Below are 141,974 nucleotides of genomic sequence, written 5' to 3' on the forward strand. Positions count from 1 at the left end.
GTAGTCGATTAGTAAAATATCTTATTTTCAATATGTTCAACAAAATCTAACGCAGGTGCCCTAAAAACATGTTGTATGATTGCCTATGTGTAATCTTACAGTGACATATGAAAGGGATATTCCAGGTTCAATACAAATTCAGCTCAGAAGAGAGCATTTGTGGCATAACATTGATTACCACAACAATTAAATTCAGATAAAATGGAAGTGAATGGTGCCAATCTGTAAACGTTAAAATACTCACTGTTTAAAAAGTATAGCTACAAGACGTAAGCAATATGCATGTTAACATATACGTGAACTTTTTTAGTGTAATAAAATCGCTCAATAACCTTTTCTGCTTAAAGGTATATCAAATTTTACAACTTCATTACCCTAAATCCCTAAAATATCCATTAAAAACTGTGATTTAAACAACTTTACAGCTCAAATAATAAATAAATAAATTACAGCTTTAATAAATTATAAGCTTCACATTTCTGCCTTTAAACCCTCCAGAAGTTGGCCCCATTCACTTCCATTGTAAGTGCCTCACTGTAACCTCAATGTTTGCTTCTTTTTGTTTTAAGTAATCAACATTATGCCACAAATTGAGCTTAACTATACTGGACCTGGAATATTCCTTGAAGAAAAGTGAATATTGAAGTAGGGAACTGTCATTAGTGTCATCATATCATAGTGTCCTGTTCATTTAGAGAAAGTACAGGTGAAATCCACAAGAGAGCATATGGGTGGTCACACAAACTTCACAGAAGGAGAAAGACAAATCCATAAGTAGTGTATGCATCTCTTAAGGTTACCAAATTGTGGCTTTTTATTTCCCTTGTTGGTGAACTTTAAGTGGCAGAAGGTGCATGTCGTTCCCTCGCCCTGCCTGCCAACCTTCTTGCCACTGTCCTTGGTGCTGAAGTCATGGACAGACTGGAGCAACATCCACTTGTCGCTCACCATCACAGGGTTCAGAGAAATAGCAGGTTCACCACTTTTAGGACTTTAAAGGCTTCAGAGTTGACCAGTTCAGTTACCTTAACACATTTCTTTCAAGCGTTTCCCAATAGTCTTGCCAGATTGAACATAATTCTGACTCCTGAGATGATGTCTTGCCTTTTTTAGGGTTTTCCATCTGTATTCGTCAGAAGTGGTTCTGCTTATTTCCAAATATTTGTAAATTTCGAATTGAGACTTAACTCATGTGTTTCAAATGCTAAGAACCATAATTGGATTAAATGCATCATTACCATTCTCACATGCAAATGTGATTTGAACACTCATGTGTTGTGTGTAGTGCTTCTCTCTGGTGTGGTTAATAAGGTATCATTGAATTTACAGTATGTGGTCACAGTGGATTTTAATTGTGGCTGACCGATGTGTCAGGGATCTTGTGTCCTCTTTTTCAATGAGATACTATAGGTTGATGTCACAGATTAACTTCTGATTTTATCTCTTTGGTAGCTCTGCTCTACACAAAGTGGAAGCTATTTTTAACTTACCGCAGACCAGTTTTTCTAATTCAGCTGTGCAATGCATGAACTTCAAGAGCAGGGGCTTCATTTAATTGTGCAACATTTGTGCACATAAACAAAATAAAACATGAACTAGTAAAAAAGATGGTAGATGGTATTCCGTAGAAGCTCATCAGCATGGATAGACTAGAGAGTCTTGACATAAAAGCCACATAAAAAGATTTGTGACTGCAAAGCACTGGTGTGGTATATGAATAGGAAGTAAACTGTTTCCTCACGTGCAAAGAGAGCTGTGTGCGAAAATAGCTGTGTAAAACATATTCTCTTTTATGCCCATCTGACTGAGGGGGTGGGGGTTTGTAATCTTAGAAAGCAGATTGTATTGGACTGTTAATAAAACAGAAGTGAAATGCATGCAATTTATTATTTTCACCTAACTGGCTCCATAATACAGGGCAAAAGGGGGGGAAACTTAATTTGAAGGACTACCATATTTTATACTATTATAGCCTTCATATTTATAAATGTGTTTTATGTGGGGGACCATTAATGTTAATTTGTAAATCATAGGCTATCAATGAGATATTTAGTCATTATTATGAGAAAGTTTCTCATTATGAACATTATAATAATTGTAACCATTTCATATGTACCGTCACACATATGTGACGGTTAATAACTGGGCCCCGCAGAGTAGCGTCACACAAATGTGTTTCTACAACAGCCAGTTACGTTACAAGCTGCCAGATTCAAACTGGCTTTCGCGCCAACACAGGCTGCACTGGTCAAGCGTCTGTAATTTATATTCCTTCAAACTGTTACTCATACAGTCTTTTAAACCACAGAATAAATATACTTTATATACATACATAACTAAAGTACCACAATAAAAAAGTTTACACCTCTTGTACGCACAATCAAAACATCAAAAACGATCTTCCTGCAATGTGCGCAAATGTTTGTTTACATTAGTAGCGATTATCTTTCGTCAAACAAACAGATACTAAAAGAGACTTTTCAAGCACAAAATGTTTATTTTATGTAACAAACAGCCACATTGTCACCAAAGAACCATGACAACAGTTCACAGCTTGTATATGCACAGCCATTATATCTCAATGCGATCTTCCCATGCATGCAGCCACGTCTGCTTAGGTGCAGATGCAGTTTTCATTCACACAAACAGCAACTCAAACAGTCTTTTCAGGCGTATAATATGTTTGTTTTCAGAAACAGACAGTCAAACTATCACAAAAGCACCACGATAACAGTTTAAAACTCATATAGTCACAGTGAAAACATGCTAATCGAGCGCAATGCAAGCAACCAAGTCTGTTTACATTAGCACTTGCCTCACACACACACACACACACACACACACACACACACACACACACGTTGGTGCGGCTATCCTTATGAGGACTCTCCATAGACATAATGATTTTTATACTGTACGAACTATAAATTCTATCCCCTAACACTACCCCTAAACCTAACCCTCACAAAAAACTTTCTGCATTTTTACATTTTCAATAAAACATTGTTTAGTATGTTTTTTAAGCGATTTGAATTATTGGGACACTAGAAATGTCCTCATAAACCACATTTATAGCATAATATCGTTGTAATTACCAGTTTGTAACCTAAAACAAAAAGTCCTCTTAAACCCCCCAAACCTGCCCCCCCCCCCCCCCAACACACACACACACACATACACATACACACGATGTCTGAGAAGTCAAACAGTGCATAGGCAAACCAGACTGCTGATATTATTTGTTCATTTTTTTTTTTTTTACAGCTATAAAAACAAACAAAATAAATAAATCAAAAACAGTACAACAGACATAACCCATTTGTTCACATGTTTACTATATTATATACAGTATTTTTTTTTATGACAAGAAATAAAAAATTTAAATAATAATAAAAAAACTCTTGTCTACATTCTGCCCCCCTCTACCGGCTGTGCAGTGTTAGGTGCAAAAACAACTCACTCCAGGGGGCACTGCAGAGGAATTTAGACCCTACTCATGAAAAGGTTGATATTATGACATTTTAACTCATAATAATTTCTTAATATCTCAGTATTATAACTGAAAAAAATGACTTACATATAAAACACATTTATAAATATGTAGGCTTCTATAGGGTTTAATATCTGAGTTTAAATGTATTTATAATTAATGTGCATATCCTAATTATATTATAATGCTTTTCTTAAAGAAAGGTGGGATAAGTCGAAATACATTTTTGCATTAATCAACATTATGCCACAAATGCTGTAGTTTGAGATTAACGTGTATTGAACCCGCAATATTCCTTTAATGCTCCCTTCGTTTTCCATAAATGTATGTTCTGTCCACCTCTCCACCTGCTGTCATTTATTATTCAATTATTATTTCATTCCTATACTTATTTTTTGAAATTGTTGGCCCATTCACAATGACCATACGAACTAATGCATATTTAAATTCGACCCACAAGATCTTCCCACATTGGTCAATGGGTCAAACCATGGTGTCTCATGTTGCTTTGTTCAATAGTATTCTCTGAAATGTTGTTCTGTTTCTGGATTGTGAAATTGGTTAGAATGAAGGAGATATCGTGACTTTCACCAAAGTCTTTTTAGCAAGTCAGTCCACTTGGCGGCCATCTTTGCCATGCTCCCAGGCAGCTATTTTTCTATGTTAACAAGCATCATAAGAGTGCAGCTCCTATCTACTTGAATGGGTGAAGAACGAAATCTCCAAAACGGTTGGTCAAGATTACGATCAAAGAACATACATCAGCAGTAAAATCTGACAACACTGGTATCATAAACTGTGCTTTGTTACCTCAGATAATGCAAAAAAAAAAAAAAAAAAGAATTTTCCTGGCTTGTATAGCTAATGCGCATGCACATTCTCAAGTTGATTGACAGGCGATGTCTGTATCTAAAAGGTGATTGGCTCTTTTACCTGTAAGGCGGGACTTCCTTTACATCCGTTGACTGTTAAGCATTCCAATTTTTCCCATTCATTTTAATATGTTAGCTAGCTAACTAGAGTTAAAAACTAGCTAGCTGTACTGTCATTAAAAACTAGCTGACTAAACTAGAGTTAAAACTAGCGAGATAGAGTAAATAACTAGCCAGCTAAACTATAGTTAGCTAGCTAACTAGAATTAAAAACTAGCTAGCTATACTATCGCTAAAAACTAGCTGACTAAACTACAGTTAAAACCAGCTAGCTAAACTAGAGTTAAAAATAGCGAGCTACTAGAGTTAAAACTAGCTAGATAACTAGAGTTAAAAACTAGCAAGCTAAACTAGAGTTAAAACTAGTGAGCTAAACTTAAGAGCTTAAAACTAGCTAGCCAAACTAGAGTTAAAAACTAGTGAGCTAAACTAGAGTAAATAACTAGCTAGCTATACTACTGCTAAAAACTAGCTGACTAAACTAGAGTTAACACTAGATAGCTAAACTTGAGTTAAAAACCAGTTAGCTAAACTAGAGTTAAAACTAGCAAGCTTCTAGAGTAAAAACTAGCTAGTTAAACTAGAGTTAAAAACTAGCAAGCTATCCTAGAGTAAATGACTAGCTAGCTAAACTATAGTTAGCAAGCTAACTAGAGTTAAAAACTTGCTAGCTGTACTATCATTAAAAACTAGCTGACTAAACTAGAGTTAAAACTCTCTCGCAAAACTACCTTTAAAAACTAGCTGACTAAGCTAGAGATAAACTCTCTAGCTAAACTATCTTTAAAAACTAGCTGACTAAACTAGAGTTTAAACTAGCGAGCTAGAGTAAATAACTAGCCAGATAAACTATAGTTAGCTAGCTAACGTCTCAGTTACGTATGTAACCTCGGTTCCCTGTGATGGAGGGAATGAGGCGCGCAAACACCATGCCTCAGAATTTTCTGACTGAAAAAGAGCACATTGCTCGCACCTCAATAAACCCTGAGTCGATAGTGCGGCCAGCTTATGCAGTGTTTCGTTCCCTTCATCTCAGGGTACCGAGGTTACATACGTAACTAAGATGTTACCTTACGATTCAGTACACTTGACAATGCGTCACTTAAGCTGACGCTATGGGGAACAGATTCCCATCACGCCACACTACACGATATAACCTTTCCAGAGAGGAAACATGACACCGTAGTCCCGCGGTACAACGACCAACATGAGTATGCCGCAAGTGAATGACCCTAATGGTGAGCCAGGAGGGGAACACTCAGAATATATCTATGAACTATGGTCATATAGTATGAATTAACCCCTTCACGAACCCAGTCGGGAAGGGGTTAATTCATACTATATGACCATAGTTCATATATTATTATTTGTAATGAAAGTGCCTGTGACTTTTGGGAAATAAAATGGTCTGAATGCAGGCGGTTGTGTAAAATGACAGGGAGCCCATACTTAAAAAGAGGGGCATAAGTATATGTTTGGCCAATGAAATAGCAAGCACTCTAGGCAGAGTGGACTTGCTATGAGAGAGACGTTATGTCTAGGTTGTAAAACCTTGCGAATGTGTTTTGAGAAGGCCATCCTGCTGTAAAACATATGTATTGTAAGGACACACTGTTTGTCCATGCCCATGAAGAGGCCACACCTCTAGTTGAGTGTACTTTAACACCAATCGGGCAATTCACACCCTGCGACACGTAAGCCAGGGCTATCACATCAATGATCCAGTAAGAAAGTCTTTGCTTGGAGACGGACATTCCTTTAGTGCGTCCTCCATAGCACCCAAAGAGCTGGTCAGACAGTCTGAATTGGAGGATGCACTCAACATATGTGTGTAGCACTCGAAATGGGCATAACAAATGCAAGGACTGTTCCTCATCCAAATTAAATGGAGGAGGGGAAAAGGCTTGAAGGTGAACTACCTGTGCTCTGAAGGGTGTGGTTAGAACCTTAAGCACATAGCCTTTCCTGGGTTTGATAGTGGTTTTTGAAAGACCCGAACCAAACTCCAGACATGAATTTTCAGCTGACAGTGCTTGCAAATCACAGACCCGTTTTACTGAGGCCAAAGCCAGCAGTAATGCGATCTTAAGAGAAAGCACACACAATTCAACATAGTCCAGAGGCTTGAAGGGAGGCCCCGCAAGCGTTTTTAGGACCAAAGTTGGGTCCCAAGTCAGGACTGTAGCCGGACAAGGGGGATTAAGCCACCCCACCCCCTTAAGGAATTTTATGATTAAATCATGTTTGCCTATAGAGGTGCTGGCTTCAGGTGTGTGATATGCAGATACAGTATAGTCACCACATAAACTTTGAGTATTGACAGAGTGAGCCCTGCGTCCAATCGCTCTTAAAGAAATGTACAAATTTCAGGTATGAGGCAGTTCACTGGGTCTTTGCAATGTGAAAAGCACCAATTAGTGAACACATTCCATTTCAATGCATAAAGGCGTCTCGTGGACAGTTGCTCTAGCCTGTAAAATGGTGTTCATAACTGACTGAGCCAATTCTGGCTCATCTGCTGTGCTCCGTTCAAAGGCCACACATGTAGGCTTCACAGCTCTGGCTGGGAATGCCAAATCATGCCTTGTGTTTGAGAGAGAAGGTTTCTCCTCAAAAAATGTAATGAGCTCACCACAGAAATTAACAAACATGAGGTTTCGAGCTACATGCCCTTCATCAGACATATCAGTCTGATGAAGAGCATGTAGCTCGAAACATCACATTTGTTAATTTCTGTGGTGAGCTCATTACATTTTTTGGGAGTAACAGTGTGCTGACTTTCCTGGAGTTTTTGTAGAAATACCGGATGGGCCTCCATAGGAAATACCACTGAGGAGAGACCTTCTCTCTCAAACACAAGGCACAATTTGGCATCCCCAGCCAGAGCTGTGAAGCCTACACGTGTGGCCTGTGAATGGAGCACAGCGGACAAGCCAGAATTGGCTCAGTCGGTCATGTCTGGAGTTTGACCGTGAGGATCAGCCAGATATGATGATCCAAATCCACCAGGTTGCCCACTGACTTGCCAATGGCCTGTGCAGTGACTTTCGTGGCTCACAGCACTAAGTCCGTTGTGGTGCAGAGCTCTTTGAACACCTCTGGATTGTAGCCTTCCTTGTCCATTTGCATGAGGAGCTTAGCTCGGAAAACTTGGAGCACCACCATCACGTGGAGTGCTGAACCAGCTTGGCCTGCCACTGAGTAGGCTTTTTCGACACGTCTTAGAAGGATGAACGGGTCGTGATTTCCACGCTCCGCAGCCACCGCCTCTTCCACAGGGGGTAGTTTGACATAACCTTTGTCTTCCACGTGGTCCACTTTAGTGAGGAGAGTGGAACTGCTGTGCGAGCGAGCTGAATAGGGGATGCCAGGATTTTGTCAGTTCATTATGAACTTACGGGAAGAATGGGGCAGATCTGCGGTTTCAACTAGGTAGTGTAGAAGGACACTCACCCATAGCGTCAGCTTAGTGACGCAATGTCAAGTGTACTGAATCATAAGGGAACTACTAGAGTTAAAATCTAGCTAGCTATACTATCGCTAAAAACTAGCTGACTAAACTAGAGTTAAAACTAGCTAGCTAAACTTGAGTTAAAAACTAGCTAGCTAAACTTGAGTTAAAAACCAGCTAAACTAGAGTTAAAACTAGCGAGCTACTAGAGTTGAAACTAGCTAGCTAAATTAGTGTTAAAAACTAGCAAGCTAAACTAGAGTTAAAACTAGTGAGTTAAACTTAAGAGCTTAAAACTAGCTAGCTAAATTAGAGTTAAAAACTAGCTGACTAAACTAGAGTTAAAACTAGCTAGCTAAACTTGAGTTAAGAACCAGCTAAACTAGAGTTAAAACTAGCAAGCTACTAGAGTTGAAACTAGCTAGCTAAATTAGTGTTAAAAACTAGCAAACTAAACTAGAGTTAAAACTAGCAAGCTACTAGAGTTGAAACTAGCTAGCTAAATTAGTGTTAAAAACTAGCAAACTAAACTAGAGTTAAAACTAGTGAGTTAAACTTAAGAGCTTAAAACTAGCCAGCTAAACTAGAGTTAAAAACTAGCTAAACTAGAGTTAAAACTAGCTAGCTAAACTTGAGTTAAAAACCAGCTAAACTAGAGTTAAAACTAGCGAGCTACCTAGAGTTGAAACTAGCTAGCTAAATTAGTGTTAAAAACTAGCAAGCTAAACTAGAGTTAAAACTAGTGAGTTAAACTTAAGAGCTTAAAACTAGCTAGCTAAACTAGAGTTAAAAACTAGAGCACTAAACTAGAGTTAAAACTTGCAAGCTAAGCTACAGCTTAAAACTAGCTAGCTAAAAAAGTGTTAAAACTAGCTAACTAGAGTAAAAACGAGATTTAAAAACTTATATTAAAAGCTTACAACTAATAAATTATTGCAGTGTAGCAATGCAATAGCAATAGCCTACATAATAAATATTTGTGCTTGTTGACAGAAATCGTTTTAGTGCTTTAGTTTGTTTTGTTATATTTTAGTGCTTTACATTTTCTGTCCGACAGGGAATGAGCTGGTTAACTTTGCACTTATTGTTCGTTCGGACCGGAACTCTACATATCTTGATGAAGATGACATGAAACGTAAATCTGTCATGTCCACCGTGTCCACGGACAGTGGCATAGAAGGAGATATGCCCATCAATGAGTTCTCCTCTTTAATGATGGAAGCACAAGGTGGACCAGAGGAACAGAGCAGCTCTCAGTCCTTCTACAGAAGGCCGTGTGTGAGATGGCCCAAAGCTGGCAACAGAATGACGCTCATGATGGAGGCCATTAAAGGAAATGGAGGATACATGCTCACTAAAGAGTAAAGGAACCTCACCGTTCGTGTCGTTGTAATAGGTGACGACAGAACGCTAGGGCGTCTAGCCAAGACTTTTCACACTATAAGTTAAGACATTTTGTTTATTTGTCATTGTTTTCTTAACCCTACACATAATGGAATTCTTCATTATGGGACTCATAAGAGGAAAGAGAAGCACGACATCTTCTACTGACAAAAAGAATGAGCATAGGGATGTAGTACATACCAGTCACTGACCAGCCTAATTCACCTGTTCATACTGTGGATTTCCTTACAGGGAAAATATCATGAGGAATGAGGAAGACATGAGGAACTCTTGTCTTCCTCAAAAACAGCTCATATTTAATTTACTATCATGTGAAGAGGGCATTTACTTGGGGGTCTTACAGGCACAGTAGCATAACATGGCCTTTTAATTTCTAAGGGTCAGAGAGATGGTGCAAAATAGTCACACACACACACACACACACACACACACAACTAAAACTTTACTAGCATTATGTATGTATGACCCCTTTTAAAATTCTCTCCAAAAAAAAATGGCCTCTCAACAGTGCCTCATTATAAAGCCTGCTTTTTCCAGGACGGATATGCTGACACTGGCTGGGTACTTGGGACGTGTGGATCCATGGTATGACTGTAATATCAACGGTTTAAGGGCCATGATTCTCAAACTGGCCCAAATGGCAATTATTACACTTGTGAGTCCATAATCATGCTTAATAATCTGCTCTTCCTGTGTATAGTTATTTTAATGACTGTACTTTTACATATATACAGTATTTATGAGAAGTGGTATCTAAGAAAAGGCATGCTTTTTTCAAACGTTCTTATTATTTTTAAGTGTACAAAGCTTAAATAGACTGCGGTCTATATATCAGTGATGTTATTTCACATACAGGCAGCTGTGATGGCGCTAAAAGTAATTTGAAAAGTCAATAATCTGGTAGTTGTTGTCCAGAAAAGCAAGAAGTGGATTGATAGTTCTAAAGTCAACACACTGAAAGCAACTGCGAAATGTAATTTGACTTGAGAATGTAAGTTAACTGGCTTTTTTTTTTTTTTTTTTTTTTTTTTTTTGGCATTGGAAGAATGCAGAGAAAGTTTAGTTAAGTCCATCATTAATGGGGGATTCTCACAAATCTGCCAAGAAAATGTCCTAGTCATTTTTGACTCAAAAATATTAAAAAAAAAACAAATATGAATTTATATTTTGCATATAGATAATGAAGCCTATTTATGGGGCCATTAAGAGTTTTTACATTGTGACATTTTCATGAGAGTTACACTCATTTTACTCACCAATTCTCATTACTGCAATGCAAAAAAATAAACGATAAGTATATATATATATAACATTTTAAAATATTTATACAACATAGTTGTACTCCATTGGTAATGCCTTTCTTTTTCTCAGATTTTTATTTTAAAAATCATTGTACAAAAGCATCTTTTTACTGTGAAAAGTGTCCTGAAATTAATGTCACAATGTAAAAAATCTTAATGGTCCTAAATGTACAGTAGGCTTACAAATTTTTTCTTTTTATTCTTTGCTTTGGGGTTGACTATAACCAGAACATTTTCTTTCTACATTTACATTTATTCATTTGGCAGACACTTTTATCCAAAGCGACTTACAAAAGAGGAAGACATAAGCGAATCATCTTAAGGAGACAATGGTATGAAAAGTGCCATATTACAAAGTTTCACTAGCATCAGAATAGTATTCAAAACAGATTAATGTGCAACAAGAATATTTTTATTTTTATTTTTTATTTTTTTTAATGACTGGTTAAGTGCTCATGGAAAGATGTGTTTTTAGTCGTTTTTTGAAGACAGAGGGTAAGTCAGCTTCATGGATGGAGTTGGGAAGGTCATTCCACCAACGTGGTTTGATGAAGCTGAAAGTGTTTTGGTGCCTCTTTGTGTTGGTACAACAAGGCGACCTTCCTTAGCCGACCGCAGGCTTCTAGTGGGCACGTAGCTCTGCATAAATGATTTTAGGTATGCTGGAGCAGACCCAGTGACTGTTCTGTATGCCAGCATCAGAGCCTTGAATTTGATACGTGCATCAACCGGCAGCCAGTGGAGAGAGATGAGGAGTGGTGTAACATGCGCTCACTTTGGTTCATTAAAGACCAGACGTGCTGCTGCATTCTGGATCATTTGCAGGGGTCTAATTGCACATGCAGGGAGGCCTGCAATGAGAGCGTTACAGTAGTCCAGTCTAGTTATGACAAGTGACTGGACAAGCAGTTGTGTGGCATGTTCAGAGAGGAAGGGTCTTATCTTCCTGATATTGTGGAGTGTAAATCTACATGATCTTGCAGTCTTTGAGATGTGGTCTGTGAAATTTAGATTGTTGTCGATGGTTACCCCTAGATTTCTGACCATTTTGGAAGGTGTTACTGTAGTTGCACCCAGCTGCATGGTGATGTTGTGTTCAACAGCAGGGTTGGCTGGAAAGACAAGGAGTTCAGTCTTGGCTGGGTTGAGTTGCAGGTGGTGTTCCTTCATCCAGGCCAAGATGTCTGCCAGGCAGGCAGATATTTCGAGCAGTCACTGTGGTGTCGTTGGGTTGGAAAGACAAGTAGAGTTGTGTGTCATCAGCATAGCAGTGGTAAGAGAAACCATGTGCCTGAATGATGGGTCCCAATGATGTTGTGTATATAGAGAAGAGAAGTGGCCCAAGCACTGATCCCTGAGGTACCCCAGTAAGCAGCTGGTGTGGCTTGGATACCTCACCTCTCCAGGCTACCTTGAAGGACCTACCTGAGAGATGGGAATTAAACCAGTCAAGCACAGTTCCTGTGATGCCCAGCGAGGAGAGGGTAGAGAGTAAGATCTGATGGTTGACTGTGTCAAAGGCTGCAGAAAGGTCCAGCAGAATCAGGACGGATGATCTGGATTTAGCTTTCGCCTGTCTCAGCAACTCAGTGACAGACAGCAGGGCAGTCTCGGTGAAGTGTCCACTTTTGAAGCCTGACTGATTGTCATCCAGCAGCTTGTTCTGTGAGAGATGTTGTTGCCATGAATGAGATGAGAGAGACTGGTCTGTAGTGTTCTATTTGTGTGGAGTTAAGTGCAGGTTTCTTCAGCAGTGGGGTTACTCGAGCCTGCTTAAATGTAGTGGGAAAAGTGCCTGTAAGTAGAGATGTGTTAATTATGTGTGTGAATGCATGTAGGATGGACGGAGATATGGCCTGGAGAAGGTGAGAAGGAATGGGGTCCAGGGAACAGGTGGTGGGTTGATTGGAGAGGAGGAGTTTAGAGACCTCAGTGTCAGTCAGAGGAGAGAACATAGAGATAGAAGAGTTGCATACAGGAGACAGGTGTTTGACAGGGAGTGGTGCTGAGAATGTATTGCTGATGGTTGTAACCTTATTAATAAAAAATGTGGCGAAGACATCTGCTGTCAGTGATGTGTCAGGTGGTGGAGGGGGAGGGCAGAGAAGTGTGTTGAATGTTCTAAAAAAGCTGTGAGTGTCTGTGGTGCTGTTGATCTTGTTCTGGTAATAGGAGGTTTTTGCAGATTTAACGTTATCTGAAAAAGTTGCAAGCAGAGACTGATATTTACTTAGATCTGCTGGATCTTTAGATTTCCGCCATCTCCTCTCAGCTGCCCTGAGGTCAGTCCGACGTTCACGAAGGACATCAGACAGCCAGGGGCTAGGTGGTGTAGTACGTGCTGGCCTAAAGGAGATAGGACAGATGTTGTCTAGACAGGCTGTTAAAGTAGAGCTTAATGTGATATTGCAGTGTTTACATCAAGCATGGAAAATAAATTTAGTGTGGGAAGAGAGGTAGAGACAGCAGTGGAAAGGCGTGAGGGTGAAAGAGAACAGAGGTTACTGCGAAAGGAAACCAAAGATGGAGTCTGTTTTAATGTAGATGGGAGAGTCATGTTGAATTGAACAAAGTAGTGATCAGAGACATGTAGAGGAGTAACAAGAATATTTGAGTTGGTACAGTTACATGTAAAAATGAGGTCCAGCTTGTTGCCCGATCTGTGAGATGCTGTGGTGTGTAGTCTTTCCAAGTCAAATGAGGCCAGAAGAATATTCAGTTCAGTGGCCTGGGGCTTGTCTTGGTGTAAGTTGAAATCACCAAGAACTACAAGTGGCCTACCATCATCCGGCAAGGAGGACAGCAGGACATCCAACTCCTCAAGAAAGTTTGTCAGCTGACCTGGAGGGCGATAGATGACAACAACATGGATTTTTTGTGGGTTGCATTGTAGTAATAGCATGGAATTCAAAACTAGTATTGTTACTTAGTGAAGAGTGTGGTGAAAAAGTTCAGTTGTTATGAATGAGCAAACCTGTTCCCCCACCCCTACCGGTGTGTCGAGGGGTGTGAGAGAAGGAGAAGTTGTTGGAGAGAGCAGTAGGTGTTGCTGTATCCTCTGGACGTATCCATGTTTCTGTCAGTGCCAGGATGCTGAGGGTGGACTGTGTGGCAAAGGGGTGGTTCTTGACAGGTTTTGTGACTATCTTCCTAGTCTTTTAAGTTTCAACATGTCAAAATGCATTATACTTGTGTTTTAAAACGTACATTTACATTGAAGAGATTTGGAGCACAACCACTATATTTATATGCTAAAACTTAAAATGCATTGCTCCACATTCTGGGAACTTGCTTAGAATTGTTTTGGTGCGTGTAAAATTGTGATATATTGATGTACAGTTTGATTTAAATAGTAATCATCATAATCTCACTCTCAAACGTTATGATAGCAATCTAGTCAGAGTGAATCATCCGACCCCATGTCCTTCCTGCAATATATCATCTCTAACTACACACGTGTCAGCCAACATCCTGTGCATCTTCCCGTCTACTCTGTCAAGGTTAGATCTTCTCTAAATAATCAATGTTGTAAATCACATGTTACAGTCATGTTGAATGAATTAAGGGTGTGGAAAAGGAAATTCTCTTTGACCTGATCAAAACCATGTCAGTATTGTGGAGATTCCAGGAAAAATATGAAAATCCTTATGTACTTTCATCTAGATTTGTTTCTCTGGCCTTAGCAACAAAACAGTTGAGGAAGTGTTTGTATCTCAACTCGCAATGGATTTTCCCGAGGTCAAAAGTTATAGAGCCACATTTAAAGACATAGTTAAAGGTAATTTATTTATTCTTTTTTAATTTAATTGTATAGGGACAGCACAAAAATGGGGTTCCAGCAAAAATAAATAAATAAATAAATAAAAGAGATGCACTGTACATAGTGATGATGATAGCACATACTAATTTGCATCTCAGGTCCTTAGATTTCCCTAAAAAAATACAACTAAACAAAAGTAAATGAGAAAATATTTAACTATAAAAGTGATTGAGGTTGTTCACAAGACCTGGTACTATGTAATAGAAAGTATTAGACCAAAAGTTTATTCATAATTAAAAATGAGCACAGCACTGTTTTCTTTTAAACCATCGCTTAAAGGGATAGTTCACCCAAAAATTAAAATTCACTCATCATTTACGCACCCTCATGCCATCCCAGATGTGTATGACTTTCTTTCTTCTGCTGAACACAAACAAAGATTTTCAGAGAAATATTTCAGCTCTGTAGATCCCTACAATGCAAGTTAATGGTGACCAGAACTAAGAAGGTCCCAAAGCACATAAATGCAGCATAAAAGTAATCCATACGACTCCAGTGGTTAATTTCATGTCTTCTGAAGTGATATGATAGGTGTGGGTTAGAATCAATATTTAAGTCCTTTTTTTTGCTATAAAAGCTCCAACCAGTAGGTGGCTGAATGTGAAAGTGAAAGTCACTACCACACCAGAATGTGGAGGTGAAACTGAAAGTGTAGATTTACAATAAAAAAGGACTTAAATACTGATCTTTTTCTCACCCACACCAATCATATCGCGTCTGAAGACATGGATTAAACCGCTGGAGTTGTCTGGAGTACTTTTATGCTGCCTTAATGTGCTTTTTGGACCTTCAAATTTCTGGTCACCATTCACTTGAATTGTAAAGACAAATAGAGCGGAGAAATCTCCATTTGTGTTCTGCAGAAGAAAGTAAGTCATACACATCTAGGATGGCATGAGGGTGAGTAAATGATGAGAGGATTTTCATTTTTGGATGAACTAACCCTTTAACCATTATTACAAAAGACATTATATCTTGTATTGATTTTATTTAAATTGGTAACATGTTCCAGAGTTGAGAACCCTTCACAAAAAAGGCTTTTGCCTCTGTCATTCTACAATAGTCAATCCTACAATTACCATTCATTGTGCTACTGGTTGTTCTGCCACTATCCTGTCTATTTATAAATTTGCATATCACATGTAGGGCTTTGTTGTGCAAACATATATAAACTAGCTTTATGTATGAAAAGTTTATAAAAAATGAATAAAATGAAACTAAGAAAATTGTACTGTATATAACAATGATACCATTGATTTGGTTTATTTTTCATGATTTTTAAAGCCTGATTATATAGTGACATCAAATTATTTCTTGTGGATTCACTCGTTTGATTCACTTCAAACTTGTGCTGTGTTTGAACAAATTATTTATTTATACTTATGGAATGTACAGTATCTTGGTTAGGGATGTCCCGATACCATTTGGTTTTTTTTGAGAACAAGTATGAGTACCGATACTTCCCCTTCTGTCACTCACTCGACATTATGTCGATGTAGTGACACTAGGGATCGCTCTTGAGAGCCCCGAACACCTCTGATTTTTGAGAAAAGGCCAATGAGAATTGGTGAGTGGAATTTGCATGCCACTCCCCCGGACATACGGGTATAAAAGGAGCTGGCTCGCAACCACTCATTCAGATTTTTTCTTCGGAGCCGAGCGATTGTACTATCAACGAGCTGAATACTACTGCTGTTCCATTCACCTCTTAAGAAGCGTATGCTGTTGGATATACAGCGCATTTCCAGCGGCTTTCTCTCCTTCTGCACGATGAGTGCAGATTTCACCCCTGGGCGCTTCGACAGCGTTAAAAAGTGTATATTCCTGCTAAAGAGTATATTTTCTCTATTGGAGCACACACATTGACGTTGAACGTCTTTTTAAAGACGCGTCTTTATAAAGATGACTTTCCATCTTTGTGTGATTCCTGGATGCGGTCGCTATCTCTCCGCTTCCAACGGCCACGGGTGCTGCCTCACCTGTCTGGGCAGCGATCACACTGAGGCAGCGTTCGTGGATGGTTCATGTTCTCATTGCGAGAATATGATCATGGCAACGTTGCAGTCGTGGCTTTCCTTCTTCCGGGGGAAAGCCACACTAGCCGCCCCCCGCGCCTCGCCTTTTACCTCCGGGTACGAGGCCAGCCCAGCTGGCGCTGGAGGTGATTTGGGGGCTTCAATGGGTGCGGCTCCGCCGGGTAAATCCCCGCGGACCTCCCATTCCCCAGCACGCTTGTTTGCCCCCGGCAAGTTCAGAGAGGAGACCAGCTCACCCCAGGGCCAGCTTTCCTTTCCTTGCCACGTCCCTTTCGGAGCTCTGGAGCGGGATGAGTGCTCGATCGCTGCATCGGAGAGCGTACTGGCGATGTCAGACGCCGAGGACTCAACTGGGCTGCCACCTTCGGGTCAGCCTGCCCAGTCTGAGGCTAACGGCGAGATGACCGCCATGCTTGCCCGGGCCACCGCATGTGTCGGGTTGGAGTGGAACCTTCCATGGCTAGATGATTGGTTCCTGGGTTCGGGGCGCTGCTCACAGCCATGCCCCCCCCCCAAGTCCCTTTCTTCCCGGAAGTGCACGACCCTAACCCCTAACCCACTACTCTCGATGGCGGGCAGCCCACAGGTATACGGAGGTCCCTCAGGTGGATAAGGCGGTTGCGGTGCACCTGTGCCCGCAAAGCGCAGCCACCTGGCGGGATCGCCCGGCACTCCCTTCCAAGGCCTGTAGGATGACGTCGTCTCTGACAGCAAAAGCCTACGGCGCTGCTGGTCAGACCACCTCTGCCCTGCATGCCATGGCCCTCCTGCAAGTACACCAGGCCAAGGCACTAAAGGAACTGCACATGGGTAGTCCTGATCCCAATGTGATGCAGGAGCTGCGCTCGGTGACCGACCTCGCCCTCCGTGTGATGAAGGTCATGGCGCGAGCACTTGGGCAGGCGATGTCCACCCTCGTGGTCCAGGAACGCCACCTGTGGCTGAATCTGGTCGAGATGAGGGACATGGAAATGGTTCGCTTTCTCAACGCCCCCATCTCCTAGATCAGCCTATTCGGTGACACCGTCGAGGACTTCGCCCAGCAGTTCTCGGCAGTGAGGAAGCAGACAGAGGCTATACAACACATCTTGCCCCGGCTCGGCTCAAGTTCCCGTATCCCGTCTGCTCGCCGAGAGTGTCCCCCTGCGGCGGCGAAAGCCCAGGCGGCTCCGCCTCAGCCCAAGCCCAATTCTCGGCCCCAGCGTAGAGTCCCCCACAGGAAGCTGACGCCCCCCGCCTCGTGGGCCGTCACGAGGACCCAGAAGGCTCCTAAGCACCCCTGAGACGGATGACCCAGGGAGCGAGATGTCTGCTGCAAACCCGGAGCTGGTATCCAGACCACTCCATCCCCCGGTGGAGGGCCGGGAAGTAAATGGTTTCCTGTCTTGGTTTCCTTTTCTTTTATGTTCGCCGCATCCCGAACGGGCTGCAGTACCCACATTCTCAATAAAAGAGCAGTTTCCTCACTCCCTGGGTCACATAGCCAGTGTTTACAACCACCGTTATCACGGCAACCAGGCACTGAGCACCTGCGACTTAGACGGCGTGAACGCGGGCCCCCCGCCTTCGCGCGTCTGGTCGCACCACACTCACACCCACGGCCAGGTGGTTGTGATGGACTACGAGGACGGTTAAAAAGTCTCTCCTCCCCATCACAGACCCCTCCCGACGCCGGGTACATGGAGCAAGGCACACCACGATACAGTGGATGGTAAGTCCTTAGGGAAGCATGACCTGATCATCATGTTCCTGAGAGGCACCCGGAGGCTGAATCCTCCTAGGCCACGCCTGTTCCCCTCATGAGATCTCCTGGGCCTTCACGTAGCCCCCTTTGAGCAGCTAGAGTCAGTCGAGTTGAAAGCCCTCTCCTTGAAGATGGCCCTCCTGATTGCGCTTACCTCCATCAAGAGGATCGGGGACCTGCAAACGTTCTCTGTCAGCGATACCTGCCTGGAGATCGGTCCTAGTGACTCTCATGTAATCCTGAGACCCCGGCCGGGCTATGTGCCCAAGGTTCCCACAGTCACCTTCAGGGATCAGGTGGCGAACCTGCAAGCGCTGCCTCAGGAGGAGGCAGACCCAGCCCTGTCATTGCTGTGTCCGGTGCGTACTTTGCGCATCTACTTGGATCGCACACAGAGCTTTAGACACTCTGAGCAGCTCTTTGTCTGTTTTGGCGGACAGCAGAAAAGGAACACTGTCTCCAAACAGACACTTGCCCACTGGATCATGGATGCCATCGCTATGGCATACCAGGCCCAGGCCGTGCCCGCCCCTTCGGGAATATGAGCACACTCCACATCTGGCATCCTCGTGGGCACTGGCCCATGGCACCTCTCTAGCAGACATCTGCAGGGCAGTGGGCTGGGCGACACCTAATACCTTCGCGAGATTTTACAATCTCCGGGTTGATCCGGTTTCATCCCGTGTTCTGTCATGTACGAACAGGTCAGTTCGGGAATACGGACAGCTGGCCGGGTGTATCGCTTGCGTATAGCACCTTTCCCCTCCAAAGAGGCGAAGATGTGCGCTTCTTTTTCCATGCGAGTTCACGAACCTGTGAACCATGGATGTCCTTCCTCCCTAGTCCTGTGGCTCGCGAATTCAGCGGAGGAATTCACAGCCGGAACCAGTACGTGTGCTAATATGCCCTTACTGAGGTAGGTGCTCCACAGGTGCCAGTTACTTCGGTAACCCTCTGTGATGTATTTTCCGTAGTACGGTCTCCCTGTCGGCAGACCTGCGTCTCCCTTCGACAGAGCCCTCTCTGTCCCGGTCGCCGTGTTTTTAGAGCTCCTCCCCTTTCAGGCAGGACCTACCACCACGCCTCTTCCATGTGTGGCTCTGAGCCCACATGATGTGCTTGCCACATGTTACCTCCCCTCAGGAAAGGATGTGGTCTATGCGGGGTCTTTTCCCCCTGAAAGAATAGGACAGGAAAAGAACACCTTCCCCGATGCATATATTGAGCGTTAAAATGGCCCCAGCCGAATAACTGAATACTCTGTGGAGAGAAAACATAAAGAGAAAAGGCCGCGGCTGGCGCGGCCTGTTCCATACTAGATACATCTCTTCCCAACAGGGATGTGGGGAACTATACAATGTTTTTTGGGGTGTTGGGGGAGGCTACGTGCAGACCGGTGCACCTGCTACTACGCACACAGCAGCTTGCCTGCACCGGCAGTCCACGTAACATGGTTTAGCTAGTTGTGGTGTTTCGTAAAGGGACCCCTAGTGTCACTACATCAACACAATGTCGAGTGAGTGACAGAAGGGGAATGTCTCGTTTACTGTCGTAACCTCTGTTCCCCTCTGCCACAACGCTGTATTACCCGCTGAAATGGCCGGGACCATGTATCAGCTCCTCAGAACAAAACCTGATTGAGTGGTTGCGAGCCAGCTCCTTTTATATCCGTATGTCTGGGAGAGTGGCATGCAAATTCCACTCGCCAATTCTCATTGGCCTTTTCTCAAAAATTGGAAGTGTTCGGGGCTCTCAAGAGTGACGCCTAGTGTCACTACATCAACACAACGTCTCGTTCCATCCATCACGACAGTAACCGAGACGGTTTTTTTAGTACTCATCGATACGGAGTCCGATACCTGTTTTGTTTTTTCTGAACTCAATATCAGCAGTTTATTTCCATTTTATCATCAAAATTGTGTTTAAATAAATGAATAAATTCAGACTTTAATCAAATGAAAGTATAACAATTAATTTTCAAAATGAAATTTTATTATTTTTATCAAATGAAGTGATTTTATACAGAACCTCAAAAACACAATCCTAAATACAACATTGGAGTTTTATTTGTCAAATAAATTGCTGCATAATAGAGCATCACAGATGTGAGATATTGCTTAAATATAATACAGTTACTATTGATTTATTATTATTAGTAGTAGTAGTAGTATAACAGTGATTATTACATAACTATGCAGTAGTGATAAAGTTCTGTCATACTTTTTTCATTTAAATTGAGCTTTTATTTTGGTGGAGCTTTTATTTTGAAGTGTTTGTGTTGTTAGACCAAGGAGCTCTGATGTAATGACGGCAGCTTCCCTCTCTGGAAAAGCAGGTCACTAGGTGAATCACAGTAATTATTAAACAGCAAAAGGCTACTAAATAAATAAATATGTAGTCTATATCAAGTTCAAGTTCAAGTGTTTTTTTTTATTGTCGTTCAACCATATACGGTTAGTACAGTACACAGCGAAACGAGACAACGTTCCTCCAGGACCATGGTGCTACATAAAACTACATAGGACAAACACAGAACCACATGAGACTACACAGACTGAATAAGACCTACACATTCATACATAAAGAGCACGTGCAAATGTGTGCAAAAAGTACAGGACAGTACAATAATTACTAAAAAGGAAACAGGACAATAGGCACAGTAAGAGACAGTGAGAGACCAGTACACATTTCTAATCTGAGTAGTGCAAAAAGATGACATTTTCTAAAAATGCCAAATGTAAACATAACATACTATGAAATAGAGTTCTATGGACATAGCAGTTATTGAGGTAGCAAAAGTTGGATGGTGTACAGGTGTGTGTGTGTGTGTGTGTGTGTGTGTGTGTGTGTGTCAGTCCAGTCTCTGAGTATTGAGTAGTCTGATGGCTTGGGGGAAGAAGCTGTTACACAGTCTGGCCGTGAGGGCCCGAATGCTTCGGTACCTCTTGCCAGATGGCAGGAGGGTGAAGAGTTTGTGTGAGGGGTGTGTGGGGTCATCCACAATGCTGGTTGCTTTGCGGATGCAGCGTGTGGTGTAAATGTCTTTGATGGAGGGAAGAGAGACCCCGATGATCTTCTCAGCTGTCCTTACTATCCTCAGCAGGGCTTTGCGGTCCGAAGCAGTGCAAGTCCCAAACCAGGCAGTGATGCATTTGCTCAGGATGCTCTCAATAGTCCCTCTATAGAATGTGGTGAGGATGGGGGGTGGGAGATGTGCTTTTCTCAGCCTTCGAAGAAAGTAGAGACCCTGCTGGGCTATCTTGGTAATGGAGCTGGTGTTGAGGGACCAAGTGAGGTTCTCCACCAGGTGAACACCAAGGAATTTGGTGCTCTTGACGATCTCCACAGAGGAGCCGTCAATGTTCAGCGGAGAGTGGTCACTCTGTGCTCTCCTGAAGTCAACAACCATTTCTTTTGTTTTGTCCACATTCAGAGACAGGTTGTTGGCTCTGCACCAGTCCATCAGTCGCTGCACTTCCTCTCTGTATGCTGACTCATCGTTCTTGCTGATGAGACCCACCACAGTCGTGTCATGGCAAACTTGATGATGTGGTTCGAGCTGTGCATTGCTGCACAGTCGTGAGTCAGCAAAGTGAACAGCAGTGGACTGAGCACATAGTCCTGGGGGGCCCCAGTGCTCAGTGTGGTGGCGGTGGAGATGCTGTTCCCGATCCGGATTGACTGAGGTCTCCCAGTCAGGAAGTCCAGGATCCAGTTGCAGAAGGAGGTGTCCAGGCCCAGCAGGTTCAGCTTTCCAATCAGATGCTGAGGAATGATTGTGTTGAATGCTGAGCTGAAGTCTATGAACAGCATTCAAACGTATGAGTCCTTTTTATCCAGGTGGGTGAGGGCCAGATGGAGGGTGGAGGGTGGCTATGGCATCATCTGTTGAACGGTTGGGACGATACGCGAACTGCAGTGGGTCTAGTGAGGGGGGCAGCTGGGTCTTGATGTGCCTCATGACGAGCCTCTCGAAGCACTTCATGATGATGGGTGTGAGTGCGATGGGACGGTAGTCATTGAGGCAAGACACTGAAGACTTCTTCGGCACGGGGACGATGGTTGTGGCCTTGAAGCACGTTGGAATGACGGCGCTGCTCAGAGAGATGTTGAAAATGTCGGTAAGAACATCCACCAGCTGGTCTGCACATCCTCTGAGCACTCTGCCAGGAATGTTGTCTGGTCCAGCAGCCATCTGTGGGTTGACTCTACGTAGAGTTTTCCTCACATCAGCCGTGGTAAGAGGGGTGGTCTTCCTCGCCGCCATGTCATTCTGCACCTCAAACCGAGCATAGAAGTCGTTCAGCGCATCTGGAAGGGAGGCATCATTGTCACAGGCAACTGATGTTGTCCTGTATTTGGTGATGGCCTGGATGCCCTGCCACATGCGCCACGTGTCGCCACTGTCCTGGAAGTGACTGTGGATTCTCTGGGCATGTGCGCTCTTTGCCTCTCTAAGACAGGGACAGTTTGGCCCTCGCTGTTCTTAGGGCCGCCTTGTCGCCTGCTCTGAAGGCGGAGTTCCGGGTCCTCAGCAGCGCACGCACCTCCGCAGTCATCCACGACTTCTGGTTGGAGCGTGTGGTGATGGTCTTGGAGAAAGTGACATCATCAATGCACTTGCTGATGTAGCTGGTCACTGATGCTGTGTATTCCTTCAAGTTGGTAGAGTCGCCATATGTTGCAGCCTCCCTGAACATGTGCCAGTCAGTATACTCAAAACAGTCCTGAAGAGCAGAGATGGCTCCTGCTGGCCAGGTTTTCACCTGCTTCAGAAGCGGTTTTGTGCACCTGACGAGTGGTCTGTATGCTGGGATTAGCATAACAGAGATGTGGTCTGAGTAGCCACCCCGCCCGGTACGCGACTGGGATGTTAGTGTAAACAAGATCCAGCGTGTTCACCCCTCTCGTTGCAAAGTCCACAAATAAAGATGGCGCGCGGTAGCATGCAGCGGCCGCTCCGGATCCAAAATGGTGCTATTTTTTGTTTCTTAGCCCGACTTTTATGGCACATGGACATCGGAGCAACCGGTGTTCGTGTTTACCATCGCCAGACACTGCTCAAATACAAGAATCATGCAACAACCAAGCTGCATGATGATCTGCAGGAGAAGCTACGCGACCTCGGCTTGCTGCAGAGACCAGGCCTCCAGTCTTCGGCGTCGCCTGATGACGGTGGCCGGGGGAGGGGACGTCGTAAGCAGTTTGCAAGGAAGCGGAAGCACGGCAAGAGGGCGGGGGTCCATGCTAGGCTAAAAACAAACCCTAGCCGGCCGGCTCTCCCATCTATCCTGCTCTCAAATATTTGCTCCCTGGACAATAAACTGGACTACCTCCGACTCCAACAGACTACGCGGCGTGAGTTTTGAGACTGCCGTGTCTTTGTTTTCACGGAGATGTGGCTCAGTGACAGAGTTCCGGACGCCGCCATTCAGTTAGACGGGCTCGCTTCGTTTCGTGCCGACAGAAATGCAGCTCTGTGCGGTAAGACAGCGGTGGTGGCTTGTGTGTTTACATCAACACGGAATGGTGCAAGAACTCTATGCTAGTCTCTAGCTACAGCTCATCGCTGGTGGAGTTTGTGACTGTTAGATACAGACCTTATTATTTACCACAGGAATTCACCACTGTCATTATAACCGGAGTTTACATTCCCCCCAGTGCTAATGCTAAGGAAGCGCTCTGTGAACTGTATGGGGCTATTAGCGAACTGCAGAATGCTCACCCTGACGGACTGTTTATTGTCGCCGGAGATTTCAACCATGCGAATCTCAAAACAGTGCTCCCTAAATTCTTGTGCTAAAAGGTGAATTAGCACTCTGCCTACTGTCATTTGCTACAAACAGAGCATGCAATGCTCATGATAGTGTTTTCCGTGTATGAGTCAAGGATCTCTAAATGTATGAGCGGTTTGTGTCTCTATGCCTGCAGAACACCGGCTCCACACATTTACAAGCACTCATATTTAAAACACTGCACATGCAAACTATCTATTTATCTCATTAAATCGCAGTGTTTGCTGTTAAATAATCTCACTAGGACATGACATGATTTTAATCTGTGCGCTGAATGTCAGACAGTATCAGAGCATTTTTAGTACGAGTACCAGTACATGAGCATGATATCGGACCCAATACCAGTATCAGTATTGGTGCATCCCTAATTTTGGTGATCGGTGTTGCATAAATTCCCCAAAAGTAATCCACTACAAATTACTACTTGTAATTGGTTGTACTAATTGTGATCAGACTACTTTACTAATTACTTTATCGAAAAATAATAACATTACTTCTAAAAAAGTACTTAAGGTACTTTCTAAAACACTTTCCAAAGGAAAGTACATTTTTCTGCTCAACGAGTTTAAAATGATGCATATATTTTCTCCTCGTTCATTGTCAGATGCAAGTCATACACTCAGCACCACACATTTCTCCCTTACAATGACACAATTGGGGGGCGTATGCCCATTCAGATGTCACAGAAATACAAACAGACATTCATATGAAAATGTGTTTTAAATGCATTCTGCACAATATTATTTTAGTCATTTGTTATTAAAAACGTAATTAACAGTAACTGTAATCTGATTACAAGAATTTAAAATGTAATGAGTTTCACTACCTTTTGACTGAAAAGTACTTAGATTACCATTAGATTACAATCTACAAATAGATACAAACTAAGTACATTGTAATCAGATTACACCCAACACTGTTGGAGATTCAAGTGCTTTTACTTAATGCATGTCAGTTATTTTGTAATAACTTTTAACTTGAAGGTTCAGTGCGGTACAAAAAGAACAACCCACAACAATTTCATGGTCCAATTGTGTCGATTAATTACAAAAAGGTGAGCTTCTTTTGACATATTTACTACAAATAATGCATGTAAACTTTTATGTGATGCAAACTCACATATAATAGTTTTTTTAAGTATTTGCTGATATTATTGTGAGACTAATAAAGACAAATGAGGTAAAAGGAGTAAAATTCAATATTAAGTATTACAAAATACCTTTTTTTTATTTTTAAATTTTATAAGATAATATAATATATAATATATAATATATAATATACATTTTTATTTTAAATATACCTGTATCAAAAATAATAAATGAAAACAGATTCTCAAAAAGAAATGTACAGTTCAGAAAGCAACTTGCAATGCATTCAAACTATACATTTTATTATTGTATTTTTTCTGGGAATTAAACCTATGACCTTGATATTTCTAACACCATACTCTACTAGTTACTACAGAACTACAGAAAAACTGTCTTAATTAGGTATGCATAATTAGTCATAATTTATAGTTATAGGTGCATATAATTTAAAAAGGACAAATTAACTGCAGTGTGCACAAAAGTAACATGCAATTTATGCATTTATGTTTTTAGTCCACAGAAACATTCCCCGGTATGTAATATTTTTTTTTTTTGCTGTTTACGTTTCTCTTAGAGCTCAATAAGTGATAGAGAAGAGAATGGCTTTGACGACATGTGGCATGTTGATCAGTGTCATGCCATCCTGCACAGCTAAAAGTATGTCACATTTTTTAAATTCTAAAACCCTTCTGTCATTGCCACATCGATTCAGCATTGTGATTTAGTTTTGACAGTTTTCTATAGTCAGACTCGCATTAATAACACTGATATCCAAGATAAGCATTAGAATGCTTATTTTTAAAACATGGAAAAAACATGTTTGTTAGATGAGCTGCTCATAGCTGACAGTGCTTGTTATAGATGTGTTGGCCCCAAAAAGTATTTGGACATCTAAGCCACACTTCAAAATATCATTGCATAGATAACAAAATATCAAAGTGGAATCTAAAAACAAACAATGCTAGAGCTTTTCTCAGAACTAACTTCACTTTTTTAGCAATTCTTGCAAATTTTAAGCAACTGGTGTCAAAGTGATTTTTAGTGGACGTATGAAGTGAGTTTTCCTCAAGTTCACACAGCAGAGTAACCACAGGTGTAATGCATCACATTAACTATAGACATATCTCAATAACATCTGACAATCAGAAAGTGTCTAAATACTTTGTCTTATTTTTGAACAATATATCTATTGTTTTATCATTTAAAACCTAGCAAACTCCTGTTTATTTAATATATTTCTTGAAAAAGAATGCAATCTTCTAATGCAATTTTTTAAGTTTGGCTTAAGCAAATAGGCTGTCTCATTGGCCCTTATTGCTTATACTAAGGCTGTCTGATTAGTACACCTTTACTTATAAAGCACTAATTGGTTTGTTTCCCACATACTGTATCTTGCAACACATGATAATATTTATTCAAATTCTCACTACAGCCTACGTTCAGATGATATATTAATTGTTCTAGTCCCTAAGGTGAGGACTGAGTTTGGAAAGAAAGCTTTTTCATTTGCAAAATTACAAACACCAGTGCCTTTAAATGTATTTAGGACTTTAAAGGAATTGTTCACCCAAAAAATAAAAATCTCTCATGACCCTCATGCCATTCCAGATGTGTATGACTTTCTTTCTTCTGCAGAACACAGACAAAGATTTTTAGAAGAATATTTCACCTCTGTTGGTTCATACAATGCAAGTGAATGGTGGCCAGAACTTTGAAGCTCAAAAAAGCACATAAAGGCAGCATAAAAGTAATCATACGAATCCAGTGAATTAATCCATGTCTCCTGAAATGATATGATAAGTGTGGGTGAGAAACAGATCAATATTTAAGTCCTTTTTTAATATAAATTTTCCTTCCTGCCCAGTAGGTGGCGATATAAATGAAGGATGTGAATCGCCCCAAAAAAGTAGAACAACGTGAAAGTGAAAGTGGAGATTTATAGTTAAAAAAAAAGGCTTAAATATTTATCTGTTTCTCACCCACAACTATCATATCGCTTCTGAAGACATAGATTTCACCACTGGAGTCGTATGGATTACTTTTATGTTTCCTTTATGTACTATCTGGAGCTTCAAAGTTCTGGCCACCATTCACTTGCATTGTATGGACCAACAGAGCTGAAATATTCTTCTAAAAATCTTTGTTTGTGTTCTGCAGAGGAAAGAAAGTCATACATATCTGGGATGGCATCAGGGTGAGTAAAGGATGAAACAATTTTCACTTTTAAGTCTTTCTAAACAGCAACTTTGGCCAGTGTCAGTGTTTTAATGTATATGAAGGATAGTTTTATCTTATTTGTTTTATGTACAGTATTTGTGTTCTTGTTTTTACTTTTGCTTTGTTTACATGAATTGTTACAATGTTTTATGCTGCCATTTTGGCCAGGTCTCTATCGAAAAAGAGATTTTAATCTCAAGAGACTAACCTGGTAAATGTATAAATAAATAAAAATCAGAAGTGTCCAATGAATTATTTTAACACTCACAGTGCCCTTACTGTTACAACAAGTTCTAGTGACTTTACTGGACATTTTGTGATGAAGAAACAAGAGAATGATTTGAGTTCCTTTGTTTATAATGTGGCACTTTCTTTCTTCAGGTCTGCATAGTGTCAATATAAGTTTACAAGATATGAATCCTGCAAGGCCCAGCACAGTAAGTGGAACTACACACAGCACTTATAAACAAGTGACTGATGACTGATCACATTTTATTGATCAGAATGATATTACCATGAAATTTTCTTCATTCTAGATACTACTACTATGTTTATGCTAAGTATTATGAAATCATGTTTTCTTCCAGCCTTCACTCAGAGCAGTTAGCGTCAGTATCAGAGTTCTGGAAAACAGGACGTTCTCTGTGTGTTTGGATAAAAACCCACATAGAACCTTCAAAAATGTCCAGAGGTTAAAAGTCAGTTGCCTTACTATACATAACCATTCAAAATGTCTGATCGCTATTGTTTTTCTTAATGATCGACATGACCTATTTATCAAAAGCAAACTTATTAGTGGTTGCAATCACATAGTTACATGCTAGAAATCATTTACAACACTTTAGCAACTGCATAGCAACCACCCACAACACCTTAGCATCGTGACTGTGACTTTTGCATAAGAAGCACCATTCACGTTTTCTTCAAACAAAGTAAAAATCCAGTTACAGTTCAAATGTGCTAATATTTAGATTCTAAATGAGGTGAAATATATTTTCCAGAGCCCTCACACAGAGAGTAATTCCATTCTGTCTTCTTGCCCACAGCATTGAGGTTTCTCCATGATATTGCCATCAGCCGAGTACCAAATCCAAGTACAGTTTGGGAGATGGAGATGAACCATCGAGCAAATATCTGAATTAGACCCTCACTCTGCCAATCAACACTTTCTGTGGCACCGAACAATTGACAATACAGCACAAATTCAAGACACACTAAAACATTATACCTCTCAGAGGCCTTTTAGCGTATGCACGTGTAGCTTTCCTTTTTATGTGTTCTCTGTAGTCTAAAATACATTCAGCCACACAAGGCCATGGTTTCCTGCTAACCTGTGAACACAGATATACTACTCAAAGACTGTTCAATGTGTATGAGTTTCTGTTGTAATAAGATTGATCTGCAAAATGTACGATTTTTGAGAAACATTCTGCAGTCACGCACATTTTCAAATATCTTGTTTACTCTACTTTTATACATTTATAACAAAATTCTGTTTGCATGATATTTCGAAATTTAGAATAACAATTTGGAAGCACTAAGATTTCATGTAATTTGCAGTTTAATTGAAGAGGAAAAAAATGACAATAAGAGAAAAACATATATACAGTAATACATACAATACAAATATGTTTATTTGCAAACAGAGAAATACAGTGCAAGTAATTTAGGTAACACTGTACAATGCAATAGAACAAATAATGCAAACACTTTGCGAAAGTTAACTTTACAATAGTTAACATGAACTAACAATGAACAATACTTTTACAGCTTTTATTAAGCTCGGTTAATGTGGATTTCTACATATATACATTTCACACACACACACACACACACACACACAAAAGATGTACACATTTCAATTTCAGTATAAAATTGCATCAAATTGAATTGAGTAATCTTTAACAACAATAAAATAAATAAATAAACATAATTTCATTTTTATTTATTTATTTATATATTTATTTATTTTTATTACACAATTCAGTTTGATGGAATTTTGTACTGAAATTGAAATGCGTACATTTTAAAAATAGGCTAAAATATTTTTTGAGTGTACTAATACATTTTTAAACTTGTGTATGTTAACGTTATTTAAAGCATCATGAATTTGCATGAACTAATAATGAACGATAGTTAATGTATAAATTGACATTAACCAAGATTTATACATGCTGTAAAAAAAAAAAAAAAAAAAATTAATAAATAAATTTACTGTTAGTTCATATTTAATGCAATAACTTATGTTAACGTATACAATCTTATTGTAAAGTGTTTTTATTTAATACACTCGGAGGCAATTAATTAAAGTGGGAAAAAATAAAACGCTTTCAAGATTTTTGCTGCATTTATGTAATTTAAAACTGTAGTTTGAGCCTCTCACCGACAGATAACGCTGCTCACCCGAAAACTGTCCTGATTTGAAACAGTCTTTCACTGTTTGGTATAAAGAAAGAAAACTTGGTACATTTCGCCTGGATACCGGAATATACGGTATGAACATGGAAAGTCAAAGAAAGCCTTAATCGACAGCAACTTGTCAAGCAAACCATGATGTGTTTCTGGATGCGAGATATTCCAGGTAAATAGTGAAGAATGACGTGTTAGAACAGGTGCGAGATTCCGGGTTACCTGTGTGCGTCGTGTAGCTACTTTTAGTTCTCGAAAAGTGTGTATTTTTGTCTATAAACCAATTTAAGTTCTTTAGAGTGACCTTTCAGATACTTTTAAGTAATATATCTGCTAAAACTGTCATAAAGTTAAACATACATTTGTAATTTATTGTGAAAGTACTATAAACACCGCACGCGAACTCGTTTTCGCTCTCTTATTTTTTAAAAACGCTTTAAATGTTTTGGGTTTTTATAGCTTTCATATATTGTTGCATGCTTGTATTCCGGAAATGTTCTGGTAGAATGTGCAAATATGAGTCTTAAATGCAGTTTACTGGACAACAGGAAAGATTTCTGTTCCATATGGTGTTTAGTAATCGATGAAGTTTAAATATTTATAGTAAAAAAAAGATGGATATACAATGTAGAAAGCTGACAAAATGTAAGTGTTAAATAATATTACACATTAGGGATTGAAAATATGTAATTAAAAAAAGCGACCACTTATTAAGACATCTAATTACAACAAAGTACCGGAGTATGATAATACAATGTTTATTTAAAGGGATAGTTCACCCAGAAATGAAAATTCTCTCATCAGTTACTCACCCTCATGCCGTCCCAGATGTGTTTGACTTTCTTTCTTCTGCTGAACACAAATGAAGATTTTTAGAAGAATATTTCTGCTCTGTAGGTCCTCACAATGCAAGTGAATGGGTACCAAAATGTTGGAGCTCCAAAAAGCACATGAAGGCAGCATAAAAGTAATCAATATGAGTCCAGTGGATTAATTAATGTCGTCTGAAGCAAAACGTTAGGTGTAAGAAAAAGTTGCTTGCGTGTGCTTATCCTGGATGCCTCAACCTGCTGAAAAATTAGATTAGGGACGCGGGTATCATCGCAAGTGGAAAGACTAACTTTTCACAGATTCCCTATCAATGATCCTGAGCGACTGAATCTATGGCTGCTCGCTGTTCACTGGGATATCAGAACACACACTGAGTCACTCAAAATATTGAGGGTGTGCAGTGAACTTTTTTCCCCTGCTGATTTCAGACCAGCCGAGGGATCCAACGATATTGACATGCCAACGCGCTTACGTCACGCAAGAGGCACCTTAAACTCCACTCTTGTGACCGTGTATATCACAGCTGGCCAGATGCGGACATTTTTAGTGCCAATTCTTACATACACCTAGTATTTCGCTTCAGAAGACATTAATTAATCCACTGGAGTCATATGGATTACTTTTATGATGGCAATATGTGCTTTTCGGAGCTTCAAGATTTTGGTACCCATTCACTTGCATTGTATGGACCTACAGAGCTGAAATATTCTTCTAAAAATATTCATTTGTGTTCTGCAGATGAAAGAAAGTCATACACATCTGGGATGGCATGAGAGTGAGTAAATGGCTAAAGTAAATAATATGCATTTAGAACGGCACCGGTGCATTTTACCAGAATCTGAATAAGAAGCGAATTAAACTACTGTGAACTTTCCTACAAACAGACACATACAGGACCTCCTGGAGAGATCAGAATGTCAAAATAAAAGCTTGAGGGTTTAAAAGTTAAAGGTGCACGATTGAGATATATTACTATATATTACTATTAAAATATATTATTATTATTATTATTATCATTTGTTTACAAATTATAATAATATTTAAGTTGAATGAGTTACAAAAAATAACTGTGAATGAAAAGTGAGCTGATATTTTACAACTAAATAAAGAGATCTGAATCCTTTAAAATCCAGATACAAGTGGAGAAAATTTTGCAAAAAAAAAAAAAATTTGGCTTCTTTTCTACTGATGACTTATACTGGAATTACTGTTAATTTTGTGCTACATTATCCAGTATACTAGTTAATAATAAAGTTTTTCTTAATAAGCTATACATTTATATTGAAATAATGTGTAGTTAGAGGTTTGTGTTTCTTTACATATTAAAGAGCACACCAAATTAGTTCCACACAATAATGTAAAGATATTCTAAACTGATTATGAAAAAAACAACCACACTGATATCGGATCAGGATCGGTATCAGCCGATACTGAGATTTCTGATATCGGAATTGGATCAGAAGAGAAAAAGTGGTATCGGTGCATCCCTACTAATACTATTTCTGCCATAGCGTTTGAGCTTTTTTGATTGGTTAGTTATATGAATATCAATTTCGTTCGTCGGTGGTCATTAAAAATCCCAGGACACTTCTCGAAAAGAGTAGAGGTGTAACCCTGGTGTCCTGGCCAAATTCCCCCCATTGGCCCTTATCAATCATGGCTTCCTAATAATCCCCATTCATGAATTGGCTCAATAACTCTTCTCTCTCCTCTCCACCAATAGCTGGTGTGTGGTGAGCGTACTGGTGCACTATGGCTGTATATTTGTAGTTACTAAAATACAAATATTTTAGTAAAGATAAAACGAGATATCAAAGTACCCTGGTTTTGTCATCTAGTACAATCACTGTAAAATGGTCCCTTTTGAAATGGTCCATTATTATGGCAGCAATGTAATAAAATTGTAATACATCACATTTTAATGTAGAAGCGTATACTAAATACATTTGATGTATACATGATGAGGCTTGAATGAATACTCATTTATACGGGTTTAGTATCCCAGAAAAGTTGCTTATTTAAAAGGTTTAATTTCCACCTCCACTTTTTAAACACTGACAGATAATTCCAAATGATGTCTGTCATGTTGACAGATAAAACATAAGAAAACCATTTTTACCATAGCTCCTCAAATTTAATTTTAACTATCTTTACTGTCCTTGATTTGTGCGGCTTCAATATCTCCTTGTGTGCGCTTAGGAGAGAGTGCGCAAACGGCGCAACTGAGGTGATGTGGGTGACGAAACATGCGTATCCCCATTGACAGATTTATTTGGCTGCGTTGATAAACAGTCTTGTCCTTATAGTTTCTTGATTCGTTTAATTGCTCTTCGCAAGAATTTTGGCTTGTTCCCTCATGCTTTAAAAATGTTATTTTCACTTTAGCGTAATTCCAAACATATTAAAACGCAAATACAGAGGACACAGTTTGTGGATTGATGAATTTTCCATATAACAAGCGCAACTGCAATCATGTGATTGACAAAAAGTCTCGCTCGTCCCCTGTGATTTAATTGTCATCCAAATGCATGAGTTTTATTACAGAGGAGCCATGAAAATTTATTTTTACAGATGTCACCCTGAAAAACAATAGCCGTACGAATAGGGCTTTAGACATTCAAAAGACCTGATATGTAAAGTTGCCCTTATGTTTTTTCTCATTTCTGATCTTTCTTTAAAACTACACAGTGTGCTAACTCAGGCTGACTGACATGATGAGAAAGCCAGCAATGCAGAAGAGCAAGCAGTGGAATATTAAAGGAGCCATGCACCTGGCAGGCATTTTTCACTTCCTCCATTCCTGTGGCTCTGGTTGCCTTGTTCCATTCCTCACCCTCTACTTCCGGCATCTGGGACTCACCGCCACCATGACTGGAATCATCATGGCCTCTAAGCATCTTCTTGCCCTGGTGTGGCGACCGATCTCCAGTGTCCTCGCCAGGCAATATGACAAACGGCGGACAGTCATAGTGGGCTCGTTGCTCAGCTCTGCATTGGTGGTTCTGTTGCTTTTGCTCTTCCCCTCTGCTGGAATCAAAGCTGAAAGTGGCCGATGCAATGCTAGTCAGCCCAGTGCTGACCCTACGGATGGAAGTGACTTCACCACTCTAGAAAGCATGAACATACCATCACAGTCCAATGCTAACGTCTATTCGGTAAAGCATACAACTATCATCACAGAACAACCAGATGAATTGAGCTCCACATATACACCCACACTTGTAAACTCCAGCTCCAGTTGGTCAATAAGAGCGATTAGATCTTTAAGGAACCTTGAGGAGCAACAAGAAGAAGCTCCACACACTGAGTTTCTTGGGAGCCTCAAAGTGATGGATGCACAGCATCAGATGTTCTTTCTAGTTCTCTTTGTGATTGTATTGTGGGAATTCATGGCCGCTCCATTAGAGTGGACGGCGGATGATGGACTATATGAATACTTAGATTATGTAGATGCTACAGGCCGCCATAAAGGTGTTAAAGTTTGGAAACAACTTGGGGCGGCTGTTGGTACTGGCGTGGTTGGTATTCTTGTAACCAACCTGTATTGTCGTACCGGCACTGTGACTGAGTTGTATTCATACACTGCCCTCATGATTCTAACTGCACCTACAGCCACCCTATTCCCACTTTACCTCCGCAAGCGTGAGCGCCCCACTAGTGGCGGCTTTAAAGCACTACAACTGGTACACGGTAACTCGCAAGCACTACTTTGTGCCATCACTGTTGTCCTGACCGGCATGGCGACCTCAGCTGTGTCTGACTTCCTGCTGTGGCAAATGCAGGACCACAATGCCATGGAAATCCACATGGGCATCTCATTAGCCTTGGCGTACTTAAGTCAAGCTGGCTTTGCCCCACTCGCAGGACGTCTCGCTCGATTTCTGAAGTACCATGGGTGGTTACTGGTGCTTGCTGTCATCAGTTTATCCCTGCAATGCCTTTATTATTCTTTTCTATGGGGCCCATGGGCTGTAGTACCCGCTCAAATGCTCGCTGGCTTCAGCACTGGCGCCCTTTGGTGGTCGGTAACTTCGCAATGTGAGGATATTGCCACTCCTGGGACAGAAGAGACTCTGATAAGGCTGTTTGAAGCCCTATCTCTGGAGCTGGGAGCTGGGTTGGGCAGTCTGATGGTGGGATTTGTGGTGCAGAAGTTTGGCCTCAAGATTCTTTTCCAAGGCATATCAGTTATTCTTGCGTTGTGGAGTATCACTTTGGCTGTACTCAAGTGGAAGATTCCAAGGCAGCGCAGGATAAACTATTCTCGCCTGCTGGCCGCCGACACCAGCGAAGTAAGCGAGTCCGAATCAGACCAGGAGAACGACTGGCTGGAGACAGCTATGGAAGATGCCAAACGGAGTAATAAGTGGAAAATGGACAAGTTTTAATCAACATAAGGAAATTAAACAATGGATTTGTTTCCCTTAGGAATTTGTTGAAGAATACAGAGGGTAGATTAAAATGGAGATGAAGACGCCACAGTGTTTTAGTTCTTCAAACTGCATGTTATGTTCTTAGTCTTACTCATCATATTATCTATCATAGAGGGAATGCAACTTCTCACAATAGCATCACAGTCAGAACTGTTTTGATTACTTTAACTCTGTTAATAAATTACCCTTGACCAAAGAGGGAGTTTCATGATCCTGGGATCTGTCAAGCTGGAAGAATCGATAACCTGGAATCATTTATTCATCCGCATGTCATTGCAGATCTGTATGACTTTCATTTTGAAGAATGTTACCACTGCTCTCTTTTCCATAAAATTATAGGGAATGGGGACTGGCAAGAAAGAACTGTTTTGGAATAACATGAGGATACGGAGCCACTTAGAAAACAGGAAGGGAAGTTATAATCACAGTAGTGCCGTATTTCTCACAAAAAGTTTTGCGTTCCGGCACAATTATTTTGTGTTCCCTCGCAATAACATTTGCGTTCCCTTTCAATAAGCTTTGCATTCGTTTTGCATTCCCTCGGCTCGCAGTAGGTTTTGCGTTACCTTGCTATTAATTTTTATTATTAGGTTTATTATCAAGGTACTATACATTTTGCATTCGTATTGCATTCTCTGGCAGTAGCGTTTCCCCCATAATTATTTTGCCTTCACAGTTTTTTGCAATTATTTAGCATTCCCTCTCAATAAGATTTGCGTTCATTTTGCATTCCCTTGCAATAGGTTTTGTATTCGCTTGTGATCATTTTACATTCCCTTGCAATATGTTTTGCCTTCCCTTGCAGTAAATGTTGCATTCTTTTGCAGTTATTTTGCGTTCCCTTGCAATAAGATTTGCGTTCCCTTGCAATAAGATTTGCGTTCCCTCGCAATAGGTTTTGCATTCCCTTGCAATTATTTTGTGTTCCCTTGCAATAAGATTTGCATTCTTTTGCAGTTATATTGCATTCCCACTCAATAAGTTTTTAATTCCCTCCCAATAACTTTTGCATTCCCTCCTAATAAGTTTTGCGTTCTCCCACAATTATTTTGCGTTCCCTCTCAATAAGTTTTGTGTTCCCTCGCAGTAGGTTTTGCTTTCCTTTGCAATAGCTTAATCCATTCCTTGTGAGAATTAAACGGATTTACTACAGTAACTTTAGTTCAACCATGGTAGTTGCAGGAAAACCATTGTAACCACAATATTTACCATGGCTTTACTTAAGCAACCAGATTTAAACCATGATATTTGTGGAAAAACCATATTAATCTTAAAGGAAAATCAAAAGTATCATCAAATAAATTATGATCATTCTGCCAAATAAAACAAGGTTAGTTTTACTATAGTAACACAATGGTTCATTTGTGATTGCTGTAGTTTTACTATAGTGCAACCATGGTTAATTTTAAAAGGGCATGTATTTTAGATGGAAACCACAGGTTTAAAAACCATGGTACTTTAACCATGGTATTTGCTGTAGTTGAACATCAATAACCATGTTTATTTTGTTGTTTTTCATGTGTTTTTTATTTATTTATTTATTTATTGGACATACTAAAATTGTGATGATAACCAAATTTTACTAACCATGGTTAATTTGTGGTAAAACAAAACATGGACAAGTAACCATAGTAATTATAGTGCAACCATGGTTTATTTTTGTAAGTGCATAGTGCAATAATTCTATTGCAAAGGAACCCAAAATGAAATAAAATAAAATTCCCTCCCTGTCTTCAAGGGGCTCTTTATGAGGGTGAGTTAATGATGAAAAAATGTTCTTTCTTTTTTTTTTTTTTTTTTTTTTTTTTTTTTTTGTGAACTTTTCTTAAAGCATTATACTTAAAAATCTAAAATATGTACATCGTCTTTTGTGAAGTGTTGTATTACAGGGCAGCTCTCTTGTAAACGTTTGGACTATGAGTAGAGATAAGCTCATCTGGTTTGTTTGCTTACAGTGAGCATTTCCTCATAGCCAAAATGCTTTGAGTGCTTTGCGTTCCTAATACTCCCACACTCTTGAGTGTTCAGCCACGCCTCCATGATTTTTCCACTCATTCTTATGTTAAGAAACTAAGCTTCAGTTACCTCTATAACCAGAGTTTTATTTTTATTTTTAATACTGAACATGAAAGCACTCTAGTTTTGCACTATTAAGATATCAATATAAAAGGGGTCTTTTACTGAAGCAGCAGATAATCGTCTTATATTGTTGCCATTAGGATCTTTACATACTGAACCCAATTTCAAGGGAATGTAAACAATATGCTTGCCTTGTATAAGAAGTTTGCTAAACCTGTATTTAAAAAATGTAACATTTACTGTACGGCTAGTCTTAAGTGAATTAAATTCTAGACTGCAGTCTGTGTATTTGTGACTGACCTTTTTTTTTTTACCAAAAACAGACAAAAGGAATGTTTCATTAGATGTCATCACAAATGCATTGAATGAGTAACTATTTTTACGTTTGATATGTTAAAATCAAGAATGTATATTAAATGCTTGTTTTTACAGTTGAAGTCAGAAGTTTACATACACCTTAGCCAAATACATTTAAACTCAGTTTTTCACAATTCCTGACATTTAATTGTATAAAACATTCCCTGTCTTAGGTCAGTTAGGATCGCTACTTTATTTTAAGAATGTGAAATGTCAGAATAATTGTAGAGAGAATTATTTATTTCAGCTTTTATTTCTTTCGTCACTTTCCCAGTGGGTCAGAAGTTTACATACACTTTGTTAGTATTTGGTAGCATTGTCTTTAAATTGTTTAACTTGGGTCAAACGTTTTGGGTAGCCTTCCACAAGCTTCTCACAATAAGTTGCTGGAATTTTGGCCCATTCCTCCAGACAGAACTGGTGTAACTGAGTCATGTTTGTAGGTCTACTTGCTCGCACACTCTTTTTCAGTTCTGCCCACAAATTTTCTATCGGATTGAGGTCAGGGCTTTGCGATGGCCACTCCAATACCTTGTCTTTGTTGTCCTGCTTGGGGTCATTGTCCATTTGGAAGACCCATTTGCGACCGAGCTTTAACTTCCTGGCTGTTGTCTTGAGATGTTGCTTCAATATATCCACATAATGTTCCTTCCTCATGATGCCATTTATTTTGTGAAGTGCACCAGTCCCTCCTGCAGCAAAGCACCCCCACAACATGATGCTGCCACCCCCATGCTTCACGGTTGGGATGGTGTTCTTCGGCTTGCAAGCCTCACCCTTTTTCCTCCAAACATAACGATGGTCATTATGGCCAAACAGTTCAATTTTTGTTTCATCGGACCAGAGGAAATTTCTCCAAAAAGTAAGATCTTTGTCCCCATGTGCACTTGCAAACTGTAGTCTGGCTTTTTATGGCAGTTTTGGAGCAGTGGCTTCTTCCTTGCTGAGCAGCCTTTCAGGTTATGAAGATATAGGACTCATTTTACTGTGGATATAGATACTTGTCTACCTGTTTCCTCCAGCATCTTCACAAGGTCCTTTGCTGTTGTTCTGGGATTGATTTGCACTTTTCGCACACCAAACTCTGTTCATCTCTAGGAGACAGAATGCATCTCCTTTCTGAGTGGGATGATGGCTGTGTACTGAGTACTATTGTTTGTAAAGATGAACTTGGTACCTTCAGGCATTTGGAAATTGCTCCCAAGGATGAACCAGACTTGTGGAGGTCCGCAGTATTTTTTCTGAGGTCTTGGCTGATTTCTTTTGATTTTCCCATGATGTCAAGCAAATTGCAGGTAGTTGAAGGTAGGCCTTAAAATACATCCACAGATACACCTCCAATTCAGTACACCTGAATGTCTTCATACTACTGTATGTAATGAAACCAATAAAAATAAACTGTTGAATTGACATTATTACATAATATAGCAATGTGCAGCAACTTGTTAGTTCTGACGTCATTTCCTCTGGATGCAAATTAAATCAGTAACACAGAGTGTGTTTATAAATTGTGTTCTGACATATCCAGTACACTATAGTATGAGGTTGCTTTTAAAGCATAATCTATAATTGCAACCAGGCTGTTTAAGGCTCAATGATAAATGTTTTAAAAGCATGTTCCTCTCTCATGCTCAGACAGTAACTCGACCCACACATATTCAAGCATTTTCTGTAGGCCTCATTCACATTGAAGTGAACTGCATTTTTACATTTTATATCCTGTCCATTCATTGGACTAATCCATATGTTTTACAATTCAGATTAATTTGAGCAAATGCCAATGTGACCACAGAGGTATTTTTGAAGTTTGGAACTCAGTTTCTAAGCATTTGTGGCTGAAGCTAGAATCATATTTTATTTTAAATAACATAATGGCATCACACAATGATTTTCATAATTATAAACCTGAAACATGAACATAGTAAACATGACTTTTTTTTTCAAGTTTGACTTTCAGCAGTGTGTCAGAACAACAAAATTTTCGAACCTTTTAATTTGAATTAAATTTGAATTCATTTAAATAACCATTTGCTTAAAGTGACATATTGCTCATTAAATAATGCTAACTGCAACTGCAACAGCAACATAATGCTCATTTTCATTTTAAATTGTACAAAATAATAAGTAAATTAAGTTAAATATTATCCCTGGTAATCGTCAGAGGGTTTTGTTGAAATGGTTTTTAATTATTATTAAATGGGGCATTTTAGAACTAATAGATTTTTTAATAAACCTTTGATAAAAAAAGGTCGAGACATTTAAGGTAATGCACATTTATCACACAAAGCCTAATCTGCATATTTGCAAATAAACAGCACAGATATACTGTAGCCTACATGCAATAACACAGAGTTCATAAAATTGTGCATGCAATTACTGGCTTATTAGAATTCCCAGTTGTAGCTCCCAACTAGCATCACAAATTCGGGCACAAAAGAAACATTTTGACAATGGTTAAGGCATTCACCAACCCCAATTTCAACCCACATTTATTAAAACGATCTAATTTGCATAATTCCAAATCTTATACTGGCAAAGTAACAACACAAACAAGGTTTTTTTTTTATTTTATTTTTTTATGAAAGGCAAGTACATTTTAAGCTTAATGTCACTTTTTTCGTTACTCACAGGGTGGCGTGCTTTCTTTCAGGTAAGTTAAGAATGTGTGTTCAGCATCACTAGAATCATTCATGCACTCATTCGCGCGCGCACATCAGCAGCATCAGGTGCATTCACGCGCATCACGCTGTGCATCGTTGCCTGCAGAAATGGAGTTTATAACCGATTGCATCAGTCAAACTACGCTTTGATTCTCCGTAAGAGCAAATCAGCAACGTTTTGGTCCAGTTTAAACTTCTTGTGTGTTGTGGAGCTCAGAAGGATGGAGAAAGGGCGAAGCACTCCGAAACAGTACGGATCTCTGCAGCAAACGGAAGGTGAGAATATTGTAATAAACATACTAGTTAACAGTGAATGGAGAGGAAATATACACTCTCTACTTATGCGTATATAAAGAAATTAGTGTTTTCAATTTTGAATAATACATGAAAGAAGTTTTTGCATGGAGGAAATTCTCTTTTAACATTGTCACTTAAAAAGAAAGAAGGCAGGGTACTGTTAATAAAATCCCATCGGCCCTTATTTATCAATAAATACTTGTTTGTGATGCCAGTTTAGCAGTAACTTGTCACTATCCCCTAAAATATGTTCACTCAAGAAACTGTTTAGCCTATTTTTCAGTTTCCCTTAACCTTACAAAATTCCATCAAATTGGATTGTGTAAAGTTTAACAAAATTAAATAAGCTTAAAATGTGTATGTTTTTATTTTGTTATTTATTTTATTGACGATTACCCAATTCAATTTGATGGGATTTCTGAAATTATTTTATTGAGTGTTTCTCACTACAGATTTAAAGGGACAGTGCACCCAAAAATGATGAAAATTTTGATTAATAATCTTTTTAACACTAGATGAGTGTGTTAACCTAAACCCAAGAAAGCGGTGCAGTAATAATGCACATTTCAAGGAATGTAAATAGGCAATTGCCTCCCTAAACAAAAATATTTTTTTTAAACAATTTTAATAAACATGAAAGATACTTTTAGCTACTTCCACAGTATTTACTATGCATAATTAGACATACCCTTATTAGTGTATTAATTTAAAAACTACAGCTCTCTGGCATGTCATGTTATGTGGGCAGACTGTTCTCACAGTGAAATCAGAAACAGTGGGTTGAATTTTCATTAGCTAAAATCGGTCTGTGCTTACCGAAATGTGAAACACCGCCTCCAGTGGCCAAAGCCGAAAGTGTTATTGGGCATATGGGCACGTGTGAGTTAAATTTTTAGGGTGTAATATCCACAGAGGGGCGCCAAAAGCAAATTGTGAAGCAAGTTGTTTAAGGCTGTAATACAGTGAAGACGAATGAATATTTTATAAACTGAACCCACCAACCCAAACTCCAAAACTAAATCTAACCATCAGTGGAATAAAAATGTAACGTTAGAGGGGAAAATGCAACCTCCGAATCGCGCTCGTCACTGATTATACGAATGCAATTACTTCCTCGTTTCAATGGTTCAAATCCCGCTGCTAACGTGACATGCTTCCAGCCATGCCTGATAGGCGATGATGCCTTTCGGTGAGTCGGCATAATGTGACCGATCCTAAGGTACCAGAAATCCCGACTTCCCGTGTGATCATTAGGGGTATACAGCCTCACATTTGTTAAGGCGAGCAATGAGCATGATTTGTAACACATTTATGGAAATTAAGCAAAATACGAAGCTTTTTCACAGTGAGGTCCCTGTGTTGCTTTCAAAAGCTGGCATGGGACCTTGCAGATTTCTTTTAATGGTCTTACAAAAGAAATATATTCCTGTTTTCATCTTTATACAGCCAGCTACATTATAGGGTAAAATGAGAGAGATCAGATTGTTTTCTTTGAGTTGCCGTGACTGATCCTGACAAAAACACTTCCCAACAAACAGCCCTGGATGGACCCTGAATGTTTCCCACTGGATCAGATTTATCAATAAATACGTGTTTGTTATGATGATTCAGCCGTAAGCTGTTGATATTCCCTAAAATATGTTTTAACCCACTGCAGATTTAAAGCAATAATTCACCCAAAAATAAAAATTCTGTCATTATTTACACAGTCTCATATATTTCCAAACCTGTATGAATGTTTTTGTCTTCCGTGGAACACAAAAGGAGATGTTAGGCAGAATGTTTGTCTCAGTCACCATTCACTTCCACTGCATCTCTTTTCCATACAATCAAAGTAAATAAGCTAACAAGCCTAACATATCATTCGTGTTCCACAAAGGAAAGAAAGTCTATGGGTTTGGAACAACATGTTGTGAGTAAATGATTATAGAATTGTATTTTTTTGTGAACTATCCCTTTAAAGGACACAACAGACTCAAACAGTACTTTATAGAGTGACAGACTGATTAGTAAAGCAGAATTTTACACAGGTAAAATGATACATTTGCACAGGGGGTGTTTAGTTTATTTAACCAAACTCAGTGAGATTTAGTGTGATTAACAGTGAGCCATCACTGTCCAATAGACCCAGAATCAATAGACTTGATATTCATGTCGGAATTGTGTGGTTTATAATGCTAATGTATAATGCTAATCTACCATGTATATGCAAGAATAATCAGAACAGTTATAGCCTGCAATGATCTGGAATACATTTCTCCATGTAACTACTATTGTCTTACTAGAATTCTTAGGTGTAGCTTCCAAGTAGCCTCACGAATTCTGGCATAAATTGACACATTGTGTAACTTGTCTCATTTGCATTTTGAGTGCGAGATCCCAGGTTCAGCCTAACAAATGCTGAAAAAAAGGTAAAACTGTCGAAGATTTCTGAAGTCTCATTTCCGTCTCGCTTCCAGAGAAACAGTATATGCTGTAATAATGAATGCTGTCAACATGAGATAAAAACAAAAATAAGGCAATAACAAATAGATGAAGAATTCAAGAAGGGTATTGGCACAACAAAGAGTTTAAAGGGGCAGTTCACTCAAAAAGGCAAAAAAATAATAATAAATAAAAATCATCATTTACTCACCTTCATGTTGTTCCACAAAAAAAAAAAAATAAATAAACAGGAAGTTAAGAACAACATTGAGGTGTGTAAATGATGACATAATTGTCATTTTTGGGTGAAATATTCCTTTAAAATGTATAAAATTTTCTGTTATGTTGAAGTTTTGGGGGTTACCATCATGGTGAAGAGAGGAGCTTGAGATTAGTTTGAGGACAGGTACTTACTGAGAATGTTTTATATTGTATTACTCATTGACCAACTGTTATGCTAATCACTGCATAGCGTTCCATTAGCATGCATCAGAAAGAGATTAATTTGAGTTCATTTTACATGTCTAGTTTTGTTAGGTTTACCCAGTTCATTTAGGTTCCATATACCTGAAGTATTTAATGTAATTTATTTTGAAGTTTTAATGTAAAAAAAATTAAATTTTAACACATGGAACCAATGTCCAGGATTGAATCAAATTCAACATTTATTCAGTTTCTGAATCAGCAGCCTTAGTTCATTTTTTAAAGAGTTACGTTCTTCAAAATATTTATATATTTGTTTTATTTGTTTGATTCATTTTTTAATTGAGGAAAAATCTGTTTTAACAGATAGCCTACAATATAGAAGGCTATACCAAAGTGTCGCAATGCCAACGACAATAACTGTTTTGTACTGTTAATATCCTGTCATTATAGTTTTTCATCAAGGGACATAATATGGGGAGACCTGGGTAGCTCGGCGAGTATTGACACTGACTACCACCCCTGGAGTCGCGAGTTCGAATCCAGGGCGTGTTGAGAGACTCTAGTTTCTATGGAGGGTAGAGTCACATGCGGTAACCTTCTCGTGAACGCTATAATGTGTGGTTCTCGCTCTCGGTGGGGTACGTGGTGAGTTGTGCATGGATGCTGCGGAGAATAGTGTGAAGCCTCCACATGCACTATGTCTCCGCTCCGGTAACACGCTCAACAAGCCACATGATAAGATGCTTGGATTGACGGTCTCAGACGCGGAGTCAACTGAGATTCGTCCTCCGCCACCCAGATTGAGGCGAGTCACTACGCCACCATGAGGACTTAGAGCGCATTGGGAATTGGGCATGCCAAATTGGGGAGAAAAGGGGAGACAATAAAAAAAAAAAGAGAGACACAATATGGCAAGGTGTTGAATTTGGATCATAAGATTAAAACTATCTCAAAAACATTCAGCTTATTTAACTGAAATAATTTAGTTCTGCACTTGATAATAGGCAGCAGCAAACTCTAGTGTGAATGGTTAAATTAGAGTGCAGCGCTCAAGAGATTTCATGAGCTTCTTTCATGCAGAGTAAGAGAGCAAATTGAAAACTGTCTTTGTGATTCAGCTTTTCTGCATGACATAACTGAGCATGCCAGTAAATTGAATAAGAGAAGTCAGAGGAGCTCAGACAGGTTCATAACAGATGTATGAGTCTATTAAAGGCTTTAATTTTAATCTGCGCTTACAGGAGTCTCAACTATTTGCTGTAATGTATACTTTTAGCTTCAGTTGTACACAGCTTATGCAAACAGCTGCTTTGCAAATCTCTAAAAATAAAGCACAGATCAAACTGAGCTACTAAAGACAAAGAGCAGGTAACAGACCCTGATTTCAGTTTTTACCAGTGTTAGAAATGAATGAGGGTTTTGGAAAAAAAACAACACTGATCTCACAGTGAAATCAGAAACAGTAGGTTGACTTTTCTTTAGATTAAATTGGTCTCCGCTTACCGAAATGCGAAACACTGTCCCCAGTGGCCAAAGTTGGGCAGATGAGCACGTGTGAGCTCATTTTTCAGGGTGAAATGTCCACGGAGGGGTACCAAAAGCAAGTTGTTTTCAGCTGTACAGGCTGTAATACGGTGAAGAGGAATGCATATTTTATAAACTGTACCCCCAAACCTAAACCTAACCATCAGTGGAGTAAAAATTTAATGTTAGGAAAAATGCCAGCTCCAAATTGCAGTCGTCACTGATTATACAGAAGTAGTTACTTCCTAGTTTCAACAAAGGATCTGAACCCTGGTCTCCCATGCTGCTGACACAAAACGCTTCCAGTCACACCACAGGGGAAGGTACACACGCAGAAATCAAGGCATACATGTCTGATAGGAGATTCCACTTGTCAGTGAGTCGGCATAATGTGTCCAATCCTAGGGTACTGTGACTCTTGGAAACAACATGCCGACTTCCTGTGTGATCATTTTGGGGGAAAATAATATCCCCTGTAATTTCTCTGTGGTTTATTTGTAACATCTGATATATCTGATCTATTTCATAATATTCTGTTCTAGGCCTAGGTATACAAATTATGGAATAAAAGGTGGGATCTGACTGGACAAGAAACACACACTGTATGTTTATGTGGTCCCAAATCATTTGAGTCAAAGCCTGAACTTAAAAATAAAAAATCTGTGGAGACGCCTGAAGATCACAGTTCACAGACACTTCTCATTATACCTGACAGATCCTGTCAGGATCTACAAGGAAGAGCTTGAAAAACCACCCAAATCTAGGTGTGCAAAGCTGGCAGAAGTCATTGGACCAAAACGATTTCTTTAAGTCTGACAGGAATAGTTTCTTCCTCTACAGTATGTGCAATGGCATTAACAGTTAGTGGTTCACTTTTCACTTGCCATTAATCAAATAAGGACATAAAAAACACTGTTTTACTTACATCTTTTTGGTTTTGCTAGATAACAAGGCCAGGCTGCGTGTGGCGTAACCCTTTGATATGTTTGCACAGTGGGTGGACAGGCGAGAGAAACGCATAGTTTTAAATTTTGTCAGAAGGCTGAGGGTTAGATTCAATAACCCAGAGACCATAGTGATTAAGAATAAGTTTCTCGCGCTGAAATACTGCGCGCATAAGTGGCACAACTGTTTAATTCTCAGACTACTGCCCAGATCCCATCAGAGTGTCCTGCAATCCATCGCATGATTTATTACCTGTGTTTTCCACCCCTTTTGTTTTCCCCTGGTGATGTGGATGTGTTTTGTTTCAACATCTTTCCACACTGACTGTCAGGCAATTAAAAGCCAATATCTGCTCAGCGCTGTGAGGTGAGTCATAGCTTATAGCATTTCCGAGGGCAGTGTATGAGAGAGATTGTATGTGTGTGTGTGAGAGAGAAAAGGGCATTGAAGTGTAGAGATTGAGGGATAAAGGATGTACCATATCAGAAAAAATGTGTCCTCTCCTTACAGCTTTAGGAATGTGTCAGTATCAGCAGTTGTTTTAAATACAGATAGTTGCTCCTCTAAACTGTATAAAAGGGATAGTTCACCTAAAAATGAAAGATCTGTCATCGTTTACTCACACTCATGTTGTTCCAAACCCATCTGCCTTTCAAATGGAGATGTTCGGCAGAACGTACACTTCACTATTATTGTATCATTCTTTCTTACAATGAAAGTGAATGGTGACTGAGGCTTCCTGAGAACATCCTGCCTAACATCTCCTTTTATGTTCCACAGTAGAAATAAATTCACAGTTGGAACAACACGAGTATGAGTAAATGATGACGAAATGTTTACTTTTTGAGTGAACTATCCCTTTAACATCTTAAAGCTGAAGTGTGTCATTTCTGCACCACTAGCACAACAAAATTGTGGTTTTGTTGATCCTGGAACAACATTTTAACCAACGTCCTAACCCTACACCAATCACTAAATTTAACCCTAAAATCTAACTGGTTGATCCAGGATTCAGGACCATGTCCTGGTTTTCAGAATCACCAACTCTTTTTCCGTTATTGATAAAGGATTGCCAATTCGACTCTTCTCTTCTGTTCCCTTGATGATCTAAATAATTTGATCTTTTTTTTCTTCTTTTTTGTTTTTTACAGTTGTTGAGTCATGAGCCGACCAAAATTACATTGACCTTTGGTAAGGAAATCTAATTTAGACTGAATATTTTTCAAGTAAATTTGAACTAAATCAGAGATATGCTATTCATAGGAATAATATATCATAATAACTAGATAAGAATTGAGTATTTTAACAGTAGACTCCCTTAAAGAAAATGGAATGGGTTTCCCAGAGGAAATGAACTTAAAAAAATGTCTTAAAAATAAAATTCTAAATAACAATAACTCTCTTGATGCATTTTATTCTCTTTGTTTCAAAGTTTTAGAAAAGCATGGTTAGCCTATTTGCAGTGGTACAATAATATATATATATTTTTTAATACCCACAAATAATGCAGACCCATTTACAGTGGTATATTTAAGCAATATCACATGAGCAAGAGTGCGATATGCCATATAGCACGATTGCGAGTGTGATATTGCTTATATACAACAGTAAATAAATGAAAAAATGAGGAGAAAAAAAACAGTCACAAAAACCGCATCTGTGCATGGAACTACTTTCTTATGTGATGGATTAGATTCTGCCGTTGCTGGTTCAAACCAAATGATGCGTCCAAGCCTCTTAAAAATGTCGCTTTAGAACTAGTATCACGGCTTGGGCTGTTTCTAACAAGTAATTGGAGAAGCAAGGATGGATGGATGTGTGTGTTCATGTATGTGTATGTGTGAGAGAGAGAGAGAGAGAGAGAGAGAGAGCGAGCGAGAGAGATGGAGCATGTGCAGTCACCTGTGTCTGCTGCCATTCCCAAGCAGAGATGCTGTAGTGTGTTTGTCAGTTTTCTGAAGATAATGTCATTTTTGTCAAATGCATCCTATTTTCTCTGTGGAAAAATAGCCATCCAAGCGGGGGTATTCCTATTTCATGGTAGCTGTTGCGCAAGAGTCATTCACTATAGAAACAGCGATAACACCTTACATCAAGGTTCCCTTTGTTAAGGGTTTGTAAAGGGGTTTATTAATGACTAATAACTCATCTACAAATGAGCCGGTGTGCAAGAGTCATTCACTATAGAAACCACTGCAACACATTACATCAAGGCTCCCTTTGTTAATGGTTTATAAAGGGGGTTATTAATGACTAATAACTCATCTACAAATGCATTATACGTAATATATAAGCAGTTAAAACAACATGAATAAAAAGGGTTAATTTCATACAATACCTGCCAAATCGTGGGTCAATTTTTACTCACATGTTATAAATGCTTAATAGATGTACCTATTCATACTTATTTTAATAAAAATCATGAAATGTCATAATTCACTATTATAAGGAGAACAAAAGGTGTTGTTAATATATTCATTACTCTAATGTCTTGAGACTCTTGACTATGTCACTTTGCTTGTCAAGTTGGTGACAAAAGAATGCCGCTACTCTGAATAGTAACCTATGTATCAAAGTTGAAATGTCTCAGCCAAACACCTTTCAGGTCTTCATACTCATCCACAGCAATACCTGTAACTTGGATTTCTCTCATTTATCAAAAGTATATCTAGATTATTTACTTCTCTGCATTTTATGGGTAATTTATGAATTAAGTATCAATATCTGCACCTTCTAGTACAAGTCTTAATGTAAGGTGAACTTTCAAACTTATTTAACAACCTCAAAAAAGGTATGCAAACTGAATGACCATGGCTCATTTATTGAGTAATCCATGAACCATTCACTGTATTAATGACTTACCAACATTTGTAAACTAGGAAAGTGTACCTTAATGTAAAGTGGACAACTGTGAACCGTTTTTAATGAGCTACCAACAGTAGCAACCTATAAAGTGTACCTTAAAGTAGACAATTATGAAACATTTATTAAAGCGTTTCCAACTTCAGCAGGTCATTTATTAATGAGCGCCTAATGCTTCAGTATTACATCATATATCATGTACGTAAATTAACAAACATCATGTAATAACGTCTGATGACCATTTACAGAACTTTATGTATAGTAAATAAACATTACTTTCATAAAACATATGTATTTTTTCTTACACTTTAATATATTTAATATAAAATGTACAATGTACAAAATATTTGAAGCAAGGTTGGGTGAGAGAATGAAATTATTTAATAAAGCCTGGTGGGTGGCAATTAACCCATAGTGAATTTTATGTAAAGCAAATAACGGTACAGTTGGCCTTAAACATTTATAAAATCGTCAGTTTTACACTATCACTGAGGGAAAATGAGCACATAAACATTAGATTTACTAACATACAAACTCAAACTAGCTTAAACTAGCTTAGCAACACATACCAAACACTTCTGGCATGCAGCAAAACTGCTCCAGTAGATTCACAGTCTCTTACTGTCACAGTGTGAGCACTGACATATCAAAATACAATTTCTGTAAAGTATTAAAGTACTTAACTAGTTCATGGACATTGCCTGTCTTTCGCAGAAATCCATCTTTTTCCCCCATCTCACTCCGTCCGTTCCAAGAATCTCTGCTCCGATCTCCCGGATTGCCTGGTGTCCTGCCTCCCAGCTAATCACCGCTTTGAAAATTAATAGGAAGTAGGGATGTGCCCAAAGCCGAATACCATATTCGGAAAGGCATGAATAATGACTTCAAAACGAATAACGGATTCATCCGAATAATATAAAAAATAATTGTATGACTGATTATCCAAGAGGCACAAGGATAAAGCAACATTTTAAATAAACGTACAAAATTAAAAAGAATTTATGAATCTGTGCAACCAATATTTCTAAAGTGTAAACCTTATGAATGAAAATGTGCACTGTGTGATTTCAGATCGCATGGGCGTGGTCTCGACTCCGTTTGCGGTCTCTGTTAACTGTGCACCTCTGGAGCTTATCAAGTGTAGCATTAACTAAGATACGACATCATATACACTTTCCACTTCTTGAAATGTTTTTGTTAATGTATCACACGATTCACACGTGATTCCCATGTATTCATTTATAGCCTAACCTGAGCACGATGTTAAATTCCTGACCTGAAGTGATGATTTCACATCAGAGCCCATCTATCCGTCTTTTAAAGTTGACCACATTTATATCCACATCAGCGATTAAGGTTATTTACTGGTTAAGACTTTATTCCGACAAAATGCTCCATAAAGGTTTAAGTGCTCCATAGAGTATTCATCTATTAAGAATATTCCTCCTTAAGTAAACTGAAACATGCTCCGTCTTTTCTTTCTTATTCTTTAAACTGTGCTACCTCTGGTAAGGCGCTGTATAAATGTAACTAAATAATGGTGTCTTATTGTAAAAATTCCTAATAGATTTATGTGCTTGACATTTCACATTTTGCTTGACACCTCCTGCCTCCAGAATAATGTTGTTATACATGCACAGACAAATGAAAAATTCTGTTTCAAGCAGATATTAATATCTGAAATACCAGGAGAAACCACAACATATTCCACAGTTAATGTAGCCTACAAATTCAGCTTCATCTGGTAAGAAAAATAAAGAATAAAATAATATTTTTAAAATAATAATTGTATAATAATAATAATAATTATTATTATTATTATTATTATTATTATTATTACTACTATTATTATTATTAGGCTATTATTATGAAAAGGTATATACACGGCATATTTTATTAATAGAAACTATAAATGTAAGAGTAACATTTAAAAATGGGCGTTTCATTTCGTTTTGACGCACTTCCTGTTTAAGAACCGCCCACATCCTGTTCTATCCGAAAACAGAGACAGATACAGATAATTTTGTCACATGAACAGATACAGATAATAGCTTCATACCCCTAATAGGAAGTATAACCAATCAGCTCCACGTTTTAAATGATGTGCAACTTAAACAAAATAAAATATCATAATCCATATACATTTAACAATATACATTTTATAAAAATAGTATTTGAAAAACGCTTATATATATGTTCAGATGGTTTAAATCAAACTGCTTGGAGTTAATTGGCTACATTGGCTACTAGCAATCTTGCTTGCAAAAATTGTACGAGAAACACGACTGGTTACTGGAGGGTCTCGTGACTTTTCAAAGCTTTTGATTGGCTTGGTATTTTAGAGCTGCAGTTTGAAGCATGAAAAAAGTCGGGAAAGACACGGAGTGTGCATGAACAAACTTGGTGAAATGTAATATTTGCAGAATGTTTATTTTAGTATGGCAGTGCTCAGATTGTGAAAAGTTTGAAAATACAATTATGTGTGCAAACAGAACTGCTGCACTGGAAAGAGCAATGCTAATAGAGAGCAGGTAATTCATGGAAACAACTTGGGGTGTTTTATTTATTTATTTACCCCTAATTTATCCTATAAAAGCTGAAAAATGGTGTTATTCATTTATTATTTAATATATTTTTGCTCATATCAGTTTATTATTTATAATAAATATAGGCTTGGCAAATGTAACAATAAAGCCTTAGTATGTATACATATTAATGTGTTTATTTTTATCTAATGATAGTGTATGTCTATTTTTCTATGTTAAGTGTTAATATTTATGAATGTCTGTTATACTGTTTATTTTTCAGAATGGTTTAATGTTCATCAGACTACAGTATATTACATGATATGTTCATTTATTAATTGAATAATATGTATTATAAATTATGTAATCTTAAAAAATTAAAAGTCACTCATTAATAAATGAATTGCAGGAATTGGTAACTCTTTTAATAAATGTTTCTTAATTGTCCACTTTACATTAATGGACACTTTAGGTTACTAATGTTGGAAAAGTTGGTCATTAATAAATGGTTCACAGGTGTTCACTTTACATTAAGGTACACTTTAATAGCTTACTAACATTCATAACTCATTAATAAATGGTTCACAGGTGTTAACGTTACATTAAGGTACTCTTTAATAGCTTACTAATATTCATAACTCATTAATAAATGGTTCACAGGTGTCCACATTACATTAAGGTACACTTTAATAGCTTACTAACATTCATAACTCATTAATAAATGGTTCACAGGTGTCCACTTTACATGAAAGTACACTTTAATAGCTTACTAACATTCATAATTCAATAAATGGTTCACAGTTGTCCACTTTACATTAAGGTACACTTTCATAGCTTACTAACATTCATAACTCATTAATAAATGGTTCATAGGTGTTAACTTTACATTAAGGTACTCTTTAATAGCTTACTAACATTCATAACTCATTAATAAATGGTTCACAGGTGTTCACTTTACATTAAGGTACACTTTCGTAGCTTACTAACATTCATAACTCATTAATAAATGGTTCACAGGTGTTAACTTTACATTAAGGTACACTTTCATAGCTTACTAACATTCATAACTCATTAATAAATGGTTCACTGGTGTTAACTTTACATTAAGGTACACTTTCATAGCTTACTAACATTCATAACTCATTAATAAATGGTTCATAGGTGTTAACTTTACATTAAGGTACTCTTTAATAGCTTACTAACATTCATAACTCATTAATAAATGGTTCACAGGTGTTAACTTTACATTAAGGTACACTTTCGTAGCTTACTAACATTCATAACTCATTAATAAATGGTTCACAGGTGTTAACTTTACATTAAGGTACACTTTAATAGCTTACTAACATTCATAACTCATTAATAAATGGTTCACAGGTGTCCACATTACATTAAAGTACACTTTAATAGCTTACTAACATTCATAACTCATTAATAAATGGTTCACAGGTGTCCACTTTACATTAAAGTACACTTTAATAGCTTACTAACATTCATAACTCATTAATAAATGGTTCACAGGTGTTCACTTTACATTAAGGTACACTTTCATAGCTTACTAATATTCATAACTCATTAATAAATGGTTCACATGTGTTCACTTTACATTAAGGTACTCTTTAATAGCTTACTAACATTTATAACTCATTAATAAATGGTTCACAGGTGTTCAGTTTACATTAAAGTACACATTAATAGCTTACTAACATTCATAATTCATTAATAAATGGTTCACAGGTGTTCACTTTACATTAAGGTACACTTTCATAGCTTACTAACATTCATAACTCATTAATAAATGGTTCACAGGTGTTAACTTTACATTAAGGTACACTTTAATAGCTTACATTCATAACTCATTAATAAATGGTTCACAGGTGTCCACTTTACATTAAAGTACACTTTAATAGCTTACTAACATTCATAACTCATTAATAAATGGTTCACAGGTGTTCACTTTACATTAAGGTACACTTTCATAGCTTACTAACATTCATAACTCATTAATAAATGGTTCACAGGTGTTCACTTTACATTAAGGTACACTTTCATAGCTTACTAACATTCATAATTCATTAATAAATGGTTCACAGGTGTTCACTTTACATTAAGGTACACTTTCATAGCTTACTAACATTCATAACTCATTAATAAATGGTTCACAGGTGTTAACTTTACATTAAGGTACACTTTAATTGCTTACTAACATTCATAACTCATTAATAAATGGTTCATTGGTGTTCACTTTACATTAAGGTACACTTTCATAGCTTATTAATGTTGGTAACTCAATAAATGGTTCACAGGGGTCCACTTTAAGGTAAATTTTCATAGATTGATAATTTGGATAATAAATGATTCATGGTTAACTCATAAATAAACAACATGGGTGTCCATTTTACATTAGGGTACCCATTTTGAGGTTACGAAGGTTGATAAATTAATCTTAAAGCTTTATGATGTACAATTAAAGTTTAAATATCCCATCAAATTTAAGCTTTTGTGAACAATCTTTTGATAAACAATAGAGAAACCAGAACTGTCAAACAATGCACTGGGTGGGCAGGAAGACCCGCAGAGGACTGGGTAAAACATCACTCGGAGTAGCACCAATCTTTTTACATTAAAATTACAAGGAAAATAGCATAAGTCAAGCATTACAGTAATGAATATAAGCACAACTCCTTTTAATCTCTATACTAGTCAGTTTTTGCTGAATCATGACATAAATCATGAATTTGGACATTTCATGATTTTGATTGAAATACTTATTAATGCCTTTATTAAGCATTTATAACATGTGAGTTAAAACTGGCTCACTATTTGGCAAGCATTGCATGAAATTCACCCTTTTTATTCATATTGTTATAACTGCACATAAATTATTAATAATGCATTTGTAGACGAGTTATTAGTCATTAATGAATCCCTTTATAAACCCTTTACAAAGGGAACCTTAAAGTAAAGTGTTACCGAAACCGCAATGTCCTCCGCCATTTTGAACAGTATGTCCTCTCCAATGTGGAAACTCCGGTAAGAGGTAAATGTCTTGAGTTTGTGTAATTAATCACTCTGTTGTGTCTCTCAGCTGTGATGAGCCTTAATGCAGAAGTTGTTAGTTTAAATCTGCTTTTCCCAGCTGTAGTAGTGTAGTAGTAATTCGAGAAATCATGGCTATAGACAGACAGACAGACAGACAGAGAGATAGACAGACAGATAGATAGACAGACAGACAGACAGACAGACAGATAGACAGACAGACAGACAGACAGACAGACTGGAGGCAAAATTTTATTGTCAGAGGTTCCTCTTTCAAAGCTCATGAAGACTCTGTGGAGATCTCAAATGCTTCATTTATGTCTCAGATACTTATCCTTATAAACCTTTTCCTGTATCAAAAGACACAGATGAGAAAGTTGTTGGCATAGAGTAAGATTTTAGAACTGTAAAATTAATCATGCCATAAAATTAATTTGGTTAGCATAGCTCAGATGATGTTTGAGTTCATATTGCGATCTCCTGCTCTCCAGTTGATCGCATTGCTTTGAGAAACAATTGAGATATTAAACTAATCTCATTCATGACTTCTCTTCCCATTGGAAAGCACTTGAGAAAATGAGAGACTTCTATAGTTCACAGGTTGAGTCTTCCAGGTTTTATTCTCTGTTATTTTGGTCAAAATATTTGAAAACATTCGACTTGCACTATTTATTGCATTAGTTAAAGTTGTCACTAATTTCGTTAACTGACACTAGGCAGGAGTTACAAGTTACAAGCTCTGATACTTGTTAATTGTTGTTAATTGACACTTAACAGTTGTCAATTCTGAAATTGAAAAAGATATTCAACAACATCTGTGAGGCAAATTCATAGATCAACATGAAAAGGTAGATTTATGCTGTTTTCATTAACTTTCAAAAATTCTTTAATTTTCATCTACTAAAATCAGATGAAAACGAATAATATTCCAAACTAAAATTCAATTACAATGTAATCAGAAGAGGATGACTACAAAATTTGGTGCCAAAATTAACTGCGCTATTTCCCAATTTAGCCTGAAAGATTTTCTTTATGTTGTATTAGTGGCTGATTCACCAGATACTTATGCACACACACACACACACACACACACGCACACACACGCACACAAACAAACACACACACACTTCTATTGCTTCTATATAAAGGTTACTATAACTTTTTACATTTTTAGAATGACAAAATTCCATTAATTATGAATATATTTTTCAAAAAGAAAATGTTGCTATATGTCCCCAATGGAAGTTTTGAAAGATTTATTTACCCTTTGAGGACAATTTTGTCCCCATCTAAAGCTAACTACACACACAGAACATTTCTCACCTCCCTCTGATTCATGCAGAGTTCAGTAATAATAACATGAGCCAATTAGCACAGTGACGAACATACACAACGCATGCTGCACGACTGTCACTGATCTCCTTGGTTTCAGTGCAAGCGACTTTTGAAATATGACTGGTCAACACCAGGGTGCTTGTTAGTTGATCCTAGATAAGAGAAGCCCTGCTTCTGAAGCGATGTGTGATGATGTTGTTATTTTTGTCTACAAGGGGTGGACAACAAACCAGCAAACTGACGATTTGCCATATGGAGTAGGAGCATCATCAAATGCAATCCTCAATGCCATCACACATGTCCTGAAACTTGCAAATTTAAAGGGATATTTCACCTAAAAGTTAAAATTATTTTATCATTTACTCACCCTCATGCCATCCCAGATGTGTATGACTTTCTTTCTTCTGCGGAACACAAATGAAGATTTTTAGAAAAATATCTCAGCTCTGTAGGTCCATACAATGGAAGTGAATTGTGGCCAGAACTTTGAAGCTCCCGAAAGTACATAAAGGCAGCATAAAAGTAATCTATACGACTCCAGTGATTTAATCCATGTCTTCTGAAATGATATGATAGGTGTGGGTGAGAAAAAGATCAATATGTAAGTCCCTTTTTACACTAAATCTCCATTTTCCCTTTCATTTTTACATTCTTCTTCTTCTTTTGTTTTGGCAGATTCACATTCTTTGTGCATATCGCCACCTTCTGGGCAGAGAGAAGAATATAAAGTAAAAACGCTTTCAATATTGATCTGTTTCTCAACCACACCTATCATATTGCTTCTGGATAAAATCAATGTCATATGGATTCATTTGATGCCGTATTTATGTGTTTATTTTTTGAGATTCAAAGTCACCATCCATTTGGATTGTATGGACCTACAGAGCTGAGATATTCTTGTAAAAATCTTCATTTGTGTTCTGCAGAAGAAAGAAAGTCATACACATCTGGGATGGCATGAGGGTGAGTAAGAACATATTTTAGTTTTTGGGAACGAGACGTTGTGTCGATGAAATGACACTAGGGGTTGCCCTTGGGAGCCCCAAACACCTCTGATCTTTGAGAAAAGGCCAATGGGAATTGGCAAGTGGAATTTGCATGCCACTCCCCCAGACATACGGGTATAAAAGGAGTTGGCTTGCAACCACTCGTTCAGGTTTTCAGTGTTGTGGCAGGAGGGACACAACATCTCGTTACCTCCATCAGGGAACGGAGGTTACGAAAGTAACCAGGACGTTCCCTATCTGTCACTCACTCGACGTTGTGTCGATGTAGTGACACTAGGGGTCCCTATACAAAATGGCATAACTAGCTGAACTGTGTTACGTGAACTGGTGGTGCGAGATGGGCAGACCATTGTGTGCCTCGTAGCCAGCGCACCCGGCCGTCACGTAACCTCCCCCAACGCTCATACGAGCGTCGTACGGTCCCCTGGACCTCGGGGACAAGTCGACTGCCCAAAAAATGGGGACCAGCTGCCCCAGCTGCGGCCTCTTCTCTTTCTTCTCCCCAAAAGGAAAAATCATTGCGCTGGGGGCCATATAGTGTCCGCGTCGGGGGTGTCACTCCCAAGGGGAAGACACCACAGAGACCACACCCTGCCCGAAGGGGAGGAAATTGTGTGGAAATACGTCACATGGTCTTACCGAGTCTTGTTGTTAGTGGGTTCACCAACGTCAAGGAAGACGTGGGTTCACCAACGTTCATGGGGTTACATATGGGCAACCAGTGCATGTGGAGCACCTACCCCAGTACAGGGACAAATTAGCACACGTACTGGGCCTGCAACAAGTTTCTCCACAAACTCACCTGCCACAGGGCTAAGGAGGAAGGACATCCAGGGTCCACGACTTCTTGAACACGACTGGGGGTAAAAAGCACACGTCTTCGCCTCTGGGAGGGGAAAGGTGCTATACGCAAGCGGTACACCTGGCCAGCTGTCCCGCAACTTACCTGCTCGTATCTGACAACACATGGGACGAGACTGGCTTAACCCGCAGATTGTAGAACCTCGCGAAGGTATTGGGTGTTGCTCAGCCCGCTGCTCTGCAGATGTCTGCTAAAGAGGCACTATTGGTCAGAGCCCAGGAGGCCGCCACACTCCTAGTAGTGTGTGCTCGTAGCCACAAGGGGGGTGGTACGTCCTGGGCATGATATGCCAATGTGATGGCGTCAGTGACCCAGTGGGCGATCCTCTGTTTGGAGACAGTGCTCCCTTTCCGCTGTCCTCCAAAGCAGACAAAGAGCTGCTCAGAGGGTCTAAAGCTCTGCGTGCGATCCAAATAGTTGCGCAAAGCATGCACCGGACATAGCAATGACAAGGCTGGGTCTGCCTCCTCCTGGGGCAGCACTTGCAGGTTCACCACCTGATCCTGAAACGGGGTCATGGGAACCTTGGGCACATAGCCCAGTCGGGGTCTCAGTACCATGTGAGAGTATCCTGGACCGGACTCCAGGCATGTGTTGCTGACAGAGAACGGCTACATGTCCCCTACCCTCTTGATGGAAGTGAGTGCAGTCAGGAGGGCAGTCTTCAAGGAGAGTGCCTTTAGCTCAACTGACTCCAGCGGCTCAAATGGAGCTCCCCGTAGGCCCTGAAGGACCACAGAGAGGTCCCACGAGGGGACGAGACACGGTCTGGGAGGATTCAGCCTCCTCGCGCCTCTCAGGAACCTGATGACCAGGTTGTGTTTCCCAAGAGACTTACCGTCAACTGCATCGTGGTGCGCCACTATAGTGGCCACGTACACCTTTAAGGTGGAGGGGGACAGCCGCCCCTCCAGCCTCTCCTGCAGGAAGGAAAGCATTGACCCGACTGCGCATCTCTGGGGGTCTTTGCGTCGGGAATTACACCATTTAGCGAACAGATGCCACTTCAAGGCATACAGGTGCCTCGTAGTGGGAGCCCTAGCCTGAGTGATCATGTCTACCACTGCAGACGGTAGGCAACTTAGGTCTTCTGCATCCTGTCCAAGGGCCAGACGTGGAGATTCATGAGGTCTGGTCGCCGGAGCCAAATGGTGCCCCATCCCTGAGAAAGAAGGTCCTTCTTCAGGGGAATTCACTGGGGGGGGGGGCGGGGGTGCTGTCGCGAGGAGCGTGAGGTCTGTGAACCAAGTCTGGGTGGGCCAGTAAGGTACTACTAGGACAACCTGCTCCTCGTCCTCCCTGACCTTGCACAGCGTCTGTGCAAGTAGGCTCACTGGGGGCAACGCATACTTGCATAGCCCCCAGGGCCAGCTGTGTGCCAGCGCATCTGTGCCGAGGGGAGCCTCGGTCAGGGCATCCCATACCATGGACACCATGCCCATCTCAGGACTCGAGTCTGAAGCCAGTGTTGAAGCGGTCTCATATGCATCAACCTGAGCGGCATGACCACCGCCGAGGAGGCCATATGCCCCAGGAGCCTCTGAAATTGTTTCAGTGGGACCGCCGTTCTCCGCCTGAACACCTTCAGACAGTTCAGCACCGACTGCTCACGCTCGCTCGTGAGGCGCGCCATCACAGAGACTGAGTCTAACTCCATGCTGAGAAAAGAGATGCTCTGAACCGGGGATAGCTTGCTCTTTTTCCATTTGACCCGAAGCCTCAGCCAGCTGAGGTGGCTGAGCACCAAGTCTCTGTGCGCACACAACAAATCCCGAGAGTGAGCTAGAATCAGCCAGTCTTAGTGGGGCAAGGGCTGCCTCTGCGACTTTCGTGAAGACGCAATATGACAGGGAAAGACCGAAGGGGAGGACCTTGTACTGGTACGCCCGGCCCTCGAAAGCAAACCACAGGAAGGGCCTGTGTCGAGGTAAAATCGAGACGTGGAAGTACGCGTCAACCAGGTCTACCCGCCGTGAACCAATCTTGATGCCGGACGCTCACTAAAATGCGTTTTTGCATCAGTGTCTTGAGCGGGAGTCTGTGCAAGACCCGGTTCAGTACTTGCAGGTCCAAGATTGGCTGCAACCCACCACCTTTCTTTGTTACGATGAAGTAGGGGCTGTAAAACCCTCCTTGGCAGGAGGGACAGGCTCTATCACGTCCTTCCATAGAAGGGACGTGATCTCTGCACGCAAGGCAGCGGCATTCTTGCCCATCACCGAGGTGAAGCGGATGCCGTTGAACCTGGGCGGACGCCTGGCGAACTGAATCGCGTAGCGGAGTCGGACGGTCCTGCTCAGCCACCGCGACGGGTTGGGGAGCGCAAGCCATGTCCCCAAGCTCCGGGCGAACAATCGCGGCGGGGTACATCCGACATTGCCATGGTGGGTGAGAACGTTGCCATGGTCATGTTCTCGCAATGAGGACATGACCCATCCACGATCGATGTCGCCACGTGGGCAGCTCCCAAGCATGTGAGACAGCGATCGTGGCTGTCAGAAGCAGAGAGATAGCGACCGCAACCAGGAATTATACACAGACGGAAAGGCATCTTTAAAAAGACGCTCCGTCTGTGCCACTCTTTTAGTAGGAAAATATACTCTTTTATTAGGAAGAATATACTCTTTTAGCTGCTGAAGCGCCCAGGGCCGTTCTCTGCACACCACCCGTGCAAGAGGGGGAGAAACCACTGTAATGCGCCGTAAATCCAACAGCTTTCAAGGTGAATGGATCGGCGGAGGAATTCAGCCCGCTGAAACACAACCGCTCGGCTCTGAAGAAAAAATCTGAATGAGTGGTTGCAAGCCAGCTCCTTTTATACCCGTATGTCCAGGGGAGTGGCATGCAAATTCCACTCGCCAATTCCCATTGGCCTTTTCTCAAAGATCAGAGGTGTTTAGGGTTCCCAAGGGCGACCCCTAGTGTCACTACATCGACACAACTTCGAGTTAGGGAACAACTATAAGTAAGCCATTGGTAGATTGACTCCCTAAAAAATTCTGTGTGCTGTGGTTCTGTGGTGCTCTGTTTGTTTGAGCAGTCTGACATGTCAACTTCTGGCTCAACCAGTGTCATGAGTTTGGGGTGGAACTATCTGTTTGACTTACAATTTTTTTGACGTGGCAGATGATAAATGGGTAAAAAAAAAAAAAAAAAATTTTTTTTAAACTTACATTTTAAGAATGTACAACCTCTTGGGACCATAATTTCATAGAGACTTGAGGGTGTACTCTTAGACCAGTAAACAAACACCTTAGCAATCTGCCCTGGCATGCCAAGCAGCGAGTTTTGCACTGACTAGCAATTTATGCAAATCTGTTTCATGCAGATAGTGCTTTAGAAATGACACACCACCTTTAAATTTCCAATAGTTAAAAATATTTAATTCTCATTTCAGCTTTTTGAAAATAGTTCACAATTTGATTCAGTTATGAATAAATTCCAACTCTTGTTATTCCACTGGGATAGATATTTTCTAGGTATATATCCTTTTGGCTCAGAATGGTGACAAGGAATGGTGACAGACCATGTGAAAGCATCTGTTTTATCATAAAACATACAAATATATGGTGTGTAATGAGAAAAATTGTCCAGTGGATAATGATTGTAATTTGGGAGGGTGGGGGGTGGGGGGTGCTTTTTCTGAAATGATTTGTTCAGATGGGTGTAATGTCCTTGAAATGAAAGACTGTTCTCATCATAGTTCATCCCTACTTCACAGTTGAAGAGGACGTGGTGTCTATGGCTGATTCCACCATCACTGTGGAGGACATCGAGGGAGAGCTGTTCAAAATCGACAGGATAAAGGACGCGCTGGTCCGCAAAGAGTCTGAACTGAGATATATGTTAGTGATTTTCTCTTTCATTTTACATTAAAGGGATAGTTCATCCAAAATGAAAATGAAAATTCTCTCATCATTTACTCACCCTCATGCCATCCCAGATGTGTATTACTTTCTTTCTTCTGCAGGACACAAATTAAGATTTTCAGAAGAACATTTCAGCTCTGTTGGTCCATACAATGCAAGTGAATGGGTGTCAAAATTTTGAAGCTCCAAAAAGCACATAAAGGTGGCATAAAAGTAATCCATATGACTCCAGTGGTTTAATCCATGTCTTCTGATGTGATATGATAGGTGTGGGTGAGAAACAGATAAATATTTAAGACCTTTTTCACCATTCATTTGCATTGTAAGGACCAACAGAGCTGAGATATTCTTCTAAAAATCTTCATTACTGTTCTGCTGAAGAAAGAAAGACATACATATCTGGGATGGCATGAGGGTGAGTAAATGATGAGATAATTTTCATTTTTTGGGTGAACTATCCCTTTAAGTTTGATACCACTATTTTTGAACCTGTGATGGAACTTTTACTTAAATTATACAGTGCAAAGTACAGTAACTATGTGATATGCTGTGTGTGTCATACCACACTGTATCTAATTGTACTGTATTAGAATAGGAAGAACAACAGAAAAACACAATATTGCACAAAATCACTCAGCAAGTTTGCACTTTAATTTTAGGCTAAATTTTCAAACATGCTGAAACCACACATACACAAAAATCACAGAAAATGTTTTTATATATAAATAGAACTAAAATAACTAAGTGAACCTACAATACAATACGTCTTACTTTTTTCAGAATATCAGTAATGATAATCTTGTGTAGTTTAGGCCTACAGTATATAAAAACTGTTTATTGTATTGCTGAAAATGCTAAACTTGCTTTGCTTTGAATTACAGTTTCAAATACACAGTGTATATGTTTAAATTACATTCATTTTACATCATTTGTCAGGATGGACGACATCCAGTTGTGTAAGGAAATTACAAGGCTCAAAAAGGAACTTCAGAAACTAGTTTCCATCCCAGGTATGTTCTCAGAAGGATTCTGTACAAAAATAGTGTGCATTAGTGTCTTGATGTTCCATTGAGCTTGCAAGATGATACACAGCTCAATCTCAGTAGTGAAAAACATTTGATTTTATTTCCTATTATACAGAGACAGTTCAGCTCTTTGATGCTTGAAACAATTCTAAACCAAACATAACATTATGCTTGTTAGATATTCAAGTAGTATTGTTTGTGTCTTAAATACAGTATACTCTGTATTCTATATATATATATATATATATATATATATAACATCTATGTACAAGCTGATTTGTAATTTTACAAGGGAAACCAAAGAAATTTTTATGGAACAAATACCTTAGCATTGTGCAATTGCTTTTTATTTCTACATGTTTTACTGGTTATCCTTAAAAGCATTATTTATCATCTCCACTCTCATGTTATCTTTTCTTTAACACATGGTTGTGACATACCTCACTATAGGTCTCCTGTTTCCAAGAAGATGCATGAACCAAGCGTACACCATGTTTTGTTTTGTGCTGCATTACTCATTTTGCAAGTGCATACAAAGCTTGCACACAAAAAGAGGCTATTTTTCCAAAACTCTAGATAATTATGGCTTTTACTACACCAGTGTAAATGTCACATTTATTTAGAGACCTCCATTTCCTTTCAGGCTCAAATTTTTTATAGATTTTGATATTTGATCATATCTGTCACCATTTACTCAACCCGTTCCAAACCTTCTGTGGAACACAAAAGGAAATATTTTGTAAAATGTTCTTATGACTTCCTTCAGTATAGACATATTTGTGGTTTTGGTAGACAAAGAAAAATCCAACGAGGACAGACAGCGCGAGGAAGAACTCCTGCAGCAGATCCAGAAGTTGGTGGAGACGCGGGACTTTCTGGTGGATGATTTGGAGTTTGAGAGACTGAGGTCAGTGTTACAGAGCCATCCGAGCTTCTGTGTGGCCCTTAGGGGCCGAAACATGGGACACAACCTTTTGATTGCCAGCTAGCATGCGTGACTATCAGCCCTGAGAATGTGTTCTTTCCCTCTTGCTGCTGTCCTCTCGTCTGTGAAGATGCTGCAATCCAATTACCCTCCACTCAAAACCAATAATACACCCTTACCTCACCATGACCATCACACCCACACCTCAAACCCTCACATCACACTCACCGACTGTCGTACCGCCCCTCCGATTCTTGAGAAACGAGAGAGATTGATTTTTCAGAATATTCCGATACAATATTTTATTAATAGAATTGTGATTCTTTCTGTTTAGTGTATTGCGATTCAAAACTATTATATATTGCGACCTTATCTCACATATCTTTGGACTTCGGTGGTTTTGCGCAATAAGTGCTAAACATTCTGCTTTTCTTCATCGTAGTGTATAATGCCCTACAAAATGCAGTAACTATTGTAGTAAAAGTTACTTGAGTTTAGCATCTATTTTTTAGCCACTGTCATTTTCAGTTTTCTCTGAATCTGAGCATCGTCGAGCCGTCTGTCACAGGACAGATAGTAGTCTGAGAGACCCAGTTTCTGTCAAAAATGTGTAGTTACTATGTTTTGCCTTTGCATGGCAGCATAGAAAATGTGTAGAGCATAGAAACGTCAGTGTCAGTTAAAAAAAAACTGCCGAAAATCCTTACAAGTGAAACAACCTTTAAACTTATATTCTTAGCTTATTCTGCGTTTGCATTTAGTCTCTTTTTTCTTCTTCTTTTTTTTTTTTTTTTTTTTTTTTTACAAATTACTATATACAGTACAGTAGTATACTGTACCGTATATGTAAAAATTAGCTAGAAATATTGATTCTTGTCAGTGGAATATTAACACAGTTTTGTCAAGTAGAATATTGCAAGACTTTGAAATATCAATTTCCCCCACTTTTAATTTACATGCAAAAAAGAAAATGAAAGAAAGAAAGAAAGAAAAATGAAAAGAGACAGAGAGACAGTGTGATGTTTTTTCAGATGTGATTGCCATCTGCCAAGACCTCACGACTGTGAACTGTGCGTGTGTGAGTAATCGTGAGTGACGCACGCATCAGAAACCATCACGAATGAAGTCTTCACAGTTTATTCACAAGATAAATGAGCTGCCGTCACCCAGATGACAAACTGCTATTATAATGGATATTATAATGGATGGATGGTGAAGAAAAATACACAGCGAAAATCAGAGACATCAAGGATTCTCAGTTTACACATTATCTGTCATCAAAACAATGTGTGGAGAGTATAAATTATTCTTGGGAGTTGAGATCCTCTGTGTCTCACTTGAAAATTGTTTGTTTTGCCTACATTATACGAGGATAGTAAACCCTGAAATCACCTGCATTGTGGAGACCAGCCAATGATCCACACAAGGAAACCAACTTAATAAGCTTATTAAATAATATCATAATAAAAATGTAAAAATGCAGAAATATCTTTTTTTAGGGTTGGGAATTCGGTGACAGTAGTTCTAAAGTTTTGCTGCTTATATCATTCTGTGCTCACATAAATTTGAACCGCTGCCCCCAGTGGCCAAAGCTGGAAGTGTTTTTGAACGTATGGACAGATGTGAGCTCCAGTTTCTGAGTGAAATGTCCACAGAGTGGCGCCAAAAGCAAGTTGTATTTTTAGTTGTAAATGATGTACAGTAAAACAGTCAACAGGAATGCATATTTTATTCACTCTTTGCCCTAAACCAAACCCAAACCCTAAACCTAACCGTCAGTGGAGTCAAAATTTTATTTGAGAGGGGAAATGCAACCTCCAAATCGTGCTCATCATTGTTTATGTGAACACGATTACTTCCTGGTTCCCACAGGATCAGAACCTGTGCTTCACAAACACACTATCAGTAGCACAAGAGGAAAATATGTGCATATTTGAATTTATGGAAATTAAAATTAAAACCCTGAACAACCCAGTAACCACATAGTAATACACTAAAAAACACTTAAAGCACCTTAGTAACCTTCTAGTTACCCTCTGACAACCGTTCATAACATCCTAACATTGTGGCAGCAGCTTTTGCACAGGCTAATACCAGTCACATATTCTTTAGAAAAGTACTTTCGATGGTTCTACTGTGATAAGATACTATAATGAATTCTGACATATGCGTCATGCACTGTAAAAAAATTTCAGTCGGGTATATGCAACATAAAACAACAGTCAAACATCTAATTTAACTAGTAATATTCATGTAAAAATTATTTCAAATACGACTAAATCAACCTGAAAACATTAGGTTACACCAGCAAAAGTCATTTTTAAGAGATAGATCAAGTAGATCCTTTAGGTAACAATTGCATGTTAACACTTTTTACAGTGTGATATATGTCTTTTTGTAAGGTACATACCCAGCCTTGGAGTTTGTGGATACGTATGAGCATACGAATGTGTCCTGTCTTATGTGAATATATGTGTGTTTGTGCATTTGCCTCCCTAATATCTGTTATTCTGTTCCACACACAGAGAGAAAGAGGAGGACAAAGAAATGGCTGACTTCCTGCAGGCGAAATTTCCCAACCGGTGCAGCAGAAAAGTGTGTGTGTGTGTGTGTGTGTTTGTGTGTTACTACTGTATGGAGCTGTGAGCTCAAGGCCAAGCCTTTAAATCGCTATTTCTAAGCTTGGATTGCACAGTTTATCACAATAATACATTTTTTAAATATCCACATAATTGTTTTACCCGCTTCCTGTTCATGTTTAATGAAAATGTAAACAAAACTTAGAAATGTGCTTGTTTTATGGTTTTGTCAGAAGCACAGCTGTTAATTGTGTTCTCAGGGAGTTAAAAAGCTGTCTTCATTTGTTTTCCTGCTAATTCAAAACTGCAATAAATACGTGGAGGTCATTGAATGGGGGAAACAAGTTATTGTTTGACTTGCATTCTGAATTTGAAAGAATATAATCAAATACAAACCAGTTTGTGCTGTGAGTTTGTATGGCTGCATTTAAAAAAAATGTATTGATTAAATTTGATCCTGAACTGAACTTAGCTCAACTTTGTTCTGCTCTGTTCTGTTCTGTTCTGTTCAATTCAGTTCAGTTCAGTTCATTCAATTCTGCTCTATTCAGTTAAACTGAACTCAGCTGAACTGATCTTAACTCAACTCTGTTGTGTTCCATTTCATTCAGTTCAATTCAGTTTCTTCTATTCAATCAACAAAAGTCAACTTAACTCAGTCCTCAATTTAAAGAACTGTTCCACAGTTAAACACTATTAACAGCATTTGCAGCATAATATTGATTACCACAGGTATTATCACACTAAAACCATGTTAACATATAATATTTATATCTTGTGGCTATACTTTTGAAACAGTGTGTATTATAACACTTATGAGCTGGCCCCATTCACTTCCATTGTACGTAAGTGGCTTACTTAAATGAGGGACGAGTCAAAATTATTTTAGTGGCAATCAACATTATGCCCCAAATGCTGTGGATTGAGCTTAACTCTATATTAAACCTGGAACATTTCTTTGATTCAGTTAAGTCCATTTACATTAAATTAAATGCACTTTTATTTGCATAGCACTTTTCACAATGCAAATCATTCCAAAACAGCTAATTAACCCTGAACTGGCTAATGAGCATGCTCAAAATGGCTTGTTGGACATCTTTGCAAATATTCTTATAAAACTGCTCCTCTGCGCTTATGCTTGACAGTTTTCAGAAAAGCTTAGAATAATTCAGAGAAGGTCACTGCATCTCTCTCCCTCTCTCGCTCACTTAGGTCACACTAAGGACAAGAGAATGATGACCAGAGCCCAGCAAACCACATCTCCTTACTTGACCAAGACGGGTTTCACCCTGCTGAAGGAATGCTGTGGCTTCACCTGCTCCATCATGTAGATACGTCTAACAGAAAACAATAGAAAGAGTGCAGTATTAAGTGATGAGTAAACAATCCCTCAGACCAGTGATTCAGTACAATATTTTAATGCACACTATTCACATTTAAAGGGATAGTTCACCCAAAAATGAAAATTGGAATCATTTATTGACCCTCATGTCATTCCAAACCCATATTCATTTCTTTCTTCAGCGGAACACAAATGGTACATAACAGACTGAATTACATTAGTGCAAACTGCCATGCATATTATGAAGATCTAGACTGGTAACGTTTGTCAAGACAAATGTTGATGTTGGCTATACAAAGCCTTGTCTGAAAGTTGGCTTAACAGATACTGTAGATAGATAGATAGATAGATAGATAGATAGATAGATAGATAGATGGATAGACAGACAGACAGACAGACAGACAGATAGATAGATGAAGCTCGCCTCATATCAAATGCAAACCCTTTGGACACCATCTGTAGGTGTATGCACACGAGAGAGAGAGAGAGTGATGTGGAGTTGTAGTTCTCGAACTTTGGAGGTACACACTACAATATAACATAATGAAAATATACATTTTACTTAAATGTGAAGTGTGTAATTTTTGCACCACTAACGTCACCAAACGGAATTGCAAAAATAGCCAAAACAGGGGGCCTGGTAGCTCAGCAGGTAAAGATGCTGACTACCACCCCTGGAGTTTGAATCCAGGGCGTGCTGAGTAACTACAGCCAGATCTCCTAAGCAACCAAATTGGCCCGGTTGCTAGGTGAGGGTAGAGTCACATGGGGTAACCTCCTCATAATCGCTATAATGTGGTTCTCACTCTCAATGGGGCGCGTGGTGGATGGCGTGAAGCCTCCACACACGCTATGTCTCCACGGTAAAGCGCTCAGCAAGCCACGTGATAAGATGCGCGGGTTGGCGTCTCAGACGCGGAGGCAACTGAGATTCATCCTCCGCCACCCGGATTGTGGCGAGTCTGTGATTTGCTGTGATTTGGTATGTTTGTCACCCCTCCCCCATTCTTAACTGGCAAGTGTGTCATACCTCTGACTGAAGAGAGCGAGATCTAAAAAAAAAAAAAAAAACAGTCCAAATGTGTGACAACCTTGGCCAAATCCAGTTGTTTGGAGTCTGCTAGTGTGGCGCCAGTTTTAGGCTTTAGAAAAATCATGTTTTAAAGAGAAAATACTGTGGCAAAGGATCTTTTAATTTAATTGACGTGACTGTAAAGTTATTAAGTGTTGTAAATGTACACATGAAATTCTTGTTTAGTGAAACTAATCTGAATACAGTGCACAGTGCCAGAGGTAAAATAACAAATCGTAAACTTTTAATGACTTTAGATGTTCTTGAAGCAGCTTTAGCACGTTTTTTGCACGTTTTTGTAATAATGCTGTGGAATTGCAAATCAGACTGCCATACAGATCTGCTGAGATCACTAATTTTGCACCATTCCCATTTCAGCATTGTTACTTCTGACTTCTTTCCTCACATTTTCCGTCTTAGTTTTCAACTGAAATTTTGATGACCCAATATTAGTTTGTTTTAAACTTAATAACTATAGACAGTATATCTTTCTCCACTGTAATGTGTTCTGGTATTATGTATAAATAGTATATTTGTGATGCATTATCTTTGAGATGTTGCCATTTATTTTATCTTAAAAAAGAGGACTGGAAACAAAAAAACAAAAAAATGTTGGAAAACAAACATTGTGAATCTGTGATGATAAAAAAAATGTCTGTATTAATAAATGCAGAAAAAAAAAAAAAAAAGGTGCTCTTTGGTTGTACGTACTGCAAATGTATATTGTTATTCTGTTGAATTTCATGCCTCTAAATGATATTTTTCCACTAATGAACATAAAGTAATTCTGATGAATCAGCTGATGATTCAGTGTCTTTTTTCAGGCTTGTAAATTCACTATTTTTTTATGTAGTCAGAATTAGCCATTCTTGCTTGAATACCCTTGGCTTGACAGCTAGCTCTTAGAAGAGTTTTACTGGTTCTTACATTCTTCTGTTTGACAATAATGAAGGCAACCAGTTGGGAACTATGAATGCGTTGGCAATTTTTACACACTTTTCCAGATCTATGCATTGACACAATCTTGTTTCAGATGTAATTTTACGAGAATATAGTAGGTCTTGTTAGCACTGTATGTTTTTGTATATGCACAGTGTAGGGAGAATCAGCATGACAGTGTGCAGTTTGAACATTTTGAGTCATTGTAACGGGTCTGAATATATATGTAAATCAGTTATATACTCAAAGATTTCATACGTTTCAATGACAATGGAATGCCATCCTATGCAACAGCATTGTTTTTCATTAATAAGCCAAGGTTGTTGAGTGCATGGCTTTATTGATAGCTTCTTTATTATATTAGGCAGGAAGGAACTGAGAAATTACAGGAAATAAATGGCTGATGATGTGAATCTGCTGATATTTTGAATGACTATACTCTCCCTTTATAAAATTTAAGCAGAATCATATTTACATGTCCGATTCCTTATTATCAAGCTCTTGCAGATGATTAAATGGCTGTGACATTTCTGATGATTGGCTGAACACTGTCCACCGCTGTAGGGAAAACAAGTTCATTTCCTAGACTTGCTTCTGGCACTACACTGTTCAGATCAAACCTCTGATGTCGGATTATTTTATTATTTTCATTTTTTTGTGACAGTAGTGCAGAAGTTGAATTACAGATGACGAGTGAATGATTAAAATTCATTAAATTAAAAGAATGCAGATTATAAATGTTCACCTAAAAAGAAAGGTGGATAGAATAGAATCTTTAATGATCAGGGTGTTTGGAATGCTAATATTCAGATGAGAGTGAATAGAATAGAATAGAATAGAATGGAATCTTTAATGATCAGGAATATTAGAGAAAGCTTGTTTTCAGCTGAACAATTTTAATAGAATAGAATCTTTAATGATCAGGGCAATCAGAGACAACTAATTTACATCTGAAAGTGAATACTATAAAATGGAATAGAATCTTTAATTAATAGGGCAATCAGAGAAAGCAAATTTTCAGATTAAAGTGAATAGGACAGAACAGAACAGAATCTCTAATGACCACAGTTTGTGTTTTAAGTTTTTGAAAAGTTTTGCGTACAGACGACAACGTTGTTAAAACGATCCCCGTTCACACGGATCCGCGAAAATAACTAAAAACGCTTTATTATGCATTATGCCAGGCCAGTAGTTGGCGATGTCACTTTGTAAAGAAACACTACGCGCCTGCGCACATAAGCATTCTTCCACAGAGCGGTGAATACAAACAATGAAGATGGCGAAAGCATCGAGCAATTTTGTCTGGACGGACAATGAGGTTGCTTTATTACTACAATTACTTTGCTGGAGAAGCGTCAATAAACTCAAAATCTTGAGCGGCACAAACACAGTCCTGTAGTCCGCCATTGTAGTTTTGAATGTCTCGCGCGTTGTTTTGAAGTACTCGCGCGCATGCCTATAGACTGAACACGTAATACGTGTGCGCATGACGTCATCGTCGTCAAAAACGTGCACTTTGAAACCCGTTTTCAAAAGTTTGCGTTTTCAGGCCCCAAAACGCCGTTGTCGTGTAAACAGCCAAAACGCTTAAAAAAAATGTCCGTTTTTAGTTGAAAACGTTGTCGTGTAAACGGCCCCTCTGTGTTTTGTTATTTTCTCTCCCTCATGTCTCGCAGGTGAAGCCGGCATGCATGATCAGTGTTTCCATGGGAACATTGATTGTTCCCAGGGCAACGCTGATCATGCCACTAATTAGCGTGAATAGAATAGAATTGAAGGATCTTTAACTGACTAGGGAAAGCTCATTTTTTCCTGAAAAGTTAGAATAGAATAGAACAGTACCTTAAATGACCAGGGCGATTAGAGAATTACTTTTCAAAAAGTGAATAGAATAGAATATTTAATGACCAGGGAGATTAGAGAAAGCTCATTTACAGCTAAAAAGTTACAATAGAATAGAATAGAATATTTAATGACCAGGGTGATTTTCAGCTGAAAGTGAATAGAATAAAATAGAATAGAACAATCTTTAACTGACTAGGGAAAGCTCATATTTTACCTGAAAAGTTAAAGAATAGAATATTTAATGGCTTGCTTTTTGCTTGGATTGAACCAGCAACCTTTATTAGCTCTGAGTTTAAACCACGACACCACACCAACAAGGTGGTTGGTTACGAGAAAGCAATATCCATGATTTAAAATGCTTACTACTCTCACAATAATTTTTTAATTTTATTTATTTGCTTTATTTGTGGACTAGTAAGCTTGTTTGCTGTTTGACAAGAGAAAATGTTTTTCACTTGAAGTATTTCAATGTCTTATATGTCCACTTTCTAAACAGGTTATGAGTTTTATTGACCATAGACTCTATGCAGGATTTATTTGGCTGTTATTTCCTTCAGAGCTCCTTGAACTGACTTATATACCTGTTCAGTGGTATTGGCACAGTCGAGAAACTTAATTCTATCTATAGAAGTCTAAATGCCATGGGTTTCAAAGGTATTCGTCTGTCCTTGCAAACAAAAACAAACAAATACGTTTTTGGTCATTATTTAATCAAATAGAGGCATAGAAACTACTTTAACTGCAAAAATGTTACATGATTGCAAATCCTAAAATTAAAGGATACAACCAACCCCCTTTTTTTTTCTTTTTTATTATTCTGTCTCTCTCAACTTTTTCATCTGTTGATCTGCATCACATATGCGCGCGCACACACACACAAATGGGCCTTGAGTCATAACTGACTCATGTCAAGTTAATTACAGAAATGTTCTCTAGACTTCTTTCTCAAATAATAATGAAGAAAACCTTTGAAATTTACCCAGGCATCTGAATTAACATGTCAAAAAACGACATTGCAGTATTAATATGAATGTAATTATCTGAAATGACAGAGCATTCTTTGAACAAGTTTGATGTGAAATTAACATTTTATAATACAATAGAGAATTTTTAACAGAAGTTCAACTGATTACACTATGTAACACAATTTTTGTTCCTGGGTAGTAAGTGTTATTTCCTAATTGCTTATGTCTCAAAAGTATAGAAAATGGCTATTATTCCTCACAAACTTTGCTTTTGTGACCAGGACAGTGATATTTTGAAATGTACCTATTTCCAATGAGAAAACGGGCGAATTTGTGTCTTTTCGTTCACATAAAGTCCGAAAAAAAACAACATAACATGTATTTATACTAAAGTAATACAACAATGTCTACAAAGATTTAGAAGTGAGTCCTTTTCATGATTTACGATTATACTGTAAATCACTTTAACGAATCAGCCTCCACATGTAGTCTCCCATCATGTTCTCGTTATACTGTCCTTGGTAGCGGCGTTCAAATTCCAGTATATCCTGATGGAAGCGCTCGCCTTGCTCCTCAGAGCATCAAGGATATGGACTCTGAGGGACATCCTACAGCCTATTGTGCCGTAGTTCTTCACCAGAGTCTCAACCAGCTCCACAGAGTTTTCGGCCTTGTGATTGCCCAGGAAGCCCCGAACCACTGCGACAAAGCTGTTCCAAGCCGCTTTCTCCTTACTAGTGAGCTTCTTGGGGAATTCACTGCACTCCAGGATCTTCTTTATCTGTGGCCTTTACCTCAGATAGCTTAAGGAAGAAGTCTTGAAGGTACTTGAAGGCTGCCGACTCCTTATCTAGAGCTCTGACAAATTGTTTCATAAGGCCCAATTTGATGTGCAGTGGTGGCATCAGCACCTTTCGGGGGTCCAACTGTGGCTCCCACTTGACGTTGTCACTCCCCACAGAGAACTCGGTCCGCTGTGGCCAGTCCCGCCTGTGGTAGGGCACCTTGGTGTCCCTGCTGTCCCAAAGGCAAAGATATCAGGAAAATTTGGTAAAACCACCTTGGAGACCCATCAGGAATGCCACCATTTTTAAGTCTCCTATGACCTCCCAGCCGTACACATCATACTTCAAAGCGTCCAGCAAGGTCTTGATATGTATCCAGCTGGAACTAAACTGAACTGGTGGGCTTAAGACCCCTGTATTTATACTACTATTTATATTACTGTAAAGTTCTAGAAGTTACTCCAAGTTTACTCAGCACTGAATATATCTGGCATGTTCTGGAAAATAGGTAAATTTCAAAATATCACTGTCATGGTCACAAAAGCAAAGTTTGTGGGGAATAATAGCCATTTTCTATACTTCTGAGGCATAAGCAATTAGGAAATAACACTTACTACCCAGGAACCAAAAATAAATAAATAAAATTGTAAACACAGTTATCACGCCACCATGTGGTCGATCACAAGTTATTCAATCCATTGAAGGAGCTGTCAGTAATGCATTGAGGCCTACATTACAATTACACCAGCACATCAGTGTAAGAGATTATATTACTTTTATTTATTTACATAACTGCAAAAATGTACTACTTAAATAAAAATTATATATATTATTTAGAGTTAAATATTATATTTTTGCAGTTATGCAAAAACTGTGTACAGTAGGATTCCTCCCAGAAATGGTAATAATGTCTGTCAAAAAATAATAAAAACAAAATAATAATTAGCCTAAGTCTACTACACTTATTGCTACTGATGTAAAACAATAATAAATTCAATATAGGATCTCATAATAATAATTTCAAAATATTTCTACCATTTTGCTTAATGTTGTTTGTGATGATGGTGGTGGTGGCTAATACCATGTTCCTATAGTTTAATTGTAGTAAACATAAATATTTTGGCATTGTGACTGAAAGCATTGTTGCTGGTTGTTTTTAAGGGAAAGTCCATGGAAAAACCTGCGCTCAAACGCAATAAGGCTTGGCAAATGTCTAAGCATTCGAGTTTCAGTTTTGACTTTTGGGATAGTTCACCCAAAAATGAAAATTCTGTCATCATTTACTCACCCTCATGCCATCCCAGATGTGTATGACTTTCTTTCTTTTGCAAAACACAAATGAAGGTTTTTAGAAGAATATTTCAGCTCTGTAGGTCCATACAATGCAAGCAAATGGTTGCCAGAACTTTGAAGTTCCAAAAGGCACATAAAGGCAGCGTAAAAGTCATCCATGTAACTCCAGTGGTTTAATCCACATCTTCAGATGCGATATGATAGGAGTGGGTCAGAAATAGATCAATATTTAAGTCCTTTTTTTTTTTTTACTATAAATCTCCACTTTCACTTTTACATTCTTCTTCTGTTGTTTTTGGTGATTCACTTTATTTGTGCATATCGCCACCTACTGGGCAGGAAGGAGAATTAAATAAATCTCACCCACACCTATCATATCTATACTGTGTACATGAAATTTAAGTATGCATTGTGTATTTGGATGACCTACTACATGTGCGAAAATTTGCTGTTTTCAACCAGAGCACATTGTAATACACAATGCGACTGAAATGTGCTTGACTTGCCATTTACAGTGTCACACATTAATATTATTAGTGGCAATTTTTAACATCTCCTTCTTGACTCATTATTCAATCAGACTGCAAAATAAAACGGCAAAATAAGGTTTTTTTATTTCCAAGGTAACTGGATGGCACTCACTGAATTAAACTTGCAAAGTGATCAAAGAGGTCAGGAGACAACAATATAGCAACTAGCTTCAGTTGCATACTGCTTCACATACTATTTTTCAAATATAGCATTAAGGGTACAGTATATACTGCGAAGTATGCAGTACGCTAGTATTCCATTTTCATTGTGCTGCTGTCACTTTAAGAGGTGACGTAAGGTGTTACGTTTGTTTAAGCTCTTCAGCTGATCAACCAGAAGAAGTACTGCTCAGTGCAGGAGAGAAACTCTCTCGGAGGATGGAGTTTTTCATAGGAAACCCTTTTTCTACACCTGTGGGTCAACTTATAGGTTAGTATCACACTTTAGACGACTAATGAATCAAACGAGTACGTTACCGCGAGCATAATTTCAGCACTTCATCATTTTAACGTAATTTTTTGGATACGACTGCGTGATGTTTGCATTGAATTTAACAAATGTTGTTTTATATGTGTGGTTAATTTATTTACAAGACAAATATGAACACGTATATATAATTTTATCAATGACAGCAATGATACGATTAAATTTGATCGACATCTCGTTCGTACAATCCAGTATCGAAGGCGGGATCAAAAACTGCTTACCGTTCTCATGATTGGTACATTTGCTTGTCAATCAAACGCTATCTACCAATAGTAGTGAAGGAAGGCGGGGCGTGGGGTTTGTTGGCATTTTGCAAGTCTCAATGCACCCTAATGACGTTTTGACCCATTTCTTTGCTGCACTTATTTAGAAAAGGACTGTTTCCACCAAAGAATTAAAACGGTTTCGTAAGCCCAGTTAAACTCATTCCAGTACACTCGTTTTTGCTCAGAAACACAATACTGGGGGCATTTTTATCACTTTCAAATGGTGTTCTCTTGTCTTGGTCCGTGCAAGTAAAATCATCTCAATAGCAGTTAGTTATGGAGGGACTGGGACTGTTTGTTCCAGCCAAACACCCTAATTATAACAACAGCTAAATAATTTTCGCAATGTTCTGCTCATCCCGGATTGCTGTCTCTTCTGCCTTTGATGAATATAAGTTTCAGTTTGCATGAATAAACTTAAAGGCATAGTTCACCAAAAAAAAAAAAAAAAATAGGAAAATTCTGTCATTATTTATTCACCCTCATGTCGCTCACCCATATGCAGTTATTTTTTCTGTAGAATACTAAAAGCCTCGGCACACTCACAGAGAAGTGCTTCTTCATTCTTCACTCAAAGCCAGGAAAAGTTTCAACGACATACTGTTTGCAAACATTCAGACACTGGCCACACCGCTGGGGGAGGCGTTTATAGGAGCATTTAAAAATGAGGATAATATGACATGAAAATGTGTTATCGATGACTTCTTTGAGTGTAATTCACACGAGATCAGTAAAAGAAGCTGTTTTAACCACTCGATTATGATTTAAAGTAATCTGTATGGCGTCAATTTTATATCACCAGAACTTGAATTTGGAAAAAGCCTCCGAATGCCGAGTGTAATTTGATGTTATCGAAAAATGTTGCTGTTAATTTTAAATATTTGAAAATATTTTGTGTGAATTCACCTAAAAAAAAAATTCAGGTTGTGAAATTCAAGTTTTTATTATTAAGTGATGGATTTCAGTTCGTGAAATTCAGGTCTCAACATTCAGGGTGTTGAATACGGGTTGAAAAATTCAGGTCGCAAAATTTGAGGATGACATCCGGCAATGCAAGGAAGAGCAAACGAAGATCGATGTAATCCATTTCTCACTTTGACAATCGCAAAGCGACGGAAACAGCTCAAAAGAGTAATTAAACATAAATAATAAAACACAAAAAGGTATACTTTAGGGATACTTATTATAATGTTTCATTAATGTGTTTTGAAGAAAAGATCAACTTCATCAGTAAATTGGATCCTTCACCTAACAGCAAGTTTCATCAAGAACCTTATTTCAAAGGGCGTGCTGAGTGACTCCAGTCAGGCTTCCTAAGCAACCAATTGGCCCGGTTGCTAGGGAGGGTAGAGTCACATGGGGTAACCTCCTCGTGGTCGCTATAATGTGGTTCTCGCTCTCGGTGGGGCACGTGGTGAGTTGTGCATGGATGCCGCGGAGAATAGCGTGGGCCTCCACATGCGCTAGGTCTCTGTGGTAACACGCTCAACGTGCCACGTGATAAGATGCGCGGATTGACGGTCTCAGACACGGAGGCAACTGAGATTCGTCCTCCTCCACCCGGATTGAGGCAAGTCACTATGCCACTATGAGGACCTAGAGCGCATTGGGAATTGGGCATTCCAAATTGGGGAGAAAAAGGGAGGGAAAAAAAAGAACCTTATTTCATAATCATATGGGCAAAGGATATTTACCAGTGGAAACGAATAATCAAACTACCTAATTTTAGCTGCAAGTCTGCAAAGAAAAAAAAAGGAAAGAAAAAAAAAACACATTGTAGTCGAGAAGTATTAAATAATAAATCTAAAAATAAATATATATATATGTGTGTGTGTGTGTGTGTGTGTGTGTGTGTGTGTGTGTGTGTGTATATATATGTGTGTGTGTGTGTGTGTGTGTGTGTGTGTGTGTGTATATATATATATGTGTGTGTGTGTGTGTGTGTGTGTATATATATATATGTGTGTGTGTGTGTGTGTGTGTGTGTGTGTGTGTGTGTGTGTATATATATATATGTGTGTGTGTGTGTGTGTGTGTGTGTGTATATATATATATATTTAAATTTCTCTGCCTTCAGAGACAACAGAGTGTGTTTAATCATTACATCCATGGTAGCTGCCTCTTGTTGATACTGTAAATAAGTGAAATAATACAGACATATGGCTGACTGAAACAACAGCCGCCTTTACCCATTTTGTAAGTGTGTGTTGCATGTCTTGGCTGTTTGATAAAATTATATTTCACTTTCTCTTGGACATTTGTACTAGTGCTGAATAAAAATATAGTGAACTTTGAATGTACAACACACATTCTGTTCTTACTTGTTTACATTACCAGTCTGGATTGCTTGAGTTAGCATGCCATCTTGCTTTTTAATATTTGTATGAAAATTCTGGGTAGTCTAACCTCATATGTAGATTTGTGGACTACTGATGATTTGTCAGTGTCTTATTTATTATGCTTATGTTCAGGCAGACCACGTTACCTTCATGATAATACAAATCTGGGCTCCATCTATATACTTTAGAGAAGTGTTCTGCAATATGTGCATTTGCATTGTACCCCTTACTAAAATTAGACCAGTATTCCGTTATAGTTTCTTTTGTCTTGCATGTAATGCATGCGTGAAAAATCAAAAGTGATCATTACACGAGTCATTTAACCTTAAATGTCAGTCTTTTACTTCGTCACATTTTCTTTTAAGTATTAACAATCACACACACACACACACACACACACACACACACACACAAAACATAACAATAATAATACAGAGGCCTAAAATTATTCTGTCATTTCCTGTAGCTATTATTAATCAGGTATTATTATATTAATTTCCTATACACTCAATTCGTGCATATAGCAAAAAAATAATAAATCACGGTAATGCATGAGCATATTGACCTGTTACATATGACATCACTGTATGATCACGCTGCCTTTGTGACCAAAATTCCATTTACTTTCAGACAGTGTGCTGCGCTGTGGGATGCGACAAAAGCCAGCAAAAGTTTTGTTTTTATTTATAAATCTTGAAAAAGTGATACTGCTGTTCAGAGCCAACATTTTATTTTTCTTACATTAAAGTTTTATCTTTCAGCTTAATTTCACCCAAGTCAAGCAGCGATGAAGGGGGAGAACAAAGATATAACACTTATATTTTTCTGCTTTATTTATCTGTGCACGTATCAAATACAGTACATATGTTCATTCATGTTTATATTCATGTCATAACACCCAGACTATGGTATGCCATGAATGTAACACATTACAATAATAAAAAAGCACTATAATGTCAATTTACAGTATATTTTTATGTGTATATACTAATGTTGGTCAATAAATAACACATAAGATTATGAAGCACAGACTACAATGTAAACATTAGTCATAAACACTGCCTCGGCTGCTTTCGTTTTTCGTGTGTTCTTCATGAGTTAAAAACAGCTCTTACATTCATACAGACGTGATCATCACAGACGTTTTGTATTTTAATCAGACCACAAAACAACACAAAAACATTTGAAATGAGAGATGTTTACGGTGATGTACCACTGAGACTGACCGGTGTTATGGATCAACTGGGGATCGTGTTACCTGGACATGTATGTATGTATGCACGTGAATAATTTTAATGGCCCTTTCAGCTGATTCGTTCAATGTGAATTGCCAAGGAGCAAAGAAAAGACGTTTCGCACATTATTAAAAATGTAGGCTATATATATTTACTGCTATATATATATATAGTATACTGTATATATTCATTAATTCATTTAAAATTACTTTTTTGACCTGTTTCCATCGCTTTGCGATTGTCAAAGAGAGAAATGGATTACTTCGATGCTCGTTTGCTCCGGATGTCATCCTCGAATTTTGCCACCTGAATTTCTCAACTTGTATTTAACATCCTGACTATTGAGACCTGAATTTCATGACCTGAAATCCACCACTTGAATAATAAAAACTTGAATTTCACAACCTGAATTATTTTTATTTTGTTTTGGTGAATTCACACAAAATATTTTCAAATATTTAAAATTAACATCAAATTACACCGTCTTTTTTGAAGATCATGAATTCGGAAGCTTTTTCAAATTCAAGTTCTGGTGAGATAAAAATGACGCCATAAATATGCATGCAGTTGATAATAGGTAATTTGTAATGTTTACCTTTTGTATTCATGGCACTAACATGCTATAAGCAGCCATAATATGCACCAATTGCATGCTGTTTTTGTCATTTATGATGACACTGATACTACTGCAAAGATAGGTGTATAAAAGTGTGTTAATGGGCAGAATAAAGACTAAAGAATGATGATAGGCATATCTTACTTTGGTTGATGTGTATGGCTGCAGATGGCGCATGAGTGAAGCAGTACTTAACAGTATTTGAGTAGATTTGATTCCTTTTGTAGACTAATTAAACAAAAAACATACATTGCATGACATGTTCTTGGAAAATGTCTCAATGTGAACAATCAAACAGATGCAGGTAAATTTGTACCAGCTCGCTAATAACTCCACACGGCAGTGTGTTCATGTTGACTGATCTTAACTGACTGAACAGGAATTAGCTGTCGGCCTCAAAGTAGGTGGAGCTCCAGGTCACACCTACTGATAACATGGACCAATGGCAGTAAGATGTTTAGCAGCCGGTAAGAAGTTTTCCTGAAAGTTTGCGCCGGCGAGCTGTTAAGAACCACCGAAACAAACTCAAAAACACCTTTATTTTGGCAAGGTTTTGTTCTAAATTATATCACACCTGTTCGTTCTTCAATTTCGTATGAAGTGTGTAAGGGCCTTAAAGTAGATATTTTGAATGTGTGAGTAAATAATCATATAATATTGGTTTTTGAGTGAACTATTCCTTAAAAGTTATTAGTCCCATTATACAACAACACAGGCAGTGTAATGATGGAACGTGCCCCTTCAAGCTGCTGAAAAGCCTGTTTTCCCTGCCCAGATGCTGAGCCTTAAGCACTGTAAACTATATAACAAGACATGTAAAGCATGTTATGTTAATCAATGCTAGCTCAGCTGTACCACAGTTATGAGCGTGGATGGGATTTCTGTAATCCATAATGAGTTACTGTAAATATGAGAATTCTTTGAAGTTATTCTGGCCTCTTGATGACTGTAAACTGTTGTTATTATTATCACTATGTCAACATACAGTAAGTTCGGTGCTTGTAACTGTGGGGTTGTATTGGAGACATAAACAGCACCACTGATGAGTAAGGTAACAATGATGTCCTGACATAAGAGCAGAGCAGAGTAGACAGCCAATTCAGTGCTTTTGTTTGAACGTGTATGTGATTGTATGATCATTCTAAAGTTAATGATGTGTTTACAAATGATTCTGTTGATAAGGAGCTGTACTTTTTTACTGCAAGCCCTTTTGACATTTAAGCATGTGCAGGAGGATATAGATATCAGCATTTCATTTTTCACTAGTTAAATGACCATGAGCTGTAGGAAAAGCATTTAACTTTTATAAGCGTATAAAAGTTATTTATTATTTTTTTAATTTTTACAATTCCCAAAACGTTGGGACAGCATTGTAAATGCCAATAAAAACGAAAAAGAGTGATTTGAAAGAATTTTTCAACCTGTGCTATATTGAAAACACTACAACAACACATTACTTGATGTTTTACCTGGTGAATTAATATATTATTATTATATTTTTAATCAGATGATTGCAACACGCTCCAAAAATGTTGGGACAATCGAGAGTTTACCACTGTGAAACATCACCATTTCTTCTAATAACATGTATTAAGCATCTGGGCACTGAAGTCACAAGTTTGTTAAGTTTAGCAAGCAGAAATTTTCCCCATTCATCCATTATACAGGTCTTCAGCTGTGCAATTGTACAGGGCCTTCGTTTGCATATTTTGTGCTTAATGCACAACGCATACTTAATTGGAGACTGGTCAGGACTGCAGGCAGGACAATCTTGCACCCGCACTCTCTGCTTACACAGCCATGCACTTGTAAACCGTACATACTGTATATGTACAGATTTGTACATATTCTTTCTGCATTAATGGTGCCCTTATAGTTGTGCAACACAGGTTACCCATACCATGGGCACTGACCTCCCCCTCACCCATACCACAACATACACTGGATTTTGGACTTGATGCTGATAACGGCTTGGATGGCCCTTTTCCTCTTTGGCCACGATGTGTTGTTTTTTATTTATTTATTTATTTATTTTTTCAAAACTATTTGAATTGTGGACTCTTCGGACCACAAAATACAATTCCAATGTTCTGAGACCGAGCCCAGAGAAGTCGGCAGCGCTTCTGGACAGTGTTGATGTATGGCTTCTCCTTTGCATAGGAAAGCCTTAACTTGCATCTGTGGATGCAGCAGTGAATGGTGTTGACTGACAAAGGTTTACCAAAATATTCCTGAGCCGATGTCATGATATCCATTACAGTATGGATCCATATCCATACATTACCATATCATGATGGTTTTTAAGATGGTGATGTCTGAGGGATCAGAGATCACACGCATTCAGAAGTGGTTTTCGGCCTTGCCCTTTATGCATTGAGAATTGACTGGATTCCTTGAATCTTTTAACTATATTGTGCACTGTTGAAGGTGAAATGTCACAATACTTTCGATTTGTCTTTGGGAAACATTGTTCTCAAAGTGCTGGATTATTTGCTGAAGCATCTGCAAATTGGCGAGTCTCAACCCATCCTTACTCTAAAAGGACTGGGCTTTCTTTGGAGGCTCCTTATATACTTTAACAACTCTCCTGTTTAACATGTCCTGTTTCACATCACCTTGTTGATTCAACTCGTCAGATTGTTATTTATTCTTAATTACCCCGTCTCAACTTTTCTGTAATGGCATTGTTAACAGTGGTTAATAAACCTGCATACATGTCTGTAAAAGTATGTTTGCTTTGGGGTAGATCTGGGTTTCTGCATTTTGTTTAGTTGTGAATAAGCAAAAATTTATATTCAACCAGAACATGTTGTTGCGTTCTTTAAAATATGAACCTTTGTGTGTTTGATTTTTGTTTTGTCTCTCGCTTAGAACATGCCACCAGTTCTTCTCTCCCGTCAGAAGACTGGGGCCTCAACATGGAGATCTGTGACATAGTAAATGAAACAGAGGACGGGTATGTATGCTGAGGACGGATGTGTGTTTATACAGCCATGGCAATCAAATTTAAGTCATTGCATTAAATAACAAAATATCAAACCAACTAGCATTTGCAAACAATGTACTTTGCTTACTTTTAACCAACTGTTTCCAAAGTCATTTTAGTCAATCTATGGACATGTTCCATTAATGTTTAACAACCAGAAATTGTCCAATACTTTTTTTGTACTTCATTTTGAACAGTATATGTGATGTTTTATAAATTAAAACCCAATAAATGTATTTGTGAAATAATTTGCTTAAAAATGTGCTTTGGCTTTCTGTAAAATTAATGCTTAATTTATTTGTTTGCACTCAATACTGTACATTTAAGTGTGGCTTAAGTGTCCAAATGCTATTTTGGGCACACTGTAAATCTGAAAGGCTATTTGTGCAACTTTACAATGATTTGAGCTTCTAATTTGTATAACATTTAAACTGCTTTGTTGTAATTCTGTTTGTAGGCCTAAAGATGCAGTCAGAGCAATAAAGAAGAGGATCTTGGGAAATAGGAATTTTAAAGAGGTCATGCTAGCTTTGAGTGTAAGTGTCAAACGTATTGTCAACATCACCAATTACTTATCTATCTTGTTCCATATTTCTGCACATATTTGATTGTTAAAGCTGAAGTGTGTACATTTTTTGAGTTCAGTTTAATATGTAGAGATGACTATACTGTAAGTAAGCAAAAAAAAAGTGTAAAGACTGTGGCTCCGTGGCGCTATCAAAACATTGCTATTCATTTAAGCATCCAGACTATCCTGAAACGGCAACATTAACTCAACCACTGGCATGAATTTGGGGCGGGACGGATCTGTTTGTTCAACCAATGGAAGCCAGGTGGTGTTCGGGAAACCTGTTTGAAAACAATAATTATTTGCAAATGACACACTTCTGCTTTAAATAGCTAAATAAAACTTTCTCACTTATACTGTCTTTGGAAGTATTCTGCTAGTAGATTGTTACAATGAGCCTTTGGTTTTGCTGCAGGTGTTGGAGGCCTGTGTTAAGAATTGCTGCCACAAATTTCACGTCTACGTGTCCACCAGAGACTTTGTGGAGAATGTTTTAGTGCAAACCCTACTGCCTAAAAATAACCCTCCGATGATTCTTCAGAACAGAGTGCTAAGCATGATACAGGTCCAAAAAACAAACAAGTCTTTTTGTCAGTTCAACTGGTGCTTAGTATTCAGACAAAGCACAGGGTGTGTCTGTCATATGATTCTGTCTTGTGCTCTCTCACTAGGCGTGGTCCGATGCCTTTCGTAGTTCTCCAGATCTGACGGGTGTTGTGACCGTGTATGAGGATCTCAGGAGGAGAGGTGTGGAGTTTCCTGTGACAGAACTGAATGGATATTCCCCTATTCACACTCCCAACAGGGTATAACTTGTGCAAATACACATAATACACAAACCAATAATGTTAGACTCACTGTTTTTAAAACAATAGAGTTCAACTGTAGGATTCCGGAAGTAAAAATCCCATTCATTTTCTCCATAGGCGAATTGATTTTAACAATCATTTATCAAACCTGTTGTGAGCACCAATGTTGTTCATTGATGGTATATGCTTCTTTTGAAGCCATCAGTCCATGTTATTTCAACTTGTTTAAAGGAGTATTCCAGGTTCAATACAAGTTAAGCGCAATGGTAACACTTTACAATAATGTTCCATTTATTAACATTAGTTAACAGCATTAGTTAACATAAACTAATATTGAGCAATACTTTTACAGCATTTATTAATCTTAGTTAATGTTAATTTCAACATATACATTTTAAAAATCAAAAGTTGTACTTGGTAACATTAGTTAATGCACTGTGAACTAACATGAACTAACATTTGAACAATTGTATTTTTTATTAACTAACATTTACAAAGATTAATAAATGCTGTTACAAATTATATAAAAATATATAGTTTATTGTCTATTCATGATAATTAATGCATTAACTAATGTTAACTAATGGAACCTTTTTTTTAAATGTTACTAGCTCAATCGACAGCTTTTTTGGCATAACGTTGATAACCACAAAATTGAACTATCCCTTTAATAGCGGAATTTCTGGTGAAGAACTACATTACCCATGAACCTGAGGGAGAAAATCCACTAGTCAGGATATCTTGGCCAACAAGCCACAGCAAAAGAGCTTTGCAGCGACCACCCACTTCCACGATGCACTGTGAATGACACATTCGCGTCGGTCTCCGTACTACTTACATTTTTTGATATATATCTGAATATTTTGTAATAAACTTAAAATGTATTGTTTCTCTATTTCTAATCAACAACTTTAAATCAATAGTTGTACATTTTCCTATCATGTTTTTTATTTGATAACGTCATTCTCTTCATGGGATTGTAGTTTATTTTCTAATGAAAGATGTTAAGGACACAGTCTTTTGTCTTTTTGTCCAATTTTGAAATGCTTTTTTGCTTCAAATCAAAGTTTGTAATGTTGTGATTCATGTCGTGATTCATGGCTTAGAACTATTTTATGAAGTATTTTATGTAATCCCTATGGATAAAAGAATGGGAAAAATTCTTCTGGAACCAAGACGGCTGGAAAAGTGGCCGGGTACTATTGTGCTCTATTTTGTAATTGTCAATGCTCACATTTTAAAGGGATAGTTCACCCAAAAAATTCTCTCATCATTTACTCACCCTCATGCCATCCCAGATGTGTATGACTTTCTTTCTTCTGCAGAACACGTTATTATTTTTAGAAGAATATTTCAGCTCTGTAGGTCCATACAATATAAGTGAATGGTGGCCAGAACTTTGAGCTCCAAAAAGCAGAAAAATTTACCATGGTAACTTTAGTTTCAGCAAAAATTCCATTGGTACTGCATTTATTTGTGTTCTGAGTGGATTTTAGCATGTTGCTTTACAGTTGTTCTGGATGGTTCTTGGTAGTTGCTTACAGGCCCAAGTAGGGTTTTCGCCACTTTTCATAACACAATTACAGGACGCTTGAGCAGTTTGAGCACTTCAGTACAGGGACGAGGGTCCTCCTTGATCTAATTCAAAAGAGCCAACCCATAAATCTCTATAACATTCTGGTCCCTAGATATGGCCCGGTTTATTTTGCCTGCTTTATAGTCCGCCATGTGAACATCATAAATCTGATTGCTTAGTAAGTAATAGCACCCCTTTCCTGAACAGGCCATGTGATTTTAGGCTTAATTCATGTTCGTAGCACAAACAACAGGACAAGTTTTAATTGCGTAATTTTGTATTGTGTAATTGAATTGTACAATTTCTGCGACACTAGCGCCACCATATGGAATTACAAAATAAACATTGTTTTCAAACAGCCTTCCATATTACGCCCTCTGTCTGCTGTTTATCGAACAAACAGATAGTCCCTCCCCCAACTCAGGCCATTGGTTGAGTCAATGTTGTTGCTTCGGGCTAGACAGATTGCTCAAAACAAACAGAAAGTTGATAGTGCCACAAAGACACAGTGTTTACAGTTTTCGAGAAAATTAACCTATGAATGGCTTACTAATAGTTGTCTCTGCATATTAAGCTGGTAGGATTGGAGAGAGAATTTAAACACTGAAAAAGTTACAAACTTCAGCTTTAAGATGCGTCCGAAATCGCATACTGTCAGCATACTGCTTTTGATGAAGAACGCACTTCTCGGCTGGTAAAAAAGAATGTTCTTTAGGTGTGCAGGTGAGTAGAAATAGAAGAATCCAAGAAATCTAAGAAATAGATGACGTAGTAACAACAACTGCAAAAAGAGTTCACTCTGGGTTTGTCAAACAAGCACAATTTAAGCACAAGGAACAACTTTCTAGGTAAATATAGCACTTACAGTCGTAAAGAGCCGCTCGACTCGGACACCCTACTCCATATGCACACTGTTTTTGGCGTATATAATAGGGACGTATGAGCAATAATAACAGTGCTTCTTGCAAGGGCAACTGCTAATAAATGTAGTAACTAAAGTATTTTGGTGAAACACCATACCATCTTTATAGGTCCTCTCTCAAGAGTGCTTGTGTGAAATATGACTTATGCCTTTGTCCCCTGATTTGGTTTCATTTTCTTAGTTTGTATTTATTAATTTATGACTGCTTGACTCCAACAGAGCGTTGACTCCATGTCTCCGGTAACAGCGCATGCAGAACAGCACACAGTCAAATCATCACAGCCACAGAATACAGAGACTCCCCTCACACTGTCACCTCAACAGGTAAAACACAAGCAGTCCTGCAGACTAACATGTCACAGTCAGTCTAAAGGGTGTGTAGGGCTGTAACATTGTGGATTTAAGGACTGAACAAAATGCCTTTGATTGACTAACCAGACTAAAACGAGAGAAACCAGTCAGAGGGCATTGATGTAGCAAATTAAGGTTTTCATTTGCATATTACATCACTTTATTGTGGAACTCTACATATCTGTGCTCTTCAAAGGTTTGGACTTGCACTTGATACATTTTTCAAAAACGTTTTCATCGAAAGGCTTATGTTTAAATGCTTGAAATTACTTTTGAAGAAAATTATAAACTGTGCCTATGTTTGTATTTCTTCACAAAAAGGAAATTTAACGGATGAGTTGAACAAGACTGTAAAGGAAAAGCAGCCAACAAGTGTCCAGCATACATGGAAACTTATTCATTACTGTTTAAAAAGCATCTCAGGATGCACATCATGAAGTTGGTTGAGAGAATGTCCACTGTGTGCAAAGCTGTAATCTACACAAAGGGTGGCTAATTATATAAGCTAGTTTTGATTAGTAGAGCATACTTCCATTTATGTCATTTCATAGCTTTGATGACTTCACTATTATTCTGAAATGTGGAAAATGGCAAAAATGAAGAATGAGTAGGTGTGTCCAAACTTGTGACTGGTAGTGTAGGTCTGAGAAGTGGTGTTTGCCATTTATTGTTGGTTGGTACTGTTGGTTTCAACAAGTGGCTGTGTTTCAGAGTAAGCAGTTGAAGGCCGAACTGGAGATGGTACGAAATAATCTTTCGGTGATGTCAGACATGATGTCACAGATGGAGCCCGGAAGCGTTCAGCAATCCGACACAGAACTGCTGCAGGTTAGAATCGCTCACACCCACACTAGGGGCGGTTCCACATCATAGACCAAACAAATTATATTTAAACAAATCATCAATGCATTATGACTACATAATAATATTTAGTGGGGTAAAGTGTAATTTAAGTTCAATATTGATTAAATGTTTGCTTATAAGTCACTGGTGTCCAAGTGTTCAAATCAACTGCCTTGCATGTTCTGTCTTAAACACTGATATCAAAAAACATTTACACATTCCAAAGATTTTAAATTGTATGTATAACTTACACTTTAATTGAATTAATTAATTAATTAATTCTTGGACACCTCCGTCGTTTTAGTGCTGTGGGTGGAATTTTCAGACGGTCCCTTACAAGCGGCAGTCATTGAAAGCCCATGTGAGAGTTTTAGGCATAATTCTCCAGCTACAACAAGCAATGGCCGTTTGAGTTCAGTGTTTTATAACTGTATTATATAGTCATATATTCTTTAATCTAATCGTGTTAATGATATCATTGTAAAATTGTCGGCTCCAGAGTAAATGTAAGTGTAAATTACTTTAATAGCGCAATTTCCCACGTTATCACAAAACCCGATCTGGATCTGATTTTCTGCCTTCTTGAATGCACCTGAGCCCAACTCATTAGAGACCACTCTTATTTGGCAAGCATTCATTATAAAATATTTTTTCTGTGTATAAATCTGTCGGTTTTTAATTTCTCGAACAACAGTACATACATATGTTATTTATAATTTTATATTTTTTTCACCGTCTTTAATGTTTTGCACTGTACAATCCAGAAACGAGACAAATGTAGTGCAACAAGTTTGGCAAAACAGACAATGAAGCGACTGAAAGAAACAATGAAACAGCACGCAGGAACAGGTATGAAGAAACATGTATGAAGAAACAGCAGCTAGCGTTATACAGGGCCACTCCGCACCTGCAATGGCAAATTTATTATGAATACACGTAAAACATAAAATTGGAACAATTTTTAAACCACCCCACTAAAGCCCAAATAAATAACTTGCATTCAGTGTGAGAGGCTCATACCATACAATAAGCTCACCACATCAACGCACTTCAACCTAATAATATATACAGATTAATATTGGTACTGTTGGGTTCAGGCGCAAGAATAAAAAGCAAACGCACAACTAACCAGGAGAGACAGAACAAAGATTCAGAGTTGATCCTGCTGTTTTTCTTGCAAAGGAAATGCAAGAGAAGCACTAAATAGTTGACAAGGAAGATAACAAACACAAACGTCCTCTTTATGAACATCAATCAAATACTTAACGCGCGGCCCACCAATCACAAGGGAGAGGCACACATGTGCTCAGTAATGGAGAATTGAGCTTAATATTAGCAACAGCATTCTCTAATAAGAGGCACACACCAAGCATGCTCAATAAGGAATGCGCATAGACACTGACAGACGTAATAATGATTAAAAAAACACATTAAAGCCATCTTATTGGTCACTTATGATGTATGCAACTGTTTTAAATTCATAGTAATGGACATAGATACACACATTTAAAAATGTACTTGTTACACTGGACCATTTAAAATGAACTAGTGAATTTAAAAATGTGCTTAAAAATACTTAAAAGAATTTTAAAGACCCACACATGTATACACACACACACTCTCTTCAGCATGTACACACCCATATTTTTTCTTTAAAGGGACAGTTCACCCAAAAATGGAAATTCTGTCATCATTTCCTCACCCTTATGTTGTTCCAAACGTATGACTTACTTTCTTCTGTGAAACAACAAAAGTAGACTATTCACTTTCATTTAGGGCTGTCAATCGATTAATTTTTAATCGAATTAATTATATTATGTGCAGATTAAGTAATCAAATTAATCTCAATATTTACTGATATGTAATAATAAATAATAATAAATTAATGTCATTTTGTATATAATTAAAATAATTATAAATATACTATGAAATAAATATTAGAATTCAGATAATTCAAATATGTCAAACATCTTTAATAATTCAAACATCTTTTACATACAGTATATACACATACTGTGTATATATATATATATATATATATATATATATATATATATACACACACACACACACAAAGTGTTTATTGTACATACATATAGAATATAATGCGTGTGTGTATTTTTATATATATATATATATATATATATATATATATATATATATGTATATATGTATACACAGTATACTGTTGTGGCAACAGACACGTAAAGTATTTAGACGATATAAAAAGCCAAAATATTGTTTGTTTTATTTCCATATCATGAACATAACCTAATTATTGGCCTACTTCCCTCTGCTCTATTTTAATAGTTGGTATATGTACTCATGCGTCAGACAGATGCTTTTGGTACATCTAACTTTGGTTGCGTCACATCTCAATCATTTTCAGCGCCTCTAAGCACTGTTTATTTATTTTTAGTTTTTGGATGATATGTCTTTGAAAAGTGCATCTCAAAATCCCTGCATTCTGTTGTGCTCAGTCTACCTGTTTTCGAGCACAAAAGCCTGTCTGTGGGAAGCTGTGCTTCCTGCTCATTGGTTTGATGAGGCGTTTTGCCTGTACAGCATTTTGCCTGTACGCGTTGACTGTCCCCTACTGCATCAAGGTGGTAAATCAAGCTTAAATTGCTCCAATGGTAGGAATATTCCTTATTACGGAATTTACGTACAGGTCGGGGGCATAACTAATTGCGTTAATTTTTATTAAATCATTAAATCGACATATTTACTTTCATTGTATGGAAACAAGATGCAATGAAAGTCAAATGGTGACTGAGGCTAACATTCCACCTAACATCTAATTTTGTGTTCGTATAAAAAAGTAAGTCATGCAGGTTTGTAACAGCATGAGGGTGAGTAAATTATGACAGAATTTTCATTTTTGGGTGAACTATCGCATACATTTACAGTGCATCCGGAAAGTATTCACAGCGCTTCACTTTTTCCACATTTTGTTATGTTACAGCCTTATTCCAAAATGGATTATATTCATTATTTTTTCTCAAAATTCTACAAACAATACCCCATAATGACAACGTGAAAGAAGTTTGTTTGAAATCTTTGCAAATTTATTAAAAATAAAAAACGAAAAAATCACATGTACATAAGTATTCACAGCCTTTGCCATAACACTCAAATTTGAGCTCAGGTGCATCCTGTTTCCACTGATCATTCTTGAGATGTTTCTACAACTTGATTGGAGTCCACCTGTGGTAAATTCAGTTGATTGGACATGATTTGGAAAGGCACACACCTGTCTATATAAGGTCCCACAGTTAACAGTGCATGTCAGAGCACAAACCAAGCCATGAAGTCCAAGGAATTGTCTGTAGACCTCCGAGACAGAATTGTATCGAGGCACAGATCTGGGGAAGGGTACAGAAACATTTCTGCAGCATTGAAGGTCCCAATGAGCACAGTGGCCTCCATCATCCGTAAATGGAAGAAGTTTGGAACCACCAGGACTCTTCCTAGAGCTGGCCGCCCGGCCAAATTGAGCGATCGGGGGAGAAGGGCCTTAGTCAGGGAGGTGACCAAGAACCTGATGGTCACTCTGACAGAGCTCCAGCATTTCTCTGTGGAGAGAGGAGAACCTTCCAGAAGAACAACCATCTCTGCAGCACTCCACCAATCAGGCCTCTATGGTAGAGTGGCCAGACGGAAGCCACTCCTCAGTAAAAGGCACATGACAGCCCGCCAAAAGGCACCTGAAGGACTCTCAGACCATGAGAAACAAAGATTGAACTCTTTGGCCTGAATGGCAAGCATCATGTCTGGAGGAAACCAGGCACCGCTCATCACCTGGCCAATACCATCCCTACAGTGAAGCATGGTGGTGGCAGCATCATGCTGTGGGGATGTTTTTCAGCGGCAGGAACTGGGAGACTAGTCAGGACTGAGGGAAAGATGAATGCAGCAATGTACAGAGACATCCTTGATGAAAACCTGCTCCAGAGCACTCTGGACCTCAGACTGGGGCGAAGGTTCATCTTCCAACAGGACAACGACCCTAAGCACACAGCCAAGATAACAAAGGAGTGGCTACGGGACAACTCTGTGAAGGTCCTTGAGTGGCCCAGCCAGAGCCCAGACTTGAACCCGATTGAGATCCGAAAATGGCTGTGCACCGACGCTCCCCATCCAACCTGATGGAGCTTGAGAGGTCCTGCTAAGAATGGGAGAAACTGCCCAAAAATAGGTGTGCCAAGCTTGTAGCATCATACTCGAAAAGACTTGAGGCTGTAATTGGTGCCAAAGGTGCTTCAACAAAGTATTGAGCAAAGGTTGTGAATACTTGCGTACATGTGATTTTTTTTATTTTTAATATTTTTGCAAAGATTTCAAACAAACTTCTTTCAAGTTGTCATTATGGGGTATTGTTTGTAGAATTTTGAGGAAAATAATGAATTTAATCCATTTTGGAATAAGGCTGTAACATAACAAAATGTGGAAAAAGTGAAGCGCTGTGAATACTTTCCGGATGACCTGTACAACCCATAAATATAATGAATTGTTGCATATAGCTGTCCTTTTTTCTCTCTAATCACCTTCCTCTCTCTTCTGGTCAGTAGCAGCTCTACTCCATGTGCAAGCATATGCAGGGCCGAATGGTCGACCTCATACCCAGACTGACAGACGAAAAACTTACAGAGCAGTTACTAATGGTCAATGATGACATGAACACTACCTTTGCACAATATCACAGGTTAGAGGCAAAATCATGTCATTGATGGTTTAATGTCATGATGTTATGAATGTGTTGTGAGCATCCATGAATAGTGTTCAAATACTCAATGCAATTTAATCAATGCAAAGGGGACCTGCAAGGTATAGATGTCTTGTAAAAATAGGGTGAATTAATGAGCACGAGTCTTATTCCTTATTCACCATAACATAATACAACACATGTAAATGTTATTTTTAATAAAGTAAAAAAAAAAATAAATAAACAATAATTTTAACAAATTCAGACATTAGTTAAGAAAGTCAAGTTAAGCGCTTTTTTTTTTTTTTTTTTTTTTTTTTGGTCAAATTTGTTACATTTAAACGTATCTTGACCAGTTTTCTTGACCGGCAGCGCTATGATGATTCTGATTGCTGCTGGACAGTTTTCTGGTTCTGGTCTCCATAAGAAGCAAAAGACAACCGAAACTAGTGATCTAGATGGAAAACAACAACCATTTTAAGTGTTAGTTAGTTTATAAAGGGATAGTTCACCCCAAAATGAAAAGAAAAATTATCTCTTCATTTACTCACCCTCATGCCATCCTAGATATGTATGACTTTCTTTCTTCTGCAGAACACAAATGAAGATTTTTAGAAGAATATTTCAGCTCTGTAGGTCCATACAATGCAAGTGAATGGTGACCAGAACTTTGAAGCTCTAAAAAGGACATAAAGGCAGCATAAAAGTAATCCAAAAGGCTCCAGTGGTTTAATCAATGTCTTCTAAAGCGATCTAATTGATTTTGGGTGAGAACAGAACAAAATATAACTCGATTGCACTTCCTAGTACTTGACGCATGCGCAGAGTGCTAGATGGCTCTATAGGAAGTGTAATCGATCTTGAAATCATGATCGCCAGGTAGACCGCTGATGTCACGATTTATAGTGAAAAGGGAGTTATTTTTGGTCTGTTCTCATCCAAAACCGATTAGATCACTTCAGAAGACTTGGTTTTGGTCACCATTCACCTAATTTTTGGGTGAACTATTCCTTTAATGATATCAATGTAACTAACCTCGGGCCATTGCTACGAGTCATCTACCCACTCGGGTGAGGCACTTTCTAAAGACGGTCATCATGACTCCGTAAAGTATCAGCACTATGGAGCCACATGTTTTTTTGTTTTGTTTTTTGGCCATTTTTACTATTTAAAAACGCTGAACATCAGTTATCCACTAAAACATATGCAATGCAAGTGAAAATGCTGGAGACCGGAAAACGAAAACAGGCTTCCATTGTGAATTGTAGAACACTTTCACGTTTAAGAAAAAGGTGGATCGTGATAGAGAGATAAACTATAATTAGAAAGTCTTACATTAAAAAGATATATGAATAAAGACAGATATTAGGAAACACATTTTAATTAGATATAATTAAGATAGATGGATATAATTTATAATTATGTCACAGTATTGAGATGTCAAAAACCACACATAAAATGAATTTAATTACTTGTCTCACCACTAGTGTTACCCAACTTCTCTCTTGTTTAGATTTGAAAGACATCTCAACATACAGAGCAATGCACAATCTGTAAGAACATATATTTAATATTAAATACACAATAATGGGCAAAGGTTGGTTCTTTACTTGATTTGTTTATAAATGTGCATAACATTTCATTGTTTTACTTCAGAGCCCAGCTTACACAAACCTCATTGACCTCGGTGCTGCTTCGGAAACTCTTAACCAATCGAAGGCAGCAAATAGTGCTCATTGTGCAGTCAGCCAATCAACTGTCAACATACTGTCCAATCAGATGGCAGGGTTAAGTAAGTGTCAATTTTCCTTATGTTTCCTTATCATTTCTGCTCGTGTTTTATTGAAATATGAATTTTTGTAGCTAATAAAACATAATTATGATTTATAATTTGTTACAGGTACAAAGGCAGATGTAAACAAACACAGCTCGCTGCAAAAAAGGTAAAAGTCCTATAAATACAGCACATATTTGTATACATTTTATATATGAATGGGAAATCTCATGATTTTGAGGTATCATTCATGTCTGTTGCACAAACGGTGTGGGACGAGTTAAGAGCCAAAATGTAATACTCAGTGTTGGGGGTTTGTGCAAATCCTTAAAGGGATAGTTCACCCAAAAATGAGAATTCTCCCATCAGTTACTTATAATCATGCTATCCCAGATGTGTATGACTTTCTTTCTTCTGCAGAACACAAACGAAGATTTTTAGAAGAATGTCTCAGCTCTATAGGTCCATTCAATGCAAGTGAATGGGGACCGGAAATTTTAAGCTCCAACAAGCACATAATGGCAGCATAAAAGTAGTCCATATGACTCCAGTGGATAAATCCATGTCTTTTTAGGTGATCTAATCAATTTTAAGTGAAAACAGACCAAAATGTAACTCCATTTTCACTGTACATCTTGCCATTGCTGTCTCTAGGCACGATCATGATTTCAAGCTTTATTAAACTTCCTAGTGCTTAATGCATGCACAGAGCACTAGATGGCACTAGAAAGTTTAATCAAGCTTAAAAGCATGATCACCAAGGAGACTGCTGATGTCAAGATGTATAGTGAAAATGGAGATAAATTACTATAAAGTTTTAGTCACAATTCACTTGCATTGTATGGACCTACAGAGTGGAGATACTTTTCTTTTAACTATGTATGAACGATAGTTACATGGATGCATGTCTTCGAAAGTGCCACTAACAGCTTAGTTACTAATCTTTTGTTGTGATTTGTTGACAGTCCAGAAACCTCATCAGCACTTGGGGGATTGGATGCTACACAAATAAAGCGACAGGACATTGGAGCGGTAAGCATTTCTGAATTATTTAATCTTAAAGAAAGGATATCATGTTTGAAATAGAGCTTGCAAATGGCATCTCTTTGTATTTTGAGGGAACCGCATTAATTATCTGTGTATGTCCTTTGGAACAGCATTTAGTATGTGTTTTTACTTGTTCACTTGCTATTGGATGCCACACTACATGTGTCCATCATTTATAAAGGCTGTCTGTCTATGTTAAGGATGAAAGTCTAGACTCCACCTCCCTCAGCAGCTCACCTCAATTTCATTGGATGGTTGAAAAGGGAATGGTGGGTCTGATTAGCTGATGAGATAGATTGCATTTTGACGTACCATTGGCTGAGTTGGGTTTTGTTTCCCCTCAGATTGTGAACCATTTTTTCCCCTTTGGTGAATGCTGAATGTAATTTCTCTTTCTTTGTGTTGCTCTGTTGCCTGCATGTTTCGAGGATCTTTACTGGACGTTCTTTGGGACGGTGTGCTGTTTTTTTTTTTTTTTTTTTTTTTTCAGTGCTTCTCAACTGGTTTTGCTTCATAATGCAGATTTTACATTAAATGTAATTGTGGTAATTATTTCAAAATGTCCTTAGAATCAAACAGTGAAATGTATTACTGTAATATAAAAAACAAATCATAATTAAATGAATAAATTAAAATAGTATAAATCTCTGTAGGCAAACTGTATTTAATATAGTCATGTTTATTTTTTTCTTTTTACCTTGCATGGGTTTGTTCATGGTTTTCAAGGATGAGGGCATGTCTAGCAACCTGGCCATGTTGGCATCTACCTAATTTAGCTGGATTCTGCCAGTGACAGATTGAATTTGCACCAGAAAACCATTTGAATGCACAGCTTTTGATGTCAACAACAAAAGATATTTTTGAAAAAAAAAGGGCCTTTCCCCACTGGTGATATTAAAGCCCGTTTTAGGTACTTTTCCCCGGGTTTAGTGCTTTTCATCGCTTTCGCACCTAAGGAACTATAGTTCCTCGAAGCTGTTTTAGTGGACATTTTAGCTCCTACTCCGGGGTAGATACTTTTTGGGCATATAGGGACTGTGGGAGGTGCTGCAGCCTGTGATTAGACAAAAACCTGCATTTAGAAAGGAGAGGAGCTCCACAGCCACCATTAGTAACAAACTAGCTGCTAGCCTGCTACTCAGAGGATTGAGAGAATTGTACAATTCCCTTAACAGAAATAACATATAACAAACAAAGTATCCAAAGAGAATCAGCCGTTTCATGGATGTGTGTGCGTGACTTCATCGGGAGACACGCTCTGAGTTTTCATCACATCTGTACTGTGTGAAAACAGAAAATAAAGTAATTTCAGGATTACTACTTCAACTTTTTCCTGGGATGACAGATATATATAATCAGAGGTTTATCGAGAGTGGGTACTTGAACTTTATTGTACACTAAACATTAAATCTAGTTTACATGAGGGAAGTATTGCCTGATACTGCGTGGTTAACTTGCATCAAGATGTCTTATTTAAGTCAATGAGTGAGTATTTCAGTACAATAATTTATGTTGAGACATAAAAGCCTTTATTGTAAAAGATTGTGTTGATAAATACACTATATGGCCAAAAGTTTGTGGACACCCCCTTCTAATTAACGAATTTGGTTAATCCATTAAATCCAGTAAAGAAAAATCTTAATGTTTCTTTATGTAATGGTTTGGGCTTTGTGTGCTTCCAAATTTGTGGCAACTGTTTGTGGATAGCCCTTTTCTGTTCCAGCATGACAATGCCCCTGTGAACAAAGTGAGGTCCATAAAGAAATGGTTTACTGTGTCTGGCGTGGAAGAAATTGACTGGCCTGCACAAAGCCCAGACCTGAACCCCACTGATCACTTTTGGGGTGAACTGGAACAGCAACTGTAAGTCAGGCCCCATCGACCAACATCAGTTCCTGACCTCACTGATAGCCTTGTGTCTGAATGAGAGCAAATCCCTGCAGCCATGTTACTACATACAGTATAGTGGAAAGCCTTCCCAAAAGAGTGGAAGCTGTTATTACAGCAAAGGGGGAAATTGATGCCTAAGGTTTTGAAATCAAATGTTCATCAAGCACATATGGTGTCCACAAACTTTTGGCCATATAGTGTAGATTTATAGTGCATTTTCAACAAGTTGTCCGCTGAGTTCAGTGTGTGCTGTGCGGTAAAAGCGCACTTTCGCCGCCTCGTCTCATCTCTTCTCTCCGGCTTCAGCACGGAGCAACACACGCACATCTCATGAGCCCAGTTTAACCTGTAACCTGAAGACACAAGCTGTGTCCGAAAACTAGTAAATGCTATATAAGGATAGATGAAGGTAGGATGAAATAAGGTGCTTTTTAAACTGTTCAAATAGTTCCATTCATCCAAAAACACTGTTTAAAACATTAACTGATGCAGCCACAGTTCATATAAAACAGCCCTAAACAAACAAAAGTGTAGCTCCGATTCCTGCGTCTTCCGTCGGTGTTGTTGATTTTATTGTTCTTGCTATTGAAATGCGCATGCAAATAACATCAGAATAAAAATGCTCGATACTAGATGACGTCACTATGGTGGTTACTTTTGTGAATGCGAATGCAACAGGGGAAAAGTCTCCTTGGGTGTTCCGTTCCTCATAAGAGTTCTAATATAGAAAGTTACTGAGAGAAATGTACCAGGACTTTAGGTGGAAAAGGGCCTAAAGCTACTATTTATTTTGCTATGCATGATTATATGCTCAGTTGCATTTTTTTATTTGCATTTAGCATTTTTATTTATTTATTTATTTATTTTCAGAACAGACTTTTGACCCATTTTTGGGTCGTGACCCACCATTTGAGAACCACTGGTTTAGTTTTCTCAGATCTGGATCCTTTCAGCCTTATTTTATGGTGCTACCAACTTTCAAACCAACTTCTAATTCCAGTCATCAGGTTCCACCAGGACTGGAACATATTCATTTTTTTGTTTATATATCTATATATATATATATATATACAGTTGTGCTCAAAGGTTTGCATACACTGGCAGAAATTGTGGAATTTTGGCATTGATTTTGAAAATATGACTGATCATGCAAAAAAACTGTCTTTTATTTAAGGATAGTGATCATATGAAGCCATTTATTATCACATAGTTGTTTGGCTCCTTTTTAAATCATAATGATAACAGAAATCACACAAATGGCCCTGATCAAAAGTTGACATACCCTTGAATGTTTGGCCTTGTTACAGACACACAAGGTGACACACACATGTTTAAATGGCAATTAAAGGTTAAATTCCCACACCTGTGGCTTTTTAAATTGCAATTAGTGTCTGTGTATAAATAGTCAATGAGTTTGTTAGCTCTCAAGTGGATGCACTGAGCAGGCTATATACTGAGCCATGGGGAGCAGAAAAGAACTGTCAAAAGACCTGCGTAACAAGGTAATGGAACTTTATAAAGATGGAAAAGGATATAAAAAGATATCCAAAGCCTTGAAAATGCCAGTCAGTACTGTTCAATCGCTTATTAAGAAGTGGAAAATTCGGGGATCTCTTGATACCATGCCAAGGTCAGGTAGACCAAGAAAGATTTCAGCCACAACTGCTAGAAGAATTGTTCGGGATACAAAGAGAAACCCACAGGTAACCTCAGGAGAAATACAGGCTGCTCTGGAAAAAGACGGTGTGGTTGTTTCAAGGAGCACAATACGACGATACTTGAACAAAAATGAGCTGCATGGTCGAGTTGCCAGAAAGAAGGTTTTACTGCGCCAATGCCACAAAAAAGTCTGGTTACAATATGCCCGACAACACCTTGACACGCCTCACGGCTTCTGGCACACTGTAATTTGTAATATGGTCACAACCATAAGTGCTATGGTTGGAGAGGGGTCAACAAGGCCTATAGTGAAAAGAATTCCATCCCCACTGTGAAGCATGTTGGTGGCTCACTGATGTTTTGGGGGTGTGTGAGCTCTAAAGGGGAATCTTGTGAAAATTGATGGCAAGATGAATGCAGCATGTTATCAGAAAATACTGGCAGACAATTTGCATTCTTCTGCACGAAAGTTGTGTATGGGACGCTCTTGGACTTTCCAGCACAACAATGACCCTAAGCACAAGGCCAAGTTGACCCTCCAGTGGTTACAGCAGAAAAAGGTGAAGGTTCTGGAGTGGCCATCACAGTCTACTGACCTTAATATCATTGAGCCACACTGGGGAGATCTCAAACGTGCGGTTCATGCAAGACGACCAAAGACTTTGCATGACCTGGAGGCATTTTGCCAAGACGAATGGGCAGCTGTACCACCTGCAAGAATTTGGGTCCTCATAGACAACTATTACAAAATACTGCACACTGTCATTGATGCTAAAGGGGGCAATTCACAGTATTAAGAACTAAGGGTATGCAGACTTTTGAACAGGGGTCATTTCATTTTTTTATTTGTTGCCATGTTTTGTTTTGTGATTGTGCCATTCTGTTATAACCTACAGTTGAATATGAATCCCATAAGAAAAAAAAGAAATGTGTTTTGCCTGCTCACTCATGTTTTGTTTAAAAATGGTACATATATTACCAATTCTCCAAGGATATGCAAACTTTTGAGCACAACTGTATATTTTATATTTATATATATATATATTTTTATTACAAAAAACACTAATACTTAGGGCCTTTCTCTTATCTCATGAATGAGAACTAACTAACAGGTGTGGTTTGGAACTAGTAGTTACATTAAAATATATTAACATTAGTAAACTACCATGTATCTTCTGCTGTCAGATCCCTGTCGATCAGAGTGAAGTGATGGATGACATTGAACGATGGCTTGATGTGGATAATGTGAGTGCAACAGCCTGATTCCAGAAGTAAAAATCCAATTAATTTTTTCCATTGGGGAGTAGATTTTTAACAATAGCAATTTAAGTCAACAAGGTCAATTTTGATTACATGTTGTCTTTAAACACTGAGTATTGTTTAATGGGTCCCACTTTAAATTAGGTGTTTTAAACTACTATGTACCAACATTAAAATACATTACAATACAATGCATTTATTGTGTAAAAATACTGTTCTGAAAAATTCTCACAAACCTCACATTTGCTGCTACTACTGATGTTGGAGTGGGGTTAGGGGTTAGGGTTTAATGTAAGGGTTGGGATAGGGTTAGGTTTAAGGATAGTTTTAAGATTAACAGTGTAACTACAGATGTAATTAAATGCAGGTACTTTAAATGTAAGTACAATGCAACAACATATATACGTTGTATCAAATTATTGAGTGCATACTTTAGTAGTTAAAGACACCTAATATAAAGTGGGTCTGTTTATGTATTCATAATTTCAGTTGAGTCATTTTTGCATGTGGCTTTTTTTACGAAGTTGAAGCATCAGCATTTAATAAATGTGTTATTGTTTGTTCTGCCTTTGTGATGCAGCAAGATGACTTCGAGGGAGTGACAAGTGAAGGTACAAGTCCCCTGGTTACAGTATTTTAATGACAAATTAAAAATCCATAGTTTTGCAATGGATTACTACTACTAACCTAGCATATACTCTTAAGATTACATTTACACGTTTCCTAAGCTTTTCTACTGCATATAAGTGGCTAATACAAGAATCTGTGAAAGACAGCTGCATCTGGAAATCTCAAAGTATCATCTCTCTCTCTCTTTCAGAGTTTGATAAATTCCTTGCAGAAAGAGCAAAAGCAGCTGATCGTCTTCCGTCAGCAACGATGTCGCTCCACGACCCCGGCCATTCGCAACCATAGCTCTGAGCTGGATTTACATCTCTAGAGCAGCAATTAACCTGTTAACAATGTCCAATATTGTAGAACGCACACAGACTGTCAGTTTATTTCCATTTGCTTACTTTTCAGTTTGTTTATAGCAGTTTTGGTTCATCCCTTACCATGTTCTGTCTCTATCAAACTTAATAAATCTAAGCTCTAGGTGCAGGTGATGATGGAGATGTTTAATCTAGTTCTGATTTTGCACATGTATCAAATTATGAAATGTGTTTTATAACTAGACACTAATTTCTGTGGTACAGAAACCACTTTAAATGATGAAGAATGGTCCCATGGTGAAGAACTCCTTATTGATCTTTAGTAAAGATCTTGATTAATGAGCTTAAAGCTGTTAATGTATATACACTAAATCTATAAAACTGTTTTGAATGAGGTGGTCCTACAGTGAGAAAGATAATATTTGTAGGTTACATATTTTTAGCAGACTGCTGTCAGTAGGAATGTTTGTGTTTGTAATAATGACTAATTAAAAACCTTAAACATCATGTTAGTTATGTTAAAGTTAAATAAAGGTTATTTGGAAATAATTAGGGGGAAATCATATTGGTCGATAAGTAATGTATTTTATTCTGTTCCATCAGTGTTTTAGACATGAAGCTCATTTGCCCTCTAGTGCAAACTTTCATTAATGCAACCACACAGTTTTTAATATTTTGTCTTAATTAGCAGACTTGCATAAAAATTATGCAATTATAATTTCTTTCAGACCACACTCTCCCCATCATTCATACACTCTAAAACAGTGTTTCCCAACCTTTTTTCTGCCACGGCACACCTCTGTCCCACATAGGCTAACCATCGTCAATATTTTTCCTTTTCGAGAACTTGTCCGTGTTTTCTGTCCGTCTTAGTAGCGTGTTTACTTGTAATGTTTGAAATTCGGCTATGCAAAAAAACAAGTCACATAGGTAGGTTACGCTGTGTGAGGTCACAGGTGGCAAGAGCGCTAAATGGGTAATGAAAAAAAACAACAAATTTGCTTCTTTTCTAATTTGTAGATTTGTTCTTGCAATGCCATACAAATTACAGGGATGCAAACTCATGAGGGGCGAAAAAGGTAAGACAATCACTGGTCCACGAGCATTTTTTTCTGGGGATGTTTTGTTTTTTAAAGAATAAGCTAAAAGCATTAATTCCAGATATTTTAGTGATTCAAGTTTATTCAAGTTTACAATTGTGCAGAATTGGCTACAAAATCAAGAGTATTTTGGTGAGGCTGGCTTCTGTTTCACAAATTTGTTAAATTTTATTAACTGATTATTTCAGTGACCCCTTCTGGCAATGTCACTAGGTGGCGACAAATGAGTGTCTTGTGTGCTGAGTGAGTCAGTGAATCATTTTGAGTCGTTCATGACCAAAATCTACCAAGAGACTTTATAGTGTTTAAGCATTAAAAGAACAAAGCAGATCTATAGTCTTCCTTCAGTCTGAGCATTATTTTTCATCCAAAAAGACAACAATAATAGTTTAATAATAGTGAGTTTCAATAACGTCCTTCTCCTTTATTAAAACTTGCATGACTATAAATCTACTGACTTCAGTATAAGAGTTATAAACACAAAGCAGATCTATGGTATCATTTTCCTACAGTAGCCTATTTAAACTGCTGAGCATGACTTTTATCAGAAAAGACCACAATAATAGACAAATAATAATCATTTTGAGTTTCAATAATGTTCTTTCATTGTAAAGGTGAGGAGTTTGGATTCCTGAAATTATTATTATTATTATTATTATTATTATTATTATTATTCATGCATTTATTTATTTTGTGGAATTTGCTAATTTTGCACAGCACACCTGACAATCTTTCACGGCACACAAGTTGGGAAACACTGCTCTAAAAGATGCCCTATGTGTTTTACTGTGTGCTGTGGGGCAAGTGGCAATCAATAGGCCTACATTTTACAGGACACCATAGGGACTTTTTTGAGACACTTCCAGCACTTCTGTACGGACTGTCAGCTGAATAGACGAACTATACAGTGTATAACTCTTTCACACAAAAAACAAAACAAAAAAAAAAAAACAATTCTTGGAGGTGGTGAAATCAGACCTCTGTGTTGTAAGTGTAGACCTATTTTTAGAAACCAACTATTGCTAAATTAGCTCTATTTGAAGTAAGTTTTTGGGAAGTCCCGCTTAAGAATGAAAGTACCTTAAAGTACTTGGCATTTAAGGAAGTCAATAATGTACTGCATATCCATCCAGCCATCTATTAATTTGTCATCACACTCAAACTTGAATTATTACAAATCTGATTTTATTTTCAGGAAAGATTTAATTTGATGACATTGCCTTCCCCAAGGATTTTCAGACTAGGGTCCAGGGAACGTCATCGTTTGAGAAATGACTAAATCGCTCTTTGTGTGTTTTCAGCAGATTTCAAGCTATGTTTTATTCACTTTACGTTGTCTTGTAATTGCATGAGATTTATTTGGGTAGCGTGAAACAGCCTGAACGCGTGGGAGTTGGCACGGTGAAGTCAAGAACTCAGTAACCACAAGTGAAAAGACTGGACAGACAAACTCAAAGTGGGTTTCCGGTTTGATTTCACACATTAGAATCACTGTGGTGTTTTGCATGTGAAGCAATTCATAATGTAATAACAAAGCATAATGTAACAACTGCACATGTAATCAGTTAAATGTAAAAAAAACATTCATTGTGTAATAATTTCTCAAAACGAAATGAAATTCTGAGAACATAATGTAATAATTGGTTATCTGATGGGAAATGTATTACATTATGAACTCACTGTAGCAACTCATAATGTAATAACAGCACACAATGCATAAGCAAAACAATGGTTATAATTATAGCCTAATAATTTTCTCTCAACATGATAATGTTATGAGCACAAAATGTAATATTTTTTATTTTTGGTAAATTTAATAGTATCAGAATCAGAATGAGCTTTATTGCCAAGTGTTCACACATACACAAGGATTTTTATTTATTTATTTATTTATTTGTGATAGGAGAAACAAGTGCACACAGAACATAAAACAAGGTGAGTATAAATAGACATACAAATAATAGGACATATAACAAAGAATAGCGTATGTACATGTGCAAGTGGTAATGTATGTGAAAGGTAGGGGCATGTACAGTTATTGAATTAAATATGAGTGAATTTACATACACAATGATCAGCCACAACTTTAAAACCACCCATCTTATATTGTGTAGGTCCCCCTTGTGTCACCAAAACAGAGAGATGATATTCTTCTCACCACAACTGTACAGAGCTGTTATCTGAGTTACCATAGACTTTGTCCTGTTCAACCTAGTCTGGCCATTCTCTGTTGACCTTTCTCATCAACAAGTCAGAACTGCCGCTCACTGGATGTTTTGTTTGTTTGTTTCTTAGTAAATTCTAGAGACTGTTGTGCGTGAAAATCCCAGGAGATCAGCAGTTACAGAAATACTCAAACCAGCCCGTCTGGCACCAACAATCATGCCATGCTCCAAATCACTAAGATCATATTTTTCCCCCATTCTGATGGTTGATATGAACATTAACTGAAGCTCCTGACCCGTATCTGAATGATTTTATTCACTGCACTGCTGCCACAAGCTTGGCTGATTACATAATCGCATGGATGATTGTTGGTGCCAGATGGGCTGGTTTGAGTACTTCTGTTACCCGCTAATATAGGCGGCTGCCTATATTGCCTATGCCAGGATCCGCTACTGTCCCAGACGTCTATTTGATGTGTGTTTACATCTGGAAGACATATTTTTTAGGTTGTTTGCTCATCTGAAATACGTCTGAAATAAGCATTTTGTGGACAGCATTCTGATTTTTTTATTTTGCTTAAAACTTTTAAGAAATTGGTCTAAAATAAGGAGACTGGCTTCTTTGGACTCTTTATGACATACCAAGTGCATGGATACCAATTTTATGGCCATATTGCCCATGGGCAATCATCCTGGACTGTTTGTCTGATTCACACAAAATTTTGTATACATCATCTACAGACCCTTCTGACTTAATTCTGTCATCATGTGCACTCTGTGGCTACGCAGCAGGGTGCGATGCACTGTGTGTTGTGACACATTCCTCCCGTACCCATCATTAACATTTTCTGTGACTTGTGCCACAGTAGACCAGACTGGATAGCCTTCGATGCCCTCGCGCATCAATAAGTCTTGGACGCCCAAGACCCTGTTGCCGGTTTGTGGTTTGTCCTTCCGCAGACCACTGTCTGTAGGTACTCACCACTGCTGTCCGGAAGCACCCCACAAGCCTTGCCCTTTCAGATATGCTCTGACCCAGTCCTCTGGCCATAACAATTTGGCCCTTGTCAAAGTTGCTCAGGTCTTTACTCCTGCATTCAACACTTTGACTACGAGAACTGTTTGCTTACTACTCAGACTTTGACATGTAGCCTTATTAGATGATCAACGTTATTCACTTCACCTATGAGTGGTCATGTTTTGGATCATCAGTGTATATATATATATACAGGTGCATCTCAATAAATTAGAATGTCATGGAAAAGTTCATTTATTTCAGTAATTCAACTCAAATTGTGAAACTTGTGTATTAAATAAATTCAATGCACACAGACTGAAGTAGTTTAAGTCTTTGGTTCTTTTAATTGTGATGATTTTGGCTTACATTTAACAAAAACCCACCAATTCACTATCTCAAAAAATTAGAATATGGTGACATGCCAATCAGCTAATCAACTCAAAACACCTGCAAAGGTTTCCTGAGCCTTCAAAATGGTCTCTCAGTTTGGTTCACTAGGCTACACAATCATAATTAATAATAATTTATAATTAATAATAATAATTATTATAATTATAATTATTAATTATTACACACTGCATGAAAATCAAGCATTAGTAGTATGTGTTGCGATAGTGTTTGTGTGCGTGCCTGTGTGTGTGTGTGTGTGTATGTGTGTGAAGGAGATGACAGGGCAGAGAGATGCCTCTTATTCATATGGAGTTAATTAACAGAGGTTTGGGAGGAGTATGTTAATTTTAATCTGACAAATCATGGCCCACGAGTAGGAGTATATAAGCCGCTGCTTCCCTGCTTCCCGTGACAATTCTCCTGATATCCCTCTATCACCCCATCTCCAAGTGTTCTCTAGATTCATCATTTATCTAAATAAGTAAAGTTCGGGGGGGGGGGGTCCCTCCAGTGTATGGACAGCAAGCCAAATATCTTTACCTCTTCTATACAAGATTCATGTCCAGAGAACAATCATTGACACCCTTCACAAGGAGGGTAAGCCACAAACATTCATTGCCAAAGAAGCTGGCTGTTCACAGAGTGCTGTATCCAAGCATGTTAACAGAAAGTTGAGTGGAAGGAAAAGGCGTGGAAGAAAAAGATGCACAACCAACCGAGAGAACCGCAGCCTTATGATTGTCAAGCAAAATCGATTCAAGAATTTGGGTGAACTTCACAAGGAATGGACTGAGGCTGGGGTCAAGGCATCAAGAGCCACCACACACAGACGTGTCAAGGAATTTGGCTACAGTTGTCGTATTCCTCTTGTTAAGCCACTCCTGAACCACAGACAACGTCAGAGGCGTCTTACCTGGGCTAAGGAGAAGAAGAACTGGACTGTTGCCCAGTGTTCCAAATTCCTCTTTTCAGATGAGAGCAAGTTTTGTATTTCACTTGGAAACCAAAGTCCTAGAGTCTGGAGGAAGGGTGGAGAAGCTCATAGCCCAAGTTGCTTGAAGTCCAGTGTTAAGTTTCCACAGTCTGTGATGATTTGGGGTGCAATGTCATCTGCTGGTGTTGGTCCATTGTGTTTTTTGAAAACCAAAGTCACTGCACCCATTTACCAAGAAATTTTGGAGCACTTCATGCTTCCTTCTGCTGACCAGCTTTTTAAAGATGCTGATTTCATTTTCCAGCAGGATTTGGCACCTGCCCACACTGCCAAAAGCACCATATTGTCAAGAGGAAAATGAGAAACAAGAGACCAAAAAATGCAGATGAGCTGAAGGCCACTGTCAAAGAAACCTGAACTTCCATACCACCTCAGCAGTGCCACAAACTGATCACCTCCATGCCACGCCGAATTGAGGCAGTAATTAAAGCAAAAGGAGCCCCTACCAAGTATTGAGTACATATACAGTAAATGAACATACTTTCCAGAAGGCCAACAATTCACTAAAAATGTTTTTTTTATTGGTCTTATGATGTATTCTAATTTTTTGAGATAGTGAATTGGTGGGTTTTTGTTAAATGTGAGCCAAAATCATCACAATTAAAAGAACCAAAGACTTAAACTACTTCAGTCTGTGTGCATTGAATTTATTTAATACACGAGTTTCACAATTTGAGTTGAATTACTGAAATAAATGAACTTTTCCACGACATTCTAATTTATTGAGATGCACCTGTATATATATATATATATATATATATATATATATATATATATATATATATATATAGTGTGTGTGTGCATATATTCCTCTAGGAGAACACAAAAAGAAACTCGTCTTTGGTTTATGGCACTACTTTTTCCAAGTTAAAAATACATTTAATATCCTCTCTTAACTGAATACTGCAAGTGTCTTTGGCTCATGTATAATTGCAAATATAAATATATAACCTATGATTATTATAAGTAGTGGCATAGTGTATGTTAGTATATACTGTGTATATATATTAGTAGTAGTAATGTATGGTAATAATAAATGCATGAATATTTAAATCCAGTGTATTTCGTAGGAGCTTAAGACTATATTTAGATTAAAAATAAATGTAATGAAGGAATAAGGAATAGTGTTTTTTTAATGCCTAAAAAGCATACTATTGTTTTGTTTTGAAATTACAATTACAATTATATTTTTAATTAAAATATTTTTGAGTTCATAATGTAATAAATTTCTCATATTGTAATAACCCATTACATTTAATAAAACTATTACATAATGTAATTACTACATTTTGTGAAAATTAATACATTATGAATATTTATTACATTGAACGTATAACTTTGAGTTGCTGCAGCATGGAATATTTACTTTGCTGGTATCGATTTGTAATAACTCTCAACTAAAATATTCCATATCCCTGTATGCAATCGAATTTCCCTTTTAAACTTTTCATATACAGCCATGAGCTCCATCAGTAGTCAAAACAGTAAATGTGCCACATTATATGGACGAAAATAGCCTTAATTTCCCATCAACAGCTCATGCTTCTGGAATGTGTTCCCAGGTTTAATCTCCCAATTTAAACATTTTACATGTTGCTACCTAATATTTAATAAATCGCTATCTAAATTCTATAGCCGTTAAATAGTAAACCGCATTAAAAAAAATAAAAAAAACCTCAAATATCTGCAGCCTAAATTAACCCATGTTTACTCACCTTTGAGGCTGTATTCAAAGCTCTAAAACAAAAAAGTGAAGACACATTTACATCTTAGGGACATTGACTTTAGTGCAATAGTGCGCCATTAAATTCAGGACTCAAGACTCATGCCCATTCATGAAGGAGATATATCCACTTAATGTCCAGGGCTGTTGTGGTTGGGAGTGAAGACAGACACAGTGGGATCAGACACAATACTAATTTTAAAACAAAGTTTATTTACACATATTAAGATGCTGTTATCTATTAATAAACAATATCATAAGCGCGACAAGACAAAGTACCAACGCTGGTCCAAAAAGTACTAATACAAAAATAATTTAGTCTACACTCAATATTATAATATTATATATTAATTATATATAATATAGTTATAATATGTACAGAAAATAATGCAGTCAGTTGGTCACTGTTGCAATCTACAGTATATATATATATTCTATTTTATATTTACACTAACATAAATACATTCAAAACACACAACTCGCTGTTCATGGGGAAATTATTTCCTGCAAATCTTGGGGGGGAAGGGGAGGGGGGGGGCACATTAACATTTCACAGTTTCTCACTGAAATGAATAGTCATTTTGAAACAAATGTATAAAATCATGAGCACACGCAGGAGATGAAGACTCCAGTCATATCAGTAACCTTATAAAAGCTGTTTACCACATGCCGATAAAGTGAAAAAACAAACAAACAAAAAAAAAAAAGTCTAATTGATGCAGTTTCCCTAAATAATACTTGAAAACCAATCTAAGCTCAAATGTGGCATTTCGAGCAGAATTCTCAGTTAGAGGAGTACCTGTATTTCCTGAACATGATCTGTGTAACTTTGTGTAGAAATCAGACATACTGAAGAAGTTCTGTGTAGTCTTGTGCATGTATTTTAGAGATGCACGATAAGAGGAAAAATGCGATAATTCTATGATGCCATCATCGGATTGTGCAGAACATCAGACACCCCACTGCCTAAATATACGGAAGTTTACCGGGGGAAAAAAAGGACTGACTATCCCAGAGATCAAGTTGTTATCCAAACGGCATGTAGACTGCATTAGGGGTGTAACGGTATGAAATGTTCACAGTATGATAATCTTCACAAAAAATATAGCAGTATTATGGTATCATGGTATTTAGGTGCCTTACTAAAATTATAAGCAGTTTAATATTTATTTATGATATACCGTATTTTCCGGAAATAAAGTCGCACCTGAATACAACTCGCACCTGGTCCAAATCACGTTGTTCAGAGAAAAAAACACAGATAAGTTGCATCTCTGGATAAGTCGCAGCCATCCAAGTCCCGACTTCCCTTCATCCGCTCAAAAGTCAGACGTGGTCCGTTATGAAGATCAAATTACCTCAGGAAATACAGATCTCTATAATTTGTAACTATGCTGTATATAAACAGATTTAGTCTGTGAGTAAAACAGTATGCCTGTTGTATTCTATTCATTCATTAACATTAGAGACTGTCTATCTGTGGATATTTCTGATATTTGAATCCTCTATGCTGTGCATTAATTATCCGGTTCACTGAATGTGAATGAAACATAGAATACTTAAACTGGTTGCATAAAGTACTTTGTAAAGGCAAAATATTCTGAATTGGCTCTATGACTGATGTTTTCATCTGTTTGAGTGTAAACATATGTGCTTTGGTGTGCATGCGTTTGAATGGCCATACAGTTCACGAGTGTGTATTTTCAGAAGAAGTGCCGGTTGAGTGAAACAGGACGATGTCACAAGTTACAGATTTATTTGATCAAGTTCATATGATGCTGTGTAAATGTAGCCGATTCTCTCTTAATTTAACTGATATTTACAATGGAAACATGACTTCAGTCTCAAATTGTCCATTTTTTTTTTACAAAATTCAAACAATCAATGTTTTAATGCTGTGTGCGACAGATTGCAGCAACTGGCCATTCAAACGGAACGGGGCACAACGCTCGCTCTCCAATCAATTGCATGAAATAAAAACATGAGTGAACAGCAGAGGGTATGTTGAAAGATACTGTAAAACTCAGTGAAATGTGTAATCTCTTATGTAATCATCCTAGTTGGAATGACAATGAAGAAAATGAATGGGGAATATGAAAAGTCGTACATAATTTGCGAGTTGGCTATTTCGTATGGTCTCTCAAGATGTTGTTCGCATAAACTCATACGACTTCATCACGTGCAAATTCCCAGATGTCTAATGCGGAAGCGCGCGTTCCGCGCACAAGGCGTTAAGGACATACTTAATATAATGCCCTAACCCAAACCCCTTATCAAAACTTAACCAATCAGTAGTGTGTCTAAACATGATAGGAAGCTGTTGTATGTACAGAAGCAAGTAATTGTTGCATATTAGATGGAAACGATGTCCAGTGATGTCATTGGCTGTAGTGAAAGTCGTAGGAATTCAAACGAGTGCAGTCGCAAGATATCATACGAATTAGCCAAATTTAGAAAAGTCATACGAATCCTGATGATTTCGCCGTGAGAGTGCGTTGCCATTATCACAAGCTCTTGCAATATGCATACTGCAATGTACAATTGCAATATTTCAATCAATGCAATATATTGTGCAGCCATGATGTATATGTACGCACTTCTTTTGTAATTTTCAGATCAGATGGTTATTTCCTTTTAAAACCACATGTCTAAATTCAAAACTCTTGTTTTATCTCAGTGGTTGATTGAAAGGTGATTAGACGGTCCTTCGCTGTTGTTGGAACATATTACTTGTTTATACTACAGTGTTGTCAAGTGTTTTCAACCACCTCTGAATGTGGCTGAAATAGACAAATTTTAAAATGTTTTGGTCCCCATTTACAATTGTATTTAGTGCCATTCCATTCCCAATGGATAACCCGAAATGGATGTTAACACCGGGTATAAACAGACTTCAGTAACTGTTCCTCTTCACACCCACCCCTGTTGAGAGTTGGCTCTGGGATGGACGTGGGAAAACTGGGCCAATGGTGATTGGAGGTAAGGCTGACTTGGTTCTTCATCTAGGTTCATGTGTTCTATATGAAAAAGAGATGGAGAGGCCATAAGCAAAAGAGAACTCCAAAAAATAAGCACATGTACCTTAGCTATACTGTAAAGATTTGTTTTACTGGTTTGAAAGGTTGTATAGTGCATGTCTTCAACACTGTCATAAATTTCAACCAATTGCAGGGCTCCAGTCTGCAACTGAATGGTCGCATTTTGCGACCGTTTTTCCTGCCATTGCGGCTAAATTTTGTGAGAGGTTGCGCTGGTGCAACTACAAAGTTGGCCGACTTTCTTTGATTATGTGCTGCCGTTTTCTGTAGCGTATGAGAAACATACAATGACAAAAGGCCCCAAAGTGTAAGGAAACAGCGCTATCCGCTTGCTACCCAGATCAATTATCAGCACGGCCCATATGGATAGAGTAGCGAGGGAACAGAGCAAGTCCAATTACTAGTGGTCTGTCTCAACCGTGCAGTGCTGCAGAAAACATTCGGAGGAAACAGTTTAAATTCGGTAAAGAATTGTGTTGCAAAACCCCTGTGAAATCCCCAAATATCCCGGTGATTAATTTCAAACCGTATTTAACGGCCTGCCATTCTAAATGCCATTGACAAGGAAAACAGGAGAACGCACTGTGCCTTTCACAGATTTATTCTGTACAGTAGAAGTCTATGCAATCCACACATCACCAACCTTACATAAATGTACCATTGATTTACTATTGTAATAGTAGCAATAACTGTACTGTACCATGGTATTTTGGCAGAAGTGTGATACATTCACAGCACAGACCTTTTAACTTTGAAATACAACAGAGACTCTTATTTTGAAATGTTTGCGCTTCACTGCTTCCGGCTGCTCATTCAAATAGATAAGGGAAATAAAATGTGCACTCCTAAAATAATCTACATACAGCGTATTACAATATAAACAATTAAAAGTAAAATGTTATATTTCATCAACACTACATCATCATCAACAGTTGATCATTAGTGATCGCTTGTCATAAATTTTGATATGTCCTAATGATTGTGAACTGCTCTGCAACTGCTGGAAACACTCACAAGCCTCCGCGTGCTTGGAGAAAAGGACGCAGCGCATGCATTTATTTAATTAAATCTTATTCTTTTGTAGTTTGATAATCACATTAGGTCATATCACGATTCCTGTCTTTTCACCCCAAAATTGAAAACCTCTTTAAATGATAATTAAGACTTTTGTTGTATCATTTAAGATATTTAAGACTTTTTATGACCCTAAATTTGGGAAAACTAAATTTAAGACATTTTAAAACTTTTTAAGGATCTGCGGGAACCCTGCATTGTTCTGGTATTTTCGGTTTACTATCCGTGTCATAATTTTTTTAAATAATGCCTATATACTTGTAAAACATCCAAAAATAGTATAAATAATAAGTGAAAGTGCTGCAGGAGTAATGTAAATATATAACAGTTCACTGAAACAATTTATTCACCCTCCTCGTTTTTCACCCGTAAAACACAAAATTGAGGGATGAGGATTGTGATTGTGACTGTCAAGCTCCAAAAGCACCATAAAAGTGGTCCATATCATTAATGCGCTATATTTCAATTCTTCTAAAGCCATGCAATAGTGTTGTGTGAGGAACAGACCCAAATTTAAAGGTATAGTTCACCCAAAAATGAACATTTTCTTTTCATTTACTCACCCTCTTGCCATCCCAGATGTGTATGACTTTTTCATCTTTTTCATTTCAGCTCTGTTGGTCCATACAATTTAAGTGAATGGGTGCCTAAATTGTGAAGCTCCAAAATCCACATAAAGGCAGCATAACTCCAGACGACTCTGGTGGTTAAATCCATATATTCAGAAACTATATGACAGGTGTGAAACAGATCAATATTTAAGTCCTTTTTTTACTACAAATTCTCCTCTCTGCTCAGTCAATCTCCACTTCAGTTTCATTTTCCCATTCTCCTTTTGTTTTTGGTGATTCAAAGTCTTAATGCATACTGCCCCCCTACTTGGCAGGGAGGAGAATTTATGATTAAAAAAATGACTTAATGTACCTGTTTCTCACCCACACCTATCATATCACTTCTGAAGATCTGGAATTAACAACTGGAGTCTTATGGATTACTTTTATGCTCCCTTTATGTAGATTTTGGAGCTTCAAAATGTTGGCACCCATTCACTTGCATTGTATGGACCTACAGAGCTGAAATATTCTTTAAAAAAATCTTCATTTGTGTTCTGCAGAAGAAAGAAAGTCATACATATCTGGGATGCCAGGAGAGTGAGTAAATGATGAGAGAATTTTCTTTTTTGGGTGAACTATCCCTTTAAGTATTTGCAAAGTAAATTTAAACTATGGTACATTTTCATAATCATAATAGAATAAGCTATTACTTTTCTTTTGTCTAAAATCTAATGCTCTTTCATTGCAGGAAAAAGTAACTGCCTTGGTTTGCCTTCAGAACTTTAAAGAAATACCTGTACTTAAGCTGAAGACCTCATTCACACTGTCAGAATTTTTCATTTAGCCCTATATGAATTAGGTGCATATAAATAACATTTTCAGATATTACTGTTCTCAAAATCAGAAAGTAAACATCTGAAGAAATGTTATTGTCGAATATGCATTGACAAAATATGTAATATTGGTAATTGCAATTATTTGTGCAATTCAACAATATCACTTTTATTTGTTTTTGTTCTTATTGTTTATTAATTTTTTTCAAATTAAGGACAGAAACTGGTGCTACCAAATCAGATGCTGGTGCCACCATCTGTAGCCCTGAATTGAAAATGGATAAATTCACACCACAGACATGCCAACATGAAATATATCTGTTCACGGTTTCACTATATGAAATATATTTGTATCTCACCTAAATCATTCAGAAGGAAAGCATCTTCATCTTCACGGTAATTCTCGAACCATGGGTGAACAGAGCTCATGCCAGTGCATGGTGATGTTTCTTCCACTGAAAGTTTTACGTCTGGTAACACACATAAAGATCATTTCTGACCAGTGTTAACATGGTGTTTTTAAAGGAATGATAAGTAACACCTGTGATCAGCCAATATTGGTATCACTCGCTAGGGCTGGGCGATATGAAAAATATGCTCACTTTCTGCAATGTACTATTGCAAAGATAAGAGTCAAGAATCATTCAATGACATCCTGTGTTCCAGAAGAGACTATTAACACCAAAAAATAAAACATTTCATATTTTACTCATCCTCATATGTTTCAAACCTGTATGACTTTTTCTTATGTGGGGACAGAAAAGGAGATATTTTTAATGAATATCACAGCCCACCCTTTCGATGCAATGGCAGTGGACAGAGCCTCAATTTAAAGCTAAAAGGACCCAAAAGATTTCATAAAAGTAGTCCATGTGACTTGTGCGTCTAATTCGCCTGAAGGCATACGATAAATGTTTTTTGTGAGAAACAACCTGAAATGAGAGAAGCTTTTTCGAAGTGGTTTGTGTGTTCACGTGTTCGTTTTGTTCATTTATTTTAAGCTTTAAAAGTGAGGTACTCTCAACTGCCATTGTGTTGAAAAGATAGCCTGTTATGTTCATTAAAACCTCTCCTTTTATGTGCTCCTAAAATGTATTTTTGGGTGAGTAATAAAGGGTACTTAAGTTAAAATTAAATGTTTAATAATATTTTTAAAGCAAAATGGCTAAAAAAAAATTTATCCTACTGTATTTGATGACAATTGTGATTCTGAGATGTTTAAAATGTTAATTCTGTGACATTGTGAACAAAAATGTGAAATTATTGAATGTTTCATGGTATTAAATAAATTAAACATCATCAAGTTGGCAGTTTTGAATATGCTTAGAGTACAAATTTGCCATTCATAAGGTACAAAGAGCTTGTCACTGGGGCAGTACCCTTAAAAGGCCAAATTTACACCTTTTCCAAGGGTACATTATAGTACAACATCACTGAGGTCCAAGTCAGTCACCAAGGGTACATATTTACCTCTTAAAAGGTACAAGCTGTAAGGGTACACGAATGTACCTTTGAGGGTACTGCCCCAGTGACAAGCCATTGTACTCCTAAAGGTACAAATTTTGCTATTTTTTTCTGACAGTGTAGGACGATGTTATCGGATATCAACGATGTCTTATAAAGATCCCGATGCCGATTGCAACACTCATTGACAGACAATGATCAACAATATAGGGAAATGGCAAAACCATGGATATGGAAAGTCGCTAAATATATTAAACAGTAGCCCAGGGTGTGAAACTAGCACCTGCTACTCGCAAAATGTGACTAGATTGAATCCAGTTTGCGAGCGTCTCAACTCCTCGTTCAAATGTATTTCATGCGCGGGTAATTTTGCTCATCTACCCGCAAGAGGCAGGTGATCTGTAAGATGTCTCGGAGTGACACATGACAAGAAATGCTACTAGTCACAAAGACACACTTTAAGAAATACACTTTATTATATTTTTAAGAACAGACAAAAGAAAAGCCGTCAATGCTTGTGTCTGATTCGCTGTTTGTTCAGAGGCAAGCAGCGGGACCTTGTCTCGTGGAACAAGCGCATGTAAAGTGTTTTCACTCTTTTTTTTCCTGTTTCATTCATCTGAAAACCGTTTGCAAGAATAATGTCATCTATGAGAATTCTGCAAATTATCTCTGATCATCTCAGGAGGTGCTGCGAGTTTAGTTCGCTTTATTTCCACACGGTTGACATGCATTGTGAACGCAACTCTGCAGGTTCAGTAATATACAGTTGAATTCAGAAGTTTACATACACTTAGGTTGAAGTCATTAAAACTAATTTTTTTAACCACTCCACAGATTTAATATTAGCAAATTATAGCTTTGGCAAGTCGTTTAGGACATCTACTTTGTGCATGAATCAAGTAATTTTTCAAACAATTGTTTATAGATTGTTTCACTTTTAATTGACTATCACAATTCCAGTGGGTTAGAAGTTTATATACACTAGTTAACTGTGCCTTTAAGCAGCTTGGAAAATTCCAGAAAATGATGTCAAGACTTTAGGCAGTTAGCCAATTAGCTTCTGACAGGAGGTGTACTGAATTGGAGGTGTGCCTGAGGATGTATTTTAAGGCCTACCTTCAAACTCAGTGCCTCTTTGCTTGACATCATGAGAAAATCAAAAGAAATCAGCCAAGACCTCAGAAAAACAATTGTGGACCTCCACAAGTCTGGTTCATCCTAGGGAGCAATTTCCAAACGCCTAAAAGGTACCAAGTTCATCTTTACAAACAATAGTACGCAAGTATAAACACCATGGGACCACGCAGCTATCATACCCCTCAAGAAGGAGACGCATTCTGTCTCCAATAGATTAACATAGTTTGGTATGAAAAGTGCAAATCAATCCCAGAACAACAGCAAAGGACCTTGTGAAGATGCTGGAGGAAACAGGCAAAAAAATATCTATCTATATCCACAGTAAAATGAGTCCTATATCGACATAACCTGAAAGGCTGCTCAGAAAGGAAGAAGCCACTGCTTCAAAACCGCCATAAAGCTAGACTACAGCTTTTTGGAGAAATGTCCTCTGGTCTGATGAAACAAAAACTGAACTGTTTGGCCATAATGACCATCGTTATGTTTGGAGGAAAAAGGGTGAGGCTTGCGAGCCGAAGAACACCATCCCAACCATGAAGCATGGGGGTGGCAGCATCATGTTGTGGGGGTGCTTTGCTGCAGGAGGGACTGGTGCACTTCACAAAATAGATGGCATAATGAGGAAGGAAAATTATGTGGATATATTGCAGCAACATCTCAAGACAACAGCCAGGAAGTTAAAGCTTGGTCGAAAATGGGTCTTCCAAATGGACAATGACCCCAAGCATACCTCCAAAGTTGTGGCAGAATGGCTTAAGGACAACAAAGTCAAGGTATTGGAGTGGCCATCACAAAGCCCTGACCTCAATCAGATAGAAAATTTGTGTGCAGAACTGAAAAAGCGTGTGTGAGCAAGGAGGCCTACAAACCTGACTCAGTTACACCAGTTCTGTCTGGAGGAATGGGCCAAAATTCCAGCAACTTATTGTGAGAAGCTTGTGGAAGGCTACCCAAAACATTTGACCCAAGTTAAACAATTTAAAGGCAATGATACCAAATACTAACAAAGTGTATGTAAATTTCTGACCCATTGGGAATGTGATGAAAGAAATAAAATCTGAAATAAATCATTCTCTCCACTATTATTCTGACATTTCACTTTTTTTTCCTTTTCTCCCCAATTTGGAATGCCCAAATCCCAATGCGCTCTAAATCCTCATGGTAGCATAGTGACTCGCCTCAATCCGGGTAGCGGAGGATGAATCTCAGTTGCCTCAGTTGCATCTGAGACCATCAATCCACGCATCTCATCACGTGGCTTGTTGAGCGCGTTACCGTGGAGACATAGCGCGTGTGGAGGTTTCACGCTATTCTCCACGACATCCATGCACAACTCACTACGCGCCCCACCGAGAGCAAGAACCACATTATAGCGACCGCAAGGAGGTTACCCCATGTGACTCTATCCTCCCTAGCAACCAGGTCAATTTGGTTGCTTAGGAGACCAGGCTGGAGTCACATTTCACATTCTTAAAATAAAGCAGGTGATCCTAACGACAGAGAATGTTTTCTACGATTAAATGTCAGTAATTGTGAAAAACTGAGTTTAAATGTATTTGGCAAGGTGTAAGTAAACTTCTAACTTCAACTGTATATCTTTGATTAAATCATAAAGTAATGCAAGACACGTTCACCCTGAATTGAGTTTTATTTTATTTTGGCAGCATTAACTGTATTACCAAAATGCAATGCTTTTGGCAGCATTATTTTGGGAACACAAGGGAAATTATAGGTCTTATTTACTATGATTATTATTGTCTTTACATTTATGATTGTCTTTAGCTTTTACTCTGTCAATGCAATGCAATGCAATTAATAATTTTCCACCTGGTGTCGTTGACGGATGCTTGCATGGTGGCAAATGGAGACGGTAAATGTTTGGATTTGGGGAGGTGGTTAAAAAAGATTCACTTCATTATTATAATTGCTTTTTCGTTTAATTTAAAGTGTAGTTTGAATTTAGAAATGTCTTTCGTTATTTTTTCGTGTTTCAATAAATGTATTACATTTTTAAAGCAGGACCTGGGTAGCTTAGCGAGTATTTACGCTGAATACCACCCCTGGAGTCGCGAGTTCGAATCCCAGGGTGTGCTGAGTGACTCCAGGCAGGTGTCCTAAGCAACCAAAATTGGCCCGGTTGCTAGGGAGGGTAGAGTCACATGGGGTAAACTCCTCGTGGTCGTGATTGGTGGTTCTCGCTCTCAATGAGGCACGTGGTAAGTTGTGCGTGGATCGCGGAGAGTAGCATGAGCCTCCACATGCTGTGAGTCTCCGCGGTGTCATGCACAGCGAGTCATATGATAAGATGCACGGATTGACCGTCTCAGAAGCGGAGGCAACTGAGACTTGTCCTCCGCCACACAGATTGAGGTAACCGCGCCACCACAAGGACCTACTAAGTTGTGGGAATTGGGCATTCCAAATTGGGAGAAAAGGGGATACATTTTTTTTTAATAAATTATAAAAAACATTTTTTTAAAGCAAAATCAATAAAGCAAATAAATTCACCGACCCTCGGCAGGGGGGTTGACGATATAATCGAATACGTCGCAATATATTTTAAGACGATTATCGATGAAATTATTTTTACATATCGCCCAGCCCTATCACTCACCGAAAAACCCATATTAGTTGAACTCTTTAATGGCATTTTCATTATTACATTATTACAGCTTTCAATATTATAACATTATTTAACACACAACTGATCGTTAACTTAAGGAGTTAGCTTCTAATAGATGGCATTAAACTTTGATCAAACATTTTTTTCATATATTATTAAATAATTAGGTAATTTTATAAAAAGTGTTAGCCAATTGCTCATTTTGTTGAAAAAATAAATAATAATTAAAAAAAATCAAATGTTTACAAACCAGAGTTTCCAGCTCCACAGCAGGACAGAAGTCTTCTTAGAGGCCTCCATAGACATTCACGTATGGCATCTGCAGTAAGAATAAGTAAACTTAAGTTAAGGTATATAGTCCGAAAGTGTATCAAACTGGAAACATAACTCGGTTATAATCACTTCTACTGTATCTGTATTGTGTCTAACCGAAACCATCAAAATGTCGTCGACTGCCTGAGTGTGAGTGACGTTTTCAGGTAACTCAAGAAGTTTAAATCACTCATATCTTCAAACTTTCATTTGATAATTATTTCATTTTTAGGATTTGTTCGTGTGAAATCTCGCCACCAACTCCGGTCTAGCCTAGAAGTTTAAGTTGACGTGATGATAACGCAGCACACAAATAACAACCGCTGTCCACATGGGACCAGTTTAAAAACACCACGGCAGATAAAACAACATTCTTCACCTCTGATTTTGTTTTCCATGACCGGCACTTGTCTTTGGTTTTGCTATCTGCGTATCAAGTTATTATTTGTAAACTTTGTAAACATCGGACGTTCAGATTTCCCGCGAGCCGCAGCCAAACAAGGTGGAATGGGCGTAAACGTTGAGGGTTTGAGTTTATATAGAGTGGGAGGAGCTTCAGCACACGTCGCGTATCTTCAGAGAATGACGCGTTTGCGATAGTACCAGCCCCATAAAACATTTGATTCAGCCCTTTCTCCTCATCAATAAACGTCGAAATAATGACGAAGCCTTCACTAAACTACCGAGTATAGTTTTGAAACATTATAAGAGACGTTCGTTATTAAAATGACACTTTAACCTAATACCGCAAGTAATAACCTATATATCTACAATGGCAAAATTAGATATTTAAAACGCATGCGCCAAGTACATTTTTATAAATAAAAATAAAATACATTAAACTGCATTGGAGAATTGCTTACCTTTGAACGTTTTCACCTATGACTTCCTATAAAGGAGGTAAACTTATTTTCTTCTTTAAATATGGTCAGTTCCAATACAATTAAATGTCGATGAGCGGCATCTTCGCTTCTCCTGTATTTTTGCCAACATTCCCATTAAACTGGTTACTGGTATTCCATATTGTTTATTATTTTCTACAAAGCGCGGCGTCCACGTGTGCTGCCGGTTGCTTTAGAACGCGGCGGTCTGTAAATCCCGCGCTTTTGTTTGTTGTTCTTCTTTGGTACGAACTACGAAGGGTTTGCTGAGAATTGCGCCATCAAGGCGCACTTCGATAGTAGTCGTTTCTCATGCACTGGTCAAACAATACCAAATTATATTCATTAAAAGCATAAAAATGCAGCATTACTTGCATGCTGTGAAATAGCTTGAATTTGTTTTCTGGGGAGGGTTGTTGTAACACTATCAGTTTAATTTGTTAGAAATTAGCTACAGCAGAGAAATCACTAGCATACATGAACATCACCCTTATGAGGTGAGAGCAGCTGTAAGTCTGTAAGTTTAAAAATACAAAACCAATTGTGAGGTAATAAAGTATACCTTTATGTCTGGATGATTGTTTGTTTGCTCATTTGATAGTTGCATCGCGTTCATGTTAAAGGAATATTCCAAATGCAATACAACTTGCGAATTGTTTGCGTTGTGTGGCAATACTTTTGAAACAGTGAGTATTTAAATGTTTACGGATTGGCCCCCATTCACTTCCATTGTAAGTGCCTCAGTGTAACTAAGAGTTTTGATTTTTGTAAAGAAAAGGTGGGAAAAGTCTCAATTTTTTTGTGGTAATCAACATTACGCCACAAATGATGTCGATTGAGCTTAACTTGTATTGAACCCAGAATATTCCTTTAATGAATGTTAAAACACAGAACTTTGTATTATCTGAAACAATAGGTTCTGTTGTTTAACTTGACTTGAACATTCACACAAACTTTTGGCCTTCGTGAAGAAAACAAATCCTTTAATTCCTTTAATTAAATTGTTGACTTGAATTATTGTTGGTTCTACGTATTGGAAAGTAGTTTTGTTAAAGGGATAGTTCACCCCAAATTGAAAATTCTCTCATCAATTACTCACCCTCATGCCATCATGTGTATGACTTTCTTTCTGTCAAACTCAAATGAAGATTTTAAGAAGAATATTTCAGCTCTGTAGATCCATACAATGCAAGTGAATGGTGATCAGATCTCAGAAGGCAGCATAAAAGTAATCCATAAAAATCAAGTGGTTATATCCATGTCTTCTGTAGTGATATGATAGGTTTGGGTGAGAAACAGATACACATTTAAGTCCTTTTTTACTATAAATCTCTAACTTTGACCAGCTCCGACCAGTAGGTGGCTGAATGTGAAAGTTGCTTCAACACCAGAATATAGAAGTGAAGTGAAAGTGTAAATTTACAGTAAAAAATCTGGTGGTTCGATGGTACTGGAGCAGTCTGCCAGGACACGGAGGAGTGGCTGCTGACCGCCAGGGGACGGAGTTGCCGCTACTATCCGCCAGTAAGCGGAGGAGCTGTTGCTATCTGCCAGGGGACAGAGGACCTGCTGCTATCTGCCGGGAGGCGGAGGAACCACTGCCATCCGCCAGGGGATGGTGGAGCCGCTGCTGGCCGCCAGGAGGCGGAGTCCAGTGCCATTACCCGGCGTTACGGAGGATTACTGGACAGCTGGCTAAGGACTTAATGTCAGCATGGTCGGGAACCAGAGTTTTTTCTTTTCTTTTTTCTCTCTCTCTCTCTCTGTCTCTCCTGCTATCGTTCTCTCTATTTGATTGTTAATCCGGTTCCTGCTTCCTCCTTTCCTGATGAACGAGAGGATCGTCTGACACACACACCTACCATATCGCTTCAGAAGTCATGGATTTAACCACTGGAGTCTTAAGAATTACTTTTAAACTGCTTTTTGGACCTTCAAAGTTTTGCAGAAGAAAGCCAAACACATCTGGGATGGGAGGGTGAGTGAATGATGAAAGAAATTTAATGTTTGGGTGAACTATCCCTTAACATTAAATTAAATTGTAAATCCTCCTCATACATTGTATAGTGGAAACAGCTCAAATCAAAAACCCAATCAAAATAAAGTATTTAAAATACTGTACATCCCTTGCAATTAACTACTAGCAACAGCACACTAAATATATTTTAAAATACTTAACAGACCTACTTAAAGATGCATTCAGTAGTTTGGAGCTCATTTAAAAAGTTTTACACATTAACGAATGAATTGTGTTTTTGTGAAGAGTGATCTGAATGGTGTACACACAAGATGAAGACTGCACTCAGTAATTTTCTATAAAAAGTGTTTTTACACATGATGAGGGTTACCCCCTTCAATGTGTTAAGCCATGTTGAAATCACATGGCCCGCTGTGTTTCACTAAACGTCCAAGAAGAGAATCCTCGCGCTCATCGGCTGCCGCCTCTGTAGATACGCTTGGCTATGCTTAGCGCAGTGTTGTTTGGTGATGCAAAGAGCGAAAATAACATAATGGAATATACTTTAGAAGTATTTATCGTGCTTTAGAAGTGGAGACAACAGGAGATTCAGTAGCTGTACTGCCGAAGATGCGAAAAAGGTCTAAAGCAAGAAGATAGAAAGACCGGCAAAGGCAAAAAACTAGAGTAGACATCGGTACGGCATCTATGTCTTTATTCGTTTAGTGCAAAGTAGCTTGGCACAGTGATTGTTGTGGATTATGTGTAAACCAGTAAATGGAAAAATAAACAAATAATATTAAATAGATAAAAAACTATTCTTCGTCTTCATTTGTGTGTGCAAAGTAGCTTGGCACAGCAATTGCTGTGGATTTTGAGTAAACCATGAAGTTGGTTTGCTTGGAAACAAAATGAGTTCTTCAAATACAGTATTCATGGACATGCTAAATTTGATCATCAAAAACAATTCTAATCTTTCCTTCACCTTGATATTCTGTATCGCTAGATAATGAGGTTTTACGCTAAGCAGTTCTCTAATAAAGGTAATTACTACTACCACCCCTGGAGTCGTGAGTTTGAATCCAGGGTGTGCTGAGTGACTCCAGCCAGGTCTCCTAATCAACCAAATTGACCCGGTTGCTAGGGAGGGTAGAGTCACATGGGGCAACCTCCTTGTGGTCGTGATTAGTGGTTCTCGCTCTCAATGGGGTGCGTGGATAGCAGAGAGTAGCATGAGCCTCCCGTGCTATGAGTCTCTGCGGTGTCATGCACAACGAGCCACGTGATAAGATGCGCAGATTGACGGTCTCAGAAGCGGAGGCAACTGAGATCCGCCACCCGGATTGAGGTGAGTAACCGTGCCACCACGAGGACCTACTAAGTAGTGGGAATTGGGCATTCCAAATTAGGAGAAAAGGGTATAAAATAATAATAATAAAAAAAGGTAATTACTGTCTTAAGAAATATTGTGAAACGTAGACAGTCTCCAATGATTATTGATATGTGGGACAATAATAATCTGTCCTTAACAGTAGAACCATGTTTGCTTGATTTCTGATGTTTGTTTTTAGGCAAAGCAAATATATTATAGTAGTAATAACTTTTTTATTACAATTTATTTTTTATTTAAAAAATAAGTAAAAATTACCTCAAATTCTGACATTTTCCAGATGCAAATGATATTCAAAGCTGGCAGGGGCAGCAGAGACGAGCATGCTTATCCACGACGATAGATGGCAGTACAGCGTCTAACACTACTGTCACATCGGTACTTAAAGTACACGAAGAACAGCAACAACAACGCTAGCTAGAGAACTACTGAATGCCCCTTTAATATACATGTACTAGTAACTAGACAATACTTTTTGACATGCAACAAAACCACAAAAATGAAGGAGAAAGGATTAGTCTCTGTGTTTTTTTTGAGTGAAGACAGGAACAGAACCATTGACAAAATTAGCCCATCCTCAGCCTAATTACAAGCTAAACACTTACCATAATGTTAACCACATAAAATCTCCAACATAACAGAAACTTCTGACCAAAGCAGAAGTGGTGGTCACCTGGCCGGGGACATGTTAATGATACCAACTGTATGTCCAGTAACACTTTTCACACCATAATTTCTAAATACAGCAAGGCTGTGTGGTCAAGCCTTTCAACACTGCTAACCCATGCAACGAGAGACCACATCAAATGTGGATGACACCACAGTAGTGGGCCTCAAAACAAACAATGATGATAGTGGTTTCCAACAAGTTTTCCTCTGTGGCATTCTGCCCGTGAAGCGTCAATTTTATATATTTTAGTTTTCTTTAAATTTCATTTTTCATAATACTTGCATTAGATTATAAAAGAGTTTTCAGTGTAATTACTTTCAAAACATTCAATAATTTGAAACTGATGCTTTTTATTTCTTGCCAGAGTCATCGCTAAAATTCACAGGCCTGGGACATATTGGTTGGCCCCTTCTCTACACTGTAAACCCTAATGTTGTCATTACTGGAAAAATCAAGTTGTCTTAACTAATCATTACTTGAAATGTCAAGTTTTGTGCTCATAAATATCTAAGTTCCTTGAACTTATTTTTCTTAAAAATCCATAGACTTAAGATTTTAAGTGTTAGTAACTCAAACTGTTGAGTACAAAAGTGAGGCTATGGGGAATACCCACAATGCCTTGCAATTGAATTATTCATTGTGTCCCCTTTGGTCAAGTAGGACCCTGTTAACACTTGGTCCCCATGTGATATTTTCTAGTGATAAATGCATGTACAACTGAAGTACAGGCATATATGCGTTGTGGAGAAATACGTTTATTTAATGACTGACCTAGATCTAGACATTATGCTGTGTTATTGTATGACCTAAATTTGAGTCTATTTAATTAAAATTATTACATTGAAACAACATTTAAATAGCAAATCTGAGTTAAGTCTACTTGCATCTAGTTACCTTAACTTAAATAGTTAATTCTATATGAACACCAAGTTAAGTGAACTTAATTACACAAGTTTTGGAGATGCCATTATTCAATTAATTTGACGGAACAAGTTTACTCAATCAATTGAGTAGAGTCAATTTTTTAGGGTCTTCAGTGTACCGTGGGCCAAATGAGTAATCTGTACCACAGAGCAGTGGTCCTAAACCTTTTTGACTTCAAAGACAATATATGATAGCATCTATAATCACCAAGTGTATGTTTATGTCCTGGTACTCAACCATTTAAATGACCTATATTCACATTATGTCATGCTATTACAATATTTTAGGTGTGGACAACTTTTGTCCATGCACCTGCTGGAATTGTCCTTCATAGCTGTGCAGGTAAAGAAAATGAAGAAGAAAACACGTTGGAACATTTGTCAACCATTCAATATATTTCAATATAATTTGGTATTTGAAGTTGTTTGAAACAACCATCAACACCAGGCTACTATACATTACATTACATTGTTTTTTACATTCCTGTACTCATGCAAAATGCAAATGTTTAATTTACAGTATGATAACATGACATATATATACAGTAATAGGAAACATGTCCCAAGTGCCATTATGCCAACTTTAAGAATGGTTTAAGAACGCTGCCTGCAAATTAAACAACACAATTCTTACCTCTGCTGCTGGTTTCCATCTGTCAATGGTCTTTGGTGTTTCAATCTGTGTGTTAAGTTGTTCTTTTTGAACTTAACATGTAAATAGGGTTGGCTGGATGTATTAATGTCAAAGGGTCACTGTGAATGTGTATATTTAGTTTCTGATATTGCTACACTCACAAAAAAGAAGAAAACCACAAACTCGTTCTGTGAATTAACTGCAAAAACATCCTCTTCACTTCCGCTCCTGTTTCCATCCACCTAATGAATCACATTGTGTAGCATTACTTGTGATAGTTTCAGTTGTTATTTGCAACACCAGAATGCTCATGTGAATTGTCCAAAGCTTTTCTGTCATCATGCAACATTTGGACAAAGAAAACAGAAAACTACTCATCCCACAGCATTTTGTCCATAACTCCTTTTAAAAATAAATCATACTGATTTTATTTAATCTGGTAAAGTTTTTTTTAAGGTTTATGTACTGTATATTGCATGGAAAAGGGATGGCAAGGCATAAGCAAAAAAGAGCTCAGAGCATAAAGCCTTTATAAAATTAATATTGCACAGCTCAAATTGTCACACTGTCCATACATTGTACATCAAAGTTGTATGTGATTTTAATTTCCTGAATTTTCATGAAACTGCCATTAAAAATGTTTCTAATCTCTTTGGTTAATTTCTATATCGGTTGATCTCAACAGTTCAGATTTTCCACAGTATTACTGTATTGTGATTGAGGAACACTGTGACTTTATCCATTGGTTTTCTGATATGAATACCTCAGTTAGTGCACACTTCAAAAAAGATCACTTTGGTTATGACAAAAGAGGATGTTGTTTTCAAGAATTGTTCTTTAAATGAGTAAACGCACCAAGATAAGAAAATGTCAAAAGTGAGAAAGCAAGATATCTTTTGTTTTGTATTGAAAACTGAATATTTGATGAATGGTACTTTGTATTGTCTAGCTGCTGGAACACATTGCATTTGTTCTCTGCTGTAGGTAGTACTGTCACTAAAGACACAGAAAAGCTTACTCGTGTGCACACTGCAAGTACTAACCACAAGGATGCTGACGCATTACTGAAAAATAATGACGTACACATCTCTTCCTGCATGCATAACCTGAGACCAGCATGACAGAAGACATGAATGAAGCTCATTTGCATGTTCTGCATACCTCCTAGTTTCACATTTGACAAATGCATGTAATGGATTCTTACAGTATATAGCGGATTTGCCATAACTTGATTGTCTGCCATTGAAACTAATATTGATGGTTCAGTTAATTAATCAGGCGATAATACAGTAAAATTATGCTTTATGTGACAAAAGTGTTTTTGGGAAGTGATACCTTCATGATCTCATTGGAATTTTTATTTTGCCAGTAGGACATTTGGAATTTCCCTTCAATGATCAATAAAATACATCCATCAACAATCAAAGGTAAATTGTATTATGGCTTCCACAATTTATTGGGGTGGGGTTTCTGTGTAAACCACATTTCAACTGTGCACCACAAGTTGAGCAACACTAAACATGGATGAATATATTGCTAATTATCCATAATAGTCTTAAGATAACATATATTTTTTGCATTTAGCATCCAAATTAACACTCTTGTGATTCATAAAAATCAACATACAAAGACCATTACACTGTCACAAAGGCAAAAAAAGAACATAAACAAAACAAAAAAAAAAGTTAAACAGTCTTAACATTTGAAAATGTAATACTTGACATTGACGATTAGAAGCTTCCATCCCTGACAGAAAATATTTTACCATTCAAGTAGGAAGTAAAGCACCATGCCCTAAAAAATGGCAGTGCTTTGATCCAATAAAATGAAGGCAAAACACTAGCAATATCCATTGCTAGCAACAAATCATTATTTACCCTGAGGGTGCTGTGGCTAGATCTAAAATGCAGCAGAAATTTCTCAAAGACATTGACTTTTGGCTAGCAAACTACAATGCTACAATTTCTGCAGTATGTAGTACATATACAGTTCATAGTATGCACATTTTCTGTATGCAGAGAATAGCAAGATGATCTACTATGTTTGTCAAAATTTCCAGAATACAGCACATACTGAGCTGGATACTGTATCCCACAGTGCAATGTGCTTGACTTGACCTTCCTATTCCAGTGGGACGAATGAGGGCCAGAGCTCATCACGCGTATGCTGTACTGGCGCTGACGCTACATCGGGAGATCGAGGGGATCGCGGGGCTTGTGCCGGCACGTGATCTTGCTCGACTTCATCCAACTCAACCTCATGCCCCCGCCGTGCCTCCCTGTGTGAACCGTCGGGATCTAACACAGAAGAGGTGGGTGGAAGGGCGCGGGAGGTGGGATCATCCCTCAGAATGAGGGCGATACTTGAGTGGAACGTCCGGAGACTCATTTAGTGGTGCAGGCCATGAGTCATCCTATCTGAATCTGCAGGAAAGTCATGTCCACTGGAGGGTGTCCGTCGACAGCAAAGAGAGGGCTGTTCAAGACGAGATGATTGTCATAGTCAAGACAAGACGATGACGGTCTTGAAGGAAGACAATTCTGAAGAAATGGTGTTCGCATACCCGCTTCTATAGGCCAACTGCGCACCTAAAGGGGCGGGGCTCAAACACCATTGCCAATCATAAGATTGCCATTATTATACAAGGGCTTCAACTAGGTCGTGGAAGAAGAAATTCCCCAAAAGCATTTACTGCAATGTCAAGTGAACTGAATCGATAGGGAACATCATGAAACAAAAGCTGCACTTACTTCTCGGCTTCATGCAAAACAGCAGTTTCTTGCACTGTTTTCCAGCAGTGGTGCTCCCCAACTGTAGAATCTACAGCCCCACGGCAAAAGAAACCATATTTTCCCGAGTTGTAAATGTCAGATTGCAGTCTAAATTAAATGTTGCTGAGATAAAAAGTCTGTTTACTGCAAAAAAAATGGCAAGTACATCTTTCAAATGAGTTTGTCCTCACGGGCGGAACACTACGACATCCAGCACGTGTACTCCGATTCAAACAAGTGACTCTTATGAACTGATTATTTTTAGTGAATCAAAACAGACATAGCAACCAGTGTAATCCGACAAACAAATGATTCTTATGAACCGATTCTTTTTATTGTATCAAAACAGACAGTGCATTGAGTGTAGTCAAAAATGACTCTTATTAACCGGTTCTTTTAATAAATCATTCAAAATTACTCACAAACTGACTGACTAATTTTCCTTATGCCAAGATGTATTTAAAGATACAGTACATATTTGTAACAAGATGTTTTTTTTGTAATATTATTTTATTAAAAAGCATTAAAACATCACATTTCTTGGAATAATCAGAGTAATGGCAAGTAGCATGCAAACTGGATTGAAGAGGTTTGCTGTCGAGACGACTTGGGGGGAAAATGATTTTTCACATGATTTATTTAAACAAGTTTCTGCGGATGACATTGGTCAATATCTATCGCACACTGAGACACGGTTGCTCCATCTACTAAAAACAAGAAGTGGTGTAACAAGGTTTATTTTAAGATATTTCAACCACAATGAGGGTGAACAAGCCACATCTGACCAGCACAGGCTTAGCAAGGTCCCTGTTTCCGACTGTATTACACGTGTAATTGTTTTGATATATTTTGCTAGATAAAGTATCGCTCTCTGTGATAAGTTAATATAATATGATAATTGATGCTACTCCATCTTCACAGCAAATGATGGAGTGCATGGTAATGTATTTCTTAACATAGTGACTGTTACTTTAACCATACAATTTGTCTAATAGTGGTCAATATTAGCTTATTGTACTGTATTTATGCAGTATAATATAATTTTCGTTTTCAGTAAACTTTGTTAATAAAAATCATGTCCCGTTTCTGAGAGATTTGTCATGTGCCTGTGCTGGGATCTGCTGAACTGAAGAGAACGCTGATGATGGACGAATGCTTATGAGAAGCATATTTTATTCTCCTTTTTTTTTTTCTTTTATTTGCCAAAAAAAAAAACCCAAAAGGACAGTTAACAATGACGCAGTAATTTGACACAATAAATATAGATTAAATTGTGTTAACACTTTACAATAAGGTTCCATTAGTTAATATGCATTAATGTATTAGGTATCATGATTAACAATTAACAATATATATATATATATATTACACCAGTATTTATTAATCTTTGTCATTATTAGTTAAAACAAATTAAATTGTTCATTGTTAGTTCACAGTGCATTAACTAATGTTAACATACAACTTTTGATTTTTAAAATCTATTAATATGTTGAAATTAACATTAAGATTAATAAATGCTGTAAAATCATCAGTTAATTCATGTTAACTAATGTTAACAAATAACCTTATATTTAAGTGTTAACAATTGTGTAATTGTATCATTACTTTTATTTATGAATATTGTGGTGTGACATTACAGATTATATTAATAAAAAGAAATTAATCCACAATTTTTTTTTCGTTTTTATTTTTTCTTTTTCTCAGTAGTGCTTTACTCGTGTAATCTCATGCTTTAACTAAGGGGTAAATGTAATAATTTACCAAAAAATCAGTACTGTGTGTCCTGTTCTCAGTGATGTTTTGTCACCCTAGATGGCACCTTAAAACCTCAGCTGAGCAACAGAGCAACTGTCCCACGTCGTCGACTTCAGGTGATAGTTTGTGCTCTTTAATCGCTTGTGTTGCTGTATTTCTCACTTTTAAATCACTGTACAATCGCTGGATGTAAATACTTTGCACACAGAGGAAGCCTTACACAATGGTATAGCAGTGCTTGGCCATTCTGCAAGTTTCAAAACGTATGTAATTATCCTTTTGGAGCTCATTACCGAGCTCATTTTATACTTTTACTAAATAAAAATCACATTTGTTGTGATAAATTGCTTTATTTTAGAAAGACTAGTAGTTTGCTATAACTCTTGACACCTTCGCGTTAGCTGGATACGATACCGGAAGATTATTATCCCCCTTGTGATTTGACCGAAAATACGTAGGCTTCATTCCATGCATAGAGTCCATTGGATCACTTCAGAAGATACTGATTTAACCACTGGAGTTTGATGGATTACGTTTATGCTGACTTGATCTGCTTTTTGGAGCTTCAAAGGTTCTGGTAACCATTCACTTTCATTGTATGGACCTACAGAGCTGAAATATTCTTCTAAAAATCTTTGTTAGTGTTCTGCAGAAGAAAGAAAGTCATACTATATACATCTGGAATGGCATGAGGGTGTGTAAATGATGAGAGAATTATAATTTTTGGGTGAACTATCCCTTTAAACTTCCACAGCAGCAGCGGGCTCATCCATCGACTGTGTCAAGGCCTCACCTTCAGACACCATATTGTCTTTATCCTCGGAGTGACCACCGAACATAATGGAGCCCTGCGCCCCAATAACGGGATGCAGATCATCATGGGTGCACTCCACTGGGAAAAACGCTTGCAGATGAGGCAAGGAGACACGTGAGGCTTGCGCCGCCAAATCTCCTCAAACTCAACCCACCCTCGCACGTCTCCCTTGTGTGGTCCTTCGGGAGCCACAGAAGGAGCATGCTGGGAAGGGAGGCGACCGGACTCGTCCCTCAGAAAGAGAGGGAGAGCGCAGCATTTTGAGTCTCATGCACTTGTAGTGAGCACAACCAGACCCACCCAGCACTGCCTCTGCGTGAGCTTGACCCAGACAGAGAACACAGCACTCATGCCCATTGGATAAGGGGATATACCGAAAACATTCATGAAACGGCATCTTGAAAAAGACATTGTTAAGAAGGGTGACCAGATTCCTGCTTGTGGAAAACGGGACAGCCCCCTCCCAGCAAAAATGAAATTGACGTATCCTTATCTAGGCGCAGATCAATGCGAAGTAGAGGGTGCATCCGCATCTGTAATTGTTGTCACCTTGTACTTTTCGCTGGCAGCAATTTTTCTCAGCGTGCGCTTGTCTTTCAAGAGTTTATCGTAAAATACTGAGCAGTCCAGTCCAAAATTAAGATGTACGAAAAGCATTGCCTTCATGACTGTTACACCAAGTCAAGATTTATCCGGTGTCCATGCTGCGTTCATTAATGAGAACACATGCTCCACAGATGCAGATGTCCCAGGCAGGCATAAAACAAACTCCACGACCTTGGCCAAGACACTCCAGCTCAAGAAAAATGTCTGTCCATCTATCAGACACGGCCATCTTGTTCATGTTCCACTTAGTGATGCGACGAGTGACAATGATTTTCGCGCAAGCTTACTCATCAAAAAGCGTGGTTTCATCAATCAAACTGAGAGTGGGATTCTGGAGTAGAAGTGTTCGAAGCTGCTCTGAATGTCTTTCCACACTGGGATGTCCCTCAGTAGGGCCCACTCAAGTTTTTCTGTAATCCAACGATGCTGAATAAAAGTTTCTCACTGCACAAAAGAAATCAACCTCTTGCACGTCACCAGCTTCGACCAGGGCATCCAACTGCTTTTTAATGTCAGAGGGTATGATTGATTCCTCCAGCCTGGCCTGCAAGACTTTTCTCAGGTCATGACTGTGCAAAGCCACTTCTGTGGCTGATATTTGGTCTTGCTCTACTATCTCCAGTGCACAGTTAAAAATGTCTGTTTGCTTGAGTGTGAAGCCATTCCAAAGTTTAGTGCAAGGATCACTTAAAATGTCTCTTAGTAACTTTGGGCATTTTTCTTGAGAAAGAAAGTATGCATGCAGACCATTGAAAATGTGTAGTATTCTTTCAAGAGCTGGACCAAGAGAGAGGAAGCGTGTGTTGCCATGCTGCAGTAATTTCTGATAGTCCAGCTGCACAAAATCACAAAAGTCTTTGAGCTCCTTCATGCGCACTGTGTAGATATGGATGTATTTGTACACCTTCACAGCAAAACTTTCTAAATCTATCGGAAGACAATCCACTTCTGTTTGCAATGTGTTATGGATGATGTGTGCATTACAGCCAATCCCCAAAATTTTCCTTCCTAGATTTGACTGCAGCTTTCTCCAGATTTTACCTTTACCAGCTCTCTTAACACCACCAAAGTTTGTGTTGGTGTTCTTGGCACAGAGGGCAATACATTTTTGATTAAGGCCATGTTTTTCAATGATGTTGGAAATGTAGTCAGTTTGCAAATCCGATGTCTCACCTGGCAGAGATGAAAACTCAATTATCTTGACTTTTATACCGTCTAGTGGATTAAAGTAACGCACAAGCACAGGGAACAATTTTATGTCTTTGTGATTGGATGCATCCACAGTCAATGTGACAAACAAGCTCCAAATCACTCTGAACAAACAAACTCTGAACAAAGGAGCGGGTACGTTGCATATGACAGCTTCAGATTTGGTGCGGGCAGAAGAAAATTTTGAATAATACAATTTCTTGATCAATTTCACAGTGCAGTCAGCCAACCATAAACTATGGCCATGCACAACAGAATAAGCAAAAAGACCTTCACTTGCGTGCATCTATTCAGATTCTGAACTTTGCTTCACAAAAAAAAAAAAAAAAAAAACGCTAAACACTTGGTGGGGCACACTTACTTTTAGCAGCATCCACATGCTTTTTTGTATGAACATGCTGCGCGATGTCGGTGCGGCCTCCATGGGCGATGGAAAAGCGAGCTCCACAAATGTCACACCTCACTTTACTAGACTCTGTCTGTGACTCCTTAATTTAATCTCTTTTTGAAGATCATTAAATGTAGATGCACGCTTCCTTGACATTTTTCTAGCCGCAATTTCATCTGTGTGCTCTTTCATACTGACTCTTCAATTAAACTCACTAACTTGATGTCTATTGATAGGGGATTGCGATTGGATAGCTTAATCCAATCATGTACTTCAAATAACACTGTGTGATTTTATTGGTTTTATAAGCCGTGTCCTTGGCTACCTTTGATTAGAATACTCATGTGACTGAGAAAGCCGCCTAGGCGATAGAGAAATTTTAGGAGAGGGGAAATACAGGACAAAACACGATTTTTTCAGAATAAGTCGGGACACTAGAAGACCTATCGTTAAGTAAACTGCTCTTTTACAGTTGTTCACAGTGTACAAATACATGCAAACACAATCAGGCTGTAGCGCTTATGTTACACACTCCAGAAAATCCAATACAATTCCAATAAATTCAGTAGAGATCTTGTCGGCGATTCCAGTTGAGAAAAATCCAGTTTACATGCAGAGTACGAGAGAGAGATATCGCTACTCTGAAGGAGAAAATTCTGAAGAGATAATGCTGTGTGCTGCTGTATATACGGCCGATGACGTACGCGGGGAGGCGCTGTCTGCCATTTAAAATTGGCGAGATTTAAAGAGTTTCAGCGATTGGTTAAACCAGCGGAGATCACCCCATAGCGTCAGCTAAAATATCACACAGCGTTGAAATTACCAACTTGAAACTAAGGGAACTACTGGACTATTCAGCATTAGGTAATACAATTATTGTTGGTGACTTTATTCTAAAGTGTTTGCATATGATATTTTGGAAATATTTTAGTAATACACCGTTGTCAGGTACACAGCAGCAGCAGCGCAGGTATCTCCAGACTCTTCATAGTGGCCTCAAAACATTCAAGTATGTTATCTGTAAGAATAAATACAATCGTGAAAACGTTGTCGCGTATTGATATACCGATACAGGTATCTCAAGAAGTCTCCTCCAACTTCACGATGGGAGAAAGGTGGCATCCCTTGTTCCTGGCAGAGTACTCAGCCTTACAGGCACCATATGGTTAGGATTAGGGTGGGGGTGTGGTTAGGGTATCTACTGCCTGCCAGGAGCACACCGTGGCCCCTCTGTACAATGGGCAACTTCTGAGCATGCGTCAGAAGTTGTCACTCAGAAGATAGTTCTTAAAAGGACAGCTCACTCAAAATGAAAATTCTGTTATTTATTCACACTCAGGGCACAGTAACCATTATAACCTCTAGAAAGTACTCTTTTTGAGATTATCCTTTTGAATAGGTTTAATGTTTGGACAGTGCGAAGGAAAATACAATAACTAGCACCAATATGCAACGAGGTTAGGAACATGGAGAAGCCTCAGCCAATCGGTTGACGGTTGCTATGGCAACTTGGCCTGCTAAGCTGGCTGAACCACTAGCACTAACATTTCAACTCACTTAAAAATGTCACATACTGTTATTAATATTCCTAACCCAAGCCACGCTTGACACGGTTTATACAATTATTTTTTTTTTTTGTAAATTTCATGAGCTGAGGAGAGAATATGTAAAGAACAAAATAGAAGAGTTGTGTTATTTTTCATAGTTTCCGCATATTTAAAAATATTAGTGACTGACGTTGATGCAGAGTTTAGTTAAGCTTTCAAATTAAACCTCTTATGAGTGTACCTGTGGAAAACAGGCAGTTTAAACAGAGATTTATAATGTCTCATCTTTTTAGGAAGTTTTTTTTTTTTTTATAAACCTTTATAAAACAGTCAATTCTTCTACTGATTTACTGAATCTAATAACATAAGCAAATAATAACCCAAAGTTCAGCAATAGCAAAACTAAAGCTTAGCATGTAGCAAGTAGATTTCCAAATAAAAAATACAAACGGATATTAAATACTTAAAAGGAATTATATAGCATCGCATGCTTACTAGTAATAATCTATTATAGAGCTCTGTAACTGGATTTCTTACTGATAGAAAATAGATTGTAGAGCTCTCTAATTGAAATGTTACCAGTAAAAAAATGCAATTATGATGAGTAACACTGGGAACATTAAAAGCTAAATCGGCTTGCCATACTGGACCATGGACTTGTATCACCAGAGCTCACCAATCCAATCCAAAAATCACTCATAGTCAGAGATTCAATCAATCTGGGGAATTTAATGAATAAACATAATTATTTACAATTTATTACAAATTGGTTCATTTAAATGGGTTCAAGTAGCAAATTCAAATTAGAATAGAGAAACATTAGTAATTATAGGCAGTTCTAGAAACTTTCCAAATGGGCTACATCCAACTGTTACATGGTGGGTGGGGGTAGTTAAATCTTAGAGATATTGATATTGCTGGCAAGGCACTATATTACCATTAAAGATGAAGTGTGAAACTTTTTCAGTGTTAAATCAGCTAACAGGGAACAATCTTATGAACAAACGTTCTTGCAGTAGGCAAGGAAAATGTATATAATAGCACATTTCATACACAATGGTAATTCAGTGTGTTTTACATAAAAATAATAATCTATTTAAAAAACAATTTAGAACAATAAATAAGAAAAAAAGTATTATTATTACTTATTATTATTATTAAAAGAATAATATAACAGATTGTTAATAGAATGTTCTTTTAACTTTTTCTCTCATTGATAAACGTTCTGAAAATGTTAGCATGAAAAGGTTATTCATACATTGTTAGTGGGACATTCTTTATACGTTACTACATTTGCTGGGTTTCCATCCAAAATGTTTCGCATTTTTTAAGTGCATTACTAAAAATTCAACTTAAGAAAATACGAATTGTTGCACGTTTCCATCCACTATGTAATGCACATTATCATTATGGAGCCACCTCGTCATGTTGAAGCAGCAGAATGACCTCTCCCTGCCCCCACACTGCCAGTCTACGCATACCTGGGAGCGCCCGCTCTCAAAACCGCCCTGGCGGATTGTGAGGACCCACGTTATCGACCAGCTGTGGGTTAAACATTTCCGAATGACAAGCAATATGTTCAAAGAATTGTGTGCCAAGATCGGTCCTTTTGGTGGGCTAGTCACATCAAGCTATCGCACATTTGTAACGCATGAACGAATGGTCAAAACACGTCATCGTTTTGCGAATAAACCGTTTCCATCACCTTTATGCACATTTTAATTAATGCGAAACTCTAGAAAATCCACCTCCTCCTAGCGCATTCAATTTTAAGCGAATTTAGAAAGTTTATTCGCACATAAAGCGTTTCCATTCAGGACATCTTATGTATAATTTCAAAAAGCGCATACAAATAGTTGGATGGAAACCCACGTAATGTAAAAAAAATAAAATCCACAATTTTAAAATGTTTTCAAAACTCACCTATAACCAAGAAAAAATGTTCTTAAAACATTAAAAAAAAAAAATTTTACATTTTGAATGTTCCCAGAACTTTCAAATAATGTTTTCACAACAGCGGGGGAGGGCATATTCAGAAAGCCATTTAAAAACAAATGTTTAGTTTAGCAATTCTGTTCAGTGGTGTAGAAATTACACTTCAGCTAATACTCTAATGCAGCCTTGCATTGGAGTAAGCTAACTTGGGTCTGTTTTATGCACTAGAACAAATTCTGAAGCTGGGCACATTCACATGTAGAGAGATGCATCCAGTTTTGGACCTTGACTCCTTGTGAAAATGGGGGCGAGAGAGCGATCTCCCGAGAAGAGGCATGCTACTGCACCTTGACAAAGCACTGTGAGCTTCAATTAGGAGCATTACACACTGTTGGCAAAACTCAGTAACTGTGCTCCTCTTCTTGACACCCAGTCCTGTTGGGTGTCTCACTCCGGGACGAACATATGATCACAGGGATCCTTCCTCTGTTTTGAAAACGAGTCTTTCTTTCTTCAACATGGTCCGTGAATTCTGTTTGGAAAAGGGGTGGACCATTAGGACCCAAAGGAGAACTCAAGAGCATACATTTGGAATTACAATGATGATACTTATAGATTTAGCTTAAAGTACAACCCTTGAATGTGATGCCACCACTTTGCACCAACTGATCATCATTCACAGCAGGCCAGCTTGAGAATGAAAGACAGTGTCACTTTCCCGTAGAGTTAATTTGTGTCTCACCTAAACTGATGTGATGAATAACTTCCATCTTCACTGTGATTCGCAAACCATGGACGTATAGTGCTCGAGCCACTGGATGGCACCGTTTCTTCAACTGAGAGCTTCAACTCTGTTCACACATTATGTAATCACATTATTTTAGGTCAGAGTATTTGTATGTATGGCCTTTATAATTAGTTACACACCAGAATTATCATGTCCACAGCAACACAATAATCTCCATGCTGTTCTCAGAGACAGCCAGAGGCAATCAGTGCTGGTATCTGCGGTGAGAGGGATATAAAAACACAATGTCATCAAACACCTCTTGAGATACATCTGAACTTTAATTGCTATACTGGACTATATTTCATCTCTCTAAAATGTCGTTTATTGTCATATCAATCGCTCAAAGTTTGTTTACAATTGTAATGCTACTATATACAATTATTCTCCATGTACATTTAATTTTAGCATATAATCTTGGAACAGTGCTATAAAATCCTGCAAGCTACGCTGAAAGCTATAATGACATGACTAATAGAAATACGCACCTGCCATGTTGGAAAACACAACATTTATAAACTGTACTGAGAATAGTGTGACAACTTTATATCCGTAAAGCCGCGGGTCTAGACGGCATTCCGGACCGCGTAAATCAGAACCTGCGCGAACCAACTTGCTGGTGTATTTACGGACATTTTCAACCTTTCCCTCTCATTGTCTGTAGTCCCCACATGCTTTAAAACGTCAACCATTGTGCCTGTTCCAAAGCAATCAAAAATAACTTGCTTAAATGACTGGCGCCCTGTTGCTCTGACCCCCATCATCAGCAAATGCTTTGAGAGACTAATCATGCTCTGTGCTGCCTCCATCACTGGACCCATTGCAGTTTGCTTACCGCAACAACCGCTCCACTGATGATGCCATTGCATCTACAATACACACTGCTCTCTCCCACCTGGAAAAAAGGAGCACATAAGTGAGAATGTTGTTTGTAGACTACAGCTCAGCATTCAACACCATAGTGCTCTCCAAGCTTGATGAGAAACTCCGGGCTCTGGGCTTAAACAGCTCGCTGTGCAGCTGGATCCTGGACTTCCTGTCAGGCAGATACCAGGTGTTTAGAATGGGCAGCAACATCTCCTCCTCACTGACCCTCAAAACTGGAGCCCCGCAGGGCTGTGTTCTCAGCCCACTACTGTATTCCCTGTACACACATGACTGTGTGGCAACACATAGCTCCAATGCCATCATTAAGTTTGCTGATGATACGACGGTGGTAGGTCTGATCACTGACAATGATGAAACAGCCTACAGAGAGGAGGGGCACACTCTGACACGCTGGTGTCAGGAGCTCAACCTCTTCCTCAGCGTCAGTAAGACAAAGGAGCTTGTGGTGGACTTCAGGAGAAGACATAGAGAACACAGTCCCATCACCATCAATGGAGCACCAGTGGAGAGAGTCAGCAGCTTCAAGTTCCTGGGTGTCCACATCACTGAGGAACTCACATGGTCCATCCACACTGAAGCCGTTGTGAAGAAGGCTCATTAGCGCCTCTTCTTCCTGAGACGGCTGAGGAAGTTTGGAATGAACCGCCACATCCTCACACGGTTCTACACCTGCACTGTAGAGAGCATCCTGACTGGCTGTATCTCCGTCTGGTATGGCAACAGCACTGCCCACAACCGCAAAGCCCTGAAAAGGGACACATCATCGGAGGTGAGCTTCCCTCCCTCCAGGACATATATACCAGGCGGTGTGTGAAAAAAGCTTGGAGGATCATCAGAGACTCCAGCCACCCGAGCCATGGGCTGTTCTCACTGCTACCATCAGGCAGGCGGTATCGCAGCATCAGGACCCGCACCAGCCGACTCCATGATAGCTTCTTCCCCCAAGCAATCAGACTTTTGAACTCTTGATCTCTCACGATCAATATACATCAGCACTGCACTTTGTTAATCTTATAATCTCACACCAGACTGTCATAATTATATCTCTCTTAACAACACACTGGCAACTTACTATCAACCGACAGCCTGAATGTCAATACAGTACAAACTACTGTATATTTTATATATTCTATATATACTTTTTTATTTTTATTGAATAATGTGTATCTATATAGTGTGTATTGTATACTGTACATTGTATGTTATTATTTGTATATTGTTTAGTGTGATTATGTGTATATTAGATTTTAAATTGTGTTGTGTAAATCTGAAGTTTACTGTAGATTGGTATATGTCTCATCACTGTCACGACTGCTACAGTGCATCCAGAAAGTATTCACAGTGCTCCACTTTTTCCACATTTTGTTGTTACAGCCTTCTTCCAAAATTGATCAATTATTTTCCTCAAAATTCTACAAACAATACCCCATAATTACAATGTGAAAGAAGTTTGTTTGAAATCTTTGCAAATTTATTAAAAATAAAAAACGGGAAAAAAATAAAAAAATAAATAAAAATCACTTGTACATAAGTATTCACAGCCTTTGCCATGACACTCAAAATTGAGCTCAGGTGCATCCTGTTTCCACTGATCATCCTTGAGATGTTTCTACAACTTGATTGGAGTCCACCTGTGGTAAATTCAGTTGATTGGACATGATTTGGAAAGGCACACACCTGTCTATATAAGGTCCCACAGTTAACAGTGCATGTCAGAGCACAAACCAAGCCATGAAGTCCAAGGAATTGTCTGTAGACCTCCGAGACAGGATTGTATCGAGGCACAGATCTGGGGAAGGGTACAGAAACATTTCTGCAGCATTGAAGGTCCCAATGAGCACAGTGGCCTCCATCATCTGTAAAGGGAAGAAGTTTGGAACCACCAGGACTCTTCCTAGAGCTGGCCGCCAGGCCAAACTGAGTGATCGGGGAGAAGGGCCTTAGTCAGGGAGGTGACCAAGAACCTGATGGTCACTCTGACAGAGCTCCAGCATTTCTCTGTGGAGAGAGGAGAACCTTCCAGAAGAACAACCATCTCTGCAGCAGTCCACCAATCAGGCCTGTATGGTAGAGTGGCCAGACGGAAGCCACTCCTCAGTAAAAGGCACATGACAGCCCGCCTGGAGTTTGCCAAAAGGCACCTGAAGGACTCCCAGACCATGAGAAACAAAGACTGAACTCTTTGGTCTGAATGGCAAGCGTCATGTCTGGAGGAAACCAGGCACCGCTCATCACCTGGCCAATACCATCCTACAGTGAAGCATGGTGGTGGCAGCATCATGCTGTGGGGATGTTTTTCAGCGGCAGGAACTGGGAGTCTAGTCAGGATCGAGGGAAAGATGAATGCAGCAATGTACAGAGACATCCTTGATGAAAACCTGCTCCAGAGCACTCTGGACCTCAGACTGGGGTGACGGTTCATCTTCCAACAGGACAATGACCCTAAGCACACAGCCAAGATAACAAAGGAGTGGCTACAGGACAACTCTGTGAATGTCCTTGAGTGGCCCAGCCAGAGCCCAGACTTGAACCCGATTGAACATCTCTGGAGAGATCTAAAAATGGCTGTGCACCGACGCTCCCCATCCAACCTGATGGAGCTTGAGAGGTCCTGCTAAGAATGGGAAAAACTGCCCAAAAATAGGTGTGCCAAGCTTATAGCATCATACTCAAAAAGACTTGAGGCTGTAATTGGTGCCAAAGGTGCTTCAACAAAGTATTGAGCAAAGGCTGTGAACATAAAATGTAGAAAAAGTGAAGCGCTGTGAATACTTTCCGGATGCACTGTATGTTGCTCGGAACTGCACCCGAGAATGTCACACACTATTGCACTTGCGGATATGGTTGTGTGACAAAAGTGATTTTGATTTGACAACTATGCTGAAGTGCAGTTAAAACATCTCACCTGTACTTTTGATTTCCATTTTAGCGATTCGTCTTTGTCAAAAGCTCCGTGTTTAGATTTAGGTTTGCTCTTCTACTGTTGCGATTTTTAGTTTCGGATTTGCCGCGGATGGAAAAGGCGGAAACTATTATACAGGATGTGACGTTTAGCCAGAGCCCTTCTACCAAGGGTTCCTACCAGCTTGGCAACAAAATGCATAACGCGGCGGTCCCACAGACATTCTATGAGCGGTACAATGGCGAGGCGCTTTCTCGTTATTAATCCAGTTCTTCAACGTCCCAAACACGACGAAATCTTCACGAAACAGCAAGTCACATTAAATGATAATAATAATTATAAAACTGATAAAACATGCACATTATTTTACAACAGAATATTTTTAGTTCATCTAAAATTATAAACAATAACCTAAGCTTCATCAATGGCAAAATGCATTTACTCAGGCAACTGAAGCTTAACATTTGCTCATCTGGGCTACATGCTTTATTGTTTTAAATATGAGGCATGGAAAATAACTTTTATATAAAACTTTAATAAGAGCTGCTTACCTTGTTAAAATATCCCCCTCTCTCTCTCACTTCACTTCCATTCAACAAACTATTGCAAGATGTTCTGTAATTGAATGAGGTCCAAATATAGTCAGTTCCAAAACTATTAAATAACGTTGATGCATGTTTACCAGCATTTCCATAATGTGAGTTAAAGCTCAATTTTGTGCTCCTGTTGAGCTCTGTTATCACACACTGCCAGTTCCCGCAT

At 38.4% G+C, this 141,974-nt stretch overlaps 3 protein-coding genes and 1 pseudogene across 6 annotated transcripts; all 4 read left to right on the forward strand.

Moving 5' to 3' along the window:
* Positions 1 to 6,662: 6,662 nt before the first annotated feature.
* Positions 6,663 to 28,496, forward strand: LOC127450989 (phosphoinositide 3-kinase regulatory subunit 6-like; annotated as a pseudogene).
* A 1,234-nt stretch (positions 28,497 to 29,730) lies between these two features.
* On the forward strand, positions 29,731 to 38,693 carry mfsd6l (major facilitator superfamily domain containing 6-like). Its single transcript, XM_051713730.1, has 2 exons — positions 29,731 to 29,859; positions 33,207 to 38,693. The coding sequence occupies exon 2, from the start codon at positions 33,230 to 33,232 to the stop codon at positions 34,904 to 34,906; it is 1,677 nt and encodes a 558-aa protein (XP_051569690.1). The 5' UTR covers positions 29,731 to 29,859; positions 33,207 to 33,229; the 3' UTR covers positions 34,907 to 38,693.
* Positions 38,694 to 40,120: 1,427 nt separating this feature from the next.
* On the forward strand, positions 40,121 to 68,865 carry LOC127450053 (bMERB domain-containing protein 1-like). Its single transcript, XM_051713765.1, has 6 exons — positions 40,121 to 40,323; positions 61,015 to 61,138; positions 62,099 to 62,172; positions 62,980 to 63,094; positions 65,638 to 65,711; positions 66,904 to 68,865. The coding sequence occupies exons 1-6, from the start codon at positions 40,269 to 40,271 to the stop codon at positions 67,020 to 67,022; spliced, it is 561 nt and encodes a 186-aa protein (XP_051569725.1). The 5' UTR covers positions 40,121 to 40,268; the 3' UTR covers positions 67,023 to 68,865.
* A 5,897-nt stretch (positions 68,866 to 74,762) lies between these two features.
* LOC127450033 (target of Myb1 membrane trafficking protein-like) lies at positions 74,763 to 101,278 on the forward strand. 4 transcript variants are annotated; one of them, XM_051713739.1, is made up of 16 exons: positions 74,763 to 74,892; positions 82,277 to 82,361; positions 82,849 to 82,927; positions 83,375 to 83,524; positions 83,631 to 83,765; positions 86,486 to 86,590; positions 87,329 to 87,445; positions 92,032 to 92,165; positions 93,679 to 93,718; positions 93,822 to 93,957; positions 94,066 to 94,108; positions 94,905 to 94,971; positions 95,187 to 95,255; positions 99,721 to 99,780; positions 100,376 to 100,406; positions 100,616 to 101,278. In XM_051713739.1, exons 1-16 carry the CDS (start codon positions 74,841 to 74,843, stop codon positions 100,708 to 100,710), a joined length of 1,398 nt encoding a protein of 465 aa, XP_051569699.1. In that variant the 5' UTR covers positions 74,763 to 74,840; the 3' UTR covers positions 100,711 to 101,278. The 4 variants fall into 4 exon arrangements, with proteins under 4 accessions (XP_051569699.1, XP_051569701.1, XP_051569700.1 ...); XM_051713741.1 differs by having other exon boundaries at positions 99,721 to 99,806; positions 100,616 to 100,718; XM_051713740.1 differs by lacking the exon at positions 95,187 to 95,255.
* The last annotated feature ends 40,696 nt before the right edge of the window (positions 101,279 to 141,974 follow it).

The sequence above is a fragment of the Myxocyprinus asiaticus genome, chromosome 13, assembly GCF_019703515.2.
Source record: "Myxocyprinus asiaticus isolate MX2 ecotype Aquarium Trade chromosome 13, UBuf_Myxa_2, whole genome shotgun sequence".
NCBI classification, from domain to species: domain Eukaryota; kingdom Metazoa; phylum Chordata; class Actinopteri; order Cypriniformes; family Catostomidae; genus Myxocyprinus; species Myxocyprinus asiaticus.

Excerpts from the sequence above, each read along its gene's own strand:
- mfsd6l (XM_051713730.1), top strand. The coding sequence starts at position 33,230 with ATGATGAGAAAGCCAGCAATGCAGAAGAGCAAGCAGTGGAATATTAAA.
- LOC127450053 (XM_051713765.1), top strand. The coding sequence starts at position 40,269 with ATGGAGAAAGGGCGAAGCACTCCGAAACAGTACGGATCTCTGCAGCAA. Across the intron at positions 40,324-61,014 it reads ATCTCTGCAGCAAACGGAAG|TTGAAGAGGACGTGGTGTCT; the intron begins GTGAGAATATTG and ends CCTACTTCACAG. Across the intron at positions 65,712-66,903 it reads CCGGTGCAGCAGAAAAGTGT|GTCACACTAAGGACAAGAGA; the intron begins GTGTGTGTGTGT and ends TCGCTCACTTAG.
- LOC127450033 (XM_051713739.1), top strand. The coding sequence starts at position 74,841 with ATGGAGTTTTTCATAGGAAACCCTTTTTCTACACCTGTGGGTCAACTT. Across the intron at positions 83,525-83,630 it reads GAGTGCTAAGCATGATACAG|GCGTGGTCCGATGCCTTTCG; the intron begins GTCCAAAAAACA and ends CTCTCTCACTAG. Across the intron at positions 100,407-100,615 it reads CGAGGGAGTGACAAGTGAAG|AGTTTGATAAATTCCTTGCA; the intron begins GTACAAGTCCCC and ends TCTCTCTTTCAG.